Source organism: Anomaloglossus baeobatrachus, chromosome 4, assembly GCF_048569485.1.
Source record: "Anomaloglossus baeobatrachus isolate aAnoBae1 chromosome 4, aAnoBae1.hap1, whole genome shotgun sequence".
Taxonomy (NCBI): Eukaryota; Metazoa; Chordata; class Amphibia; order Anura; family Aromobatidae; genus Anomaloglossus; species Anomaloglossus baeobatrachus.
The window spans coordinates 347816289-347960467 of record NC_134356.1 but is presented as its reverse complement, the minus strand read 5'-3'; the positions used below and the strand labels follow the sequence as shown (position 1 = coordinate 347960467).

General features: G+C 46.9%; 1 protein-coding gene across 2 annotated transcripts; it reads left to right on the top strand.

Moving 5' to 3' along the window:
• The first annotated feature begins 71884 nt into the window (after window positions 1-71884).
• PANX2 (pannexin 2) lies at window positions 71885-141054 on the top strand. 2 transcript variants are annotated; one of them, XM_075342546.1, is made up of 4 exons: window positions 71885-72144; window positions 72636-72942; window positions 136053-137501; window positions 140121-141054. In XM_075342546.1, the coding sequence occupies exons 2-4, from the start codon at window positions 72717-72719 to the stop codon at window positions 140480-140482; spliced, it is 2037 nt and encodes a 678-aa protein (XP_075198661.1). In that variant the 5' UTR covers window positions 71885-72144; window positions 72636-72716; the 3' UTR covers window positions 140483-141054. The 2 variants fall into 2 exon arrangements, with proteins under 2 accessions (XP_075198661.1, XP_075198660.1); XM_075342545.1 differs by having other exon boundaries at window positions 71885-72226.
• The last annotated feature ends 3125 nt before the right edge of the window (window positions 141055-144179 follow it).

Here is a 144179-nt window from a genome sequence, read left to right as displayed (position 1 = left end):
CAAAGCAAGGAAGTTAATACATCTGAGTGGAAAAAAAACAAAAGGAAAGAAAAGACTACTAACAGGAGTTGGGCCGATACGAAACATGCTGTGGTCCAACTGAGAGGGAAACTGACCATACAATCTGAGGTCACCAGATCGAGCAACGGATTCAAGCCATGACATGTACAGTATGAATCCATGCCTAGCATCCTCTATATACAGTATGTTCTTAAATATACAGCTTTCCTTTATAGAGTATACCACACACAGCATCCCTTATATACATTATACCACATACAGCCTCCCATACACAGTATGAGTCTACACATAGCCCCCCTATATACGTTTATATCACACACAGCCTGTTCTAAGGTGGCCCAAAAAAAGTTGGCTCGAGTTTGCAAAAAAGTACAAAAACTGGACAGTAAAAATCTGGAAACGGGTGATTTGGAGTAATAAGACAAAAATCAATATACTAGGCTTTGATGGGTGCAAATGGGTCTGGAAGAAACAAGGGGAAAAGGGGTTAATCGATTGAGAAATTGAGGGAACTGTCAAGTTTGGTGGAAGAAGCCTGATGATATGTGGTTGTTTCACAGCCAAAAGCGTTGAATAGTTGACCAGGATCGATGATGGTCTCAGTGCTAAGCTATATGCGAGTTTCCTACAAGATGAGTTACTTCACACACTTGAGTACTATGGGTATTAAGAGGACGACATAGTATTTTAGCAGGACAATGACCCGAAGCATATGTCGAAATTGGCAAATACATGGTCAATGACAATGAAGTGGAAGTGCTGGATTGGACCCTACAGTCACCAGACCTCATCCCAATTGAACTCTTGTGGGTAGAGATGAAGAAAAAGTTGTATACATACCCAAATGAGTCGACCAGTATGCACCAATATTCGAAATGTGTAGATGAGACCTAGGATCAGATTCCAGGGTAGACATGCTTGAATATGATGGAGGACATTCCCAGAAGGATTCAGCCAGTCTTGAAAGCTAAGGGTGGAATTACAAAATACTAACAAAATAATACAAATCTAAATTTAGATTTTTAGGAGCAAAACAGTAACAATGCAGTGACATGACATACATTTGCATAACTATCAAATGCTAAAACATTGCAAGTCAAATTTACGTATGAGATAGCCAAGATGATTGTCTATAAAATTTTAGTATTCTCACCTTCGAAGCTCTAATGGTTTGTAAGATATGGAGCCTGAAAGTCAAAAGTTCAAAACATTGTTACCATTTTGCTCATCAGTGTGTATATATATATATATATATATATATATATATATATATATATATATATATATATTACATCTATAGATTGTGTAAACTGAGTAAAATTTGTGTAAAATAAGTAAACCAGTAAAACAGTAGATGAAGCAAACAACTGTCCCTGTGTACTTCTCTAGTTTGCTTTCTTCCTATCTTTTTAAGGTTGGCATCCAACAGTTTCTGATGTGGTCACACCCCCCACCCCCTCAATCATATCTCCCAACCGTCCCGGATACAGCGGGACAGTCCCTCTTCTGAGCCTTTGATCCCGGGTCCCGCCCGTGAGGCTGATTGTCCTGACTCCACCCACCCACTGTAGCCCCGCCTCGCTGTTTCTCTCTTCTATTCATTACACAGTCGAGCGCGCACCTGGAAACTCCTGTGACTGCTGCTGAGGTATGAATCACCCCCTGCAGCAGAGCGACCCCCCCCCTGCAGCAGAGCGACCCCCCTGCACCAGAGCCGACCCCCCCCCTCCCCCAGAGCGGACATCCCCAGCCCGGAGCTTCCCTGCAGCTGTTCTCTGACTCCCCGTGTGCAACTTCTCACTGCTGGAGACACACGGGGAGTCAGGAAGCTGAGGAGACCGTGCAATCAGCACTTATCTCCTGCAGATAGCACTGGCCAGTAATAACCTATGCAGAGTGACATCTGCAGGCTTCTATTAGCTTACCGATCAGTGGTCTCCTGCCTGTGGAGCTGCTGGGTCCTAGCTTCCCAACAGCTTCAGCTCTGCTTTATCCTGGCTCCCCTACCAGTTAAAGGGAAACTGTCAGCAGAAATTTCACAATGAAAGTAATAGATTCCCCTCTGCAGCTCCTGGGCTGCTTCTAGAAAGGGTCCTGTTGTTATTGTGCCCCCTTTGAGACCTACAAAAATACTTTATGAAGTCTTACCTTTTTGTATGCAAATGTGTTTTTATGGTCACGGGGGCGGGCTGTCTGACGTCCGTTATTCCCTTTCCTGCCGCTTTACGCAGTCCCCCATTGCTCATTTACATACACAAGGACGCCTTCCTCTTGTAACTGTCCTCCCGAAGTTTTGCGCATGTGAACGCTTTTTCAGATGATTGCGCAGGCGCGAGATTATGGGCGGCGCTGTTATTGTCATCAGCAGCGTTATCCAAGTACCCGCCCATAATCTCGTGCCCACACTTTTCCCTCTGACTCCACTGTTATGCGCAAGTGCTGGCCATATGAACCATGTTACCTATTACTGCTTGCACGAGATTATGGGCGGGTACTTGGATGACTTTGTTGATGACAATCACAGCGCCACCCATAATCTCGCGCCCACGGTAATAGGTAACATGGTTCATATGGACAGTGCTTGCGCATAACGGTGGAGGCAGAGTGAGAAGCGCGGGCACGAGATTATGGGTGGGTACTTGGATGACGCTGCTGATGACAATCACAGCGCCGCCCATAATCTCGCGCCTGCGCAATCACCTCAAAAGCGTTCACACTTTGCACAGTGCTCAGTCCGGCAAGAGTGGCACTGGGCATGCACAAAAGTTCAGGAGGACAGTTACATGAGGAAGGCGTCCTCATGTATGGAAATGAGCAATGGGGGACGGCGTACAGCGGCAGGAGGGGGAATAACGGACGCCAGGCAGCCCGCCCCCGTGACCATAAAAACAGATTTGCATACAAAAAGGTAAGACTTCATAAAGTATTTTTTTAGGTCTCAAAGGGGGCACAATAGCAACAGGAACCTTTCCAGAATGCAGCCCAGGAGCTGCAGAAGGGGAATCTTTTATTTTTTTTGCTAAATTTCTGGTGACAGTTTCCCTTTAAAGGGAACCTATCAGGTGCAATCTGCACTCAGAGCCAGGAGCAGTTCTGGGTGTATATTGCTAATCCCTCCCTAACTGTCCCTGTATACACTAGCATAGATAAAGGCATCTATAGAAAAAGGATTTTTAAAGAGCTTATATCTTATGCTAATTAGCGCGGGGACTAGTCCCAAGGGCGTTACTTCACTTGGCTAGTCGGCTCACATAGCGTGTTAGTACTCACACAGGGGCGTAATAACATGCTAACATGCTATGCGAGCCGACTAGCCAAGTGAAGTAACGCCCTTGTGACTAGTCCCCGCGCTCATTAGCATAAGATATAAGGTCTTTAAAAATATTTGTTCTTGATCTCTTTATCTATGCTAGTGTATACAGGGACGGTTAGGCAGGGATTAGCAATATGTACCCAGAACCGCTCCTGGCTCTGAGTGCATATTGCACCTGACAGGTTCACTTTAAAGGGAAGCTGTCACCAGATTTGGGGCCTATAAGCTGCGGCCACCACCAGTGGGATCTTATATACACATTCTAACATGCTGCATACCTCCCAACCGTCCCGGATACAGCGGGACTTTCACGCTTTACGTTGTTTGTCCCGTTGCCACGGGCGGGACGGCCGGCTCCTGGGCTCCGCCCACCCACTCTCTCTCCGCCTCCCTGCTTTTCCCTCCTACCATCCTAGTAGACGTGGCATAGAGAGGAGCGCTGCCTGTGCTGCTGCTGGTACAGTAAACTAATCTCCCCAGCGCTGATTTCCCTCCCTCCCCCCTCACCCCGGCCGGAGCCTGTCTGTGCGGTTGGCCGGCCGCCTGTCTGTGCGGTCGCCCCCCTGCCGCCTGTCTGTGCGGTCGCCCCCCTGCCGCCTGTCTGTGCGGTCGCCCCCCTGCCGCCTGTCTGTGCGGGCGCCCCCCTGCCGCCTGTCTGTGCGGGCGCCCCCCTGCCGCCTGTCTGTGTGGGCGCCCCCCTGCCGCCTGTCTGTGCGGGCGCCCCCCTGCCGCCTGTCTGTGCGGGCGCCCCCCTGCCGCCTGTCTGTGCGGGCGCCCCCCTGCCGCCTGTCTGTGCGGGCGCCCCCCTGCCGCCTGTCTGTGCGGGCGCCCCCCTGCCGCCTGTCTGTGCGGGCGCCCCCCTGCCGCCTGTCTGTGCGGGCGCCCCCCTGCCGCCTGTCTGTGCGGGCGCCCCCCTGCCGCCTGTCTGTGCGGGCGCCCCCCGCCGCCTGTCTGTGCGGGCGGCCGGCCGCCTCTCTGTGCGGGCGGCCGGCCGCCTCTCTGTGCGGGCGGCTGGCCGCCTCTCTGTGCGGGCGGCCCGCCGCCTGTCTGTGAAGGCGGGCGGCCGGCCGCCTGTCTGTGAAGGCAACCAACCGCCTCACTGTGCGGGCGACCGGCCGCCTCACTGTGGCTGCCTGCGTGTCCGTGCTGGAGGCCCGCCGGCTGCCTGCGTGTCCGTGCTGGAGGCCCGCCGGCTGCCTGCGTGTCCGTGCTGGAGGCCCGCCGGCTGCCTGCGTGTCCGTGCTGAATGGGTGTGGATGGGGAGTGGATATGGGCGTGACTGTGAAATGGGTGTGGTTAGGGGGCGTGGCCTAAAAATTTGCCGCGGCGCACTACGCGCGCCGCAAACTTTGTCCCTCTTTTCCTTCTTTAAAAGTTGGGAGGTATGCCTCAATGGCTGTACATGGGATGCCATGGTAAATACTAACACTGTTGTTGTTATTTCAGAAGAACTTACAGCAGAATGTCTGTCTCTAGTTCCTCCCTCCTCCTCCCCTTTCTCCTCTCCAAATTATTTCAGAAGCAGTAACTTTCATCTTCTATCTCAATATTAGGAAAATCTTTATTCACTGAAAACCAATTTTACTCATGCTTTGTGAATAAAAGATCACTTCAGCAAGAGAAAGAAGCAGATTTCATTTTTTCTGATAAGATATATGACATAGTTGGAGAGAAAAATGACAGTTACTCTGGATGACGATAAACATCCGAACAGTCTGCTTTCTACTTTGCAGTTCTAAAATGTGCCTTCATAGTAGAGTAGAGGAACTCCTTTGTGCAGCTCCGGGAGTGGGGAGCATGTCGTCAGACACAGGCTGTCTCCCCATAGAGAAAGTCAAAAGATATTCACAAAGAAAATCCCTAAATATAGCACAGGGTATACATGTACGAAGTATAAAGGAAAAATTGCCACATATATACAGCTGGTGAAATAAGTATTGAGCACATCACAAATGTTTCTAAGTAAATATATTTCTAAAGGTGCTATTGACATGAATTTCTCACCAGATGTCAGTGACAATCCAACCAATCCACACATGCAAAGAAATCAAACCATAGATGTCCATAAATTAAGTTATGTGTAATAATGAGAAATTACACTGGTAAAAAGTATTGAACACATGAAGAAATAGTCTCTGTGCGAGGACCGCCTGTACGATTGACTAGTCGATAGCTCAGCTCAGTCCTCGGCAGCTATGGAAAGTATGCAGCGTTTCAAAGTTACAAACGCAGTTGTGATCGTGCAGCTAGTAGCTGATATACAGTCATATGAAAAAGTTTGGGCACCCCTATTAATGTTAACCTTTTTTCTTTATAACAATTTGGGTTTTTGCAACAGCTATTTCAGTTTCATATATCTACCCTGTTTCTCTGAAAATAAGACACTGTCTTATATTTTTTTTTTGCCCTGAAAAAAGCACTATGTCTTATTTTCAGGGGGTGTCTTATTCTCGAGGAGACATGGTTGGGGGTAAGTTTACCCCCCACAAAAAGCAGACCCCCCCCCCCCTATCCCAGGATCGTCATACTTACCAGCCCAGGGCGTCTGTATGGCTCCCAGATCCTTCTGTGACCTACCATCAGGTACGCTGCACACCTCCCCTGCGTCTGGCTGACATCAGATCTCACACACACACACACACACACCTCCCTGTGATCTCCCTGCAGCTGTGGTGCTCCCCTGCTTCTGGCTGACATCAGATCTCACACACACACACACACACACACACACACACACACACACTTCTTCCCACCCACCCCATGATACCAGCAGCTGTGCTGCACGCCGTGCTCCTCTGCCTCCTGCCGACACTCACAGATCCAATCGCTTACATTCACACACAGTCACACATCAAACAGTATACACGCACACATCTGATCGCATACACTCACACACTCACCCCACTTCTCCCTGTGCCCTCCGGTGGGCGGTCCCAGCAGCTGTGCTGCACGCCGTGCTCCTCTGCCCCCTGCCTGACACTCACAGATCCGATCGCATACACTCACACACACACTCACACATCAGACAGCATACATGCACACATCCGATCGCATACACTCACACACACACTGACGATATTGCACATACGCGCTCACACTCACAACATCCGGAGATACCACATGCTTCTGGCCATGTGATCCTCTGGCAGGTCCTGGAAGGTCACTGCACGCACAGTATCGCCGCCGAGAAGCAAGCGATATCGCCGGAGTTTGTGAGTGTGTGGATGCGATCTGATGCGGGTGTGTGTGTGAGTGTGATCTGATGTGTGCGTGTGTGTGTGTGTTCCGCCGCTGCAGGACTTTGATGCGCTCACCTGCTCCCGGTCGGTGTCTGGTAAGTATAATCGGGGGTCTTCTTTCTTCTGTCTTCTCTCTTCTGGGGGTGCCCGCTGCCTATAATGAAGTGTCCTGCAGTGTCTTTAACTCTTTCACCGCTGCATGACACTTCATTATTGACCACAGCTATGTCTTATTTTCAGGGGATGTCTTATATTAAAGCATCCCTGAAAACTCCTGCTATGTCTTATTTTCGGGGGACGTCTTATTTTCGGGGAAACACGGTAATAACTGATGGACTGAGTAATATTTCTGGATTGAAATGAGGTTTATTGTACTAACAGAAAATGTGCAATCCGCATTTAAACAAAATTTGACCGGTGCAAAAGTATGGGCACCTCAACATAAAAGTGACATTAATATTTTGTAGATCCTCCTTTTGCAAAAAATAACAGCCTCTAGTCACTTCCTGTAGCTTTTAATGAGTTCCTGGATCCTGGATGAAGGTATATTTGACCATTCCTGTTTACAAAACAATTCCAGTTCAGTTAAGTTTGATGGTCGCCGAGCATGGACAGCACGCTTCAAATCATCCCACAGATTTTCAATGATATTCAGGTCTGGGGACTGGGATGGCCATTCCAGAACATTGTAATTGTTCCTCTGCATGAATACCTGAGTAGATTTGGAGCGGTGTTCACAGTGATCACAGGTTAACATCCCTTGTGAAGACTAAGAAATACAGTCAAAAGTTAAAAAAAAAAGTTTTAAAATATATGAAAAAATAAAAAAAAGTATACTGTCAAGGGTGTGCCCCTCTCTGGGGGATCTGTGGCATGTCTGGGACCAGAAGATCACAGCACCCTATTGTGCACAGGTCTGTATCTTAAATTTAAATTTATTTGCTTCCCTTTGGTGCTGTAGGAGTTGAGGACTTTTTCCTATCTGGCTATCCTTTGGCCTTAATCTCAGGTGTAGCTCTTTGTGACCACTCCCCTTCGCTATAAATAGTTGCGTGCCCTAATATCTGATCTCAGTTACAGATTATCATATCTAAGCTGTCCACTTTGGAAGGAGCTAGTATCTGGAAGAAGCTGAAGTTTTGTGTCAATTGCAGCTGTGGTGTTAGCTGCATTGGAGTTTTTTTGGAGTGTTTTCGTTTTGTTTCTATTTCCCCCTATCTGTCTTTCTACCCTTGTGTTGGATTATTGCAGTGGTGAGACTAATCCTCTCGCCTGCCTTCTCACTAGCCATGACGAGTTAAGGGCAAGCGAGGGCCTAGGCATATGATTGGTGATGGGATTAGAGAACCTGTATAGGGAAGTTAGAGAGTGCAGGGAACAGTCTCAGGGGAGTGTAGGAGATGACCCTGTTTCCCTCTTTCTAGCACCAGAGCACTACATTGTATTGTGTTCCTGATGTAACCTGTTTGTTGTGGCTCTCTCTGGGAGTTCCCTTATCCCTAGCGGAATCACGTTAGTCACGGTATGGCATATACAAGTTAAAATCACCCCCTTCCTCCTTCTTTTCCACCATTAAATTAAGAAATAAAAATATACATATTTAATATCACTGCATTCATAAAAGTATTATGCATCAAAATATAAAATAAATTAATCTGATCAGAAAACTGTAACAAGAAGGAAAATAAAAACACCAGAATTGTGTTTTTTTATGCACGGTAACAAGAATACACAATATTAAAGGCGATCAAAACATTCTATCTAACCCAAAATGATATCAATAAAAACATTGGCGCAAAAACAAACCCTCATGCAGATCCATATCCCAAATATTGAAAACATTACCGCTTTTGAAAAATAAATCACCACTTAAATACAACAAAAACTGTGCATGTTTGGTATCAACATAATTGTAATGATGTGGAGAATCATGTTGCCAGGTCATTTTTACGGTACAATGAACACTAAATTAAAAAAACAATCAGTGGAATTTTTTGCTCAATCTTCAATACATCACATAATAAAATCGATGGTCTCATTCAAAAGTGCAACTCGTCCCACAAAAAATAAGCCCTCATTTGATTATGTAAATGGAAAAAATAAAAAAAATGAAAGTGGAAAAATTAAAAATTACCTGGACCTTAACCTCTTCACAACACATGACATACTGGGTACGTCATGGATCGTGTAAGGTTAATCCCCGCCTGCTGCCGTGGGCGGTCCGCGGCGATCCAAGCACATCTCAGCTGATTTCAACAGCTGAGATGTGTGCCTGCCAGGAGCAAGTGGAATCGTGTTCCACCTACGCCTATTAACCCCTTACATCTCGCTGCCAAAATCTGACAGCGAGATGTATCAACGCAACGCCATTAGCATCACTTACCCACCCCCATCGGAAGTCACGTGATGTGATCACGTGACTTCTGGTGATTGCCATGGTAGCACAGGGGTTATGTGATGACTCCTGTAGCTATCATGAGTCACTTTCTCCTACTGCCGGTAGAGGGCAGTGTGTGAGAGTAAAGCAGCTTTTCTCCAGATCTCAGCTGTGTAGCTGTGATCTGGAGAAATGGAAGAGCGATCAGACTGCTGATCGTTATAGTCCCTTAGGGGACCTAGTAAAATAAAAAAAAAACGTTAAAAAAAGTTTTAAAAAATAAAAAAAAAATTAAAAAACATGAAAGTTCAAATCACCCGCATTCGGCCCATTGAAAATTAAAGGATTAAAAAAATTAAAAAATATACACATATTTGGTATCACTGCATTCAGAAACGCCCGATCTATCAAAATATAAAATCAATTAATCTGATCAGTAAACGGCGTATCGGCAAAAAACGGCAAAATTCCTTTTTTTGTTTGCCGCAAATTGTGTGCAAAATGCAATAACAGGCAATCAAAACGTAGCACCTGAAGAAAAATGGTACCATTAAAAGCGTCAGCTTGAACGCAAAAAATAAGCCATCACTGAGCCATAGATGCCGAAAAATGGGAACACTACAGGTTTTGGAATATGCCGCTAAAAGTGCACCACTTTTTTTGGACAAACTTGTGAATTTTTTTAACCCCTTAGATAAAAGTAAACCAACTCATCAGTTTCATCATATAGTGAACATGATGAATAAAATATCCTAAAAACTATTGTGTGATCACACTTGTTTTGCAGTTTTTCCGCACTTTAATTTTTTTGCTGTTTTCCAGTAGGAAGGAAGGGAGCAAAAAAAAAAAATTAAAAAAACGGAAAATTGCCAGGGGGTGAAGGGGTTAAGGGATTAATTTATGATCGGACTGAAGGTATCTGTTATGGTATTCACTCTCTGATTTCTAATGTGTGTAGCAGTGCTCTGGAGAGGAAAATACAGACACAAAATAACTTTTATATGCAGCAGGTGTTTTTCACTGCTGAACAAAGTCTTGAAGAAATCATTATTTTATTTATACCTTTGATGATATATTAGCAGTTTGTCCCTATTGCAGAAAGTATTAAACCAATCATGCCTATTCTATATTATGATGCATACAAGTTTGTAGCTATGTGCTGGGGTCCGTGTCGTACCTCAGAAGAAACTTACAAACCAAAGGTTGAAAAGTGAGAGTTGTACGAATTTTTTGGTAAATTTCAGATATTAACACAAAACATATTGACCTAAATAGACTAGAAACTTTAATGTGTCACAAAAAAACCCCCCAAAAAAACAAAAAACAATCTAATCAACTTTTGGATATGTGAAAACAATCCAAAGTTATTACAAGATAAAGTAACAAATGTTAAATTTGAAAAATATGTCTTGGTCACGAATGTCCAAACTAGCTGCTGAAGGAAAAGGTCAAGACTAAGTTCATGTGTCCTGTAATTATCTGCTAGAGCGGATCCAGCGGCAATCCGTTGGAAAATAATATGTGCAAACACAACTTTTCTGTCTGTTCTAAAATAACTGATTTTAGCTGTATCCGGTTTGTTTTTTTTGTTTTTTGTTTAACATTGCATTGGAGTCTATGGAAAACGGATTAATTCACTGATTCTTTATTTTCCATTTGAAACTGATCCAGTAAGCAAAAAGCTTGATCCTTTACAAATGAAATAAAAGCAGATGGTTAAATAGCAAACCATTAACTGATCCATTTTCCATACACTCCAATGTTAAAAAAAACAAAATCAAGCTAAAATCAATTATTTAAAAACCGACAAAAATGTTTTGTTTGCACAACTGTTTTTGCCAATGGATTGCTACTGGATGTGTTCTTACAGATGATTTCTGAACATGTGATCCTAGCCTTAGAAAGTGAAGTATAAATGTTCTATTTTTGCTTTACTACTGGTTTTGTCTTAAAAACACATAAATAATAACAATCAAATACTTTGTGAATAAGGTTCCCAGATGACTCATTTTATGGTTCAATATAGATATGTACTATTCACTATTCTGACCACTAGATGGCTGTACCGCTATATTGTATTAATATTTGTCTCCCATAAAAAAAACATGGTTTTACACTTTGCTAGTTTCACGCTTCCATCAATTTCACTGAAAGCACAGTATGCTGCAATATTGTTTTCACCTAAAATTATGGATACAATAAAATAAATTAAATTATAATTAATTGGGTTTGTCAACTGCTATTTTTGGATCTGTAACACTGGACAACAAAGATTTTGTTTCCTGATCATTTTAGGTGTATTTTATGTAATTTAAGCTGTTGATCACCTTGACATTTCCCTGTCATGTACCATTTTTCTGAAATCTTCTGTTTGAGCAACGTTTTGTCAATTTAAGTACATTATATGTACTGTTATGTCATTTATAGACAAGCAAAGACATAAATTCCTTGCATTTCATTAAAGTTGCAAAACTTCAGTGGAACTGTTACCAATTAGGCACACCTAGACATGATGTCTGGACACTGACTGCAGAGGCTGTAAAATTTGCTTGCAAAGATTCTGCAAGTTATTTCAAATCTAAGCAGCTATAAACTACTACAGTACAATCTGATATAGCTAAAATCTCTCTTCAATGTTGGGAACAGTTGCCATACCTTCTGTTACATTTGTGGAGAGTACACGCTTAACCCCTTCATCCACGAGCCCGATTTTACCTTAATGACCAGGCCATTTTATGCAATTCTGACTAGTGTCACTTTTTCAGGTTATAACTATTGAGCGTTTCAGTGGATCCCTGTGATTCTGAGACTGTTTTTTCGTGACATATTGGACTTCATTATAGTTGTAAATTTAGGCCGATATTTTTTGCGGATCTTTGTAAAAATATCGGAAATTTCGCGAACATTTAGCAATTTTCAGACTTTTAATTTCTATGCCCCTAAATACAAGAGTTATGTCACACAAAATTGTTACTAAATAACATTTCCCACATGTCTACTTTACATCAGCGCAATTTTTTAAACATTATTTTATTTTTTGTTAGGAAATTAGAAAGGGTTCAAAGTTTATCAGCGATTTATATATAGTAATATTTATTCACTTTCTCTAGCACCATTATTTCCACAGCACTTTACATACATTAGCAACACTGTCACCATTATTATAATTATTTATTATTATAGTGCCATTTATTCCATGACGCTTTACAAGTGAAAGAGGATATACGTACAACAATCATTAACAGTACAAAACAGACTGATATAGGAGGAGAGAGGACCCTGCCCGCGAGGGCTCACAGTCTACATTGAATGGGTGATGGTACAATAGGTGAGGACAGAGCTGGTTGTGCACTGGTGTACTGGGCTGAGGGTTATTGTAAGTTGTAGGCTTGTTGGAAGAGATGGGTCTTGAGGTTCCTCTTGAAGCTTTCCACGGTAGGGGAGAGTGTGATATGCTGAGGTAGAGCGTTCCAGAGTATAGGGGAGGCACAGGAGAAATCTTGTACGCGATTGTGGGAAGAGGAGATAAGAGAGGAGTAGAGAAGGAGATCTTGTGAGGATCTGAGGTTGCGTGCGGGTAGGTACCGGGAGACTAGGTCACAGATGTAGGGAGGAGACAGATTGTGGCTGGCTTTGAATGTCATGGTAATGATTTGAACTGGAGTCGTTGGGCGATGGGAAGCCAGTGAAGGGATTAGCAGAGTGGCGAGGCTGGGGAATAGCAAGGGGAGAGGTGGATTAAGGGCTGCAGAGATTAGCATAGATTGGTTGGGGTGCAAGAGTGTTGGAAGGGAGGCCAGAGAGCAGGAGGTTGCAGTAGTCGAGGCGGGAGATGATGAGGGCATGCACTAATATTTTGGAGTTTCTTGGTTAAGGAAAGCACAGATCCGGGAGATATTTTAGAGTTGTAGTCTGCATGAGGTAAAGAGGGCTTGGATGTGTGGCTTGAACAATAGAGCAGAGTCGAGGGTTACTCCAAGGCAATGAGCTTGTGAGACTGGGGAGAGTGAGCAACCATCAAGTTTGATGGAAAGGCTTGTTGGAGGAGATGAGTGAGGAGGAGGAAAGACAATGAACTCTGTTTTGTCCATGTTAAGTTTTAGAAATTGCGCAGAGAAAAAGGATGAAATAGCAGACAGACATTGTGGAATTTTGGTTAGCAGAGAGGTAATGTCACGTCCAGAGAGGTAGATCTGTGTGTCATCGGCATAGAGATGATATTGTAAGCCGTGGGACTCTATGAGCTGTCCCAGGCCGAAGGTGCAGAAGGAGAACAGCAGGGGTTCAAAAACTGAGCCTTGGGGGACACCGACAGATAGGGGGCAAGATAAGAAAGTGGTGTGAGAATGGGAGATGGTGAAAGTTCGGTTGGTTAGGTGGAGATTCAAGATAGGGCCAAGTCTGTGATGCCCAGAGATGAGAGAATCTGTAGTAGGAGCGAATGGTCTACTGTGTCGAAGGCAGAGGACAGGTCCAGGAGGAGGAGGATAGAGTAGTGTTGCTTGGCTTTGGCGGTTAGTAGATCATTGGTGACTTTGGTTAGGGCAGTTTCAGTACAGTGATGTGGTCGGAAGCCAGATTGTAGCTGGTCAAAGAGGGAGCAGGAGGAGAGGTATGAGGACAGTTCAAGATGGACATGCTGTTCCAGTAGTTTTGAGACATAGGGGAGAAGGGATATAAGGCGATAGTTTGACACAGAGGATGGGTCAAGGGAGGGCTTTTTGAGGATGGGTGTAATGGAGGCATGTTTAAAGCATGATGGGAATACACCACTTGTTAGTGATAGTGTGAAGAGATGGGTTAGGGCTGGGAAGAGGACTGCGGTGATGTTGGGGATGAGGTGCGATGGGAGCGGGTCCAGTGCACAGGTGGTTAGATGTGATCTTGAGAGTAGAGTGGAAAGATTGTTTTCTGTCATGGTGGAGAAGCTGGATTTGGAGGAAGGGGGCTGAGTAGCTATGATGAGGGGCCATGGTGATTGTGGGCCAAAGCTTGCTCTGATGTTGTCAATCTTCTGCTTGAAGAAAGAGGCAAAGTCTTCAGCTGAGATGGTGCTGGAGGACGGAGGAGAGAATTGAAAATGTTGAATAGCTGTTTAGGGTTGTGAGAGAGAGAGAGGATATGAGGGATGAGAAGTAGGTGTGTTTTGCAGCAGTGAGTGTGGACTTGAAAGTGGTGAGGGACTCTATATGCAATGAAGTGCTCAGTGGAATGAGACTTCTTCCATTTGTGCTCAGCCATTCTGGAAGCCCGTCTCAGTTCTTTAGTGTGACTCGTGTGCCAGGGTTGCCTGTTGATTGTGCGGGTTTTGGTATGTGTGAGAGGGGCAGCTGATTTGAGAGCTGCGGAGATTGTAGTGTTGTATAAAGTTGCAGCAGCATCTGTATCATGTAAAAATGCAATATCTGTGAGAGGGAGACGGGACTGAGAAAGTGCGTGTAAATCAAGGTGTTTGATATTTCTGCGAGGGTGTGAAAGTTTGTGGAGGGGGGGTTGTGTACTTGGAGAAGAGAGGGAAGAGAATGTGAGTAGGTTGTGGTCATACAGGGGGAGAGGTGAGTTACAGAGGTTAGATAGGGAACAGAGGCAAGTGAAGATGAGGTCCAGCATGTGGCCATCTTTGTAAGTAGCTGCAGAAGACCCTTGGGTGAGGCCGAAGGAGGAAGTGAGTGTTAGAAGATTGGAGACAGATGAGTAGGAAGTGTCAATGGGGATATTGAAATCACCCATGATGATGGTGGGAATGTCCGTGGAAAGGAAGTGTAGTAGCCAGGTGGTGAAATGGTCAAAAAAAAACAGTGGCTGGCCCTGAAGGGCGGTAAATGACAGCCAGTTGAAGGTTGGAGGGGGTGTAGATGCGTACGGAGTGCACCTCAAAAGATGGGAGAGTAACCGAGGGTGGTAGTGGGATTGGTGTAAAGGAGCATTGGTCGGACAGGAGCAAATCAACTCCTCCACCATGCTTGTTTCTGGGGCGGGGGGTGTGAGAGAGTTGCAGACCGCCATAAGAAAGTATAGCAGGAGAGGATGTGTCAGAGGGGATGAGCCAGGTTTCAGTGATGGCGAGTAAGGAAAGTTTATTAGTGATGAAAAGATCATGAATGTAGGATAGTTTGTTGCAGACAGAGCGAGCATTCCATAGAGCTCCTGTTAGTGGGACTGGGGAAGCGGGGGCTGGGTGGATGGGTATGAGGTTTGTGAGGTTGCGGAAATTTGTGTTAGGATGTGGATGAGGGTTTGAAGTGACAATAGGTATGTGGTGAGGAGGACCAGGATTAGGAGAGATATCCCCAGCAGTGAGGGGAAGCAGTGAGAGTGGTACTAGGTGGGAGCAGGAGAGGCCATGAGATGGTCATGTGTGTCTGGAGACACTGGGTGGAATGTGTAGGAAAATATCTGAGGGGAAGGTGAGATGGGTGGGGAGGATGGTGGGAGAGATGAAAAGTTCATTACTGGATTACTGGAAAATCCACTTGTGACTTTTAGGATCGCTACTTCCAATAGGTGGCGCTGTGCTAGAGTTTGTCTCCTTTAGTGGAGAGACAATTTGAATATTTCTTAGAGGGGCGTGGCAGCTATAAGTCCCCTTACCTGGCAGCCAGACTGGCTTGCAAAGTCTCCTTAAGGAGAATAGTGTTCCCCATGGTCCCCATATAGCTTTCTCATGAGCCAGATCAGACACCCCCATACTTTGCACTGACGAGGGGCAAGCACCCCGAAACACCGTGTCTGCAAATTGGGATTCTGATCTGGCTTATATATCCTGAGTCATATTGCAAAGGATTGTTGAAAATCCACTTGTGACTTTTAGGATCGCTACTTCCAATAGGTGGCGCTGTGCTAGAGTTTGTCTCCTTTAGTGGAGAGACAATTTGAATATTTCTTAGAGGGGCGTGGCAGCTATAAGTCCCCTTACCTGGCAGCCAGACTGGCTTGCAAAGTCTCCTTAAGGAGAATAGTGTTCCCCCGTGGTCCCCACATAGCTTTCTCATGAGCCAGATCAGACACCCCCATACTTTGCACTGACGAGGGGCAAGCACCCCGAAACACCGTGTCTGCAAATTGGGATTCTGATCTGGCTTATATATCCTGAGTCATATTGCAAAGGATTGTTGAAAATCCACTTGTGACTTTTAGGATCGCTACTTCCAATAGGTGGCGCTGTGCTAGAGTTTGTCTCCTTTAGTGGAGAGACAATTTGAATATTTCTTAGAGGGGCGTGGCAGCTATAAGTCCCCTTACCTGGCAGCCAGACTGGCTTGCAAAGTCTCCTTAAGGAGAATAGTGTTCCCCCGTGGTCCCCACATAGCTTTCTCATGAGCCAGATCAGACACCCCCATACTTTTCACTGACGAGGGGCAAGCACCCCGAAACACCGTGTCTGCAAATTGGGATTCTGATCTGGCTTATATATCCTGAGTCATATTGCAAAGGATTGTTGAAAATCCACTTGTGACTTTTAGGATCGCTACTTCCAATAGGTGGCGCTGTGCTAGAGTTTGTCTCCTTTAGTGGAGAGACAATTTGAATATTTCTTAGAGGGGCGTGGCAGCTATAAGTCCCCTTACCTGGCAGCCAGACTGGCTTGCAAAGTCTCCTTAAGGAGAATAGTGTTCCCCCGTGGTCCCCACATAGCTTTCTCATGAGCCAGATCAGACACCCCCATACTTTGCACTGACGAGGGGCAAGCACCCCGAAACACCGTGTCTGCAAATTGGGATTCTGATCTGGCTTATATATCCTGAGTCATATTGCAAAGGATTGTTGAAAATCCACTTGTGACTTTTAGGATCGCTACTTCCAATAGGTGGCGCTGTGCTAGAGTTTGTCTCCTTTAGTGGAGAGACAATTTGATTATTGGATTTAGGGATCAGAGGGGGCAGTGGAAAGTGAAGTATTATAGGGGTGAAAGTGAAGATAAACACAAACATTGTTTACAGTGACTATGTTTCCAGTTACCTTCCGGTCACTTCCGCTCCAATTCTGGCCTAATTCAATGCATCATACTTATATGGTGCATAATTGTATTGGTTCAGACAAAAAGTCTTTGTGCAGACTTTTAGGTGCCCCAATATATACATATACAAGTGCAATCAGCTGTGAAGGTGTGGGGTGCAACAGGAACCTCTTGATCACTCAATCAAAGGAGCCAGATGCAGCATCACATAGGCAGAGTAAACAAAGATCATAAAAGGAAGGTGGGGAACACGGGGGAAGAGGTCACAGTAAGATGCTCGAGCATGCCAGGGAGATATTGAAGCAAAGAGAGAACAGGTCAGATATATTGGAAAAGTAGGGTGGATGATTTAAAACACCATGTATTAGCACACACAGCAGAGAGAAGGGGAGATCAGTTCAGTTCATGGTAAAGTAGGGTGGATGATTTAACACACCATGTATTAGCACACACAGCAGAGAGAAGGGGAGATCAGTTCAGTTCATGGTAAAGTAGGGTGGATGATTTAACATACCATGTATTAGCACACACAGCAGAGAGAAGGGGAGATCAGTTCAGTTCATGGGAAAGTAGGGTGGATGATTTAACATACCTGTGGGAAGATAGACATGATGATTAGATGATGGCAGAGAAGTTGTTAGGACCAGGATGACGGGTAGGCCCAGGAGGTGGAACCATTGGACTGAGCACCCCACCGAGGGCAAGGTGCCCGTAGCCGGAGCACTACGGGTAGCAGGACAGTCCGTTCAGAGGAGTGGAGTGTAGAAGTCCCTGGGACCACGGAGTCTCTGAAGGTAGTCCGGGTGACGGAGCTCAGGTTCGGAGGCCGGGATGATGTCGTGCAGAATCCAGAACCAGCTGAGCGGGGAGGTCGGTCACCACACTGATCCAGGGATCGGAGACGGTAGGGACTGACGAGATGGCGGACAGTCACCGTTCGGAGTTCTGGAACTGTCAGGACCGGTTGGCGAGACAGGAGCGGCTCTACAAGAGAGATAGGTGAGTACGGGACAAGGCACAGGAAGACCTGACTCCTAGCTTAGCAAACACAAAGAACAGGCCCCGCCCACTTGGAAAGGAACCCCCTTATATACCCTGTACCTGATTCTTCAATATCCTGTTGGAGGACGCTGGCCCTTTAAGAGAGGGTCAATGACCGCGCGCGCACCCTAATGCGCATGCGCGAGGCCCGGGTGCCAGAAGCCAGAGCAGGAAGCAGTGCACAGGAGGCAGGAGTGCCGGGCTGGCTCAGTGTTGCCGACGGGCGCCGGGAGCGGGGACCGGGTTGCCTGGAGGACGCAGGTGAGGGAGCATGGAGGCTGTGGAGCGAGGGACCTGGGAAGCATGGCACGGGAGCGGCGGAGCGTGACATGGGAGCGGGGAAGCGTGGCAGGGGAGCCGGGGAGCGTGGCAGAGGAGCCGGGGAGCATGGCAGGGGAGCATGTCAGGGGAGCTGGGGAGCGTGACAGTACCCCCTCCCCCACGCCCCCCTCCCCGCAACCGGGACAGGAAGGCACGTATCAGAGGAGTACCCACATTCTCCCGGGGTTCCCAGGACCTATCCTCAGGACCATACCCAGCCCAGTCCACCAGGAAGAACTGTCGGCCCCGCACGGTCTTCATGGCCACGATATCCCTTACCGCATAGATGTCATCGTCAGCAATAGGAGGAAGAGCAGAACTGGCATCAGCGGAGAAGGGACCAAGGACAACCGGCTTGAGCAGGGAGACGTGGAAAGAGTTGGGTATCCTCATCGTGGCCGGGAGCTGCAGCTTGTAGGAGACCTCATTGATCTTGCCGATGACTTTAAACGGCCCGATGTAGCGAGGGCCCAGCTTCTACGATGGTAGCTTCAATCGGACATATTTGGAAGCAAGCCAGACCAGATCTCCTGGAAAGAAACAAGGAAGATCCAGACACCTCTTGTCCGCGTGTCTCTTCATCCGCAGGGAAGCGCGTCCAAGGGACGTCTTGACAGAGTCCCAAATTGTTGAAAAGTCACGAACTACGGTATCAGCAGCAGGAACATCCGAGGAAGAAGATACAGGTAATGGGACGGAAGGCTGAAGTCCATAAACGACATGGAAGGGAGAGCTGGAGGAGGACTCACTGACGTGATGGTTATGGGAGAATTCAGCCCAAGGAAGGAGCGTGGACCAATCGTCGTGATGGGCGTTAACATAGTGACGCAAGAAGGAGGTCAGGATCTGATTGACTCGTTTCACTTGGCCATTCGACTGAGGATGGTAGGCCGAAGAAAAGTCCAGAGCCACTCCCAGATGTTTGCAGAGAGCCCTCCAGAAGCGCGAGGTAAACTGAGTTCCTCTGTCGGACACAATGTGTGAGGGAAAGCCATGCAACCGGAAGATATGCTGTATGTAGGCGTCAGCGAGCTCCTGGGCAGAGGGCAGTCCAGCCATAGGGACGAAATGAGCCATTTTGGAGAAACGGTCCACCATGACCCATATGACCGTGTGTCCAGTGGACAAGGGCAAGTCTGTAATAAAGTCCATTGCAATGTGTTGCCACGGAACAGAGGGAATTGGCAGCGGCAGAAGACGACCATATGGCAGGTGTTTGGGCGTCTTGTTCCAGGCACAAGAGGAGCAGGCTGAGACAAAAGACGCGACGTCTGTGCGAAGGGATGGCCACCAATAGTGACGTACAATTGTACTCCATGTTCTCTTCTGACCAGCATGGCCGGCTATTTTCGAGGCATGGCCCCAGTGCAAGACTTTTTGTCTGTCAGTTTCAGAGACATAGGTCTTTCCGGGCGGTATCTGGGCCAGAGAGACAGGAGCCACCGGAATGACTTTACTTGGGCAGATGATTGGCTGGGATGTCTCTCCTCCTGTTCCATGGGCACGAATGACCTGGACAAGGCATCTGCTCGCACATTCTTATCCGCGGGCCGAAAATGGAGCTGAAAAAGGAACCTGGCAAAGAACAAGGACCACCTGGCTTGTCGTGGGTTCAGTCGCTGAGCAGACCGCAGGTATTCCAGGTTCTTGTGGTCCGTGTAAATGATCACGGGGTACACTGCTCCCTCCAGAAGGTAGCGCCATTCCTCCAGAGCCAGTTTGACTGCTAATAGCTCTCGGTCACTGATGGTGTAGTTGCGTTCAGGCGCTGAGAAGCTCTTGGAGAAGAAACCGCAAGTGACCATCTTCCCGGTGGAGGACTTCTGCATGAGCACTGCCCCGGCCCCAGAGGAGGAGGCATCCACCTCCAAGGTGAACTGTCGGTTTAACTCAGGACGGTGGAGCACAGGAGAGGAAGCAAATGCCCGCTTCAGGGAGCCAAACGCGGCGTCGGCCGCAGGTGACCAGTCCTTCGGATTAGCCCCCTTCTTGGTCAAGGCAGAGAGAGGCGCAGTCAGGGCAGAGAAGTGACGGATGAACTGACAGTAATAGTTCGCTAAGCCAAGAAAACGTTGAATTGCCTTCAGTCCGGAAGGAGGGGGCCATTTGAGAATGGAAGAGACCTTCTCCGGGTCCATCTGCAGGCCGGTATCGGAGATTACGTAACCCAGGAAGGGAAGAGCAGACTGCTCGAAGACACACTTCTCGTACTTTGCGTACAGGCGATTCTCTCTAAGCCTTTGTAGTACCAGCTGCACGTTCTCTCTGTGGGTCTGGAGGTCCGGAGAGAAGACCAGGATGTCATCCAAATATACCACCGCACAGACGTAGAGAAGGTCCCGGAACACGTCGTTCACTAGTTCTTGAAAGACTGCCGGTACGTTACACAGGCCGAAGGGCATCACACAATACTCGTAATGCCCATCGCGAGTGTTAAATGCGGTCTTCTATTCGTTCCAAGAGTGGATGCGGACCAGGTTGTAGGCACCACGAAGATCCAACTTGGTAAACAAACGAGCTCCTATAAGCCGATCAAACAATTCGGGGATAAGCGGCAGGGGGTATTTATTCTTTACGGTGATTTGATTCAATCCCCGGTAGTCAATGCAGGGGCGCAGGTTGCCCTCTTTCTTCTTAACGAAGAAGAAGCCTGCTCCAGCAGGAGAGGAGGATCTCCGGATGAATCCCCTTGCCAGGTTCTCAGTGATGTAGGCAGACATGGCCCTTGTTTCAGCGGGGGACAAAGGATATATCCGTCCTCGAGGTGGTGTGGTTCCCGGGAGTAGGTCGATGGCATAGTCGTAAGGACGATGTGGTGGCAGTACCTCTGACTCTTTTTTATCAAAGACGTCCGCGAAGGACCAATAGGCCGAAGGCAGTCCTGGTAGGGACTCCGGGACCGGAGGTCGTCGGATGGGCTGTATGGACTTCAGGCAGTTCTCGTGGCAAGAGGGACCCTATCGGGTAATTTCGCCAGCACGCCAGCTGACCGACGGTTCGTGTTTCCGTAACCAGGGGAGTCCCAGCAGGATTTGATGAGACATGTGCGGGAGGATGTAGAGAGTGATTTTCTCGGTGTGCAGGGCACCGATACGTAGTACTACAGGTTTGGTGATCCAAGAGATGGTGTCAGAGAGGGGTCTCCCATCTACAGAGGCAATCACGAGGGGTTTGTCGAGTGGAGTAACAGGCACCTGGTACTTGTCCACCGTGGCCTGCTGGATGAAATTGCCTGCTGCCCCGGAATCGAGGTACGCCTCCGCCGTGAACCGTGGCTCTCCCGCTGTCACTTGAACAGTCCACGTAACCGGGTCTGAGAAAGTCCCAGTACCTAGGGTGGCCTCTCCTACCAACCCTAGGCTTTGGAGTTTCCCGGCCTCTCTGGACAGGAACGTAGCAGGTGTGTGCCCTCTCCGCAGTAGAAGCAGAGGCCCTTGGCGAGCCGTTCTGCTCGGCGTTGTTCGGACTGCCGCAAACGGTCAATCTGCATGGGCTCGTGGACAGAGACACCAGACGACGCTGACTGAAGTACGGCGGGCTTCTGCGGAGGAGAGGAATGCCGTATCGGACGTCTCTCGCGGGACACCTCTTTGGATCGTTCCTGAAATCGGAGGTCCACGCGGGTGGCTAGTGCGATCAAGGCATCCAGGGTGGAAGGAACATCGCGGCCGGCCAGCTCGTCCTTAATATGACCGGAGAGTCCTTCCCAGAAGGCGGCGGTTAGGGCCTCATTGTTCCACCCTAATTCAGAGGCCAAGGTGCGGAAGCGAATGGCATATTGACCCACCGTCAAGGTCCCCTGACGTAGCCTGAGGAGTGATGAGGCGGATGCGGCGGCACGTCCGGGTTCATCAAAGGTGGTTCTAAACGCCTGCAGGAACTCCTGGATGTTAGTAGTTACAGGGTCCTCCTTCTCCCACAAGGGGTTCATCCAGGCCAGTGCCTCACCCTCTAGATGGGACATCACAAACGCCACCTTGGCTTGATCAGAGGCAAACAGATGCGGAAGCAGCTTAAAGTGGAGGGAGCACTGGTTCAAGAATCCTCTGCAGGTCTTAGGATCTCCGGAATACCGGGGTGGAGAGGCCAAGGGGAGTTTAGAGGCTTGTTGCTTGCAGCGTATTCAGACGGGTGTCCACTGAGGTCATGAAGGCTAGCATGCGGGATTGGGTCTCGCGTTGTCGTCCGAGTTCCTGCTGCAATCCGGCCAGCTGGGACGCTAGTGCTTCGGCGGGATCCATGGCCTGTTCTTACTGTTAGGACCAGGATGACGGGTAGGCCCAGGAGGTGGATCCACTGGACTGAGCACCCCACCGAGGGCAAGGTGTCCGGTAGCCGGAGCACTACGGGTAGCAGGGTAGTCCGTTCAGAGGAGTGGAGTGTAGAAGTCCCTGGGACCACGGAGTCTCTGAAGGTAGTCCGGGTGACGGAGCTCAGGTTCGGAGGCTGGGATGATGTCAGGCAGAATCCAGAACCAGCTGAGCGGGGAGGTCGGTCACCACACGGATCCAGGGATCGGAGACGGTAGGGACTCCGTTCGGAGTTCTGGAACCGTCAGGACCAGTTGGCGAGACAGGAGCGGCTCTACAACAGAGATAGGTGAGTACGGGACAAGGCACAGGGGGACCTGACTCCTAGCTTAGCAAACACGAAGAACAGGCCCCGCCCACTTGGAAAGGAACCCCCTATATACCCTGTACCTGATTCTTCAATATCCTGTTGGAGGACGCTGGCCCTTTAAGAGAGGGTCAATGACCGCGTGCGCACCCTAATGCGCATGCGCGAGGCCCGGGTGCCAGAAGCCAGAGCAGGAAGCGGTGCACAGGAGGCAGGAGTGCCGGGCTGGCTCAGCGTTGCCGACGGGCGCCGGGAGCGGGGACCGGGTTGCCTGGAGGACGCAGGTGAGGGAGCATGGAGGCTGTGGAGCGAGGGACCGGGAAGCATGGAACGGGAGCGGCGGAGCGTGACATGGGAGCGGGGAAGCGTGGCAGAGAGCCGGGGAGCGTGGCAGAGGAGCCGGGGAGCATGGCACGGGAGCTGGGGAGCGTGACAGAAGTGATGATAGATGACCAATTGTATCATAATAATTTCTGGCTCACAATCTAAATTCCCTATCTGTATGTCTTTGGAGTATGAAAGGAAACCGTAGTACCTGAAGGAAACCCACACAGACACTGGGAGAACATACAAACTCCTTGCAGAGTTTGTCCTTAGTGGGACTTGATCCCAGAACCCCAGTGCTGCAAGACTGCAGTGCTAACCACTGAGTCACCATGCCGCCCAATTTCTAATTTTCCAAGAAAATTTGCAAAACCATTTTTTTAGGGACCACATCACATTTGAAGTGACTATCTGCACCCCTTACACAGCTCAAACCCACATCCAAGAAGTTTATTAACCCTTTAGGTGCAATGTGGAAGGGAAAATGAAAATAACAGAAAATATACCATATAATACAGTGTGCAATTTCTCCTGAATACTCCGATACCTCAAAAGTGGTGAAAATCTGTTTTGGCGCACGTCAGGGCTTGGAAGGGAAGGAGCGTTATTTGAATGCAAAATTAGCTGAAATCATTAGAGGACGCCATGTCACGTTTGGAGAGCCCCTGAGGTGCCCACACAGTGGAGCTCCCCAACAAGTGACTCCATTTTGAAAACTAGATCCCTCAGAGAATATATCTAGATATTTGGTGAGCACCTTGAAGCCCCGGGTGCTTCACAAACGTTTATAACGTTGAGCTGTGAAAATAAAAAAAAATACATTTTTACCACAAAATTGTTACTTCAACCAGATAGCCTTTTTTTACAAGGGTAACAGGGAAAATAAATTTATTGTGCAATTTCTCCTGAGTATGCAGATACCTCATATGTGGTTGAAATCAATTGTTTGGGCACACGGCTGAGCTCAGACGTCAAGGATTGCCATCTCAATTTTTGAATGCTAAAATTTATCTAGATGTTTGGTGAGCAGCTTAAATCCCCAAGTGCTTCACAAAAGTTTATAAGCCAAGAAAATATTTTTTTCTCTTTTACCACAAAATTGTTTCTTCAACCACAAATCTTTTTTCACAAGGGTAACAGGAAAATATGCAGCATACTATTTATTGTGCAATTTCTACTGAGTACTTTGATACCTCATATGCGGTGGAAACCAACTGGGTGCATGGCAGGGTTCGGAAGGGAAGGACTGCCAATTGACTGTAAGATTGGGTGGAATCATGAGCAGATGCCATGTCGCATTTGGAGAGCTGTCGATGTGAGTAAACAGTGGAGTTCCCCCACAAGTGACCCTATTTTGGAAACTAGACCCCTCAAGGACTTTATCTCGATGTTTGATGAGGTCCTTGAACTCCCTGCTGCTTCACTGAAGTTTACAACGTTGAGCCGTGAAAATTAAAAATACATTTTTAACCTCAAAAATGTTGCGTAAACCCCAATTTTTTCAAATTCACTAAGGTAACAGGAGATAATGAAGCACACAATTAGTTGAGCAATTTCTCCTGAGTATGCCAGTACCCATAGGTGGTCGAAAACTACTTTTGAGGCACAGTATAAAGTGAACAAGGGAAGGAGTGCCATATTCTAGTGCAGATTTAATTGGAATGGTTTATGGGTGCCATGTCACATTGGCAGAGCCCTTGGAGTGCCAGAACAGGAGCAACCCCCCACAAATGACACCATTTTACAAACTGCACCCCTCAATGAATACATCCAGGGGTGCAGCGAGCATATTGACACTACAGTTGTGTCACAAAATCTTGTACTATTGAGCAATGAACAAAAAGTAATTACATTTTTCCACTAAAATGTTGTTTCAATCTCAGATTTTCAATTTTCACAAAGAAAATAGGTAAAAAAAAAATTTGTTACACAATTTCTCCTGAGGGTGACAATACCCACATAGGCCTGTACAGTACTGTTTGGCTGCACCACAGGGCTAGGGAGGAAAGGAGCATCATTTGATTTTTGGAGCACAGACTTTTCTAGAATAGTTTGAGGACTCCATTTGCAGAGCCCTTAAATTCCCTAAAAGCCCCCTACATTGTGTCCAGCTAGTGTTTCTGGAAACCTGCACCCCATTCATTTAAGCGGGCTCTCCTCACTACCATAATGCCAAACGTGGATGCTAACTGTGGTTTCGGCACATTGGGGGGCTCAGAAGAGAGGGGGCATTTGGATTTTACTGGATTTTTTTTAAGGGGCAGAGCCATAGTGTTTTTTGAGAGCCATTGCGCTACCAGTAATGTGGAGCCCCCTATATTTCCGTTAACTGATGACGGACCTGAGTGGGGACTTGTGTTTTTGTGGGTTGAGGTGAATGCTATTTGGTGTCGATTTTAGTACAGAACATTTTGGATCAGTTCACATTTATCTCGTGCTCTATGCTAAGCACTTATATTGGGGTTTCTATCTACATCTCCAGAATATGTAATTCAGGTGAAACCCACAATGGATCCATTCACTAATGAGACAGCAGAGTTACTCCAGACGGTGTCCGTCTTTTTAAAGATGAACAAAACTGTTGATAACCGCATTTTTGTGTACGTCTAAAATGAGGCGTAAAAAAATGGACACCACCGGACCACAGGCCATACGTGAGGTCAAAGTGACCCCCTCTGCCTCATTGCAGTGAATTTCCATTGGAAATTTTGTCTGAATCACATTTTTCATAGATTTAGGGTGTGTGCCGATGATCCACACATGCTGTGTTCTGGATTCAGTGTGTCTTTTCTTGTGGAGATGCAAGTCTTCTCCGCAGGAGACTGCAGCTGTCTGTGCCCATGATCAGGGTTTGGGGCACTGTCGGACTTTTGCTCTGTTTTCCCCGCATCTCTGAAATCATAAATTGACATGCCGCAACTAGGGAAGCTGTGCCGCATGTCAGTTTACTCTGCGGAGAAGAGAAGCACCAACGCCATGGGATTTCTATAAATTTCATCCACTCCACTTGTACTGTATAACACAGCATTTTGGACGCAGCCAAAACATGATGCCCCCAAAACGCTGCTATTCCTGAATTGGTTTTTCCGCACAGTACTGTAGGCTGCGGTAGCTGTGGCAGAGAGGTATTTGAACATTGGGATGCTGGTATAAAAGTTATCAATATATAGGTGACAACCCTTATCCAGCAGTGGGTGCACCAAATCTCACACAATTTTACCACTCAGTTCCAGGACAGAGGGGGCATGCAAGGGGTTGAATCCAGGTGTCCTTCCCTTCATAAACTCTAAACCTGAGGGTGTACCCTGAAATACTCTCGCACAGCTTGTAGAGTTTAATTCTGTACCTGGCTCTCCTACTGGGCAGGCACTGCTGGACTTTGATCCTCCCCTTGAAGTGGGTGAAAGACTCACCCACGCAGATCTCTCTTTGGGGAACATACAATCCAACAAACTTGTTGCTGTAAGGGGTACACCATACCACTAGAACAGTGTTTTCCAAAAGATCCAAAGTTTATCAACATAAAACCTTTATTTTGCCCAAAACATGATGATCATAATTAGAGAACAACAATGACTGTAGCACAGAGAAAAATTGTAAGTAAATTTTCTGAAGCTAACAACAGCCACCAATCAGTAGGAAGTGTTCAGGTCTTTGCTTTTAATGACTTCAGCACATGTGCGACAAACAGGACATTACTAGTCTCTCACACTGCTCTTGCGTGATTTTGGTCCACTCTTCTTCCAGTCACTTCCACAGTTCTTTGACTGTAGAAGTTTTCTTGGCCATAACTTTGTCACCAAGGATTTTCCAGAGGTATTCTATTGGGTTTAAATCAGGACTCTGGGCTGGCCTTTTATTCTTTCAATGTTTTCTGTTTCAAGGAACTGCTCTACCCGTTTTGCTGTGTCAAACAGAGCTGTGGAAAAAAGAAGCGCAAATAGGGTCTTATCTGGTATACAGATGGGTATAAGGGGTAAGACAGGTACTCACCTGTTTAAGTTGTGACAGGCACAACTCCTTTGTAGGCATAAAGCAAATTAATGCAGAAAGTGGTCAGCCGCAGCCCCGATGATGCAATAAAAGTTACAGTGTAGATGGAGAAGTCGGGCTAAATGCTGCGCTAGAAACCACAAATCCAGGAGATGTAGTGAATTCTTTCCTTTATTAACACAGGTCAACGCGTTTCAAAGGCATCTCCGCCTTCTTCATCAGGACAAAGAAAGAACAGAAACTTTCTCCAAAGTTTCTGTTCTTTCTTTGTCCTGATGAAGAAGGCGGAGATGCCTTTGAAACGCGTTGACCTGTGTTAATAAAGGAAAGAATTCACTACATCTCCTGGATTTGTGGTTTCTAGCGCAGCATTTAGCCCGACTTCTCCACCTACACTGTGACGTTTTGCTGTGTGACAGGGGACATTGTCCTGGATGAAAATTGCTGGTTGATTGAATGATGAACGTAAGTAATGAACTGTGTGATGTTGAAGAAGATTCTGATATACACTTGCATGCACTCTGCCATGTAGCTGTATGAGAGGTCCAACCCCTGCAGAACACATTTTCCAAACCATTACACTTCTTCCACCACCTTTAACTGACTTAACAAAAGTCAGGTTCTGTCTTTCCCCAGTTTGTCGACGAACATAATGTTTCCCATCAAACACAAATAAATTAATCTTGCTTTCATCACTAAAATGAACTGTGGACCATTTCTCCTTTGTCCACACATCATGTTCCTTACCAAAGGTGAGGCTAGCCTTTTGATTCTTTCTGCTAATGAGATTTTTTAGTCACTGCAGAGTGGGCTTTCAGTCCAAATGCTCTTAAACATCGTGACACTGTATGACGAGACAGATCCTTACCCTGTTCAGTGCTCAACTGGCGAACAATTCCAGCTGCAGTGTTGAACTGATTACCAATGGAGATTCTCTACATTATCCTGTCCTCTCTTGCATTTGTCTTTTGAGGCCAGTGACCAGTCTTCTTGGGGGACTTGAAAAAGTTTGTGATGTTGTAAAGATAGAATATTCTCAAAATCACAGACTTTTAAAGACCAACTTTTCTTGCTATGGCTGATAGGATCACCCTTTTGGTACTCATGTAGACAATCTGCTGCTGGAGGGTTTCAGTCACTTTGGAACGGCACACCATTTTTGCAAAGTCAGTGCACACTGGAAAGTTAAGCTGCTAGTTAAATAGGGTTTGTCAGATAATTAAGAAAATTAGTACTAGGTGCCAGATTAACACCAATAACTTGCAGGTATCTAAAAGTGTTCTCTAATTTTCATCAGTGTTCTTTTTGAGCTATCTCATTTACATTTTTATTATGTGCTTAAGAAGAAGAAGATTGACGTTCTCGCCTACTAACACTTTCAATTTCTTTACAGCCCTAAAAGACCTTCATCTCTTCTCCCGGAAATTGATTCTTCAGAAACTTCATTCCAGACCATCTATAGAGGACACCGATCTTGCAACTGGACAGGGAGCGACAAAGATACTGGAGGATCTTTTGGAGGAACAATCTCCTCGGCTGCCAGGTGAGTTTCCTTCCTCTATTTTGCCAAGATCCACAACCTTCCCCCCCTTGTCCATGTGCCCGGCGGTGGAGATCTTTACGCGTCTCGTGACCGAGGAGTTGCGGGGGATCTCCACTCGCCGATCTCGGGATAACTTGACGTATATTCAGAGGAAAGCCTTGATAGAACTAGGCAATATGGATGATGTCGTCTTTAAAGCCGCGGACAAGGGGGGTAATGTCGTGGTTTGGCCTGTAGATATGTATGAGAGGGAGGCTCACAGGCAGCTGAGAAATAAAGAGACATACACAAGATTGGATTCCTCCCCTCTGGTTTCCTTTTCTGTCCAGTTATACCTCATTCTCAATGATGCCTTGGATCAGGGGATCATCACCAAGAGGGTCTTCGATGAGCTATATGTGAAATATCCCAAAATTCCAACATTTTACTTGTTGCCCAAAGTCCACAAGGATCCCATCAACCCGCCCGGCCGACCAATTGTCTCAGGGATGGAAGGGTTATGTAGTCCGATCTGTCAATTTATTGACTACTACTTAAAACCTTTGGTGGAGACCCTTCCATCCTATGTGAGAGACACGACCGAGGTTTTGAACAGGCTTGATGGGATCTAGGTGGACCCGGGGACCCTCTTGGTGGTGGCAGACATTGAATCCCTGTATACATGCATTAGTCATGATGATGGCCTGAGAGCAGCTCGTTTCTTCCTTGGCATGAGCAATTGGGATGGACGAACCTGTGAGCTGGTCCTTGAACTCCTTGACTCTGTACTCACCCACAATTTCTTCGTCTTCAAGGATAGATTCTATCTGCAGAGGCGGGGGACCGCTATGGGCACGGCCTGTGCGCCTTCGTACGCAAACCTCTTTCTCGGATATTGGGAGAGGGGTTTGTTTGTTGACGGAGGTGCATGGGCCGTCAATGTGGGTGAGATACATTGATGATCTTCTGATCTGACAGGGTACCATCTCTCAACTCGGGGTTTTCATGGATCAGCTCAATAGAAATAATTTTAACATTAAATTAACATACAATTACAGCGACAGTGGAGTTGAATTTTTGGATATTAAGATCATTGCAGATGTGTTTGGCACTTTACAGACAGACGTCTATAGAAAACCAACATCAGTCAATGCTCTACTGCACGCCACCTCTGCCCATACCAGCTCCACTGTACGCGCCATCCCGGTTGGTCAGTACCTTAGGGTGAGACGACTCTGCTCTCAGGACAATGTTTTCAAACACCAGGCAGATGATTTGAGAATGAGGTTTAAAAATAGAGGCTATAGTAATCGCTCCCTTAAAAGAGCCTACCAGAGAGCAAGGTCGGTGTCTAGGAATGAATTATTACATGGAAGAAGAGATGAAGGTGCACCCTCACAAAATACAAGGTTTATCTCTACATTTAATGAAAAATGGTCAGAAATGAGGAGGATTTTGATCAAGTTTTGGCCGATACTCCAATCCGATTCCGCACTAAAGTCACGTTTACCCCCCGTGCCACTTATGACTGCAAGACGATGCAGAAATCTCAAGGATTTCTTAATTAGGAGCCATTATGCTCTACCTACGACTCCTGGCCTATTTGGCTCCTCCGGACCCCTTAAGGGTTGCTTTCCATGTGGTCGCTGTGTCTTCTGCCCCAATGTCTCTCGCTGCTCCACTTTTCATGCCAGTGATGGGATTAGAACCTTTTCAATTAAAGAACATATCTCTTGCACCACCATGAATGTCATCTATCATGCTACATGTGGTTGCAATAGAATTTACATTGGCATGACAACAATAGAACTTAGGGTACGGGTAAGGGAGCATGTGAGAGATATTGGGGCAGCAGTAACAGCGACCAATGTGGCGGAATTAAAAACTATCCCCCGCCACTTTAAGTTGGTTTATGGGTGTAACCCTAAATCATTTAAGGCAAAGGGGATTGACGTAATTCATTGTGGCTTACGAGAGGGCAACGTTAAGAAACTTTTGGCCCAACGTGAGATGAAATGGATCACGATATTAGATACAGTGACACCAAAGGGCCTTAATAAGGCATTGAATTTCGCTCCTTTTCTCTAGTCCTTTTATACAAAATGCACCATTTTCTTTCTTTTTATTGTTTGATTTTAATATACGCTTTCTCTTTCCACTGTTCCCAGTTTCTAAAGTTACAATGTTTTGCCGTTTTAGGACTTTTGTCTTGTTTAAATTGTGTGATGCAATTTATATTGGATCTGCTACGAACAACTGAAAGAGGAATTTTCTCAATCTTCTGTTATATGGATGCACTGCCACTTTAAGAAGATCACATCAAAAAGAAACTACTTCTATTATGGTTAATATGTTTTATGATATGATATATGTACATTGATGTACTGCCAAAACGTTTATATGCTCATATTTTGGTTCTAGTTCATGTTTGTATTCCTCAGCCATTTGTGTGTCCTACTCTCTGGCTGCTGTGCGCGTCTGTGCCGTGCGGTGATTTGTCTGCATTGTCAGCTCGGCATCCTTATATGGTGGGGGGTTGCTGGGGGTCCCTGGTTACCAGGGGTCCCATGCTTCTCCCCCCACTGGATGGCCGGGTGACGTATGTGTAATCTTACCACGCGGTGCGCATGCGCCGCTAAACGCAGCCCGACTGGCTGAGAGACACACTCTGGCTGGGGGATGTGTCCCGCCCTCCGGTCCTTGCTCGCGCGTGCGTGCCGTGCGTCCCCTCGCCCGCCCCTCTGGCTTTCGTTTGGTGGGCGGAGGCACTCGGCGTCCATAGTTACTGTGGATTCCGTGCGCCTCCTCCCATTGGATGGCCGGGGGGCGTGTGATGTGGGACGCGCTGCGCGCGTGCGCCAGAGCGGCGACCCGATTGGCCAGGACACAATTGATAGGTCCTTGCAGATCCAATGCAGTCACATGACCGCTTATTTAAGGTCCTTCTACTGCATTATCTGGCATACCTTCCCTGAAGAAGCTTTTAACATCCGATAATACGCGAAACGCACGTTGGAGGGTCCTTTTGCTGCTGTGAGACGTCCAGGCGACCACCCTAGCCATGTGTAAGTCCTAAGACATTATTGTTCATAATCTTTTGCTGACTCGTTTTGTTGCCTTCTGCATAGAAATAGCCTGACACTGGTCAGTGGTAATTTAACCTACCCATTATCTTTCTGAGTATGTATTGAAGGCTCATCACTTGTCAGCTATTATAGGATTATATTTCTATTGAGTCCTTTCTTTCCGGACTTCCCATCCCTTGGGTGATCTTGCCTGGGATTTCTCACTGGCATGTGGGTTTTCACCCATTCTTTTGCCCCTTGATATTGTAATTATATAAACTGAATTTCTTTTAACTTTTCATATCAAATAAAGTTGTTATATTTTATACTCAGCCTTAAAACTCCTGTTTCCAATTTTTTCTGAATGTGCTTAAGAATAAATTCAATTTATGAAATAAGCTTAAAATACTGCTAGTTTACTCATGTTAGGATATAATCACATAGGACTACACAATGAGGAAATTGTGTGGTGTTCTCTAATTTTTATCTCCAGTGTACATCTGGTACAATGATGACTGGGGATATTATAATGAATTTACGTGCAAATCATGAAAATGTATTAAAGAGCTATTTAAACAATCATTCTGAAAAAATATTGTCATGAAAAACAACTAGATAAATGTAAAATGGATGATTGCCGAAATGAATTTCCCTGGGAAAGTCACTAACTATCCTGAGAATTCAAAAGGCTTCTGTCAAAGTGGGCTATTGCCATCTGCCCCCTCTAATATCAATTTAACTCTTATATCCCAGAAAATTCTAAAATATATGGTATCACCGTTGTGCATGTGAAACGAGATGCATGGGAGCTCCAAATAGGTAACATAAATTTTTGTATGTTTTTAATATTTTCTGAGATCCCTTTTTTATATAACTTGTTGTAGCACACCTTGTAAAACATAGATATGCATGTTTTGCATTCCACGTAATACCTCACATAATATGTATCACAATGAGTGAAAATGTTAATGTGCTGGAGTTTACCTTTGAGTAAAATGAAGCTAAGGCAAAACTGCTCATGTTACAGCAGCTATCAACACTTGTAGAAACCTTGTGGTTTAAGCTAAGGTTATTTGGCAGCTGATTTTTAAAATGAGGTAAGGAAGAGGATAATACCAAAGGATCTTCTCGAACAATCAACCCTGGGAAATTTGCAATACATCTTGAGAATCCAAGAGGCTTCTCTCAAAGTGAGCTACGTTTGCCAGCTACCATCTCTGATAGGGTTGTTAACCCTTTCAAGGCCCAAAAAATATGAGATGTGTGGTTTTGCCATTGTGCATGGCAACAAAATGCTTGGCAGCTCCAGAATAAGGAGCACTTTGCACACTACGACATCGCAAGCCATAGCGAATATTATCGCTACGGCAGCTTCACATGCACTCACCTGCCCTGCGACGTCGCTCTGGCCGGCGCCCCGCCTCCTTATTAAGGGGGCGGGTCGTGCGGCGTCACAGCGATGTCACACGGCAGGCGGCCAATAGAAGCGGAGGGGCGGAGATGAGTGTCACGTAAACATCCCGCCCATCTCCTTCCTTCCTCATAGCCGGCGTGAGCCGCAGGATGCAGGTAGGAGATGTTCCTCGCTCCTGCGGCTTCACACACAGTGATGTGTGCTGCCGCAGGAACGAGGAACAACATCGTAACATCGGTCCTTCACAATTCATGGAAATGATCGACGCTACACCGATGATACGATTACGGCGCTTTCGTGCTCGTTAATCGTATCAAAAACGATTTACACACTATGATATCGACTGCGACGCCGGATGTGCGTCACTTTCGATTTGACCCCACCGATATCGCAGCTGCGATGTCGTAGTGTGCAAAGTGCCCCTAAGAACCATTTATTTCGTGTAGATCTGAAATGTGTTCCGTAATCCTTTTTTTTTAAATTTCTAGTAGTACACCCTATATGGCGTAATATTAACCAAAAATCCACTAACACCATTGTAATTAACTTCGGTGGTCACATAGCTAAATGTGCCAGCGGAGATGCATAAACTCCATAACAATATTGAAAGCCGGAGTGCAAGGAGTATAACACGCAAAAATAGATTTACTGTATTTGTGACGCCCTGGGCAAGCCAGGGGTCACAGGTCACAACACCACACGCACCCCACATTCCCTGCAGGTACATCAAGCTAACCCAAAATCCTTGTTGCCTTCCTCCAGGGGCTGATGTCCACACCAGGGGGTGGGCCAGGCGGTTGGCTCCGCCCACCGAGGAGTTCACAGCCCTGGAGGCAGGAAGAACCAGGCAGTTGAGCTCAGAGCTTGAGTGAAGAACAGCTAGGGAAGTGAAGGAGTAAACAGTGAAGTTAGGGAAGTGAAAGAAGAAGGAGTTGAAGTGGTAGAGGAGCTTAGGAGAGAAGCTGAAGTAAAGTGAAAGGAAACAGTTTGTAAAGCCTGAAGTTGATCCGGGTGTGTGCCCCGGACCGTGACAGCAAGGTCAGCAGACGGCGGTGATAGTCTGCAGGGGGACTGCTCGGAGGTTGCTGGAAGGACCGCGGACGGGTGGTGACCCGGCGGTACCGGAGCAGTATACGAAGAACAGTCAGCACCAGGGCAGGGGCCTTTCGGATCCCGGCAAGGCTAGGAGTCGCCATAATTTGCCAAATCCGTCAGTGAAGGGGACGTCTGTCTCCTAACAACCAAGTCCCGATTGAAGGCAACAGCCCGACCGTGAAGGGGAGACACCGCCACCGCCAGGGCACCAGTTTCCCAGGGCCAGCGCCTGCGGGCAAGAGTAGAGCTCCTTCGGCCCAGCTTGAAGCCGAGGAGTGGGTAACCGGTGGGAACCCATCGCTACCAAAAGGACTTTACATAGGTGCAGGGAAGAGACCGTCACCGCTAACTGCAGGGAACATCAGCACCGTGAACCGTCCGAGGGACCCGTCCAACCAGCCGTTTGTTTACCGAGAACTGTGTCGTGTTTACTGGCTGAGTGAGTACCTCCGTGCCGTGCGGCACAGCGCTGTCCCTGCGCCCCTGCACCTCCACAGGCCCCATCCCCGCCTGTCCGCCATCCCAATCCCATCACCGGGCCCCGGGAGCACCACAACCCCTACCCACGGAGGGCACATCAACAACTGGCTGCTCCAGACCATCACTCCCGGGCTCCCCATACAGAGCAGCGGTGGTGTTAACAAATCACCACAACCGTGGGTGGCGTCACGGACAATAGACTATCCCAACACCAATTCCCCTTTTCACTCACGGGCGAGGAGCGCCGCTCGAGTCCCCGGGATCCGGCCCATCGCTCGAGCCACCGAGCAGCGGCAGGCCGCAGCAGCCGCGGCAGCCGGACCCGAGCAGTGGGAGAGCGCGGCGTCCCCTCCTCCGCCCGCGTCACGAACAGGATCTTACCGCTCTGCCTTTGGGTAGAGGTGTGCCTTGTGACCGCCGGAGGTATCCGGCTGAAAAATTTCAGAAGTCGCCATCTTTGGCGCGAAAAGTTCCCGCTCGAGCGTCTTCTCGAGTAGCAGAGGCGCGAAGGCCAAAACCCCGCCCCAATAGAGGAGGGGCCAGAAAGAAGCTAAGGGGGACGGAAACAAGATGTCTGCGCCCGACGGAGCCGCTGGAGGAGCGGTGGTCGCAGCCGCATGTAACTAGCTACAGCGCTAGTGCAGGGACGCCAGGACTCTGCTGAAACACGTTCCTGGATCCAGAAGCAAGATGTGCCAGAAGCTCCAGGCCCAAGTCCACTTCATGCTGGCGAAGTGGACGTCGGAGATAAAGGGCCTGGCCGCAACCGTTTGGGCATCCGAAGTGGAGGTGGTCTCAGAGGAGCGGGTAAGCGACCCACGCCCCTATGTCCCCGAGGGATCGGTCGATACGGCTGAGGGGCCCGGCCTGCTGCCGTCCACCACGCTACCTCCCTCACTGCCCATGCCTGCTGCCAACGCCCCGACCGACCCGTTACCCCTGCCACCGGTAGCGGAGCCCGCAGCATCTGTGGGAGAGGGCTCAGACCTGCGGACCCCGGGCCTTACCTTTACCACCACCCCTTGCACCCGTCCCGGCTTCCATCCCAGCCGCGACGGAGATGATGACGGCCCCGGCAGTCCCCCCGGCCGCAGCGGAGGCAATCCTCGATCAAACGCCAACACCGCAAGTCACGTTGACCGCTCCCAGGCACCGGGCCTCGGCTGAGGCACGGCGGGGATGTAGCTGCCAGGAGGCAGAGCAGGCCATGTCACAGCGGGGTCCCTCATTGCTGAAGGTGCCGGTTGTAGCCGACACGGAGGGACTCCAGCTGGGCCCGTCCCCCACACAGGCTGACCCAGAGCAGGCCAATGATTGGTGGGGCCCACGGCAGTATGAGAGGCCGGTCGTAGCCGGCGCCGAGGGCACCCAGGTGGGCCTGGCTCCTGAGCGGGAATTGCGGATGTGCATGCCCGCATTTATGTGAGAAAGAGTGGCAGCGGGATGCCGTTGCACCGTCCCCGTTGGGACCACCAGTGTGTTTAAAAGTTTGAAAAATGAAGAATTGATTACCGAAGCTTCACCTGATTAGCATGTGATTTGGAAACCGGCCATTGCCGGAACCGTTGTCCCCGTGGGGACCGTTTGAAAAGTTAGCATGAGGAACTGCTCATGGACAAGCCCGTGAACTTGCAGGGCAACCACAGACGTTAAGTGGCATGTAAATAAGTTGTGTTACCGTTTCCGCAATTGCCGCCTCCGGAGAGGCAGGTTGGAGGGAGGGCCCGCAGTGGAGCAGGCTGGGGCCCAGCCACCACAGGGACCGGTGGCTACCCTCTGGAGGGGAAGGACAGATCCCGCTCGGGTAACTTGTGCTGGACTGGGGTCAAGGGGTGCTGCCTGGGTTTTAGGGGCAGCATCAGGGCCAGGTTACTTGGGTGGGAGAGAGCGGCAGCCGCAACCGTTTAATGTTACCGTTTGCAACGTTTAAGAGCTGAACCTCCCGATGTGGGATGATGCCATAAATTGTATATATGTTACCGTTTTTTATCTTTTTCAGAAAAACAAAAAGGAAAATAAAACCGGTGTTAAACGGGCAGCCCGAGGACGGTCTGCGTTTTGCTAAGGGGGAATGTGACGCCCTGGGCAAGCCAGGGGTCACAGGTCACAACACCACACGCACCCCACATTCCCTGCAGGTACATCACACTAACCAAAAATCCTTGTTGCCTTCCTCCAGGGGCTGATGTCCACACCAGGGGGTGGGCCAGGCAGTTGGCTCCGCCCACCGAGGAGTTCACAGCCCTGGAGGCAGGAAGAACCAGGCAGTTGATCTCAGGCAGAGCTTGAGTGAAAAACAGCTAGGGAAGTGAAGGAGTAAACAGTGAAGTTAGGGAAGTGAAAGAAGAAGGAGTTGAAGTGGTAGAGGAGCTTAGGAGAGAAGCTGAAGTAAAGTGAAAGGAAACAGTTTGTAAAGCCTGAAGTTGATCCGGGTGTGTGCCCCGGACCGTGACAGCAAGGTCAGCAGACGGCGGTGATAGTCTGCAGGGGGACTGCTCGGAGGTTGCTGGAAGGACCGCGGACGGGTGGTGACCCGGCGGTACCGGAGCAGTATACGAAGAACAGTCAGCACCAGGGCAGGGGCCTTTCGGATCCCGGCAAGGCTAGGAGTCACCATAATTTGCCAAATCCGTCAGTGAAGGGGACGTCTGTCTCCTAACAACCAAGTCCCGATTGAAGGCAACAGCCCGACCGTGAAGGGGAGACACCGCCACCGCCAGGGCACCAGTTTCCCAGGGCCAGCACCTGCGGGCAAGAGTAGAGCTCCTTCGGCCCAGCTTGAAGCCGAGGAGTGGGTAACCAGTGGGAAACCATCGCTACCAAAAGGACTTTACATAGGTGCAGGGAAGAGACCGTCACCGCTAACTGCAGGGAACATCAGCACCGTGAACCGTCCGAGGGACCCGTCCAACCAGCCGTTTGTTTACCGAGAACTGTGTCATGTTTACTGGCTGAGTGAGTACCTCCGTGCCGTGTGGCACAGCGCTGTCCCTGCGCCCCTGCACCTCCACAGGCCCCATCCCCACCTGTCCGCCATCCCAATCCCATCACCGGGCCCCAGGAGCACCACAACCCCTACCCACGGAGGGCACATCAACAACTGGCTGCTCCAGACCATCACTCCCGGGCTCCCCATACAGAGCAGCGGTGGTGTTAACAAATCACCACAACCGTGGGTGGCGTCACGGACAATAGACTATCCCAACACCAATTCCCCTTTTCACTCACGGGCGAGGAGCGCCGCTCGAGTCCCCGGGATCCGGCCCATCGCTCGAGCCACCGAGCAGCGGCAGGCCGCAGCAGCCGCGGCAGCCGGACCCGAGCAATGGGAGAGTGCGGCGTCCCCTCCTCCGCCCGCGACATATTCGTTTATAAAACAAACATATTCATATATCAAATGGGTGAGTATATCAAAATTATATATAAAGCAGGATGAGGAATTGCTATATAATCATTATGCATATAACCTGGACCAAAACATTACTGTATGATCACACATCAGGAAAAAGGGCATGTCATTAGGATTGACAAGAATTTAATGATCAAATACAAAGACATGGCCAGAATTAGTCCAAAATGTAAAGTTAATTACTCTGTACCAAATCCCTCATAAAGTGCAAGTGCCTTTATTGGACTACATCCTACCCATGTTCAGCCATGACATGCAGCCATAACACCCACCTTTCCCAGGATGAAACAAACAAACGTTTCGGTTTTCTTTAATACCACATAATATCGTGACTAAAGAGCTTCCTCAGGGGGATCTGCCTATCATATTTTGCATTCAACGCAGTACACCACATCATGTGTATCTCAGTTTATAAACATTGTTTTCTTTGACGCTGCCCTCATTACAGCTACTTCCAGATAATGTAAAAGAACCTTGTGATTTAAGAAAAGGTAACTTGGCGACAGATTTTTGTAATAAGCTAGGGGAGAGGATATTGTCCAAGGATCTGCTCCGTTTAGCTACACATCTACAACAATTGGATATGACCTGGGATATGACCTTCCTGAAGGTGCCATCTTGATTCACTATTGGTAGATATTTGAATATGATTGTGTGATTTTAATAAACTATGGGCTATTAGGTATAGTAAAATTTGATGATGTTTCTGTAATTTTTTTTATAAGGGGTTTATCTGTGTATAGGAAACTATTTCTAGATTTTGATTTGATGTTCAAATAAGTATTGCAAATCAGATTTTTGTTATTCCTCTATCACATAATCTCTTTTGAACGATGGTACTTTATTTGAGAAACATATCTTGACTGGAACATATGCGTCTCATGTATGTGAATTCTCCCCAGGAAATGGCTGTTATTGTGTGTTGTGTGTGACAACTAGATGACTGGAGAATGGTATTTCCTGTGATCACTTTTCTACATAGAGTGGTCTGCACCATTTGTCTATGAAGTCACCACTCAAAAGAATATCAAGAAACAGCATTTTTGTCCTTGAACCATTATAAAGAAATTGCAAATTTTAGTCATTAGTATTTATGTATTTAATGAAGCTGGGAATTTCTGTACTGCTTTCTGACTATACTAGCAGTAGATCATCCACATAACAACCATACCACTGTATCCTGATGGAAAATGGATTATTGATGTTGAATATGTGTAAACTTCAACGTTATCCTTCTATGTGATAAGGGAATAACTTTCTGATCTGTGGGGGTCCGACTGCTATGTGCCGTGGCCCCCAACAATGGTGTGACCCGGGGCTCTTCTGAATGTAGTGTAATGGGATCAACAATTCAGACTGCATCATTAATGTACAAGTGGATTTGAATATTGCTTCAGCACTTGCCCACAAGGGGGCAGTGTCAGACTGTGCAATCACAAACACAGAGGTGGGAAATCCCCTACTGCAGCTTGTGTGTTTGAACCAGGAAGAAAAAGTGCGGGAAGGTTGTTCAGCTCCGGAGCTCAGCCAGAGGAGAGCTGCGTGTGGTCTTCCTGAACAGAGGGCTCTTTTGCTACCGGAGTCTTGGAGGAATCACCCTGTGGAAGTGGTTTCTGCCATTCCCGGTCTGCAGGACTTTGTTTTCACCAAGGATCTAACCGGACTGCAGAGCATCGCACCCTGAGTGCAAGTGCAGGGGCTGTGACCTCCCATCTTCTGTTCGGCGTGCCCCGGGACTAAAAGACTGACTAGAATCTGTTACCAGTGGGAGAAGATGAAAGGAAAAGACCGAGGAGCTGCATCCCTTCAGCGCTGCACCAGGACCCATCATCGTGAGACTCCAGGCCTGCGACGTGGGAGCGGCATCTTCTTCTGGGATAGACTGGTACGTGATTGTAGGGAAAGTTAGGGAAAGTTGCCGCCATTTCTTTGTTTTTTTTTCCTTTCTTCTTGCTGCGTACCCGGAAGGAGTGAAGATCCGGGGACTCCACTATACACATGTGCGCAGATAGTTCGGTTGATTGTATTATAAATATGCTTCTTAGTAAAGAAATGTTACTACCGGTAAAATCTGAGTATGGGGATTTTGTTGGAATAGAGCATACACACACACCCGCGGCCCTACCACCGGTCGCTTCATGTGGCGTAGTCGGCAGGATGTGTGACCAACAAAATCATCCCCCGGTAGTAACTTATAACCGGACAGCTCCCCCGTCGTCTATTGTCAATCAGGTGAGAAAGTTTGACGGACGGAACTATCCTGTAACTGAATGGACTGAACAACTTAATATAGTGGGGAAAATGTATAACACTGATCCTAAGACCTTAGCAGAAATGGCCATGCTAACATTAGAGGGGGAAGCGTGGACGACAGTCAGGCTGGAGACGGTTAGGGGCCAGCGTACGTTGGATGACTTGGTGCGGGTGCTGGAGAACACCTATGGGCCGACCACATATGCGGGAACGTTGCGCTATATGTTCTTCCGGCGTACTCAACTCGAGTCGGAGGACATTCCTCAATATGCCAATGCCCTTCAAGTGCTGCTAGAACAAGCCTGTAGAAAAGAAGAACAGATAGCTAGTACGGGTGCCCGTGACGTGGTGTTGAGAGATCAGTTTGTGACCGGATTGAGAGACCCGTACCTTAACCGCTCATTGCAAGATCTACTCCGGATAAATCTGGCCTTTACATTCGCTGAGGTCAAACAAGAAGCTATAGAACGTTCAAGGGGACCTGTCGTGGAGACACAGACATATACCGCGGCTTGCAGGTCCATATCTGGTATCGGGACTCCGAACAGCAACACGGAAGAACTGAAACAGATGGTGGCAGAGTTGCAGAAACAGGTGTTACAGCTCACCCTAGACCAACATGCGGGCCGGCAAGCAAGACAACAAACCAGCCGGCCGATGGGAAGATGGTGGACATGCGGCGATCCCCGCCATAGAGCCAACCGTTGCCCCCAGAACTTTCAAGTTCATCCACAGTCTGATCTACCAGAACCAGCAAGTCATGTCCCACAACAGTGGCCGCCTTTAAACTAGACGCCCCTGCCAAAGAGGCTCACTCGGCAGGGGATGCCAAAGAGAGGGGTGTAGGAAAACAGAGCCAGCCACGGAACAAACTTGCATCAAATAGCCCCACCCTGGAGGTATTACTGGAAGGGATCGCCGTACAAGGGTTAATGGATACTGGGTCTCAGGTATCCACCATCTCCGAGCAGTTCTACGAAGAATGTCTAAAGCCGTGGGTTGCCTATGACCCTGATACCGCCATCAAGATCAAAGCAGCCAATAATCTACCCATTCCGGTGACGGGAGTTGCCTGGATGAACACCGAAATCTGTGGCCAAGATCTCGGGAAGAGAGGGATAATCGTGGTTAGGGAAGGCTTTGGATCAGAAACGTCCATGATTATTGGGATGAACATCTTGAAAGACCTGAATCTGGTGTTGTTTACCAAGAGGGGGCCCAAGTACTGGCAAGAAGTGACCGCACATAGGGTCACCCGCCGTGCCTTTCAGCAAGTGATCCGGACCTGCAACCTCCAGCGAATGACAGAAGAACAACTGCCGCTGGCTACGATCACCGTACCCCGCCATACTAGGATCACCTTACCGGCTGGGAAAGAGACAGTTATCTCACTACCCCTTAGCACCACGAGACAGCTTGAAGGAGTGGAGGTGCTGATTGAGCCGCGCACCCCGAAGGAAGGGAAGCTGAATCCACTCGTCGCTCGAACTCTAGCAGTAGTGAGAAAGGGAAGAATTCCTGTCAGGCTGGGCAACACGGCTAACGTGAGCGTTGACCTAAAAGCCGGGACACAGCTCGCCCGAGTCTACGCTCTAACCGAAGAGGTGAACCCTATGAGCCCCCTCCAGTTTGTACCGTCTACAGAGGGAGATTGGACAGTGACGGTCTCTGCCATGGCCGCTGTCGCGGGTGACACCAACGCGGGGCGAGAACTACGAGAGAAGTGTCAGTTGGACGTATCCCAATACTCCAAATGGGAGGTATCCCAGGTGGAAGAGCTACTTCAAGAGCATCAGGCGTCCTTTGCCCGGCATGACACCGACTTTGGGTGCACCACCAGTATCAAGCACGAAATCCCCACCGGTGACACTGCTCCTATCCGTGAAAGGTACCGCCAAATTCCTCCCCAGCAATACCAAGAAGTGAAAAATCTCCTGAATTCCATGTTACACGCTGGAGTGGTACGAGAAAGCCAGAGCCCCTGGGCTGCACCGGTGGTGTTAGTCAAGAAGAAGGACGGATCCCTGAGATTCTGTGTGGACTACCGCCGTTTGAATGCTTGCACCATCCGGGACTAATACCCTTTGCCAAGGATCGAAGAATCCCTGACAGCCCTGAAGAAAGCCAAATACTTCTCTTCGTTGGATCTGGCCAGCGGATATTGGCAGGTACCTATGCATGAGAAAGATAGAGAGAAGACTGCTTTCATCTTACCCATGGGCCTGTACGAGTTCGACCGGATGCCCTTTGGTCTGAACAACGCGCCGGGGACTTTCCAGCGGCTGATGGAGCGCTGCTTGGGAGACTTCAACTTCGACTTCACCCTCATCTACCTGGACGACATTGTAGTCTATTCGGCCACATTTGAAGAACACCTGCAGCAGCTGGGCCGTGTGTTCAGTAAAGCGGGCTTTACACGCTGCAACATCGCTAATGCGGAGTCGTTGGGGTCACGGAATTTGTGACGCACATCCGGCCGCATTAGCGATGCCGTTGCGTGTGACACCGATAAGCGATTTTGCATCGTTGCAAAAACGCGCAAAATCGCTAATCGGCGACATGGGGGTCCATTCTTAAAAATCGTTACTGGGTATAAAGAGGACTCAGTTCACATAGTAAAGCCACTTGACAAAGTCTACACTCCTGTAGCCGAAACGCGTCGCTGTTGTGTCATTATCCATGGAGGACTATGTCTTGACTGTTCATATGATTATATGACTGTTTTTATTGGAAACCAAGCAGAATAAAGCACCTGGAAGTTTACTGAGGTATCTCTCCTTCTTGCGCTGGGCAGAACTCTTCCCTCTTAGTCAAGAAGAAGGACGGATCCCTGAGATTCTGTGTGGACTACCGCCGTTTGAATGCTTGCACCATCCGGGACTCATACCCTTTGCCAAGGATCGAAGAATCCCTGACAGTCCTGAAGAAAGCCAAATACTTCTCTTCGTTGGATCTGGCCAGCGGATATTGGCAGGTACCTATGCATGAGAAAGATAGAGAGAAGACTGCTTTCATCTTACCCATGGGCCTGTACGAGTCGACCGGATGCCCTTTGGTCTGAACAACGCACCGGGGACTTTCCAGTGGCTGATGGAGCGCTGCTTGGGAGACTTCAACTTCGACTTCACCCTCATCTACCTGGACGACATTGTAGTCTATTCGGCCACATTTGAAGAACACCTGCAGCAGCTGGGCCGTGTGTTCAGTAAAGCGGGCTTTACACGCTGCGACATCGCTAATGCGGAGTCGTTGGGGTCACGGAATTTGTGACGCACATCCGGCCGCATTAGCGATGCCGTTGCGTGTGACACCGATAAGCGATTTTGCATCGTTGCAAAAACGTGCAAAATCGCTAATCAGCGACATGGGGGTCCATTCTTAAAAATCGTTACTGCAGCAGTAACGAAGTTGTTCCTCGTTCCTGCGGCAGCACACATCGCTGCGTGTGACGCCGCAGGAACGAGGAAGCTCTCCTTACCTGCCTCCCGGCCGCTATGCGGAAGGAAGGAGGTGGGCGGGATGTTACGTCCCGCTCAGCTCTGCCCCTCCGCTGCTATTGGGCGGTGGTTCAGTGACACTTCAGTGACGTCGCTGTGACGCCGCACGGACCGCCCCCTTAGAAAGGAGGCGGTTCGCCCGTCACAGCAACGTCGCCGGACAGGTAAGTATGTGTGACGGCTGTTGTGCGACACGGGCAGCGATTTGCCCGTGTCGCGCAACAGATGGGCGCGGGTACCCACACTAGCGATATCGGGACCGATATCGCAGTGTGTAAAGTAGCCTTAAGTTGAGAGAACATGGCCTGAAGTTGAAACCCAGCAAGTGCCGTCTTCTGCAGCCCGAGATCAATTACCTGGGCCACCGGATCTCAGCCGAAGGTGTCCAGCCATCTTCAGAGAAGATAGCCGCCGTACGGGATTGGCCGCAGCCCACAAATGTCAAGGAGGTCAGGGCTTTCCTGGGGTTGGCCGGCTACTACCGCCGGTTCGTCAAAAACTTCGCCCGGCTTGCTGCACCCTTGCATGACCTGCTTCGAGGGACCACCAACAGCCCCAGAGGACGACCCATCAGCTGGGGACCCAGCCAGGAAGAGTCCTTCCAAGCCCTAAAGGGTGTTTTAACGTCTCCCCCCATCCTGGCATATGCAGACTACAACCTGCCCTTCCAACTACACACCGATGCCAGTCTACAGGGTCTAGGGGCAGTACTTTCACAGGTCCAAGAAGGCAAGGAACGGGTCATAGCCTATGCCAGTCAGTCCCCACATGAGAGCGAGAAGAACCCCACCAATTATAGCTCGTTCCGGCTGGAGCTGTTGGCCCTAACGTGGGCTATGGCGGAGAAATTTGCAGGATACCTCACGGGGGCTAAAGTACTAGTCCTGACCGATAACAACCCGTTGGCCCACTTAGAAAATGCGAAGCTCAGAGTCATGGAGCAGCGTTGGATGGCTCGGCTCTCCAAGTTCAATTACAAGATCAAATATAGGGCTGGAGCTGAGAATCAAAATGCGGACAGCCTGTCTAGAGTGTCATACCCCTTACTCAACCGAGACCGGGATGAAGAATTAGAAGGGGACGAGACGCCTGACTTTGCAAAGCTCGCCCAACAGATGGTGGATTACCGCCAGTTCGTTGTGGGCGAAGCTGGAACTCCAGTGGGGGTCGCCTTGCCACCCTAGGAGTGGTGCAGGCTCCAGGACCAGAACCCTGAATGGGCTCTACTCAAAAAATGGGTGAAGCGGCAGCAGAAGCCTCCCGCCGATATACGGGCACGACTGTCTACCGGGACCTTGACCCTGCTCAGTCAGTGGGACCGGCTGATTCTGAGAGAAGGAGTGCTATACCAGAAGGTTCTCTTGTCGCACATGCTGGAGGAATGCACACAAGTTGTGGTGCCTGATCAATTGGCCCGTGAGATGGTGGCCCAAGCCCACAAAAGGAATGGGCACTTCGGAATAGACAAGACCTTTCGGTGGATTCAACAGTCCATCTATTGTCCGGGGCTCCGCAAGCTGGTTGAAGACGTCTGCCAGACCTGTCGCACCTGTGAACTACACAAGTCCCCTGAGCAGCGTGCACCTGTTCAGACAATTAAAACATCCAGGCCCCTTGAGCTGTTGATGGTGGACTATCTGCTGATTGGGACGGCGAGCAGTGGCTATCAGTACTGCCTAGTCATGGTGGATCACTTCACAAAATTCGCTGTCGCGGTCGCTACCAAAGACCAGACGGCTGAAACGGCTGCTCGGGCCATCTGTCGACAGTTCATCCACATCTACGGGTGCCCGGAGAGGTTGCAATCCGACCAGGGGGCTTGTTTCGAAGGCTGAGTCATCGAAGAGCTGCATCGGATGTATGGGATCCAGAAGTCGAGGACCACTCCTTACCACCCACAAGGGAACGGTGCATGTGAACGCTTCAACCGGACTCTACTCCAGCTGATCCGCACCTTGACCGATGATAAGAAAGACCAATGGCCCCAATTCCTTCCCGATCTAGTATGGGCCTACAACAACCAGGTCCACTCCGTGACTGGTTACACCCCACACACACTCTTCTCTTTGGCCGCCCCGGAAAAGGGGTCCATGACCTGAACCTATTCCGCCCTGGAGATGATGTCTGCCATAACTAGCCCTCCTGGCTAAATGCTCACCGACAGAAGATGGAGACTGTACACCGGCTGGTGAGCCAACAAATCCGGGGCCAGATACATGCTGACCCACTCCCCGTGCAAGAGCAACCCTTGAACTTAGGACAGCTAGTCTTGCTCCGTATCAAGAAGCCACAAGGGAAACTTCGAGCCAAGTGGGAGACTGAAGTCTACCGGGTAATCGAACGCCCCTACCCCAACGGGCATGTATACCGAGTGCAGGGTGAAGACAGTCGCAACATTCGCACTGTGCGCCGAAATATGTTGCGTCCCTGCCGATCCCAGCCTGACTCCCCTACCACAGTACCCGGAGGGGGTGACGCTGCCAACACGACTGACGTTTCCCAGCATAGTGATCACGTCGACTCTGAGACCGGTGACCCACCTACACAACCCAGTTCTTCCCCCGGAGTGCTGACTGAAGTGGGGCGTAAAGACAGTGACAGGGAAGGGAACAACCGACCCTTGAGACGCACTGACCGCACCACTGCTGGGATCCCGCCCGGGCGGTCTTACAGGGACCAGTATGTATGGTCCACTTCTCAACCAACCCCAGTGACATCTGCAGTCATCGCTGCTTGGGAACCGACGGTAGTTGACAGGGACTGCCAACCTTTAAGTGGGGGGGTATGTAATGGGATCAACAATTCAGACTGCATCATTAATGTAGAAGTGGATTTGAATATTGCTTCAGCACTTGCCCACAAGGGGGCAGTGTCAGACTGTGCAATCACAAACACAGAGGTGGGAAATCCCCTACTGCAGCTTGTGTGTTTGAACCAGGAAGAAAAAGTGCGGGAAGGTTGTTCAGCTCCGGAGCTCAGCCAGAGGAGAGCTGTGTGTGGTCTTCCTGAACAGAGGGCTCTTTTGCTACCGGAGTCTTGGAGGAATCACCCTGTGGAAGTGGTTTCTGCCATTCCCGGTCTGCAGGACTTTGTTTTCACCAAGGATCTAACCGGACTGCAGAGCATCGCACCCTGAGTGCAAGTGCAGGGGCTGTGACCTCCCTTCTTCTGTTCGGCGTGCCCCGGGACTAAAAGACTGACTAGAATCTGTTACCACTGGGAGAAGATCAAAGGAAAAGACCGAGGAGCTGCATCCCTTCAGCGCTGCACCGGGACCCATCATCGTGAGACTCCAGGCCTGCGACGTGGGAGCGGCATCTTCTTCTGGGATAGACTGGTACGTGATTGTAGGGAAAGTTAGGGAAAGTTGCTGCCATTTCTTTGTTGTTTTTTTCCTTTCTTCTTGCTGCGTACCCGGAAGGAGTGAAGATCCGGGGACTCCACTATACACATGTGCGCAGATAGTTCGGTTGATTGTATTATAAATATGCTTCTTAGTAAAGAAATGTTACTACCGGTAAAATCTGAGTATGGGGATTTTGTTGGAATAGAGCATACACACACACCCGCGGCCCTACCACCGGTCGCTTCAGTAGTGTAGATGGATCATCTGCACCTCTGCTCCATTCATTCTGATACCAAAGATCAGCAGAGCGCTGCACTCAGCACTCCCGTTAAGAATGAATGAAGTGGTAGTGCGGATGATCGACCTCTGTTCTGGCTCTCGGAAATACTGGGGGCCACGGTGGTCGGACCACACAGCAATTTGAAAGTTATTCCCCATCCCGAGGAAAGGGGATACGTTTCCAATGTGAGAAAACCTAACACTGCGGCCAAAAATGGGAACCTGATTTATCTAAACAGTGTCAAACACCCGATGCACGAGCAAACCTATCATACATTGGGTGAGATGATTTTTAAGCTGACAAAGGGATCTGTCACCCCAAAATGACACCTAGACTGCAGAAATATATATATGTGGGACGTGGTCCATGGAGAAACAATCCCCCCATATAGAGTTCAGCTTAAAAGGAACCGGTCACGTCCTTTAATATTAAACTGCTCATTGTCTTGTTAGTCAGAAAATGTGCATCACTTACACTTCACCACTAACAAGACACTGGGGGCAGTTTAGTATCTAAAAACAGTGACAGGTTCCCTTTAATAATTACTGAAAAAGCCACATATATTTAATATGAAAATGAGGACATTTCTGCGCACCCTCATGGGTGCACTGATACCACCGAATATAGGAAAATAATAGCCAGGCCTTTGTCTTGATTGACAGTGATCCATTAGTAAAGCCAGCTTTACACCTTACAATTAGGTGTGCGATCTCGTATGCGATGTGACACGCCCAGGTCGCATATGCGATTGAATGAGATTGCACGTTGGTCGTTCATTTGCTGTCACACGTGCGTTAGTAGTCTGTTAGTAGTAGTATGTTAAATTGATCAATTTTGTGTGCGATCCTTTAGATCATGTGTTCTGTGACGTATGCATTGGGCACCTTTTTTTTTTTTTTTATTTATTGACTTGCCAAGCGTGTGTAATGTGTAGGGATGCGTTTTTACTATGTCATCTGCCATTCAGCTCTGCTACATGGCCGCTGACAGCAGCCACAGACAGCCATGTAGCAGCGGTGAATGGCAGATGACAGCAGACACAGACAGAGCCGCACTGTCAGAATGAACTCGGGTGAACTTCACCCGACTTCATTGTCATGCTGCGGCTCTGTCTGTGTCGCGTCCTGATTAGCGGTCACCGGTGAAGGACTCACCGGTGACCGATAAACTCCTGAGTAAGTGAATTGAGCAGCCCTCTCTCATACTCACCGATCCCCGGCGCGGCGCTGCACGGCTTTCTCACTGCTCCGGCGGCGTTTACTGTTTTGAAAAAGCCGGCCGCCCATTAAACAATCTCGTATTCCCTGCCCACCGGTGCCTATGATTGGTTACAGTGAGACACGCCCCCACGCTGAGTGACAGGTGTCACACTGCACCCAATCACAGCAGCCGGTGGGCGTGTCTATACTGTGCAGTGAAATAAATAATTAAATAATTAAAACAAACGGCGTGCGGTCCCCCCCAATTTTAAAACCAGCCAGATAAAGCCATACGGCTGAAGGCTGGTATTCTCAGGATGGGGAGCTCCACGTTATGGGGAGCCCCCCAGCCTAACAATATCAGTCAGCAGCCGCCCAGAATTGCCGCATACATTAGATGCGACAGTTCTGGGACTGTACCCGGCTCTTCCCGATTTGCCCTGGTGCGTTGGCAAATCGGGGTAATAAGGAGTTATTGGCAGCCCATAGCTGCCAATAAGTCCTAGATTAATCATGTCAGGCGTCTATGAGACACCTTCCATGATTAATCTGTAAATTACAGTAAATAAACACACACACGCCCGAAAAAATCCTTTATTATAAATAAAAAACACAAACATATACCCTGGTTAACCACTTTAAAGAGCCCCAAAAAGCCCTCCCAACACAGGAGGAGCACAACAGCACACTCAGTGTCAGTGCTGCGTTCTGATGCCTGGATCCTGTGTCTGTAGCTGCCACTTGATGCACCTGGAAGTATTGCAAGTGAGCGGCTCCAGTGAGGAGGGGGACACAGCGCTTTGATGTGCTGTCTGCTCACTGCAACACCCATCCTCCTTATTGAATCTGCAGTCACGCACATGCAGCAATCAGGTGTCATAATGTACCTGCAGTCACACTGTGCACGCACCCACACTGACACTGTAGTCACATTGTACACGCACCCACACTGTCACTGCAGTCACATTGTGTGCGCACCCACACTGACACTTCAGTCACATTCTGTGCGCACCCACACTGACACTGCAGTCACAGTGTATGCGCACCCACACTGACACTGCAGTCACATTGTGTACGCACCCACACTGACAATGCAGTCACATTGTACATGCACCCACACTGACACTGCAGTCACATTGTGTGCGCACCCACACTGACACTTCAGTCACATTCTGTGCGCACCCACACTGACAATGCAGTGACAGTGTATGCACACCCACACTGACACTGCAGTCACATTGTGTGCGCACCCACACTAACACTGCAGTCACGTTGTGTGCGCACCCACACTGACACTGCAGTCACATTGTGTGCGCACCCACACTGACACTGCAGTCACATTGTGTACGCACCCACACTAACACTTACGTTACATTCTGTGTGCACCCACACTGACACTGCAGTCACAGTGCATGCGCACCCACACTGACACTGCAGTCACATTGTGTGCGCATCCACACTGACACTGCAGTCACATTGTGTACACACCCACACTGACACTGCAGTCACATTGTGCACGCACCCACACTGACACTGCAGTCACATTGTGTGCACACCCACGCCCGACACTGCAGTTACATTGCGTGTGCATCCAATTGACACTGCAGTCACATTGTGTGCACATCCACACTGACATTGCAGTCACATTGTGTGCACATCCACACTGACACTGCACACTGTGCACACCCAAAATGACACTGCAGTCATATTGTGTGCACACCCACTCTGACACTTGGAGTGCTACTCTGCTACTCCAGTGTCAGGACACGTGCAGAAATGCTAAGGATTTTATACAGCACTGACTCTCACCAAAGGACGTCTGTCAGTTTAGACGAGGGACTTTCTTTAATATGTAAATAGGAGAGTGCACCGCTGCACCAAGACATCGGCCGCACCAGAGGTGAACAGAACCGTCTGCATATATAAAATAAAATATTAAGTTAAAAAAGTATATGCTAGTGTGATGTCCCCTGTATAAATGTGTCTGCAGAATAATTGGCATTTTGGGAGTAAAAGATTTATTTAAAATGTCATCATTCTTAGCAACACATTGTCATGAGTCTCCCAAGACTTCCCTCTCGTCTGGTCTTTTGCAGCACATACCTAAACAGTGCCTGTATAGGGAATCTGTCACCAGGTTTTACTTCCCCATCTGAGAGCAGCATAATGTAGAGACAGAGACTCTGATTCCAGTGATGTGTCACTTACTGAGCTGTTTACTGTCATTTTCTCTGCTGCAGATCTAGCAGTTATACAGAGCTCATGAATATGCTGGACTACCTGCAGCATGATAAGCTACTGCTGATTAAACTGTGATTTTATCAAGACTACACAATCAACCCAGTAAGTGACACATCACTGGAATCAGGATTTCTTCCCCTACATTATGCTGCTCTCAGATTACGTGGCAAAAACCTGGTGACAGATTCTCTTTAAGACAAACTGTGTCAAAGTAATGCTCCTCACTAAAGAGGAACCACCATAAGTAAGCCCTAGGCTGTGCCCAAGAATAAATAATTGCCCATCACAGAGCTCCCTGCACAAAAAATGACCCCACACCGTCTCCACATTATTCTCTCCTATAAAATATTCCGACTACACTGTCCATATTGAAATATGACACCATGTCCCCTCACATAAAAACACCCCACTGTCCTCCCCACTATGAATTATACCCTCCACACCTTCCTCATTTATGAACTATGTCCTCCACTGTCCCCACCTCTCCATGCAGCACCCACTTCACTGCCTCTCTCATGTTGTCCCCACTCTATAATTAGCCTTATGCTTCGCATTCTGCATACCGGGCCCTCCCAGGCTCCTAACTGAGCGCTCCCCATGCTGCCCCTTTCCAATATCAAGCCCCCTCCATACCGAGCCCCCCCATGCTGCCCCTTCTCCATATCAAGCCCCACCATACCAAGCCCCCCTTCTGCCCCTTCTCCATATCAAGCCTACTCTATAACGAGCCCCCCCATGCTGCCCCTTCTCCATATCAAGCTCCTCAATACCAAGCCCCCCCATGCTGCCCCTTCTTCACATCAAGCCCCCTCCATACCGAGCCCCCCATGCTGCCCCTTCTCCATATCAAGCCCCCCCATGCTGCCCCTTCTCCATATCAAGCTCCCCCATGCTGCCCCTTCTCCATATCAAGCCCCCCATGCTGCCCCCCAAATGCTGTCCCTTCTCCAGATCAAGAACCCCCATGCTGCCCCTTCTCCATATCAAGCCCCCTCCATACCGAGCTCCCCCATGCTGCCCCTTCTCCATTTCAAACCCCCCTCCATACCAAGCCCCCCATGCTGCCCCTTCTCCATATCAAGCCCCCCCATGCTGCCCCTTCTCCATATCAAGCCCCCCATGCTTCCCCTTCTCCATATCAAGCCTCCCATTCTGCTCCTTCTGCATATCAAGGCCCCCCATGCTGCCCCTTTTCCATATCAAGCCCCCTCCATACTGAGCATCCCATGCTGCCCCATCTCCATATCAAGCCCCCCATGCTGCCCCTTCTCCATATCAAGCCCCAGATGCTGCCCCTTCTCCATATCAAGCTCCCTCTATACCGAGCCCCCCATGCTGCCCCTTCTCCATATCAAGCGCCCCCATGCTGCCCCTTCTCCATATCAAGCCCCCTCCATACCGAGCCCCCCCATGCTGCCCCTTCTCCATATCAAGCCCCCTCCATACTGAGCCCCCCCATGCTTTCCTTTCTCCATATCAAGCCCCCCCATGTTGACCCCCCCATGCTGCCCCTTCTCCAAATCAAGCCCCCCCATGCTGCCCCATCTCCATATCAAGCCCCCTCCATACCGAGCCCCCCATTCTGCTCCTTCTCCATATCAAGCCCCCCATACTGCCCCCCCCATGCTGCCCCTTCTCCATATCAATGTAACACCTGCCTGGATCAACAGACTCAGGTGGGATGTAATGGACAGACTAGAGGGAAGCCACTCACCAAGCAGGACCCCCAGAACCCTGAAACCCTTTAACCCCTATACAGGGATTTGGAATTACACAGGGCCCTGGAGATCACTACCTGTGGAAGGCTGCAGTCCAGTGAGAGTAGTCGTCAGGCAGGGTCAAACTAGGAATAGCAGAACAAGGACAGAATCGGCAGACAAGGACGTAATCAGAAAACGTAGCAGAGGTCAAATTCGGATCAGGCAGCGAGGTACAAAAACAGCAGGCAGAAGGGTAGTCAGAAAACACGCAGAAGTCAGCACACAGGAATCACTAAATAGAATAGGGCGGACCAGGAGCCAGGAAATCAGAACTATCTCTTGCAGAGGTTAGCAGACAGGAGGGGAACTAAGAAGAGAGTGGTGTCTTCCCAATGGCTGTAGCTGAACGCTGGCAACTTCAGCTGGAAGACACACGCCACCCACAGTCAGCCAGTGGTACTGCAGATCCCAAGATAACCCAGCCCAGTGGATGATCGGAGCCTGTGCCCACCGGTGCCGCTGGCATCGACACCTCTCCCATCACCAGCACCATCCACGGCAGGAACACGGTGTCGCCTGGCGATTGGAGCAAAAGTCGGTGATGCAGACTCCGGTGGTGACCTAACAATCAAGCTCCCCCATGCTGCCCCTTTTCCATATCAAGCCCCCCCCATGTTGCCCCTTCTCCATATCAAGCCTCCCCATGCTGCCCCTTCTCCACATCAAGCCCCCCCGATGCTGCCCCGTCATGCTGCCCTTTCTCCATATCAAGCCCCCCATGCTACCCCCCAATGCTGTCCCTTCTCCATATCAAGCTCCCTCATGCTGCCCCTTCTCCATATCAAGTCCCCCATGTTGCCTCTTCTCCATATCAAGCCCCCCATGCTGCCCCTTCTCCATATCAAGCACCCCCATGCTGCTCCTTCTCCATAATAGGCCCCCTCCATACTGAGCCCACCCATGCTGCCCCTTCTCCATTATAAGCCCCCCCATGCTGCCCCTTCTCCATATCTAGCCCCCCATGCTGCCCCCAATGCTGTCCCTTCTCCATATCAATCTCCCCATGCTGCCCCTTCTCCATATCAAGTCCCCCCATGCTGCCTCTTCTCCATATCAAGCCCCCTATGCTGCCCCTTCTCCACATCAAGCCCCCCATGCTGCCCCTTCTCCATAACAAGCCTTCTCAATACCAAGCTCCCCCATGCTGCCCCTTCTCCATTTCATGCCCCCTCCATACCAAGCCCCCCCATGCTACCCCTTCTTCATATCAAGCCCCCTCCATACCGAGCCCCCCCCATGCTGCCCCTTCTCCATATCAAGCCCCCCCATGCTGCCCCTTCTCCATATCAAGCCCCCCCATGCTGCCCCTTCTCCATATCAAGCGCCCTCCATACTGAGCCCCCCATGCTGCCCCTTCTCCATATCAAGCCCCTCCATACCGAGCCCCCTCATGCTGCCCCTTCACCATATCAAGCCCCCTCCATACTGAGCACCCCCATGGTACCCCTTATCCATGTCAAGCTCCCTCCATACCGAGCCCCCCCATGTTGCCCTTTCTCCATATCAAGCCCCCCCATGCTGCCCCTTCTCCATATCAAGCTCCCTCCATAACGAGACCCCCATGCTGCCCCTTCTCCATATCAAGCCCCCCCATGCTGCCCCTTCTTCATATCAAGCCCCCTCCATACCAAGCCCCGCCATGCTGCCCCTACTCCATTTCAAGCCCCCTAATGCTGCCCCCCCATGCTACCCCTTCTCCATATCTAGCCCCCCATGCTGCCCCCCAATGCTGTCCCTTCTCCATATCAAGCTCCCCATGCTGCCCCTTCTCCATATCAAGTCCCCCCATGCTGCCTCTTCTCCCTCCATATCAAGCCCCCTCTGCTTCCCCTTCTCCATATCAAGCCCCCCATGTTGCCCCTTCTCCATAACAAGCCCCCTCCATACCGAGTCCCCCCATGCTGCCCCTTCTCCATATCAAGCCCTCTCCATACCAAGCTCCCCCATGCTGCCCCTTCTCCATTTCATGCCCCCTCCATACCTAGCCCCCCATGCTACCCCTTCTTCATATCAAGCCCCCCAATGCTGCCTCGTCTCCATATCAAGCCCCCCCATGCTGCGTCTTCTCCATATCAAGCCCCCTCCATACCGAGCCCCCCCATGCTGCCCCTTCTCCATATCAAGCCCCCCATGCTGCCCCTTCTCCATATCAAGCCCCCCCATGCTGCCCCTTCTCCATATCAAGCCCCCCCACTCTGCCCCTTCTCCATATCAAGCCCCCCATGCTGCCCCTTCTCCATATCAAGCCCCAGATGCTGCCCCTTCTCCATATCAAGCTCCCTCTATACCGAGCCCCCCATGCTGCCCCTTCTCCATATCAAGCGCCCCCATGCTGCCCCTTCTCCATATCAAGCCCCCTCCATACCGAGCCCCCCCATGCTGCCCCTTCTCCATATCAAGCCCCCTCCATACTGAGCCCCCCCATGCTTTCCTTTCTCCATATCAAGCCCCCCCATGTTGACCCCCCCATGCTGCCCCTTCTCCAAATCAAGCCCCCCCATGCTGCCCCATCTCCATATCAAGCCCCCTCCATACCGAGCCCCCCATTCTGCTCCTTCTCCATATCAAGCCCCCCATACTGCCCCCCCCCATGCTGCCCCTTCTCCATATCAATGTAACACCTGCCTGGATCAACAGACTCAGGTGGGATGTAATGGACAGACTAGAGGGAAGCCACTCACCAAGCAGGACCCCCAGAACCCTGAAACCCTTTAACCCCTATACAGGGATTTGGAATTACACAGGGCCCTGGAGATCACTACCTGTGGAAGGCTGCAGTCCAGTGAGAGTAGTCGTCAGGCAGGGTCAAACTAGGAATAGCAGAACAAGGACAGAATCGGCAGACAAGGACGTAATCAGAAAACGTAGCAGAGGTCAAATTCGGATCAGGCAGCGAGGTACAAAAACAGCAGGCAGAAGGGTAGTCAGAAAACACGCAGAAGTCAGCACACAGGAATCACTAAATAGAATAGGGCGGACCAGGAGCCAGGAAATCAGAACTATCTCTTGCAGAGGTTAGCAGACAGGAGGGGAACTAAGAAGAGAGTGGTGTCTTCCCAATGGCTGTAGCTGAACGCTGGCAACTTCAGCTGGAAGACACACGCCACCCACAGTCAGCCAGTGGTACTGCAGATCCCAAGATAACCCAGCCCAGTGGATGATCGGAGCCTGTGCCCACCGGTGCCGCTGGCATCGACACCTCTCCCATCACCAGCACCATCCACGGCAGGAACACGGTGTCGCCTGGCGATTGGAGCAAAAGTCGGTGATGCAGACTCCGGTGGTGACCTAACAATCAAGCTCCCCCATGCTGCCCCTTTTCCATATCAAGCCCCCCCCATGTTGCCCCTTCTCCATATCAAGCCTCCCCATGCTGCCCCTTCTCCACATCAAGCCCCCCCGATGCTGCCCCGTCATGCTGCCCTTTCTCCATATCAAGCCCCCCATGCTACCCCCCAATGCTGTCCCTTCTCCATATCAAGTCCCCCATGTTGCCTCTTCTCCATATCAAGCCCCCCATGCTGCCCCTTCTCCATATCAAGCACCCCCATGCTGCTCCTTCTCCATAATAGGCCCCCTCCATACTGAGCCCACCCATGCTGCCCCTTCTCCATTATAAGCCCCCCCATGCTGCCCCTTCTCCATATCTAGCCCCCCATGCTGCCCCCAATGCTGTCCCTTCTCCATATCAATCTCCCCATGCTGCCCCTTCTCCATATCAAGTCCCCCCATGCTGCCTCTTCTCCATATCAAGCCCCCTATGCTGCCCCTTCTCCATATCAAGCCCCCCATGCTGCCCCTTCTCCATAACAAGCCTTCTCAATACCGGACCCCCGCATGCTGCCCCTTCTCCATATCAAGCCCTCTCCATACCAAGCTCCCCCATGCTGCCCCTTCTCCATTTCATGCCCCCTCCATACCAAGCCCCCCCATGCTACCCCTTCTTCATATCAAGCCCCCTCCATACCGAGCCCCCCCATGCTGCCCCTTCTCCATATCAAGCCCCCCCATGCTGCCCCTTCTCCATATCAAGCCCCCCCATGCTGCCCCTTCTCCATATCAAGCGCCCTCCATACTGAGCCCCCCATGCTGCCCCTTCTCCATATCAAGCCCCTCCATACCGAGCCCCCTCATGCTGCCCCTTCACCATATCAAGCCCCCTCCATACTGAGCACCCCCATGTTACCCCTTATCCATGTCAAGCTCCCTCCATACCGAGCCCCCCCATGTTGCCCTTTCTCCATATCAAGCCCCCCCATGCTGCCCCTTCTCCATATCAAGCTCCCTCCATAACGAGACCCCCATGCTGCCCCTTCTCCATATCAAGCCCCCCCATGCTGCCCCTTCTTCATATCAAGCCCCCTCCATACCAAGCCCCGCCATGCTGCCCCTACTCCATTTCAAGCCCCCTAATGCTGCCCCCCCATGCTACCCCTTCTCCATATCTAGCCCCCCATGCTGCCCCCCAATGCTGTCCCTTCTCCATATCAAGCTCCCCATGCTGCCCCTTCTCCATATCAAGTCCCCCCATGCTGCCTCTTCTCCCTCCATATCAAGCCCCCTCTGCTTCCCCTTCTCCATATCAAGCCCCCCATGTTGCCCCTTCTCCATAACAAGCCCCCTCCATACCGAGTCCCCCCATGCTGCCCCTTCTCCATATCAAGCCCTCTCCATACCAAGCTCCCCCATGCTGCCCCTTCTCCATTTCATGCCCCCTCCATACCTAGCCCCCCCATGCTACCCCTTCTTCATATCAAGCCCCCCAATGCTGCCTCGTCTCCATATCAAGCCCCCCCATGCTGCGTCTTCTCCATATCAAGCCCCCTCCATACCGAGCCCCCCCATGCTGCCCCTTCTCCATATCAAGCCCCCCATGCTGCCCCTTCTCCATATCAAGCCCCCCCATGCTGCCCCTTCTCCATATCAAGCCCCCCCACTCTGCCCCTTCTCCATATCAAGCCCCCCATGCTGCCCCTTCTCCATATCAAGCCCCAGATGCTGCCCCTTCTCCATATCAAGCTCCCTCTATACCGAGCCCCCCATGCTGCCCCTTCTCCATATCAAGCGCCCCCATGCTGCCCCTTCTCCATATCAAGCCCCCTCCATACCGAGCCCCCCATGCTGCCCCTTCTCCATATCAAGCGCCCTCCATACTGAGCCCCCCCATGCTGCCCCTTCTCTATATCAAGCCCCCTCCATACCGAGCCCCCTCATGCTGCCTCTTCTCCATATCAAGCCCCCCCATGCTTTCCCCCCATGCTGCCCCTTCCCATATCAAGCCCCCCTCATACTGCCCCTTCTCCATATCAAGCCCTCTCCATACCGAGCCCCCCATGCTGCCTATTCTCCATATCAAGCCCCCCATGCTGCCCCTTCTCCATTTCATGCCCCCTCCATACCTAGCCCCCCCATGCTACCCCTTCTTCATATCAAGCCCCCCAATGCTGCCTCGTCTCCATATCAAGCCCCCCCATGCTGCGTCTTCTCCATATCAAGCCCCCTCCATACCGAGCCCCCCCATGCTGCCCCTTCTCCATATCAAGCCCCCCATGCTGCCCCTTCTCCATATCAAGCCCCCCCATGCTGCCCCTTCTCCATATCAAGCCCCCCCACTCTGCCCCTTCTCCATATCAAGCCCCCCATGCTGCCCCTTCTCCATATCAAGCCCCCTCCATACCGAGCCCCCCATGCTGCCCCTTCTCCATATCAAGCGCCCTCCATACTGAGCCCCCCCCATGCTGCCCCTTCTCTATATCAAGCCCCCTCCATACCGAGCCCCCTCATGCTGCCTCTTCTCCATATCAAGCCCCCCCATGCTTTCCCCCCATGCTGCCCCTTCCCATATCAAGCCCCCCTCATACTGCCCCTTCTCCATATCAAGCCCTCTCCATACCGAGCCCCCCATGCTGCCTATTCTCCATATCAAGCCCCCCATGCTGCCCTTTCTCCATATCAAGCCCCCTCCATACCGAGCCCCCTCATGCTGCCTCTTCTCCATATCAAGCCCCCCCATGCTTTCCCCCCATGCTGCCCCTTCCCATATCAAGCCCCCCTCATACTGCCCCTTCTCCATATCAAGCCCTCTCCATACCGAGCCCCCCCATGCTGCCTATTCTCCATATCAAGCCCCCCCATGCTGCCCCTTCTCCATATCAAGCCCCCCCATGCTGCCCCTTCTCCATATCAAGCGCCCTCCATACTGAGCCCCCCATGCTGTCCCTTCTCCATATCAAGCCCCTCCCATGCTGCCCCTTCTCCATATCAAGCCCCTCCATACCGAGCCCCCTCATGCTGCCCCTTCACCATATCAAGCCCCCTCCATACTGAGCACCCCCATGGTACCCCTTATCCATATCAAGCTTCCTCCATACCGAGCCCCCCCATGTTGCCCTTTCTCCATATCAAGCCCCCCCATGCTGCCCCTTCTCCATATCAAGCTCCCTCCATAACGAGACCCCCATGCTGCCCCTTCTCCATATCAAGCCCCCCATGCTGCCCCTTCTTCATAGCAAGCCCTCTCCATACCAAGCTCCGCCATGCTGCCCCTACTCCATTTCAAGCCCCCTAATGCTACCCCCCCATGCTGCCCCTTCTCCATATCTAGCCCCCCATGCTGCCCCCCAATGCTGTCCCTTCTCCATATCAAGCTCCCCATGCTGCCCCTTCTCCATATCAAGTCCCCCCATGCTGCCTCTTCTCCCTCCATATCAAGTCCCCTCTGCTGCCCCTTCTCCATATCAAGCCCCCCATGTTGCCCCTTCTCCATAACAAGCCCCCTCCATACCGAGTCCCCCCATGCTGCCCCTTCTCCATATCAAGCCCTCTCCATACCAAGCTCCCCCATGCTACCCCTTCTCCATATCAAGCCCCCCCACTCTGCCCCTTCTCCATTTCAAGCCCCCCATGCTACCCCTTCTCCATATCAAGCCCCCTCCATACTGAGCCCCCCATGCTGCCCCTTCTCCATATCAAGCGCCCTCCATACTGAGCCCCCCCCATGCTGCCCCTTCTCTATATCAAGCCCCCTCCATACCGAGCCCCCTCATGCTGCCTCTTCTCCATATCAAGCCCCCCCATGCTTTCCCCCCATGCTGCCCCTTCCCATATCAAGCCCCCCTCATACTGCCCCTTCTCCATATCAAGCCCTCTCCATACCGAGCCCCCCATGCTGCCTATTCTCCATATCAAGCCCCCCATGCTGCCCTTTCTCCATATCAAGCCCCCTCCATACCGAGCCCCCTCATGCTGCCTCTTCTCCATATCAAGCCCCCCCATGCTTTCCCCCCATGCTGCCCCTTCCTATATCAAGCCCCCCTCATACTGCCCCTTCTCCATATCAAGCCCTCTCCATACCGAGCCCCCCCATGCTGCCTATTCTCCATATCAAGCCCCCCCATGCTGCCCCTTCTCCATATCAAGCCCCCCTCATACTGCCCCTTCTCCATATCAAGCCCTCTCCATACCGAGCCCCCCCATGCTGCCTATTCTCCATATCAAGCCCCCCCATGCTGCCCCTTCTCCATATCAAGCCCCCCCATGCTGCCCCTTCTCCATATCAAGCGCCCTCCATACTGAGCCCCCCATGCTGTCCCTTCTCCATATCAAGCCCCTCCCATGCTGCCCCTTCTCCATATCAAGCCCCTCCATACCGAGCCCCCTCATGCTGCCCCTTCACCATATCAAGCCCCCTCCATACTGAGCACCCCCATGGTACCCCTTATCCATATCAAGCTTCCTCCATACCGAGCCCCCCCATGTTGCCCTTTCTCCATATCAAGCCCCCCCATGCTGCCCCTTCTCCATATCAAGCTCCCTCCATAACGAGACCCCCATGCTGCCCCTTCTCCATATCAAGCCCCCCATGCTGCCCCTTCTTCATAGCAAGCCCTCTCCATACCAAGCTCCGCCATGCTGCCCCTACTCCATTTCAAGCCCCCTAATGCTACCCCCCCATGCTGCCCCTTCTCCATATCTAGCCCCCCATGCTGCCCCCCAATGCTGTCCCTTCTCCATATCAAGCTCCCCATGCTGCCCCTTCTCCATATCAAGTCCCCCCATGCTGCCTCTTCTCCCTCCATATCAAGTCCCCTCTGCTGCCCCTTCTCCATATCAAGCCCCCCATGTTGCCCCTTCTCCATAACAAGCCCCCTCCATACCGAGTCCCCCCATGCTGCCCCTTCTCCATATCAAGCCCTCTCCATACCAAGCTCCCCCATGCTGCCCCTTCTCCATATCAAGCCCCCCCACTCTGCCCCTTCTCCATTTCAAGCCCCCCATGCTACCCCTTCTCCATATCAAGCCCCCTCCATACTGAGCCCCCCATGCTGCCCCTTCTCCATATCAAGCGCCCTCCATACTGAGCCCCCCCCATGCTGCCCCTTCTCTATATCAAGCCCCCTCCATACCGAGCCCCCTCATGCTGCCTCTTCTCCATATCAAGCCCCCCCATGCTTTCCCCCCATGCTGCCCCTTCCCATATCAAGCTCCCCTCATACTGCCCCTTCTCCATATCAAGCCCTCTCCATACCGAGCCCCCCCATGCTGCCTATTCTCCATATCAAGCCCCCCATGCTGCCCTTTCTCCATATCAAGCCCCCTCCATACCGAGCCGCCCCATGCTGCCCCTTCTCCATATCAAGGCCCCCCCATGCTGCCCCTTCTCAACATCAAGCCCCCCATGCTGCCTCTTCTCCATATCAAGCGCCCTCCATACTGAGCCCCCCCATGCTGCCCCTTCTCTATATCAAGCCCCCTCCATACCGAGCCCCCTAATGCTGCCTCTTCTCCATATCAAGCCCCCCCATGCTTTCCCCCCATGCTGCCCCTTCCCATATCAAGCCTCCCTCATACTGCCCCTTCTCCATATCAAGCCCTCTCCATACCGAGCCCCCCCATGCTGCCCATTCTCCATATCAAGCCCCCCATGCTGCCCTTTCTCCATATCAAGCCCCCTCCATACCGAGCCGCCACATGCTGCCCCTTCTCCATATCAAGGCCCCCCCATGCTGCCCCTTCTCCACATCTAGCCCCCCATGCTGCCTCTTCTCCATGCCGAGCCCCCCATGCTGTCCCTTCTCCATATCAAGCCCCTCCCATGCTGCCCCTTCTCCATATCAATCCCCTCCATACCGAGCCCCCTCATGCTGCCCCTTCACCATATCAAGCCCCCTCCATACTGAGCACCCCCATGGTACCCCTTATCCATATCAAGCTCCCTCCATACCGAGCCCCCCCATGTTGCCCTTTCTCCATATCAAGCCCCCCCATGCTGCCCCTTCTCCATATCAAGCTCCCTCCATAACGAGACCCCCATGCTGCCCCTTCTCCATATCAAGCCCCCCCATGCTGCCCCTTCTTCATATCAAGCCCCCTCCATACCAAGCCCCGCCATGCTGCCCCTACTCCATTTCAAGCCCCCTAATGCTGCCCCCCCATGCTACCCCTTCTCCATATCTAGCCCCCCATGCTGCCCCCCAATGCTGTCCCTTCTCCATATCAAGCTCCCCATGCTGCCCCTTCTCCATATCAAGTCCCCCCATGCTGCCTCTTCTCCCTCCATATCAAGTCCCCTCTGCTGCCCCTTCTCCATATCAAGCCCCCCATGTTGCCCCTTCTCCATAACAAGCCCCCTCCATACCGAGTCCCCCCATGCTGCCCCTTCTCCATATCAAGCCCTCTCCATACCAAGCTCCCCCATGCTGCCCCTTCTCCATTTCATGCCCCCTCCATACCTAGCCCCCCCATGCTACCACTTCTTCATATCAAGCCCCCCAATGCTGCCTCGTCTCCATATCAAGCCCCCCCATGCTGCGCCTTCTCCATATCAAGCCCCCTCCATACCGAGCCCCCCCATGCTGCCCCTTCTCCATATCAAGCCCCCCATGCTGCCCCTTCTCCATATCAAGCCCCCCCATGCTGCCCCTTCTCCATATCAAGCCCCCCACTCTGCCCCTTCTCCATATCAAGCCCCCCATACTGCCCCTTCTCCATATCAAGCCCCCTCCATACCGAGCCCCCCATGCTACCCCTTCTCCATATCAAGCGCCCTCCATACTGAGCCCCCCCATGCTGCCCCTTCTCTATATCAAGCCCCCTCCATACCGAGCCCCCTCATGCTGCCTCTTCTCCATATCAAGCCCCCCCATGCTTTCCGCCCATGCTGCCCCTTCCCATATCAAGCCCCCCTCATACTGCCCCTTCTCCATATCAAGCCCTCTCCATACCGAGCCCCCCATGCTGCCTATTCTCCATATCAAGCCCCCCATGCTGCCCTTTCTCCATATCAAGCCCCCTCCATACCGAGCCCCCTCATGCTGCCTCTTCTCCATATCAAGCCCCCCCATGCTTTCCCCCCATGCTGCCCCTTCCTATATCAAGCCCCCCTCATACTGCCCCTTCTCCATATCAAGCCCTCTCCATACCGAGCCCCCCCATGCTGCCTATTCTCCATATCAAGCCCCCCCATGCTGCCCCTTCTCCATATCAAGCCCCCCCATGCTGCCCCTTCTCCATATCAAGCGCCCTCCATACTGAGCCCCCCATGCTGTCCCTTCTCCATATCAAGCCCCTCCCATGCTGCCCCTTCTCCATATCAAGCCCCTCCATACCGAGCCCCCTCATGCTGCCCCTTCACCATATCAAGCCCCCTCCATACTGAGCACCCCCATGGTACCCCTTATCCATATCAAGCTCCCTCCATACCGAGCCCCCCCATGTTGCCCTTTCTCCATATCAAGCCCCCCCATGCTGCCCCTTCTCCATATCAAGCTCCCTCCATAACGAGACCCCCATGCTGCCCCTTCTCCATATCAAGCCCCCCCATGCTGCCCCTTCTTCATATCAAGCCCCCTCCATTTCAAGCCCCCTAATGCTGCCCCCCCATGCTGCTCCTTCTCCATATCTAGCCCCCCATGCTGCCCCCCAATGCTGTCCCTTCTCCATATCAAGCTCCCCATGCCTCCCCTTCTCCATATCAAGTCCCCCCATGCTGCCTCTTCTCCCTCCATATCAAGCCCCCTCTGCTGCCCCTTCTCCATATCAAGCCCCCCATGTTGCCCCTTCTCCATAACAAGCCCCCTCCATACTGAGTCCCCCCATGCTACCCCTTCTTCATATCAAGCCCCCCAATGCTGCCCCCCCATGCTGCTCCTTCTCCATATCTAGCCCCCCATGCTGCCCCCCAATGCTGTCCCTTCTCCATATCAAGCTCCCCATGCCTCCCCTTCTCCATATCAAGTCCCCCCATGCTGCCTCTTCTCCCTCCATATCAAGCCCCCTCTGCTGCCCCTTCTCCATATCAAGCCCCCCATGTTGCCCCTTCTCCATATCAAGCCCTCTCCATACCAAGCTCCCCCATGCTGCCCCTTCTCCATTTCATGCCCCCTCCATACCTAGCCCCCCCATGCTACCCCTTCTTCATATCAAGCCCCCCAATGCTGCCTCGTCTCCATATCAAGCCCCCCCATGCTGCGCCTTCTCCATATCAAGCCCCCTCCATACCGAGCCCCCCCATGCTGCCCCTTCTCCATATCAAGCCCCCCCATGCTGCCCCTTCTCCATATCAAGCCCCCCCATGCTGCCCCTTCTCCATATCAAGCCCCCCCACTCTGCCCCTTCTCCATATCAAGCCCCCCATGCTGCCCCTTCTCCATATCAAGCCCCCTCCATACCGAGCCCCCCATGCTGCCCCTTCTCCATATCAAGCGCCCTCCATACTGAGCCCCCCCCCCATGCTGCCCCTTCTCTATATCAAGCCCCCTCCATACCGAGCCCCCTCATGCTGCCTCTTCTCCATATCAAGCCCCCCCATGCTTTCCCCCCATGCTGCCCCTTCCCATATCAAGCCCCCCTCATACTGCCCCTTCTCCATATCAAGCCCTCTCCATACCGAGCCCCCCCATGCTGCCTATTCTCCATATCAAGCCCCCCATGCTGCCCTTTCTCCATATCAAGCCCCCTCCATACCGAGCCGCCCCATGCTGCCCCTTCTCCATATCAAGGCCCCCCCATGCTGCCCCTTCTCAACATCAAGCCCCCCATGCTGCCTCTTCTCCATATCAAGCGCCCTCCATACTGAGCCCCCCCATGCTGCCCCTTCTCTATATCAAGCCCCCTCCATACCGAGCCCCCTAATGCTGCCCATTCTCCATATCAAGCCCCCCATGCTGCCCTTTCTCCATATCAAGCCCCCTCCATACCGAGCCGCCACATGCTGCCCCTTCTCCATATCAAGGCCCCCCCATGCTGTCCCTTCTCCATATCAAGCCCCTCCCATGCTGCCCCTTCTCCATATCAATCCCCTCAATACCGAGCCCCCTCATGCTGCCCCTTCACCATATCAAGCCCCCTCCATACTGAGCACCCCCATGGTACCCCTTATCCATATCAAGCTCCCTCCATACCGAGCCCCCCCATGTTGCCCCTACTCCATTTCAAGCCCCCTAATGCTGCCCCCCCATGCTGCCCCTTCTCCATATCTAGCCCCCCATGCTGCCCCCCCAATGCTGTCCCTTCTCCATATCAAGCTCCCCATGCTGCCCCTTCTCCATATCAAGTCCCCCCATGCTGCCTCTTCTCCCTCCATATCAAGCCCCCTCTGCTGCCCCTTCTCCATATCAAGCCCCCCATGTTGCCCCTTCTCCATAACAAGCCCCCTCCATACCGAGTCCCCCCATCCTGCCCCTTCTCCATATCAAGCCCTCTCCATACCAAGCTCCCCCATGCTGCCTCTTCTCCATTTCATGCCCCCTCCATACCAAGCCCCCCATGCTACCCCTTCTTCATATCAAGCCCCCCAATGCTGCCTCTTCTCCATATCAAGCCCCCCATGCTGCCCCTTCTCCATATCAAGCCCCCTCCATACCGAGCCCCCCCTAGCTGCCTTTTCTCCATATCAAGCCCCTCCATGCTGCCCCTTCTCCATATCAAGCCCCCCCATGCTGCCCCTTCTCCATATCAAGCCCCCCCATGCTGCCCCTTCTCCATATTAAGCCCCCCCACTCTGCCCCTTCTCCATATCAAGCCCCCCATGCTGCCCCTTCTCCATATCAAGCCCCCTCCATACCAAGCCCCCCATGCTGCCCCTTCTCCATATCAAGCGCCCTCCATACTGAGCCCCCCCATGCTGCCCCTTCTCTATATCAAGCCCCCTCCATACCGAGCCCCCTCATGCTGCCTCTTCTCCATATCAAGCCCCCCCATGCTTTCCCCCCATGCTGCCCCTTCCCATATCAAGCCCCCCTCATACTGCCCCTTCTCCATATCAAGCCCTCTCCATACCGAGCCCCCCCATGCTGCCCATTCTCCATATCAAGCCCCTCCATGCTGCCCCTTCTCCATATCAAGCCCCCCCATGCTGCCCCTTCTCCATATCAAGCCCCCCCATGCTGCCCCTTCTCCATATCAAGCCCCCCCACTCTGCCCCTTCTCCATATCAAGCCCCCCATGCTGCCCCTTCTCCATATCAAGCGCCCTCCATACTGAGCCCCCCCATGCTGCCCCTTCTCTATATCAAGCCCCCTCCATACCGAGCCCCCTCATGCTGCCTCTTCTCCATATCAAGCCCCCCCATGCTTTCCCCCCATGCTGCCCCTTTCCATATCAAGCCCTCTCCATACCGAGCCCCCCCATGCTGCCCATTCTCCATATTTAGCCCCCCATGCTGCCCTTTCTCCATATCAAGCCTTCTCCATACCGAGCTGCCCCATGCTGCCCCTTCTCCATATCAAGGCCCCCCCATGCTGCCCCTTCTCCACATCAAGCCCCCCATGCTGCCTCTTCTCCATGCCGAGCCCCCCATGCTGCCCCTTCTCCATATCAAGCCCCTCCCATGCTGCCCCTTCTCCATATCAAGCCCCCTCCATACAGAGGCCCCCCATGCTGCCCCTTCTCCATATCAAGCCCCCTCCATACTGAGCACCCCTATGGTACCCCTTCTCCATATCAAGCTCCCTCCATACCGAACCCCCCCATGTTACCCTTTCTACATATCAAGCCCCCCCATGCTGCCCCTTCTCCATATCAAGCTCCCTCCATACCGAGCCCCCCCATGCTGCCCCTTCTCCATATCAAGCCCTCCCATGCTGCCCCTTCTTCATATCAAGCCCCCTCCATACCCAGCCCCCCCATGCTGCCCCTTCTCCATATGAAGCCCCCCATGCTGTCCCCCTATGCTGCCCTTTCTCCATATCAAGCCCCCCCATGCTGCCCCATCTCCATATCAAGCCCTCTCCATACCGAGCCCCCCTATTCTGCCCCTTCTCCATATCAAGCCCCCCCATGCTGCCCCCCATGCTGCCCCTTCTCTATATCAAGCCCTCCCATGCTGCCCCTTTTCCATATCAAGCCCCCCCATGCTGCCTCTTCTCCATATCAAGCCCCCCCATGCTGCCCACCCATGCTGCCCTTTCTCCATATCAAGCCCCCCCAATGCTGCCCCCCAATGCTGTCCCTTCTTCATATCAAGCTCCCCCATGCTGCCTCTTCTCCATATCAAGCCCCCATGCTGCCCCTTCTCCATTTCAAGCCCCCCTATGCTGCCCCTTCTCCATAACAAGCCCCCTTCATACCGAGCCCCCACATGCTGCCCTTTCTCCATATCAAGCCCCCTCCATACCGAACTTCCCCATGCTGCCCCTTCTTCATATCAAGCCTCCCCATACTGCCTATTCTCCATATCAAGCCCCCCCATGGTGCCCCTTCTCCATATCAAGCCCCCTCCATGCCGAGCCCCCCCATACTGCCCCTTCTCCATATCAAGCCCCCTACATACCGAGCCCCCCCATGCTGCCCCTTCTCCATATCAAGCCCTTCCACTCTGCCCCTTCTCCATATCAAGCCCTCCCATGCTGCCCTTTCTCCATAGCAAGCCTCCTCCATACCGAGCCCCCCCTGCTGCCCCCTCTCTATATCAAGCCCCCCATGCTGCCCCTTCTCCATATCAAACCCCCCATTCTGCCCCTTCTCCATATCAAGCCCCCTCCATACCGAGCTCCCCCATGCTGCCCCTTCTCCATATCAAGCCCCCCCCATGCTGCCCCCCATGCTACCCCTTCTCCACATCAAGCCCCCCCATGCTACCCCTTCTCCACATCAAGCCCCCCCCATGCTGCCTCTTCTCCATATCAAGCCCCCTCCATACTGAGCCCCCCGTGCTGCCCCTTCCCCATATCAAGCCCCCCCATGCTGCCCCTTCTCCATATCAAGCCCCCTCCATACTGAGCCCCCCGTGCTGCCCTTTCCCCATATCAAGCCCCCCCATGCTGCCCCTTCTCCATATCAAGCCCCCTCCATACCGAGCCCCCCCATGCTGCCCCTTCTCCAAATCAAGCCCCCCCCCATGCTGCCCCTTCTCCATATCAAGCCCCCCATGCTGGATCTTCTTCATATCAAGCCCCCCAAATTCAGTAGCTAAATTTCTCTTGATTCATATGTTCATGGCAGTAATGCAGATTCCATTTTTCACATTTTCACTCTTGCATATAGCTATTGGATTTTTCAAATAAGTATTCACACAGCAGTTTCTGCTATTTCATGTACTCCCCTTACATAGTCACTGGTGTGCATACCTTATCTCCCCATAGTGATGTTTTTTTAAGGTTTTTGCACCCAGTTCGGACTTAGAATGGTGTTCCAAACGTTATTCCTATTTGTTAGTATTTTTTCGTTTGTGAACCCTCCCCAACCACACCTATTGCCAATCCATATCATACGCATAAATAGCCTGGGTCTCAGCTTCCCATACACGGTAAGTTTTTTAACTGCATGAGAGGACACACACAAGCTAGGGACCCCAACGTAGAGAAATACTTTGGCGTAGTGTTGGGGCTCTATTGCATTGATCAATTCAGTAGCTAAATTTCTCTTGATTCATATGTTCATGGCAGTAATGCAGATTCCATTTTTCACATTTTCACTCTTGCATATAGCTATTGGATTTTTCAAGTCAGTATTCACACAGCAGTTTCTGCTATTTCATGTACTCCCCTTACATAGTCACTGGTGTGCATACCTTATCTCCCCATAGTGATGTTTTTTTAGGTTTTTGCCCCCAGTTTGGACTTAGAATGGTGTTCCAAACGTTATTCCTATTTTTTACTTCCCCATATCAAGCCCCCTCATACGGAGCCCCCTCATGCTGCCCCTTCTCCATATCAAGCCTCCTCCATACTGAGCCCCCACATGCTGCCCCCCTTACCCACCAGGTTGCTTGTTCGGCGCGGTCTTCGGCTGTATAGCGCTTACCTACTCCAGGCTTCATCTCCAGTCCTCTGCGGCGGCTGCATCTCCTTTCCTGGGTGGTGGTGGCAGGACTTTACATTCTTCTCTGCATGGGTGCATCTCCCGTTTTTGGCGGTGGCAGGAACTCCCATCCTCTGCTGCGGCGGTGGCGGGAACTCCCATCCTCTGCGGCTGCTCCATCACTTCCCGTCCTCCTCTGCGCGGCGCTGCCTCACACTTCTGTGACCTCTGCACAGTGATCGCCCGGCAGCACGTCGGGGCGGGGAGCTGATTGCAGCTACTCTGACCCCGGAAGTGCCGGCACGCTCATAGCTTCATTTATATTTACGTGTCTTATAGACGCGAATATAAATGACAGCGGTGCCGCCTCCCACCTCCAAAAAGACGCCGGATTTTTTTTTTTTTAAGTTTTGGTTTTGGCGCCGCCCCCTGGAAGGTGCCGCCCCAGGCACGTGCCCCCCAGTGCCTAGTGGCAAATACGGCCCTGGCTACGTTTATTATGTAGTCTATATACTGTTTCTATTCATCAGTGACATATTTGGTTCTTGGATCTCTTTTGTCACATTGATCTGTTCCACGCCATCATTTTCTTAATTACTCATTGTTTTACCTTGCCTTCATTTTTTTTTTCACCACTTTTGCTATCCAGTTTTCATTATGATTATCTTTTATGAATATCACTCATGTAGTATAACGTTTGGGTATGCAAGGATTATGCAGGGCATGTAATTATTCTGTAATGATATTACAGGGTTCTTTTTGATTATTTTCCAGGTGTCCCAGCTTTCAGCCTCACTTGTGCTGTGTCTCTTTCTTTTAAGGTCCAATGACCACTATCCGGATTTGCAGCGTTTTGGATGCAACGTGTTGTTGCTGCGTGCAATAAGCAGTATTGTACAGTACAAGCACAGAGCATGTGATTTATAAAAATCCCATGCCCACTGTGCTTCTTTTTCCCGCATCGTAAACTGACCTGCGACGTCGCTTCCCAAGCTGCAGCATGTCAATTTATTCTTGCGGACTTGCAAGTGTTCTCAGCAGGATAATGCAGCGAAAATCTGCTGCAACCAGACCGCGGGCACGAACAGCGCATTCTCCCGCAGAGAGCACTCGCATTGGAACATAACCTAAGGCGGGCTTTGTACGTTGCGACATCGCAAGCCGATGCTGCGATGTCGCACGCGATAGTCCCCGCCCCCGTTGCAGGTACGATATCTTGTGATAGCTGGCGTAGCGAAAATTATTGCTACGCCAGCTTCACATGCACTCACCTGCCCTGCGACCGTCGCTCTGGCCGGTGACCCGCCTCCTTCCTAAGGGGGCGGGTCGTGCGGCGTCATAGCGACGTCACACGGCAGGCGGCCAATAGCGGCGGAGGGGCGGAGATGAGCAGGATGCAAACATCCCGCCCACCTCCTTCCTTCCGCATTGTGGCCGGCGGCAGGTACGATGTTGTTCCTCGCTCCTGCGGCTTCTCACACAGCGATGTGTGCTGCCGCAGGAACGAGGAACAACATCGTACCTGTCACAGCACTGGTATTATGGAAATGTTGGAGCCTGCACCGATGATACGATAACGACGCTTTTGTGCTCATTCATCGTATCATCTAGGATTTACACACTACGACATCGCAAGTGACGCCGGATGTGCGTCACTTTCGATTTGACCCCACCGACATCGCACCTGCGATGTTGTAGTGTGCAAAGCTGCCCTAACACTTTGTCTAGATTTTATTTTTTAATGAAGCGATCTGTTTTGTCTCTTTGGCTTGTCTCATCCTGGTTTTATTGGTGTTTCATTTATTAAGGATGATTCATTAGTGAAGAACTCATTTAAGGTGTTAGCACAACTGCATTGATGTATAGAACTTAATCAGTGGAATAGAGTTCCAAGGAAGCCATAGTTAGGCTATGTGCGCACGCTGTGGATTTACTGCAGATTTTGCCGCGGATTTGCCACGGATTTGCTGCAGAAAATGTGTCTACCATTACTGCAGTCATTCCCCAGCAAATCCTATGGGTTTTAAAAAATGCTGTGCGCACCCTGCGTTATTTTATACCCGCGGATCTACTTGCGGATTTTCTGCTGCGGAATTAATGAGCATGTCACTTCTTTTCTGCAGGTACCTGCGTTTTGTGCCATAGATAATGGTAAAAATCCGCAGGGACAAACCTGCGGAAAATCTGCGGTAAATCCCCAGCAAACCGCAGTAAAACCGCATGCGAATTTCGCTGCGGTTTTGGTGCTTTATTTGTACAGCAGGTGCGGGATTCTTTAAGAGGGTCCAGATTTTCCTTAAGAAAAAGTCACTTTCTAGTGCGCACATAGCCTAAAAGAACTTTGTATACTATTATATAAAGCAAGAACAAAATGAGGATTTTATTATAGTAGGCTAAGGCTATGTGCACTATGACATTATACGGTCTGTCTCTTATCCACTCTCGGCAATGTCTCAAGGACGTCCACAAATTTGAGTTGATTGCATTACTTCTTTCACATGCTGTAAATTATTTAGATGTTCTTTTTCAAGTGCATTACAGGGTCATATGTACAGAAAAATACTAGATTAGCAAAAAGTATATAATTTCAGTGATATTATTATAGATTATTGCCAAAAACGTCCCTTTCTGAGCATTTTTCAATAAGAAAATATATACTTTGCTACATAGATATTTCCATAAGGATCACAGAACTGCACTGCACGAGCAGTAGATGCCTCCATAAAATGTACCATAGCCATGAGGAAAGAAAGAAAAAGCGAAAATCTACGTCAAATGGTAATAAAAGAGCCTATGTGATCCTGTGACTGGGGGGAGAGAGAACACATATTGTTGCATAGACTAGTGAAGCTTGTAATGCTTCACCACAGAATGAGACGCCGCCTCCTTTTCTGGAGCCTGCAGTAAATGGAACTGCTATGTGTCTTTTCTTCTCTGTTCATATGGCGGACAAGAATACCTATTCACCACCAATCCTTCGTCCATGAGAAATTCCTTTCTCTATGTAATCAGGATGCAATGAGATTGCAGATCAGAGAATTCCAGCTATCTTGTAGCATTAGGGACCGGTTTGGAGGCGAATGACAACCCCACTTCACTCATCCTCACTTGAACATTTGCCGGCTTGCAGGGACATGCAATGTAAGTTTTCAGTCTGCCTGAAATCTGTAGATGGCAGCTTTCCTCCACATCACCCTTCTGACACTCAGGGGATATTCAGCAGGTAAATATATATATATATACCAGTCTGTCTACTGTAACTTGTGTATGTATTGTGTATGTAACCCCCTTCTCATGTACAGCACCATGGAATTAATGGTGCTCAATAAATAAATAATAATAATAATATTTGCACATATACGTATATTCATAAAAGTATTTTGTCAATTATTAAGCACCATGGCACTTCAGTGGCACTGCAGCGAAATGCAGATGTTGCTTGTAATGCCTAACCTCCTAATTACTATGTATGCATTTTTTTTTTCATTAATTTTATTCCGCACCCATATGCACAATATAAATGGGTAATGGATGGCAGGATAACATTTCCCATTCATTCATTGCATATGTTTGTCAAGTTGAACAAGTGATGGCCGGGTATATTTTCATGTTCCACATGTATTTTCTCACAGACTTGAATTCTCTGAACCAACAGCAGTTACTTCAGTAGCTGGTGAGAACACATAAAAGCAAAGAAGAAATCACAAACGCTTATGCAACATATCATCGATAACCATCCAGACATGGCTACTGCTTTGCTAGCTGGAGAGAAACTGAAAGAATTGATACTGCCGGGGCAGCAAGATGATAAAGCTGGATCCTTAGCAGCTCTCATGGTCCAGCTGAAATTGGAACTGCCCTTTGACCGAGTGGTTACTATTGGCACAGTTCTTATCCCTATACTCCTCGTAACCTTGGTCTTCACAAAAAACTTTGCTGGTAAGTCAGATGTGATGTCACCGATGCAGACTATTCTTAGACGACCATTCTAATACTGGGTCTATTTCTTATAAAAACACAATGCATTGTTTAAATATGGCAATTCAATATAGTAGTAAAAAAAAAATCCACCCCACTCCATTTGTCATTTTCCATTAATTTTCCATTTTGTGATTGTGATTGAATTAATTTCTTGCTGTAAGTGCGAATGGCAGATGGATGGGCCGGTGATGGAGACGGGGTTGTGATTTTTATTAGTGAGATACGAAGGTTTAGAATAACTGGATTGTTTAATGTCATTCGTTCATCAATATGGTTGCAAATCATTAGAGGTGAATTGATGCAGCAGGTTTGTAAATGTTCCAGACCACGAGTGGGCAATTAATTTTCCTAACGGGCTACATGAGAGACTGTTACTGTTGTGGAGAGCCAAACTTAAGTTTACTCATTATTTTATATTAATTTTATGGCAGGTCATATCATAGGTGCAACCTGTGAAGTTGAACTGTGGCCCAAGAGGTAAAGGGGCCCACTTTCACCTCCAAAGCAGGTAGAATTGTGTATTATAATAAGCTAATTGACTACAAAGGGCCTATATACTGATCCTGCACAGGGGCCTCTTTTGTCTGTGTTCACTCCTGGGTAGGGCTTATTGTGACGTGTTCTTATCAGTAGCAGCTAATAAAAACAATTTAATTTACTGTTTTTTATAAATTTAAGTTTATAAAAAACAGTAAATCCTAAAGTTCATATTATTGAGCCATTGTACCTCAATCAACAGCTCCCATCACAATATGATGCCCTCAAAGTAATCTCACACAGTATGATGATTTTCTACACAACCCCTCAAACAATATGATGTCAACTCACATTGCATTCACCAATTAACCCCCCACATGGTATGGCGCCCCCAGATAGCCCGTTACACAGTATAATATGGCCACACACAAAGCCCTCCTACACAGTATGTGCCCATCAAGCCCCTCTACACAATATGATATCCCCCATAAAGCCCCTCCCACAATATGTTGTTGCCATAAAGCCCCTTACACAGTATTATCATCGATCAAAGAATATGTCACCACAGAGTCCCCCATGCAGTAGGATGTCCCCACACAGGCCCCCTACACCATATGCCACAGGTTCCTTACACCAGGGTTCCCCAACTCCAGTCCTCAAGGCCCACCAACAGTGCATGTTTTCAGGATTTCCTTAGCATTGCAATGCTGTTGGAACCAGCACCTGGGCAGGTAATTACATTAACACCTGTGCAATACTAAGGAAATCCCAAAGACCTGCACTGTTGGTGGGCCTTGAGGACTGGAGTTGGGGACCTCTGCCTTACACAATATGGTGTCCCCACACAGAACCCCCTACATAGTATAATATCCCCACAAAGCACCCGACACAGTATGATATCCCCACGAAGCCCCCTGCACAGTATATCCCACAAAGCCCCCCTACACAGTATGATGTCCCCACAAAGCCCCGCTCATAGTATAATATCCCAAAACAGCTGCTCACACAGCATGATATTCCCACACACCCCCTTGCACAGCATGATGTCCCCACACAACACTGTCTTTATGCTCACTGACACATATGGACGAATTGACCTTCTCTGGTCAGGAAGATTACCTCAGTCATAACCCCATCTGTATCACAGATCACGGAACCAGGCTGGGCTCTCTAGCGCCCTGCCATGCTGCCAATATTTGGAATTGTATCTTTATCAAAGTCATGGATACAATTGTTCTAGATGTGAGAGCTGCTCTGGTGGACCAGGGGCATTTATGTCTTACATTGACAGCCATTCATTTAAATTGACCCCAAAATGTCCATGAAAATGCCAAGATGATTTTGCTAAGCACCACTGTTTTTGTAACAAAGCTTGTAAAACTCTCCGAGTAAAATTATGACTATCAAATGTGATAACCACCAGAGTGAGTGAAAATATTAAAGTGGGGCCCTAAATGCTGACATATTGCCCCATCACTGACAAGCAATTAGGTTACATTTACATATACTGTGTTCAGACCAGTAAACAAGTGCGATCAACAATGTTGAAGTTCTTCTGAGCTTGTTTCTCAGCCTCTTTACACAGGGTGATGAAAAATGGTGGGCATAAAACAATCACTAGTAAATCAATAGTAAATCAATAGTCCCCTACAGTATCATTTATCGGCAGCAGTTCTGTACTTTACTCGGGCGTTGGGCTGCTGAGAACAATGAGTTTGTTCCGCCATAAACAATCCAATCACCCAATGAATGTGCAGCATTTTGCTCGTTAGGTGGGAGATTGCAGATATGTTTACACCTATGAACGAGGAATTTATAAATGTAGATGCTATATACACACAGAACGTGACAGAAACACTGTATGTTATACGCACAGCACACATGTACAGTGCCTACAAGTAGTATTCAACCCCCTGCAGATTTAGCAGGTTTACACATTCGGAATTAACTTGGCATTGTGACATTTGGACTGTAGATCAGCCTGGAAGTGTGAAATGCACTGCAGCAAAAAAGAATGTTATTTCTTTTTTTTTTTTTTTTTTAAATTGTGAAAAGTTTATTCAGAGGGTCATTTATTATTCAACCCCTCAAACCACAAGAATTCTGTTTGGTTCCCCTAAAGTATTAAGAAGTATTTCAGGCACAAAGAACAATGAGCTTCACATGTTTGGATTAATTATCTCTTTTTCCAGCCTTTTCTGACTAATTAAGACCCTCCCCAAACTTGTGAACAGCACTCAAACTTGGTCAACATGGGAAAGACAAAGGAGCATTCCAAGGCCATCAGAGACAAGATCGTGGAGGGTCACAAGGCTGGCAAGGGGTACAAAACCCTTTCCAAGGAGTTGGGCCTACCTGTCTCCACTGTTGGGAGCATCATCCGGAAGTGGAAGGCTTATGGAACTACTGTTAGCCTTCCACGGCCTGGACAGCCTTTGAAAGTTTCCACCCGTGCCGAGGCCAGGCTTGTCCGAAGAGTCAAGGCTAACCCAAGGACAACAAGGAAGGAGCTCCGGGAAGATCTCATGGCAGTGGGGACATTGGTTTCAGTCAATACCATAAGTAACGTACTCCACCGCAATGGTCTCCGTTCCAGACGAGCCCGTACGGTAACCTTTACTTTCAAAGCGTCATGTCAAGGCTCGTATACAGTTTGCTCATGATCACTTGGAGGACTCTGAGACAGACTGGTTCAAGGTTCTCTGGTCTGATGAGACCAAGATCGAGATCTTTTGTGCCAACCACACACGTGACATTTGGAGACTGGATGGCACTGCATACGACCCCAAGAATACCATCCCTACAGTCAAGCATGGTGGTGGCAGCATCATGCTGTGGGGCTGTTTCTCAGCCAAGGGGCCTGGCCATCTGGTCCGCATCCATGGGAAGATTGATAGCACGGCCTACCTGGAGATTTTTGCCAAGAACCTCCGCTCCTCCATCAAGGATCTTAAGATGGGTCGTCATTTCATCTTCCAACAAGACAATGACCCAAAGCACACAGCCAAGAAAACCAAGGCCTGGTTCAAGAGGGAAAAAATCAAGGTGTTGCAGTGGCCTAGTCAGTCTCCTGACCTTAACCCAATTGAAAACTTGTGGAAGGAGCTCAAGATTAAAGTCCACATGAGACACCGAAAGAAACTAGATAACTTGGAGAAGATCTGCATGGAGGAGTGGGCCAAGATAACTCCAGAGACCTGTGCCGGCCTAATCAGGTCTTATAAAAGACGATTATTAGCTGTAATTGCAAACAAGGGTTATTCCACAAAATATTAAACCTAGGGGTTGAATAATAATTGACCCACACTTTTATGTGGAAAATTTATTAAAATTTAACTGAGCAACAGAACTTGTTGGTTTGTAAGATTTATGCATCTGTTAATAAATCCTGCTCTTGTTTGAAGTTTGCAGGCTCTAACTTATTTGCATCTTATCAAACCTGCTAAATCTGCAGGGGGTTGAATACTACTTGTAGGCACTGTATGTGTACACAAAGCACATACACACATGTATATACACACACACGCACACAGCACACATGCAGTGTACATCAAACACATACACAACACTGAGCACCTTCACACATCCATACATACAGACAAATATATACCTACCAGGAGCCCAAATATTCTGATGTTCTCATTAACCCCTTCATTACTAGGCCAATATCCATTTTTGTATTTTCATTTTTTCCTCTTTCTTCCCAAAGCCATAGCTTATTTTTATCTTTCTATCCGCATAGACGTATCGGGGCTTGTTTTTTGCAGGACAAATTGTACTTTCGAGTGACTCCATTTAATTTACCACATAATGTACTGGGAAACATAGGAAAATTCCAGATGTGGAGAAATTGTAAGAAAAATTCTGACGTGGTTTTTGGGAATTGATTTTACAGTGTACATTTTGTTGTAATAATTATCCTCAATAGTAAGATTATGGAGATGCCAAACATGTCCAGATTTTTCATTATTTTAGTGGTGAAAAAAAAAAATCAAGTTTGAAAAAAAAATAAATCGGGGATCATGTCCAGTTTTTTCATTACTTTAGTGGTTATTTTTTGCAGCGCAATACAATGTTTTTATTGATACCATATTAAAATAGATATGACATTTTGATTCCTTGAATAGCATTTTTTATGATATTGCAGTGACCAAAAAACTTAATTTTTGCGTCCTTGAAATATTTTTGTTTACAGTGTTTACCGATCAGGTTAGTTATTTTTATATTTTGATAGATGAGACTTATCTGAATGCAGCAATACCATATATGTGTATTTTTTTATTTTTTTATTATCCTTATTATATAATGGGGCAAAAGGGGGTGATTTCAACTTTTATATTTTTTAATTTTTTAAAACTTTTGTTTAACTTTTCAATGCATTTAATAGTCATCTTAGGGTACTTGAAGCTGCGATTGTCTGATCCCACGTGCTATATACAGCAGTGCCACAGCATTGCTACATATAGTAAAACTCACAGTCTTCTTTGATGCTTGATTACACGATGGGCTACAAAGGAGCGCTGGTATGATAACCACGGAGGTCTTCAGCAGACTCCCTGCTTTCATAGCAACCCATCGGCGACCCGTGATCATGTCATGGGCACGCGAATGGGAGCTTAAAATGGCGTCTTTATGTCAGCGCATGTTAAATTCGATTGTCAGAGTTTGATAGCGGGATTTAACAGGTTAACAATTGCAGTTGGAGCTACGCTCCACACACGATTGTTAGGGAAAGGTCCTGGCTGTAATACACAGCCATTACCTGATGAGTATGGGTCTGACTCACCCCATGAGCCTGCTCCATACACCCACTTCCGACTTGCACCAAACATGTACAGTGGATGTCCTGAAGGGGATAATATATATCACCAGGAGTTCATAGATTCTAGACAGACACACACACTCAAGCAAGTCTCCACATGGGAAGTTACAGATCAGTGTACTCCTGATGTAGATGCTGCGGCCCACTGAGGGGTGGGAGCTCTGGGCAACTGCCCAGTTTGTCCCACCCCAACGCTGGCCCTAAATGTCCCCTTAGGCATAAATGAAATTAGGAGTTTCATTTTCAAACCAGATTACATTACAAACCAATGAATACTCATATGCAAATACTAAACATGCATAAATAAGGCCACGTGCACACATGGAGTATATGGTCAGTATTTTACCTCAGTATTTGCAAGTCAAAACCAGAAGTGGGTAAAAAATACAGAAGTGATGCTCATGTTTCTATTATACCTTTCCTCTGATTATTCCACTCCTGGTTTGTTCGTACAAATACTGAGGTACAAAACTCACCAAATACTCAACATTTGCACGGGGCCTTAGGGCTCATGCGCACGTAACTGCTGATTCTTCTGCAGCGATTTGACAGCACATGTGCGCTTGAAATCGCTGCATAATGAATGCAGTATTTTTGTTTAAAAAAGTCGATTTCATGCGCTCTGGCTGCTGCCCCCACCATAGACAGAGTGGGAGCTGCATCCAGAATGCAGAAATAATTGACATGCTGCTTTTATGAATGCACGGATTTGGGTCAAAATTTTAACACCCAAATCGCTGTGTTCATAAAACCATTGTGCGCCCGTATCATGCACAATCTTCATAGATTGTGCAGGGGATGCAGGACGCATGCATTTACGCTACAGTGCTATACGCAGCGTAAATGCATGCTATTACGCAACGTGCACATAAGCCCTTACAATATTAAGGTAAAAAACTCACCAAATACTCAAGATGCGCACGTGGCCTTACATATACTGAGGTAAAAACTCACCAAATACTCAATGTGTGCACATGGCCTTACAAACACTGAGGTAACCTACTCATCAAATACTCAACTTGTACACATGGCTTTACAATACTGAGGTAAAAAACTCACCAAATACTCAATGTGTGCACATGGCCTTAGTGAGCTGCTCACATGTGGGTTGGATTATGTTTGCTAGCATTCAGCCTAAGGCCCCCTTCACACGTCAGTGATTCTGGTACATATGTGCTTTTTTGATACGTACCAGAATCACTGACATAAGCAGACACATTATAATCAATGGGTCTGCTCACACATCAGTGATTTTTCACTGAACGTGTCTCCGTGCAGCTTACACGCGTGTCTGTGATTCTGCACGGAGACAAGTCAGTTTTTTTCTGGCTTCACTGATGACCCACGGACCACACTGTGGTGTGATCCGTGTGTGATCCGTGAAACACGTACCAGAAAAACACTGACATATCAAATAATAAACATTTTCAACTCACCTTTCCAGTGACGCACTGTGCAGCCTCTGCTTTCTGGAGCTCCTGCCTGGCGCATGAATATTCATGAAAGCAGGAACAGCCGACCCGGAAGTAGCTGCAGAGAGCAGTGGGCAGACGCTGCAGAGCCGAGGAGTTCAGCACCATGGAGAGCAGGAGCGAAGGCAGGTTAGTAATGTCCATTTGCAATCACGGATCACGATATTGCACATGGACAACCCACATGTGCCGTGAATTACTGAACACGGAGGGACATGTGCGTGTTTTACACGTCATTGAAGAACGTCAGTGTTTTTCACTGACGTGTGAAGGGAGCCTAAGGCTGTGTCCACACTTTGCGTCGTCGTAGTTGCAGTTCTAAACGCATCCTCTGGCAGAAATTGCTTTTGCCAAAGTTGCTTTTGAGCACAGAATCACGGTAAATACGCGGGGGGTTTTACCGCGTTTTAGCCGCGTTTTTAGTGCTTTTTACATGGTTTTCCATTGCGTTTAGACAGATGCGTTTTGAACATAAAGACACTGTTAAATAAAGTTTAAACAGTCAAACACTGAAAAAAAGGGGGGAAAAAAGTAACACAAATATAATTATTTAAATCATAATGAAAATAGTTATATTTAATATAATTATAGCGGTTTTATACTATTTATGACTAAAATAACAATAAATTAATATTTTTCATTAATTTAATTGTCGGACTATGTGTGTGTGTTAGGCTGCTTTCACACATCCGGCTTTTGCAATGCGGCACAATCCGGCACTTTGCAGGAAAACCGCATCCGGTTTCTTTTGCTGCCGGTTGCGTTTTTCCTGCATAGACTTTAATTAGTGCCGCATTGTGCCGCATGGGGTTGCGTTCGGTCCGGTTTTTGCCGCATGCGGCAGATTTAGCCGATGCGGCAGCCGGATGGAACGTTCCCTGGCACGTTTTTTGCTCCGGCAAAAAAAAACCGCATCGCGCCGCATCCGGCCGATGCGGCGCTTTTCCCAATGCATCCCTATGGATGCCGGATGCGGCGCGATGCGGCAAAAAACGCATCCGGCCGCCGCATGCGGTTTTTGCCACTGCGCATGCTCAGTAGCATGCCGCAAGCGGCAAAAAACGGACCAGCCGCATGTAAAAAACTTATGCAAAGGATGCGGTGTTTTCACCGCATCCGTTGCATAGGCTTCACAGCCGGATTGAGCAGCAGAGCTCAAACCGGATGTGTGAAAGCAGCCTAAAGGAACATATTCCATTATTCTGATGTCAGAAACGCATGCTTTCTGCAGCTAAAAAGCATGTAAAACGCTGGAATTTGGATGTTGCTTGATTTTTTCAAATTCTCATTGACTTCAATGTTAGCAAAACGCAGCCCAAATGGCAAAAACAATTGACATGCTGCTTCTTTGAACGCAGAGTTTTTGCCCAAAATTATGCAAATTAAACGCAGCATTTTGAACTGCAAAGTGCAGACAAGAATTCACCATTTTGCATAGACTTTGATTGAAAATCAAAACGCATGCCTATTAGCAAGAAAACGCTGCAGTTCAAAACGCTGTGGAAACGCAGGTGAAAACGCAAAGTGCAGACACAGCCCATGGGTATGTAAATATGTTAAGTATTTGCTGCATTTAGGGCTCATGCGCACGTAACTGCTGAATATTCTGCAGCGATTTGACAGCACATGTGCGCGTCAAATCGCTGCAGAAACACTGCATAATGGATGCAGTTTTTCTGTACAAAAAAAAAGCTGATTTCATGTGCTATGGCTGCTGCCCACCCCATAGACAGAGCGGGAGCGGCATCCAGAACGCACAAATTAACTGACATGCTCATTTTATGAACGCACGGATTTGGATCAAAATTTTAGCACCCAAATCGCTGCGTTCATAAAAGCATTGTGCGCCCGTGCTATACGCAGTGTAAATGCATGCAATTGCGCAACGTGTGCACGAGCCCTAAAGCTCAGTTTTCTCAGAAAAACTGAAGCATTTCCCAGTACTAGGAAACACATTGGTATACACATATTGCTGAGCTTTTCCTTGTAGATAGGAAGCAGTTTCATATATGCAACATGTTAAGTCTTTCAACGTTTTTTCACCTATTCTAATGATGGGGTGGAAAAATGTATTAAAAACACACCAATGCATGTATTTTGTGATACGCTTTTTCTGCCAACACTCCAAAATTTGCAGCAGAAATGTATGCAGCAATAATGCATTCACATAAGAGTCATAAAGATGTAATGTACCACCCAGTAAGAAAGAAAAACAGAAAAATTAAAGTTTGGTTGTGTTCAAAGAAGGGTATTTTCAGTCAGTTGCGCATGGACAGCACAATGACCAATGTTAGTGGGCAAGTAGACATGATCATTTTTCCACATACAGTGCCTTGCAAAAGTATTTGGCCCCTTTGAATTTTTCAACCTTTTCCCACATTTCAGGTTTGAAACATAAAGATAAAAAATGTTAATGTTATGGTGAAGAATCAACAACAAGTGGACACGAACTTTTATAAAAAATAATAAACTGAAAAGTGGGGCGTGCAATATTATTCGGCCCTTTAAGTTAATACTTTGTAGTGCCACCTTTTGCTGCGATTGCAGCTGCAAATCGCTTGGGGTATGTGTCTATCAGTTTTGCACATCGAGAGACTGAAATTCTTGCCCATTCTTCCTTTGCAAATAGCTGGAGCTGAGTGAGGTTGGATGGAGAGCATTTGTGAACAGCAGTTTTCAGCTCTTTCCACAGATTCTCGATTGGATTCCGGTTTGGATTTTGACTTGGCCATTCTGGACACCTGGATACAATTATTTGTGAACCATTCCATTGTAGATTTTGCTTTATGTTTTGGATCATTGTCTGGTTGGAAAACAAATCTCCGTCCCAGTTTCAGGTCTTTTGCAGACTCCAACAGGTTTTCTTCAAGAATAGTCCTGTATTTGGCTCCATGCATCTTCCCATCAAATGTAACCATCATCCCTGTCCCTGCTGAAGAAAAGCAGGCCCAAAACATTATGCTGCCACCACCATCTTTGACAGTGGGGATGGGGTGTTCAGGCTGATGAGCTGTTTTGCTTTTACGCCAAACATATCGTTTGGCATTGTGTCCAAAAAGTTCGATTTTGGTTTCATCTGACCAGAGAGAGCACCTTCTTCCACATGTTTGGTGAGTCTCTCAGGAGGCTTGTGGCAAACTTTAAACAACACTTTTTATGGACATCTTTGAGAAATGGCTTCTTCTTGCCACTCTTCCATAAAGGCCAGATTTGTGCAGTGTACGACTGATTGTTGTCGTATGGACAGACTCTCCCACCTCAGCTGTAGATCTCTGCAGTTTATCCAGAGTGGTCATGGGCCTCTGGGCTGCATCTCTGATCAGTCTTCTCTTTGTTTAAGATGAAATTTGTGAGTGATAGCCGGGTGTTGGTAGATTTGCAGTGGTATGATACTCCTTCCATTTCAATATGATCGCTTGCACAGTGCTTCTTGGGATGTTTAAAGTTGTGGAAATCTTTTTGTAACCAAATCCAGCTTTAAACTTCTCCACAACAGTATCACGGACATGCCTGTTGTGTTCCTTGGTCTTTATTATGCTCTCTGTGCTTTAAACAGAACACAGACTATCACAGAGCAGGTGCATTTATACGGAGACTTGAATACACACAGGTGGATTATATTTATCATCATCAGTCATTTAGGACAACATTAGATCATTTAGAGATCCTCAATGAACTTCTGGAGTGAGTTTGCTGCACTGAAAGTAAAGGGGCTGAATAATATTGCACGCCCCAATTTTCAGTTTATTCTTTTTTTTCACAAACGTTTAAAATAAGCAATACATTTCGTTCAACTTCACAATTGTGCCCCCCCCCTTATTGATTCTTCACCATAACATTAAAATTTTTATCTTTATGTTTGAAGCCTGAAATGTGGGAAAAGGTTGAAAAATTCAAGGGGACCGAATACTTTCGCAAGTCATTGTAACTTTTTCCTATAGTATGTGTGGTAATAAGAGCAACATCTATGTAATAACAGGCAGCTACTGCACCCGACCATGATGTAGATGAGCGGACAGGTCTGTCCGGGGACCCAGACACATCCGCAATTTATTGACATGATTAGCTTGATGTGTTCAGCATTCATTTGAAAACCACCTAAGGTTGAAGCTGCCCATGAGTGAAAGAGAACCTACATTTGAAACTTATCCGGCGCCTGCACATTGAACCCTGCTGCTGGTAGGAAATTAACTTTAATCCTCTTGGCAGCGTTCAAACTTGAGTTATGGAGGTGGCGCCAGTGCGAGTTCAGTCAACACGATAAATATTGAGAGAGGCGGCTGTAACCACATCCCCCGCACTGACTGACAGCTGGTTCTAATAATGAGCGGCTGTTAGTGAGTTCGGGAGGAGCACTTCCAGCTGCAGCTCACTATACACAGAGTGGTGACTGAATCCCAGCCGGAGCCACCTCCGTGACTGAAATCTTAATGCTACCAAGAGGATTAAAGTTAATTTACTCCATGCAGCAGGACAGGTGTCAAATGCTGTTAGCCTGCAGATTAACTTCATATCTGCAGGTTAATAACATTTTTAGACATGACAGTCCCCCTTTTAAAGGGTGTTCTCAAGATGCGGTGTATCTTCAATAGCACACCTCTCCCGGCTTACTGCTTTGCTGAGTGGGCTGCTCCTGAAAATGGACAAATAAGACTAGCTGCCTGGTTGCACCGCTGGTCCGCTGTCTTTACCCCTGGAGCATGGGAGAAATGCGAGGATACATAAGCTGGCTTGACCTAGCAATTCGGCCAGATCCAGAGTGACAAGAGCAGGCTGTAACGCATAGATCCTGCTTGTGGATCACGATCCTTGCCAAGGTAACTGGCCATTCTAGGACTGCAGCTATACACTGTAAAATTAAAAATCCATCCATTTATGAAAATGGAGAATATTTTTAATGAGGAGTAAATTGTAAAGTTGCTTACATTTACAAGTACTTTTCAATTTTCCTTATTTAAGAACTTGTGACAACCCCTTTAACGGCTACTTAAATTGACTAGATGTTACTATAATTTGCCTGGTCCTGAACAATCGTAAACATTTTGGAGAGGTGAGTTTTGTAGATAATAATGAGGTCACCTTGTCGTAGGTGAGTGGGATTACAAAATAATGATCAGAATTATAAGTCAGTAGCTCACTTGTGACGCCCCTGAACTAGTCAGGGTGTCACAGGGTACTGCATTCTTTATCTTTTGGTGCAGGACTCAACCCTCATGGTTCTGGGATCCTAACTTTTGGATTTGGTCCATCAGCATGCAAATCCTAGTCACACCTCCTACCACACCCTGTCAGGCACACCAGTGAGTGGTCTAGCTAGAACAGGGCCACCTGCCTAGGGGTCAGACAGACTGGTGGGAGGGGCAGAATTAGAACAGTGGTAGCCCTCAGAGAGTGAGGAGCTGGGGGGAGTTGGAGCTCCCTTGGAGAAGTTGGCTAGGTCGCAGATGGTGGTCTGGGACCGAAGGAGTCGGAGACCCGGTCGCAGGGTATTGGAGAAAGGTGCCAGGCTTAGTTTAGGGGGAACGGTCGACAGCGGAGTACCTAGTAACCGAACCGGTACCGAGCCGGCGGGGTACTGGACCCTAGATCAGGGAGTAGCTTTACGCATCCTGATAATTAACCTGTGGAGGATAGTATCTTTATGAACTTTCCCCAAGAGCTCAGAGATCGAAGGCAGCAACACAACGAGGGGAATAGGGCTTTCCAGCTTATGCGGCTCACTGAAATCCCAAGTGTTAGCCATCGAGAGCACAGCTTCACTACTTAACAGTGGGGAGCGGGACCCTGACAGCTTCAAGCATAGGGGCCACAATGAACACTAAAATACAGTGCATGGAGGCAAGGTACAGATCATCAGCAATACCAAAGGGAGCGGACTCCCGGACGAGCTCCCTTGAAGCGGCAGTGGCACCCAGAGACTTGGTTTACCTTTGTGTCAAAGTCTGCTTTGCGTTTGAATCACTACCAACACTGCCTGAGTGAGTATGCTGTCCTCCCCTACTTCCAATCTATACCACGCTCCACCTCCACCATCCAGAGTCCCGGAGCCTCCCCTACCCGGGGAAGGAACGTTATCTGGCTGCCCCACTCCATCTTCCCCGGGTACTCCCATCGGCAGTGGCAGTACTCCCCTTACCGCGAACCACGGGTGGTGTGATGAACTCTTATCCCCTGTAAATACCCCCTTTTCATTTGAAGTGGCCGCGAGCCCCCGGGTCCGGAGACCCTCGAGCCACAGCACAACCCGGATCCGAGCGGTTTGACCGTTGCAGGGCGGCACACACTTTTGTTACGTGTGCATTAATATTGAAATTAATGAGGTTTGCATAGTGTTTGGACCTATGCAGGATATGTTTGAATGTCTGTCTGTTTACCCGTGTATTAAATGAAGTCCTGATTCAGATGTAGTGATTAGACTCAGAGGTAAAAACACAGAACAATATTCATAATTGTTTGGGGTCAGATATTCATCAGTATTTCATCAGTGATGCTCGGTAAGAAAATTTGCAATGCTTCCATCATTGCAATGACAAAAACGGACAGCACATGGATAGGACATTTATGGCATCTGTGATTTTCATAGACCCATAGACTTGAATAGGACTCTAATCAATAGGTGTTATGTCTTTGTGGTGCACTCATTTCTTAAATGTGAGCTTATGACCATGATTATTTGCGAACATAGGGTTTGCAAAAATAAACAAAAAAAAAAAAACAAGGACATGTGAACAGCCCCAAACAATTGCAAAAAATTACAATTTCTTGAGCTACCCCGCCACGTCACGGCAAATCTCTTTGGGGCAGTCCTACACTAAAATATCTTTATTTAAAGTGTGCCATGCGGTTCTATCCTTAAAAATATCGATAGAGCACGTATGTGAAAAACAGACATCAAAATGAGGTGTGCTGGCCATGTCTGTAATTTTAACATAAAAAGCAAACTTTGGCAGTTAGTGAGCTACTAATTAATAGTCATTTTCACATTTGGATGAAGTCCTTTTCAATTAATGTTCTAAATTCCATTTGAAAGGAGAGCTTGTTAAATATACACATTACTGTATATAACCTATATAATAACATTTTAAGTATTGCAGGAGTAGAAGGATGTCTGACACTTATACACTACCTAATGCAATCTAATGCAATGGAAAGTGGTATGTGATAATATTATAAATCATAAAGCATTCAAGTAAAACTCCTGTCACCATCTTACCATTGTTCTATACAAGCGGTCTAAACCAGTAAGAACAACTGTCACGGTGCATGGATCTGATGCGGAGCGGGCAGGAGAGCAGTGTATGCAGCATAAAATACTGAATATGCAGTTTTCACTCTCCACAAGCTCTGAACAGCCTATAGGTTTTCCTTTGAGGCACTGCAAGAAAATATCCTCAAGAATGTCTACATAATATATAGAGCAGCTTATGTATTTCTAAGAGAGAGAATACGGTGGCGATTTTACGGGGTTCTCGCGTGATGTCACAATCTCACGTGAGCCCCGGAAACGCGAGCACCGAAACCACTGGAATGGCGCAGGCATGGAAGATGAGTATACGCTTTTATAATTTAATTAGGGGATACATGGGGATGAGAACAGGCCTTCCTAGTAGTTGACAACCCCTTAAAATGGTCATTTACTTGCACGTAGTCAGGTACATAGAGGGTTAACATTAGTAGAAATAGTCGGACCCAGACTGTAAAAGTCCTGATCCGCGCAGTTTCAAAGTTTCCCGGGTGCTGGGCCTGGACCCGGAATTTCATCTGTTTGATCCGGATCCGGCACTTCATAAGTTAAAAAAAGAAATAAAGGAAAAATAAAGAAAATAAGAATGAAGCGAGCATGTCATACTTACCAAGGCTCTGTCGCAGCTGTAAACTGCTCCCGTGCGATTGTACGTTGCTCCTGCAGCCTCCGCTCATCATTGCTCGTCCACATGCACGCAGCACTGCTTTTCCCCGCCCACCGGCCTGCCTGGCCTCTGTGATTGGTTGCAGTCAGATGTGCCACCAATAACCTATATAAAAATATAAACAACAAAAAAACAACCTCTACTCAAAATAATATGTATTGCAAAGTGTGCACAGTACCAACATTCCAAGCTGTACTACTGAAAAATGAGATTTTTGGCAAAAAATTGCAATTTCTTGAGCTACCCCGCCACGTCACGGCAAATCTCTTTGGGGCAGAACTAACTAAAATATTTTTATTTAAAGTGTGCCATGCGGCCTCACATATGGAAAAATAGAACTGCACAGCATGTACCTGGTGCTTTTCAGTCCCGTCTCCATGACTGATTCATGGTTGTGGGTGGGACAGGCCCAAGCACATGTTGCTTGGAATAAATAGCCAGTGGACAGGGCTGGATGGCAATGTGTGAACAGCCACCAACTGCCAAAAATCAGGACAGATGGAAAAATAAAATTGAGGTGCACTGCAAGATGGGGACCAACCAAAAACCTATATAGAAATGAAAAACAACAAAAAACAACCTCTACTCAAAATAATATGTATTGCAAAGTGTGCACAGTACCAACATTCCAAGCTGTACTATTAAAAAATGAGATTTTTGGCAAAAAATTGCAATTTTTCGAGCTACCCCGCCACGTCACGGCAAATCTCTTTGGGGCAGTCCTACACTAAAATATTTTTATTTAAAGAGTGCTATGCGGCCTCACATATGCAAAAATAGAACTGAACAGCACATACCTGGTGCTTTTCAGTCCCGTCTCCATGACTGATTTATGGTTGTGGGTGAGACAGGCCCAAGCACATGCTGCTTGGAATAAATGCCTGTGTGACCGCGTTTGAATGCAATCAGTCATCGCTCATCGCGGCTCATTTATTCTTTCCATGGAGCGGACAGCGAGTGGTCATTCTCTATGGCCACTCACTGTGACTGAGGCTTCTTTCACACGTCCGTGCAAAACATACATGGCGTGGCTGACTGCAATCAATCCCAGGCACCGGTGGGTGGGGATAGCAGTGTATATTCAAAGAAGACTGCTCTGGAAGTGAATGTGCGACCTGGAAGCAGCTTGCCGCCATGGCATTGCTTGGGTGAGAACCGCACGCTTGCTCCTATCTCCCTATCCCTTTTACCAACATTTTTAATCTCCAGTTTCTGATCCCCATAGACTTATACGGGGACCGAAATCCGGATCGGAACCGGGTTTTTAAAAAAAGGTAACAGGGACCCGCCGGTCCCAGTTTTCTTTGAGTCCACCCAGCTCTAGTCATTAGTTCAGAATGGGAGGACCTACATGAGTATACAGGATGCAACTGACACATCCCAGGGCTTTGGAGTACTCGGTCCCAGGCCTTGTATACACTGGGACTTATCCCTGTGTGGCCATTGCCCGCTTCCGTGACTCTGGGGGTCGCTTGAAAAGGGATTTTGTACAAGGGAAAAATAAAAATAAAATGTTTTCGTGACGCCACTTGCGGTATACGGCTATAAGGGGAAAGCCGCAGCTGCAATGTCTCTCACTGTTGGGGCTGGTGGTATTAGGCAGCTTAGATGTTATGGCCCTCCGCAAGTAGAGCTAGGCACCAGGCATCTCGACCAGTGAAGTCCTCACAGAGGAACATGGAGATTCACAAAAGTCCAGCAAACCATTATGAGAAGCACAGGGAAAGCAATGTCTCATTGTATGTATCTAGAAAGTCCCTATATCTATATGCTGCAAATGAAGCATTTCTGAAGTATTCTGCCTACTATCTGATGTATATAGTTCATAGCAAATGAATATACAGGGAGGAAAAGTTCATTTTTGGACTTTGGTCTCCCTCACTTATCTCTCTACTATCTTACCCTGGCCTGCCATCTTTAATGGCAACATGCAGTCATATTTTTTGTTCAGTTCCAAGATGAGCTAAAGTTCCAGGCCAAAATAAATAACCATACATCCCCAGATCAAAACGTAAAATTAGTCTCCGACCTACAACGATCGTCTTCACCAAAAAAAGTGAGTTCATGGGAACATCTCAACTGACGCTGAACCACAGGCAGCATGAATCAGATACCGACTGCGTTTTTGCAGAAGTGTATGTGTAACCCTAAACTAGGATCGGGGGGGAGGGAGGGTAGTGGAGCAAATAAGGGGATAGATAGAGCAGATAGAGACAGGGAGACGGTAGGGGTCAATGAAGGATTAGGGGGGGATGGGACATACAAGGAACGTAGGGAGGCTAGGAGTAATAAAGGTGTTAATAGGATTAAATGTCTACTGGCAAATGCAAGAAGTCTTGCAAACAAAATGAATGAATTGGAGACTCTTATGTCCACCATGGATTATGCATACCTCCCAACCGTCCCGGATTCTGCGGGACTTGCACGCTTTATCAGGGCTGTCCCGCACTCCCGCGGCTCACAGCTGATGTCCCGGCTCCTCCCCTCAGTGAAGTGAATAAATTAAATTAAATTATCATCGGCTCTGGATTTTCGGGGCGGCCGGGACTCGTGGAACTGTGAGTTCATTGTTTCAAAGGCAGCAGCTTTACCACTGAGCTACTGCCTCTATTGAAACCAATAGGAAGATTTTGTTATCTTGACCTCTATACTGCAGACACCAGAAGCAGGTTATTCAGCTGCAAAGATGGATGGAGGGATGGATGAATGGAGGGATAGAGGGAGGGATAGAGGGAGGGATGGATGGATGATAGAGGGATGAATGGAGGGATAGAGGGAGGGATGAATGGAGGGATAGAGGCAGGGACGGATGGATGATAGAGGGATGAATGGAGGGATAGAGGGATGAAAGGAGGGATAGAGGGAGGGATGGATGGATGATAGAGGGATGAATGGAGGGATAGAGGGAGGGATGAATGGAGGGATAGAGGCAGGGATGGATGGATGATAGAGGGAGGGATGGATGGATGATAGAGGGATGAATGGAGGAATGAATGGAGGGATAGAAGGAGGGATGAATGGAGGGATAGAGGGATGAAAGGAGGGATAGAGGAAGGGATGGATGGATGATAGAGGGATGAATGGAGGGATAGAGGGATGGATGGATGGATGATAGAGGGATGAATGGAGGGATGAATGGAGGGATGGATGGATGATAGAGGGATGAATGGAGGGATAGAGGGATGAAAGGAGGGATAGAGGGAGGGATGGATGGATGATAGAGGGATGAATGGAGGGATAGAGGGATGAAAGGAGGGATAGAGGGAGGGATGGATGGATGATAGAGGGATGAATGGAGGGATAGAGGGAGGGATGGATGGATGATAGAGGGATGAATGGAGGGATAGAGGGAGGGATGAATGGAGGGATAGAGGCAGGGATGGATGGATGATAGAGGGATGAATGGAGGGATAGAGGGATGAAAGGAGGGATAGAAGGAGGGATGGATGGATGATAGAGGGATGAATGGAGGGATAGAGGGAGGGATGGATGGATGATAGAGGGATGAATGGAGGAATGAATGGAGGGATAGAAGGAGGGATGAATGGAGGGATAGAGGGATGAAAGGAGGGATAGAGGGAGGGATGGATGGATGATAGAGGGATGAATGGAGGGATGAATGGAGGGATAGAGGGAGGGATGGATGGATGATAGAGGGATGAATGGAGGGATAGAGGGATGAAAGGAGGGATAGAGGGAGGGATGGATGGATGATAGAGGGATGAATGGAGGGATAGAGGGATGAAAGGAGGGATAGAGGGAGGGATGGATGGATGATAGAGGGATGAATGGAGGGATAGAGGGAGGGATGGATGGATGATAGAGGGATGAATGGAGGGATAGAGGGATGAAAGGAGGGATAGAGGGAGGGATGGATGGATGATAGAGGGATGAATGGAGGGATAGAGGGATGGATGGATGGATGATAGAGGGATGAATGGAGGGATGAATGGAGGGATAGAGGGAGGGATGGATGGATGATAGAGGGATGAATGGAGGGATAGAGGGATGAAAGGAGGGATAGAGGGAGGGATGGATGGATGATAGAGGGATGAATGGAGGGATAGAGGGATGAAAGGAGGGATAGAGGGAGGGATGGATGGATGATAGAGGGATGAATGGAGGGATAGATGGAGGGATGGATGGATGATAGAGGGATGAATGGAGGGATAGAGGGATGAAAGGAGGGATAAAGGGAGAGATGGATGGATGATAGAGGGATGAATGGAGGGATAGAGGGAGGGTTGGATGGATGATAGAGGGATGAATGGAGGAATGAATGGAGGGATAGAAGGAGGGATGAATGGAGGGATAGAGGGATAGAGGGAGGGATGGATGGATGATAGAGGGATGAATGGAGGGATAGAGGGATGGATGGATGGATGATAGAGGGATGAATGGAGGGATGAATGGAGGGATAGAGGGAGGGATGGATGGATGGATGATAGAGGGATGAATGGAGGGATAGAGGGATGAAAGGAGGGATAGAGGGAGGGATGGATGATAGAGGGATGAATGGAGGGATAGAGGGATGAAAGGAGGGATAGAGGGATGGATGGATGATAGAGGGATGAATGGAGGGATAGAGGGATGAAAGGAGGGATAGAGGGATGGATGGATGATAGAGGGTTGAATGGAGGGATAGAGGGAGGGATGAATGGAGCGATAGAGGCAGGGATGGATGAATGATAGAGGGATGAATGGAGGGATAGAAGGAGGGATGAATGGAGGGATAGAGGGATGAATGGAGGGATAGAGGGAGGGATGGATGCATGGATGATAGAGGGATGAATGGAGGGATAGAGGGATGGATGGATGGATGATGGAGGGATGAATGGAGGGATGAATGGAGAGATAGAGGGAGGGATAGAGGGAGGGATGGATGATAGTGGGATGGATGGATGATAGAGGGATATATAGATACACGACAGATAATAGATAGATAGAGATAGAATCATAGATAGATAGAATCATAGATAGATAGAATCATAGATAGATAGATAGAGAGATAGAATCATAGATAAATAGATAGAGGGATAGAGATAGATAGATAGATAGATAGATAGATAAATACTGTATCTCAATGTTGGTGAAAGAGTCAGATTCGTTTGTTCCCATAAAACTACTTTAAAGAAATGAGGAAAAAAATACAAATACAATTTTTTTATTTTTTTTTTTTATCTTCACCACCTTGGATTCAAACCAGCAACGTTCAAAACTTGTGTCCAGCAACCTCCTGGCTTTCCTAGCTGCTCAAGCTGTTGAGCCACTAGGATTGATGATGTCAGAGGGAGGATTTCACATAAATGAACCTACAATGCAGCCTCTTACACAGCAGATTACACAGGACACAGCTACATTGTACACAGCAGTGACTCTATCTCCTATATTCTAGAGGGAGAGGAAAGAGGATTTTTTATTTTCTAATAAAGTTACTAAAAATAATAAAAAAATATAGAATAAAGTAATTTTATTGCACTTTTTTATAAAAATAATAAACATCACAAATCAGCAAATAACATGGACATATTTGGTGTCCCTGTAATCGTAATGACCTGAACAACACAGCGATCAGATTATTTATGGGGATCGGTAAATGGCGGGAAAAAAAAGGCGCAATTTATTATTTTTCTTTATTAAAACCCATAAAAAATGTAAGAAAAATGGATCACTGAGGCCGTGTTCACACATAGCGTAAATGCGGCATTTTTTCTGCAGGTGTCCGCGCCACGAGTGCAATAACAATGTTCTCTGATTATTGCGTGTTTGCGGTATTTTTTATGCATTGTCCCCCTTATTTGATACATGTTTGTTGCTGATGTGAATCCTGAAGCTTATAAAGACAGAAACACCAAATCCGCACAGTTCAGCGGCGTCTTTCCACGCACCAGGAGCGGAGATTTCAGCACGTCTCATCCACTTTGCTTGGACAATTAGTCCATATTCACATGTAGTGTAAATGCTGCATTTTTTTCTGCTGTTTCTTTGCACATTTATTCTGCTGTGTTTAATTGTCCAAGTAAAGTGGATGTGATTCCATGAAAAGACGCCGCTGAATTCTGCGGTTTTCGGGGGGGGGGGGGTGTTTCTCTGGAGGTTTCTATGTGGAGCTTAAAAAATGCAGGAAAAAGCTTCTCTACAATAAAAACACTTAAAAACGCAGATTCACATCTGAACCAAAAACGCATTAAATAATGGAGAAAAGGCAGAAAAAATGCAGCGAAAATGGAAAAAACAGAGAAGATTGTTATTGTGTAGTTTGGTGCAGAGAGAAACAAAAAGAAACAGAATTTATGCAGCGTGTGAACACAGATTGATAGGCACAAATAAGCAGCATGTCATATAGTGACACAGAAATATAAAAAAATTCTGACTGCTATGAATATGACTGAACAGTCCGGGGCATCTGCTGAATGACCCTTACTGCCAAATGGGTGTGGCTAGGGGTGTGGCTAGGGGCGTGGTTAAAATTTGCCGCGGCGCGCTGCGCGCGCCGCATACTTTGTCCCTCTTTCCTTTCTTGAAAAGTTGGGAGGTATGGATTATGATGTGGTGGGCATTACGGAAACCTGGCTGGATGAAAGCCATGACTGGGTGACAAACATACAGGGTTATAGTACATTTAGGAAGGACAGGAAAGGCCAAAAAGGTGGTGGGGTGTGTATATTTATCAAATCTAACCTAAAACCTGTGTTGTATGATGACATTGAGGGGAACAGCAACAATGTAGAGTCAGTATGGGTAAATGTACATGGGGAGGGGAATAATGGAAAAATGCTAATTGGAGTTTGCTATAAGCCTCCTAACATACCTGAACAAATAGAGGGTGAAATGCTGGAACAAATTGAAAAGGCAGCTAATAATAATAATCGGGTTCTTATTATGGGGGATTTCAACTATCCAGACATACAGTGGGACATAGAATCTTCTGGTTCTGCTAAAAGCTGTAAGTTCTTATCTACCATTCAGGACCATTTCCTCTCTCAGATGGTAGATGAACCGACCAGGGGAGATAATTTGCTAGATCTGGTCCTGTCAAATAGACCGGATACAATTTCAAATCTACAGGTCCGGGAGCACTTGGGCACCAGCAATCATAATATGGTAAGCTTCGACATAATATTCAATAGAACATTTCAAAGGGGGAATGCTAAAACCTGGAATTTTAGGAAAGCTGATTTCAACAAATTAAGGGAAGAGCTTAAATGTGTAGATTGGGACAGAGTCATGGTAACTGGGGATACCGAACATAAATGGGGTAAGTTTAAGGATATACTGCTAGAGTCCTGTAAAAAACTTATACCCTCTGGTAATAAAATGTCCAGGAATAAAAAGAAACCACTATGGATAAATAAGACTGTACAAAGTATAATAAAACAAAAACAAAGGGCGTTTAAAATCTTAAAGGCTGAGAATACAGAAATAGCATTGCAGGAGTATAAAGATATCAATAGGCAATGCAAAAAAGAAATCAAACAAGCAAAACTAGCTACTGAAACAAAAATCGCCAATGACATTAAAATAAATCCCAAAATCTTTTATAAATACATTAATGCCAAAAGGAAAACAAAGGATAGTATCGGACCCTTAAAATATAATAACAAGTTAGTTATAGAGGACAAACAAAAGACTGAGATATTAAATAGGCATTTCTCATCTGTATTCACCAAGGAACTGACTGTACCAGGGATCATTCAACAAGTGAAAAATCAAAGTCCACCACCCGATATAATTAATTTAACACAAGATGAAGTACGCCTACGTCTGAGTAAATTAAACATTGACAAATCCCCAGGGCCAGATGGCATTCATCCACGAATATTGAGGGAATTGAGCTCCGTAATCGACAGACCGCTGTATCTCATCTTTTTAGACTCACTTGTAACAGGGTTGGTGCCTCAGGATTGGAGGATTGCTGATGTGGTACCGATATTTAAGAAAGGTAAGAGGGTAGATCCAGGCAACTACCGTCCAGTAAGCCTGACATCAGTAGTATGCAAAGTTTTTGAGGGCATTTTAAGGGATGACATGCAAAAATATATTGCAGAAAATAATATGATAACTGACAAACAGCATGGATTCATGAAAGATAAGTCGTGTCTAACCAACCTGTTGGGGTTCTATGAGGGGGTAAGTGCAAACCTGAATATTGGTAATGCAGCTGATGTGATTTATTTGGACTTTGCAAAGGCATTTGATACTGTACCACATAATAGCCTTATACTAAAGCTCCAGAAGCAAGGACTAGGGGACACAATATGCAACTGGGTAAGGAATTGGCTAAAAGATAGGAAACAAAGAGTAGTCATAAATGCTACATTCTCTAAATGGGCTATAGTCAGCAGTGGGGTGCCGCAGGGATCTGTGCTAGGACCAATTCTTTTTACTCTCTATATTAATGACCTTGTGGATGGGATTGATAGTACAGTGTCAGTCTTTGCCGATGACACCAAACTATGTAGGATATTAAAAACTGACCTGGATAGTACAATATTACAAAAAGATCTGGATAAGATGTCAGAATGGGCAGATACTTGGCAAATGAGATTTAATGTTGATAAATGTAAAGTAATGCACCTAGGACGGAGTAATCCTATAGCTGCGTATACATTAAATGGAAGTAAACTCGGGACTACAGAACAGGAGAAGGACTTGGGTATTCTCATTACAAATAAGCTGAGCAGCAGCACTCAATGTCAGGCAGCAGCTGCTAAAGCAAACAAGATTCTAGGGTGTATAAAAAGAGAGATTAGATCCCGTGATCCCAACGTATTGTTACCCATCTATAAATCACTTGTAAGGCCACATCTGGAATACGGGATCCAGTTTTGGGCTCCACATTTTAAAAAGGACATTCAGAAGTTAGAGTCAGTTCAAAGGCGGGCAACTAGACTATTACAAGGAATGGAAGGCCTCCCATATGATGGCAGATTGAAAAAGTTAGATATGTTTAGCTTAGAAAAAAGACGTCTCAGAGGAGATCTCATTTATATGTATAAATACATGTGTGGTCAATATAAAGGACTGGCACATAACTTATTTCTTCCGAAAACAATACTAAGGACCAGGGGGCACTCACTGCGAGTGGAAGAAAAGCGATTCCGACACCTAAATAGGAAAGGGTTCTTTACAGTTAGAGCGGTCAGACTGTGGAATGCCCTACCACAAGAGGTAGTAATGGCAGATACTATAACAGCTTTTAAAAAAGGGCTGGATGATTTCCTCAGTACACAAAACATTGTTGGTTATAAATGACTTAGTGACTAAATGTACAACTGGTGGAGGAAGGTTGAACTAGATGGACCTAGGTCTTTTTTCAACCTAAGTAACTATGTAACTATGTAACTCTGAAAGGCTGCAACGTTTCTGAGTAATGTTGTGAACCTTTCGCTATCTCAGTTCACGAGCCGGACTGGAACAGCCAGAGGGCTGGATGTGGTCCACGGGCCACACTTTGCCCCACCCTGGTTTACTCTAATCCCTAATTTCATTATTACTTTTTTAAATTGTACAGAGTCAGGAGAAACATCCCTGGTCACGTGTGAATACCAAGATATTATGGTTTATACTTGAGAAAATCACAAAAATAAATGTTTTTTACATCTTGTTTTATATAAAAAAGCAAAAACTCAACATGTGAACATAGCCTTAGGCGGGCTTTACACGTTGGACGTTGCGTCCAGCACGATAGCACTCGCCCCCGTCGCACATGCGATATGTGGTGATTGCTGCCGTAGCGAACATTATCACTACAGCAGCTTCACACGCACATACCTGCTCGGCGACGTTGCTGTGACTGCCGAACTATCCCCCCTTCAAGGGAGAGATGCATTCGGCGTCACAGCGACGTCACCGCGACGTCACTAATCGGCAAATAGAAGCGGAGGGGCGGAGATGAGCGGGACATAAGATCCCGCCCACCTTCTCCCTTCCGCATTGCCGTCGGGATGCAGGTAAGGAGATGTTTGTCGCTCCTGCAGGTTTACACACAGCGATGTGTGGAGCTGCAGGAACGACAAACATCACCGTACCTGCGGTCGACCCGACATTATGAAAATGAATGACACTTCACAGATCACTGATTTTCGACGCTTTTGCGATTGTTTATCGTCGCACCTAGGATTTACACGTTGCGATGTCGCTACCGGCGCCGGATGTGCGTCACTAACGACGTGACCCCGACGATATTTCAGAAGCGATGTCGCAAAGCCCCCCTTAGACAACAAGTGACTTCTTATCTGTTTGATGGGAATCTGGACTGAGAGAAACCACCAAGGACCTGTCTCTGACTAGTCATGTTTAGTTCCCAGCTCTCTTTTCAAAGTATGTCTTTTCTGAAATGCAACAGTGTCTCAGGGCTGCTGTCTGTTTGGGCAGCATGATTCAGATGGAACGTTCCCTTTCAAGTTTTTAAAGGGTTTGTCCAATACCTTAAACTGTTTCTCTATCTTGACAGGGAACCTATTGTGAAAAAACATTATTAAGCTGCAGATATGGGGTTAACCTGCTCGATGCCACACAGGGTGAATACTTGTTCCTGACTATTGGCTTGTGTAAACATGCCACCAATCAACTGATAAATGAGCAATGCGGTTGATTGTCTGATAAAAGGATCATTTATATGGACATAAAAATCATTGTTATCGGATGTGTTGAAGACAGAATAATGATGTATTGGAACAGAACATTTGCATTAATGATCGTTCTTCCATAAAGTTTTTGCCAGCCTATGGAAAGAGAATCTGTCACCAGGTTTTTGCTGCCCCATGTGAGAGCAGTATAATGTAGAGACATAGACCTTGATTACAGCGATGTGTCACTTACTGAGCTGTTTGCTGTAATTTTGATAAAATCAATGTTTTCTCTGCTGCAGATTTACCAGTTATACAGAGCTCATGAATATGCTGGACTACCTGGCAGCATGCCAAGTAGTCCTGTAATGATAATCTTCTGCTGATTAATCAGTGCTGAAATCAGGATCTCTGCCCCTACATTATGCTGCATCAGATTATGTGTCAAAAAACTGGTGACAGATTCCCCTAATGGTTGAGTGATTGCTTGACTTTAAACTCTTTCTTGCACAGATTGATTTGTATTGAGGAATTCAGCGCTCTTCTAAATAGGGCAGTGTCAATAGGTCCCAATAGTCATCAGTGAGGGGGAGTGCTTAAGTCCCTACGTCATAATCAGATAACAATCATGAAGTGTTTTGGCAGTCGATATAATATATTGCATGATCAGTACAGAGCAGAAGGGGAAGCTGTGTGGCTTTCTATTAAGAATCTGGCTGATCATAGCTCTCTAATTACATAGTTCTATTTGCATTATCAGAATGCTGTGTATAAGGGCACAGTCACACAGCCATATGACTCGTCCGAGGATCGCATTGTAATACTCGGATTGGCCGATGGCTCTCCTGACCCACACATATCCGTGTGTATTTCTATGCAGATTTCACGCTCGGGCCAGGATAGCCGACGGCAAGTCCGAGGACTGCGACGCAATCATCGGATGAATCATTTGGCTGTCTAACGGCACCCTTATCACTGAAATATAAAGGGAAGCTGAGTGCTATGTGCACATGACTTTACGCTTTCTGAAAAGAAACATTGAGACATGTTAGTGCAGCCTGGGAAGGTAAATCATAAAACCACCATGGATAAATCCCAGAGAAATTATTATTACAAATATTTTCTTATTTTCTGAAAATGTAAACATTGTGGAGTGCCTTATAGTCTGAAATATATGGTAATCTAGTTTACATGGTACCTATACATAAACACTATAATAATACAAATTTAATCTTCTTCAGAATTTAGAATTTTGCTCCTTTACATTATTACATTAATATTAATAATTAATATTTTAAATAAGCCGTTTGATTCTGCAGAATTGATGAAAGGTAGATAGCACAGTGCCATCTAGACCTGTGTTTTCTGAGAGCGAGGCACTAAATGCTGAATGACATGCTCAAGGTCATATGCAGCTAGTGTACAAGCCATTCCCGTTAAAACCTTCTGCTGCTACTGCAGATAAATACACATTTCTAAAATGTGGATTAATAAAATAATATTTTAGCAAAAGACATATTTATATAATAAGCTTTTTTGGTTTATGGAGGTGGCTTCATAACAGGTTCACTCATATTTAGCTATATGCAGATTTAAGGCCATTGATGAATACCTACAAATCATTATTTCTAACACTTGAGAATTAAACCAAAATATAGTACGTAGCTAGATAAGAGAGGTATTGTTAGAAATTCTGAGCTCTAGGGTTCGCTCACACGGCGTATGAATCGGACGAGTGCAATGCGAGAAAATGTTGCATTGCACTCGGACCAATGTTATTCAATGAGGAGGAGCAGATGGTCAGCACTAGTGCTCCATTCAGTTTTGGGACCTATTTTACAGAAATGATATGACAACGTAAAGGGAACCAACCACCAGAATTTTGCTATATAAAGTAACGCAAGTGCCACACTGGGGCTAGGAAGATGAATACAATGATACCTTTACTTCACAGATTGCATGCTTGATTACTGAAAAATCTTTAATCCAAGTTCCAGAAATGCACTGCTCGTTTGCCTGGCATGTGCATCGGAGCGGGACTATGTGGGTCGGGTCCTGCGTTCTTTATCCACCTCTGTATGCTGGTGCCGCATACACACATGCCAATCAAACAAGCAATGCACTTCTGGAACTTGGATTAAAGACTTTACAGCAATCAAACATGTAATCTGTGAAGTAAAGGTATCATTGCATTCACCTTCCTAGCGCCAGTGTGGTTGGTTCCCTTTTACCCCTTACCCCCCCGCCGCCGCTTGTTTTCACCTTCATTACCAGGACAATTTTTTAAATTCTGACCAATTTCACTTTATGATGTAATGTCTATCTATGAAACGCTTCAATGGATCCCTGTGATTCTGAGACTTTTTTTGTGACATATTATACTCCATTATAATGGTAAATTTAGGATGATATTGTTACGCTCACCGAGGGGCGGGGAGTATCCAGGGGTGGACCCACTGGACCGTGCATCGGACTCCCTTGAGCAGCGAACCCCTATACAGGGACTGGGTGGTGCTTTCCCCAAAGGGCCTAAATGCACAGCAGCCAGGGACCAGAAGTCATAGTCTCTTTAAGGCCAGATACAGTCTCTTGGATGTCCGATTCCAGTGTTTCCTGATGAGGCACAACAGGGATGCGTCGTCACTGCAGGTATGAAACAGCTGTGGGGCACAGGTGTGGCATCCACAGCAGGAATAACACGGGTATGGCCCAGATGTGGCGTCCACAGCAGGCATGGCACGGGTATGGCAGAGGTGTGGCATCCACAGCAGGTATGGCACGGGTATGGCACAGGTGTGGCGTCCACAGCAGGTATGGCACGGGTATGGCACAGGTGTGGCGTCCACAGCAAGTATGGCACTAGGACAAGACAAAGGTTAGGAATGGGTAGCAGGTGCAAAGATACAACACAATAGCACACAGGGGCCTGGATACTAGCAACACACTATAAGCAGCATTGCTCGGGCGCCTTCTGTCAGGGAAGGTGAACTTAAATATCCTTTAGGTAACAGGTGACCTCTGAGGTTACTTCCAGGTAATGGGACGCTACAGCCTGCTTTACACGTGTCGATATGTCGTGCAATCGCATTTGCGATCGCACCCGCCCCCATCGTTTGTGCGGCACGGGAAATTTGTTGCCCGTGTCGCACAAACTCATAACCCCCCGTCACACGTACTTACCTTCCAAACGACCTCACTGTGGGCGGTGAACATCCTCTTCCTGAAGGGGGAGGGATGTTCGGCGTCACAGCGATGTCACACAGTGGCCGGCCAATAGAATCGGAGGGGTGGAGATGAGCGGGACGTAAACATCCCGCCCACCTCCTTCCTTCCGCATTGCCGGCGGCCGCAGGTAAGCTGCAGTTCATCGTTCCCAGGGTGTCACACGGAGCGACGTGTGCTGCCTCGGGAACGATGAACAACTGGAGCACAGAAGGACGTTCAATTTTTGGAAAATGAGCGATGTGTCAACGAGCAACGATAAGGTGAGTTTTTTTGCTCGTTCACAGTCGCTCATTTGTGTTACACGCTACGATATGTCAAATGAGGCCGGATGTGCATCACTAACGACGTGACCCTGACGACATATCGTTAGATATATCGTAGCGTGTAAAGCCCGCTTACCACTTTAAGAAAGGGGGCTTTGCCTCGCGCACAGCCTAAGACCACTTACTACAGATCTGCGTGTGGCCTAGAAGTAGGAAGAAGCCGCAGCAGCCCCAAGAGCAGAGCGCATGACTCGGAAGTGAGAGGGAACCACAGCAGGACCTGAATCGGGAGCAGAGGCACAGGGCAGGTGAGGGGAAGGATGTTGCCGCCGGAGGTTCGGAGCAGGGGCACGTGTGGGAGCCACGCTGGAACCGGACTGGTTCAGGTGAGAGGAAAAGCGCCCCCCTCGGGACCTGGCAGGGACGAGCGTTACAGATATGTTTATTTGTGAAAATATCAGAAATTTGGTGAACATTTTGCAATTTTCAAACATGTAATTTTTATGCCCTTAAACTAGAAAGTCATCTCACACAAAATAATTATTAAATAACATTTACCACATATCTACTTTACATCAGCACTATTTTTAAAATATCATTTTTTTCCCCACAAGAACTAAAGCAATGTGGACGGAAAAAAAATGAAAATTTTACTTTTTCCTACAGAAATGTTATTTTAGCCTCAAGTCATGCATTTTCATAAGGGTAACAAGAGAAAATGCACCATACAATTTGTTGTGCAATTTATCCTGAGTACACTAATACCCCACATGTGGTGGAAATCTATTATTTAGGTGCATAGCAGGGCTCGGAAAGGAAGAAGCACCATTTGACTTTTAGGCTATGTGCGCACGTTGCGTTCTATTCCGCACTGCATGTGCGTCTCAGAAGGCAGCCGAAAAGCTGCGTTCTGAGACGCATTGTTACTGGAGAATTCCTGCTGAATTCATGAGTTCTGGATGCTTCCAGAACGCACATTTTTGACTGTGTGGTCCCACTCAGCTCTGTAGCATCCCCATAGACTTGCAGAAGAGCCGAGTGGGACCACACTGTCAAAAAGAGCATGGCTGGCTGCGAGACAGAGCCGCGCGATCAGAATGAACTCGGATGAACTTCACCCGACTTCATTGTGATCGCGCGGCTCTGTGCGTGTGCCGTGGCTTGATTTGCGGTCACACATGAAGGACTCACCTGTGATCGCAAATCCCCTGAGTGACTGTAGTGAGCCGCGTGATCAGCTGTGCTTTCACTCAGGTTACTCTCGGCCACAGCTGCAGTCCTCCACCTGAGAGCGGTGGCCGCAAGTAACCTCAGTGACTGCACAGCTGATCGCGCGACTCACTTCAGTTGCTGCATGGAGCTCACAGGAGCGGCGGTGTTCTACTGCCGCTCCTATCAGCTTCCGATGTAGCAGAGCTGAAAGCATCGTGGGACATTGCGTGTATTACGTTGGACCTGGAGGTGTTTTTGAGGGGTTAATAAAGTGGTGAAAGAGGGTGTTTTTTTTACTTTCATTACAAATAAAGGATTTTTTGGATGTGTGTGTTTTTTTTCTTTAACTTACAGGTTAATCATGGAAAGTATCTCAGGGAGACGCCAGCCATGATTAACCTAGGACTTAGTGGCAGCTATGGGCTGTTGCCATTAACTCCTTATTATCCTGTTTGCCATCGAACCAGCGCAATTCAGGATGAGCCGGGTAGAGTCCTGAGACTGTCGCATCTAATGGATGCGGCAATTCTGGACAGCTGCTGGCTGATATTGTTAGGCTGGGGGGCTCCCCATAACATGGAGTTCCCCATCCTGAGAATACCAGCCTTTAGCCGTGTGGCTTTACCCTGACTGGTATCAAAATTGGGGGGGACCGCATGTTGTTTTTTTTTAATTATTTATTTATTTATTTTTTACTGCTTGATATAGACATGCCAACCGGCATCTGTGATTGGTTGCAGTGAGATAGCTGTCACTCAGCGTGGGGGCGTGTCTGACTGCAACCAATCATAGGCGCTGGTTGGCGGGGGAAGCAGGGAATACGAGATGGATTAATGAGCGGCTGGCACGCCGTGCAGTGCCGCGCCGGGGATCGGAGATCGGTGAGTATGAGAGAGGGGGTGGGAGGGAGAGAACAACATGGACAGAGAGAGAGAGAGAGACCAAAAGATCTGCATTTGTTGTGTCAAAAAAACATGCGGATCGCAACAAAAATGCAGTGCAAATGCACTGCTTAGCATTTCGGTAGACTTTTTCTACAACTCCTTGATTTCAATGGGTGTAGAACCCTGCCAAAACGGACAAAAGAATTGACATGCTGCTTTTCTAAATGCAGAGATTTTGTCAAATTTTTGACAATCAAAACGCTGCATTTAAAAAAGCATTGTGCGCCCGGATTTTGCATGATTCTCATAGACTTTGCTGGGGAAGTTGAACGCATGCATTTTGACAATGTGACGCTGCAGTTTAAAACGCTGCAGAAGCGCAAAAAAACCCCGCAACGTGCGCACATGCCCTTAGAATGAAAAATTGTCTGGAATTGTTAGCGGATGTCATGTCACAATTTAAGACCCCCAGATGTGTCTAAATAGTGGAGCTTCCCCACAAGTGACCCCATTTTGGAAACTAGACCCCTCTTGGAATTTATCTAGATGTTTGGGAAGCACCTTGAAACCCCAGGTGAAAAAATAAATTTTTACCACAAAAATGTTGCTGTAACCCCAAATATGTAAATTTTTTTCTAGGGTATCAGGAGATAATGGATCATATATTTTTTGTGCAATTTCTCCTGAGTATGCCCATACTTCATATGTAGTCAAAAACTACTTTTTTGAGGCACAGTACAAAGTGAAGAACGGAAGGAGCGCCATATTTGAGTTCAGATTTAGCTGGAATGGTTTGCGGGTGCCATGTCACATTGACAGAGCCACTGAGGAGCCAGAACAGCAGAAATTCCTTAAAAGTGTTCACATTTTACAAACTGCACCCCTCAATGAATTGATCTAGGGGTGCAGTGAGCATATTGATACTACAGGTGTATCACAAAATGTTATACTATCGTATTGGGTGGTCAAGGAAAAATAATTACATTTTTACCCCTAAAATGTTGTTTTAACCCCATATTTCAAATTTAGTTCCAATTTTCACAAGGCTAATAGGTAAAAAAAGACCCCAAAAAGTATTACACATTTTCTCCTGAATATGGCAATACCCCACATCATCACATATGTGGTGGTACAGCACTGTTTGACCGCACCGCAGGAAAGAGCACCATTTGACTTTTGGAGCACAGATTTTCCTAGAATAGTTTGCGGACTCCATTTGCAGAGCCCCTAAGTGCCAGAACAGCAGAAACCCGTTCGAGTGACCACATTTTGGAAATTACACCCCTCTGTGAATTCATCTATGGGTTTAGTGACAATTTATTCTCTGGAAAACAACTGTGGAGTCAAACACAGTGAATGCTGCAGAATTAAAAATTGCAAATAAACATTAGTAATGCTCATATATTGTAGCATCCGTACATACATTTTGCCCAGCTCATGATTCTGAAGATACACACCCAGTAAATAAGTGTGTGCTTCTTCACAACAACAATGCCAAACATGTGGATGTTAACTGTGGTTTAGGGCTTTTTCACACATCCGTGGAAATCACGCACATTTTTCACGGACGTGTCAAAGCTGCGTATTGCCCTCCATGTGCCGTGTTTATGGCACACATGTGTTCTCCGTGTGCTATCCGTGATAACACACGGTTAACGGGAACTTTCTGTTCATCTGTCCCTAGCGTTGCTGTCCGTAGTGCTGATCTACGGTCTCCAGTCCTGCCGATTCCCCGCTGCTGCTGCTTCCGGGCCGCAGTGGAGTGAATATGCAATGAGCATAATGAGCGGGGGTCGGAAGCAAGTGCCAGCAGCGGCAGAGACAGCAGGGCTGGAGAAAGTAAGTATAGAAATTCCTTTTAATTCAAAGACACGTGTGTTTTCTCAAGCGTGTGTCACATGGATCACGTCCGTTTGGTCCGTGTGCAGTCCGTGTGACACCCATGATGCTGGAGAAAAACGGACATGTCTACGTGTGGAGCACACGGGCACACGTATGCTCCACAAGGACACACGGTCCATGGCAAAAAACACGGATATGAGCGCAGACCCATTGATTTTAATGGGTCTACGTATGCCCGTGTCTCTGGCACTGGAGGAAACGTTCCGGAGACACGGACGTGTTAAGGAGGCCTTAGACACACTGTGATGCTCAAAAGGAAGGGGGGCATTTGGATTTCCAGGATTTCTTTTTTTGGGGGGGGGGGGCAAAGTGCTTTTCCAGAGTTTTTATGATACCAGTAACATGGAAGCCCACAATATTTCCGTTAACAGATGACGGACCTGAGTTGAGACTTGTTTTTTTGTGTTTTTGTGGGTTGAGTTGAATGCTAATTGGTGGCAATTTGGGTACAGAACATTTTGGATCAGCACACATTTTTCCTGTGCTTTATGCTGAGCACTTACATCTGGGTTTCCATCTATATCTCCAAAATACGTGGTTCACGTGAAACCCCCGATGGATCTATTCAATAACGAGGCAGCAGAGTTACTGAGAACTCTGTTCAGCTTCTGTTCATCTGTGTTCGTCTTTTCAAAGGTGCTCAAAATTGTTGTTGATTGCACTTTTGTGCACGCCTAAAAAGATGGCTAAAAAGACCACTGGCCAGACAGGAGATCAAAGTGACTCCCTCTGCCTCATTACAGTGAATTTTCTGTTGAGAATTGTGTCTGAATTATGTTTTTCAGAGATTTACACATAATCCCAGGTGTAAACGCTAAGCGTAGAGCGCAGGCTAAATTTGAGCTACGCAATACTGAGATCTTTAGAAGGCAGAATAAACAAATCAACAGCAGTTGAAGAATTTATTCTATTACTGTTTTTAATGCCATTCACCTTGCTGTATAAGTGATTAGGCGGCTTTACTACTCAGGTCAGTACGATTACAGTGATATCAGATTTGGCGCGCACTAGAAAATGGACTTTTCTTAAGAAAAATCCGCACCCTCTGGCAGAATACCGCACCCACGGCAAAAACCGCGGTAAAACCGCACCCGCACTTTTGCCACGGTTTTTTGCGGGTTGGTCCCTGTGGTTTTTTACCATTATCCATGGCAAAAACCGCAGGCACCTGCAGAAAAGAAGGGGCATGCTCATTCATTTTGGTGCAGAAATACTGCAGCAAAATCTGTAGGGGACAAAAACGCAGTGTGCGCACACCATTTTTTCTTTTACCATAGGTTTTACTGGGGAAGGTCTGCAGAAAGGTTATGAACATTTTCTGCAGCAAGTCATGTAGCGAAACCGCGGCAAATTTGCGGCTAAAAACGTTGCGTGCGCACAGGGTCTTATATAGGTTTTTTTAGATTTGGCTACTATCACACTAAAAATATTTTTACAAAATAAAGTTTTTCTGCATCATCGTTTTTTGAACACTGCAGCTTTTTTATTTTTCTGCAGACAATGTCATGTGAGGGCTTGTTTTTTGCAAGATGATTTGGAGGTTTTTTTGGTACCATTTTGGGCCACATAATTATTTTTATTGCTTTTCGTTCTGGTGTTTGAAAGGTAGAATCAAAAAGAAACCGCAAGTCAGTAATTTATTTTATTTATTCATTTGTTTATTTATTTATGTACGCCGTTCACCTTGTCGTAAAAGTGATAAAACAGCGTTATTCTTTGTGTTAGTTTGATTACAGTGATGCCACATTTAAATTGCTTTTTTATGTTTTGCCGCTTTTAGGGTTGTGTCACACACAGCGACGACGACAACGAAGTCGCTGCTACTTCACCATTTTCTGTGACGTTGCAGCGACGTCCCGTCGCTGTGTGTGACATACAGCAACGACCTGGCCCCTGCTGTGAGGTCGCCGGTCGTTGCTGAATGTCCAGCTTCATTTTTTGGTCGTCGCTCTCCCGCTGTGAAGCACACATCGCTGTGTGTGACAGCGAGAGAGCGACGAAATGAAGCGAGCAGGGAGCAGGAGCCGGCGTCTGGCAGCTGCGGTAAGCTGTAACCAGGGTAAACATCGGGTAACCAAGGGAAGACCTTTCCCTGGTTACCCGATATTTACCTTCGTTACCAGCGTCCGTCACTCTCGCTGCCAGTGCCGGCTCCCTGGTCTCTGCACATGTAGCTGCAGTACACATCGGGTAATTAACCCGATGTGTACTGTAGCTAGGAGTGCAGGGAGCCAGCGCTAAGCGGTGTGCGCGGCTCCCTGCTCTCTGCACATGTAGCACAGCGACGCGTGTCGTTATGATCGCTGCTGCGTCTGCTGTGTTTGACAGCTAAGCAGCGATCATAACGGCGACTTACAAGGTCGCTGTTGCGTCACAGAAAATGGTGACGTAACAGCGACGTTGTTGTCGCTGTCGCTATGTGTGAACCCAGCTTTACACCATAAAAACAATTTTATAGAAAAACTTGTTTTGGCATTGCTGTATTCTGAGAGCTATATCACTTTTCATTTTTCCTTATGGTGCTATATGACTGCTTGTTTTTTGCAAAACAAAATTATGTTTTCAGTGATACTATTTTTATTTACAAGTGACTTTTTGATTACATTCGATTCCACTTTTTTGTCAGCTGTATGATGAAAAGACATAGTGTTTGCTGTTTTTTATTTTTGAAGGTGTTCAATGAAGGGGATAACAAGTGTTATAAATCAGAGTGCTACAGACATGGCGATACCAAATACGTAATATATATTTCTTGGAATATTTTTTTTTTAGTTTGTTTTTATTTTTTCATTTTTTTATACAATTTTTTTAAACTTTTTTTTTTACTTATTTATTTAGTCTCTATATGAGACATTACCTTTTAGTGCCCTGATCGCTGATCTAATGTAATACAATGCACCAGCATTAGTAAATGTAGGAGAAAAGGTTAAAAAACCCACACTGCCATGAAGTATCCAAAAGATTTGTAAAGTTGACCAGTGATTTATTCAACGCATTTCAGAGAGCGTAGTCTCCTTCATCAGGAAAATCAGATGTATCGAGTCATCATGGCAACGATCAGAACCTCGCAATGACCATTAAGGAGGCACCGATAGGAGGGGAAAAGGAGCGCAATCCCTCTCCCAGCCCCCTGAATGGGATATCAATTGCAGCATTTAGTTGGTTAAACAGCCAGGGACGGCACGGGGACCGTCCCTGGCTGTAAGAGCCGATTTCCCGGTTGCAATCGTGGCAGTGATTGCACAGGCACAGCTCCTGCGCCCGCACGAACGCGAGGACATACTGGGTACATCCAAGGTCAGAAAAGTTCCCGACAAGCAGAAAGTACCCAGTACATCCAAGGTCAGAAATGGGTTAAAAAGGTTGTCCACATTTGTGAACATCATATTTTTAGTACTAAAATGAATGTGTTATGGGCTAAAAATCATTTTTGGATTTGGGTTTCATTACAAATGTTGCACTGTTTGCCTTCTACAGCCTCTGTATTGCACTGTCTATTGCTGGCTGGAGAATGTGTTATCTGAGAATCGCTCAGTGAGCTAATTCTGATGGTCTAAAGGGAGAGTTTGTAACTCATATCTGTGTTTTTTGTTTTTTTTTGCTCATCTCTTCTGATTCAAGGCCACAGAACATTTTAAAGGCAACTGTCACCTACTCATCTGTGGGGCAGTCTAGTCCCATGGGCATCGCTGGTCTCGGTCCAGCGCCGCCTGTCTTCTTGCAATCGCCATCCTGTTTCTCTACTTAGTGTGGATGATGCGTCCTTTGTCATCCTCACAGTGTCCTCTATTGTGCTCATGCACACGTGCACTTGTCTCTACCCTGCTGAGGGCAGATCAATGTCTTGTTGTGCACATTCACAGGTGTTCTTTGACCTTTCCTCCCGTCTGTGCTTTACAGTACTTTGCTCTGCCCGCAGCAGAGAGAAGTGTTCCTGCGCAGGAGGACAATGGAGGACCCTGTGTTGATGACTTAGGAGGCATCATCCACATTAAGCAGAGAAAGAGGACGGCAATCACAAGAAGAAAGGAAGCACAGGGTAAAGTCTAGTGGTGCCCATCGGACCGAACCTCTCCGCAGGTGAGTATGTGACAGGCTCCTTTTAAGGGCTCTTTTCCACTTGTGTACCGCTTACATAGTTACATAGTTACTAAGGTTGAAAAAAGACCTAGGTCCATCTAGTTCAACCTTCACCAGTTCCACACCTGGTCACCAAGTCATTTGTAACCAACAATGTTTTGTGTACTGAGGAAATCATCCAGCCCTTTTTTGAAAGCTGTTATAGTATCTGCCATTACTACCTCTTGTGGTAGGGCATTCCACAGTCTGACCGCTCTAACTGTAAAGAAACCTTTCCTATTTAGCTGCCTGAATCGCTTTTCTTCCACTCGCAGTGAGTGTCCCCTGGTCCTTAGTATTGTCTTTGGAAGAAATAAGTCATGTGCCAGTCCTTTATATTGACCACACATGTATTTATACATATAAATGAGATCTCCTCTGAGACGTCTTTTTTCTAAGCTAAACATATCTAACTTTTTCAACCTGTCATCATATGGGAGGCCTTCCATTCCTTGTAGTAGTCTAGTTGCCTGCCTTTGAACTGACTCTAACTTCTGAATGTCCTTTTTAAAATGTGGAGCCCAAAACTGGATCCCATATTCCAGATGTGGCCTTACAAGTGATTTATAGAGGGGTAACAATACGTTGGGATCACGGGATCTCATCTCTCTTTTTATACACCCTAGAATCTTGTTTGCTTTAGCAGCTGCTGCCTGACATTGAGTGCTGCTGCTCAGCTTATTTGTAATGAGAATACCCAAGCCCTTCTCCTGATCTGTAGTCCCAAGTTTACTTCCATTTAATGTATACGCAGTTATAGGATTACTCCATCCTAGGTGCATTACTTTACATTTATCAACATTAAATCTCATTTGCCAAGTATCTGCCCATTCTGACATCTTATCCAGATCTTTTTGTAATATTGTACTATCAAGGTCAGTTTTTAATATCCTACATAGTTTGGTGTCATCAGCAAAGACTGACACTTTACTATCAATCCCATCCACAAGGTCATTAATAAAGAGATTAAAAAGAATTGGTCCTAGCACAGATCCCTGTGGCACCCCACTGCTGACTATACCCCATTTAGAGAATATACCATTTATGACTACTCTTTGTTTCCTATCTTTTAGCCAATTCCTTACCCAGTTGCATATAGTTTCCCCTAGTCCTTGCTTCTGGAGCTTTAGTATAAGGCTATTATGTGGTACAGTATCAAATGCCTTTGCAAAGTCCAAATAAATCACATCAGCTGCATTACCAATATCCAGGTTTGCACTTACCCCCTCATAAAACCCCAACAGGTTGGTTAGACACGACTTATCTTTCATGAATCCATGCTGTCTGTCAGTTATTATATTATTTTCTGCAACATATTTTTGCATGTCATCCCTTAAAATGCCCTCAAAAACTTTGCATACTACTGATGTCAGGCTTACTGGACGGTAGTTGCCTGGATCTACCCTCTTACCTTTCTTAAATATCGGTACCACATCAGCAATCCTCCAATCCTGAGGCACCAACCCTGTTACAAGAGAGTCTAAAAAGATGAGATACAGCGGTCTGTCAATTACGGAGCTCAATTCCCTCAATATTCGTGGATGAATGCCATCTAGCCCTGGGGATTTGTCAATGTTTAATTTACCCATACTGACTCCACATTGTTGCAGTTCCCCCCAATGTCATCATTCAACACAGGTTTTAGGTTAGATTTGATAAATATACACACCCCACCACCTTTTCTGTCTTTCCTGTCCCTCCTAAATGTACTATAACCCTGTATGTTTGTCACCCAGTCATGGCTTTCATCCAGCCAGGTTTCCGTAATGCCCACCACATCATAATCCATGGTTGACATAAGAGTCTCCAATTCATTCATTTTGTTTGCAAGACTTCTTGCATTTGCCAGTAGACATTTAATCCTATTAACACCTTTATTACTCCTAGCCTCCCTCCATTCCTTACATGTCCCATCCCCCACTAATCCTTCATTGACCCCTACCGTCTCCCTGTCTCTATCTGCTCTATCTATCCCCTTTTTTTCTCCACTTCCCTCCCTCCCCCAGATCCTAGTTTAAAAGCTCCTTCATCCTTCTGACCATTTTCTCCCCCAGCACAGCTGCACCTTCCCCATTGAGGTGCAGCCCGTCCCTACCATAAAGCCTGTAGCCCACTGAGAAGTCAGCCCAGTTCTCCATGAACCCGAACCCTTCCTTCCTGCACCAATTTCTAAGCCACGTGTTTATCTCCCTAAGCTCCCGCTGTCTTTCTAGTGACGCTTGTGGCACCGGCAGTATTTCTGAAAACACCACCTTGGAGGTCCTGGACTTCAGCTTCTCTCCTAGTTCCCTGTAATCATTTTTAAGGACCTTACACCTGCCTCTAACTTTGTCATTAGTACCAATGTGCACCATGACCGCTGGGGTTTCCCCAGCCCCATCTCTTCTGATGCAAGAGATCTTGAGATTGCATCACATTGCATCACAGCTGCAGAGAAGATGGAGGGAGCACTGTCTCCCATGCAAGAGATCTAACATGCTGTATATAAGAGCCCAGACCGCTGTGTAGAACGTAAAAATCACTTTATAATACTCACCTAATGGTCGGTGCGGTGCAGACCGGTTGGATGGGTGTCTCCATTCTCCGGGTACAGCGCCTCCTCTTTCTGCCATCTTTGTCCTCCTTTTTCTGAAGTCTGGGTGCATGACACATCCTATGTCAAGCACACTTGCCGGCATTGCGGTCCTGCACAGGTGCACTTTGATCTGCCCTGAGCAGTACAGATCAAAGTATTGTAGTGTGCCTGCGCAGGACCTCAGTGCCGGCAAGTGTGCATGACGTAGGATGTGTCATGCACCGCAGCTTCAGAAAAATGAAGACAAAGATGGCTGAAAGAGGAGGTGCTAGACCCGGAGAACAGAGACACCCATCCGACCAGTCTGCACCGCACCACTTGTTTGAGTATTGTAAAGTGATTTTTACATTCTACAGAGCAGCCTGGGCTCTTATTATATACAGCATGTTAGAATGATGTATATAAGAGCCTACTGGTGGTGGCCACAGCTTATAGGCACCAAATCTGGTGACAGGTTCCCTTTAAGCATCTTTGCTTATGTCTTATACAGGACACACCTGTGCTCTCTCTAATATTTTCATTATCAGTTGCTAAAAAAGAAAATTCTAGAAAATGAAATCATCTTGTGCATTTGCAAGCTGGATTACTTTCTTATTTTTTCTTGCAGTCTTTTTTATGAAATCCTCGGGTATGTGCTATAGTATTGGAGTCCATGTATTCATGAGCTGCTGCTCCCCCGCTGATTGACAGCTTTCTCTCTATACTGTGCAGATTCCCAGCATATTTTGTGCTGGTGATCATATACCAATAATAATAATAATTATGTATGCTTTATAAAAAGAAAAGAAGGGTGAGCAGCTGCCACACATCTCGAGCACCACTCATCTATAAAGTGCATCAATTCATCAATATTATTAATACATGAAAAACAACATCATACTTTATCTGTATATTATTCAGGTTTTTATGATAGTGTTTTTGTACATGAATGGTTTTAGTTTGTTATTTACCGCTGGTAACAATGTTGAACATTGTGTATTGTCTGTTGGTTGGAACTGTTATAATGAACGATATGTAAATATACTCGTATTTCAATGGCCTTGAAGTAAATGGAAGGATAGGGCCTTCAGCTAATGCTTTTCAATACACAAATATGTCCTTCAAAGCCTTATTCTAAATGCCCTCGCTTTAAAGGATGATCTGAATAGTGTATGATTAAATTGAATGGAAATGTATCTACTGATCTATTTTTCAAACACCGACACAAGTATTTTTGCAAATATCAATAGTTACATTGATAAAATACAAAGGGATGTGATGTTACAGAGCATACAAGCCTTTAATCTCATACAAATAAATTGATCAAAGGGTTAAAGATGGCCTATCCTTAGGATGTCATCAATATCTGATCAGTCAAGGTCTGACACTCAGCACCCATGCCAATTAGCTGCTCTCGGTGCCTGCGGCGGCAGCCGGAAATACTCAGTTCTGGAGCTGCTCCGTCAACTGATAGTGGCCGCGGCCGGGTACTGCACATCTGCTTTCCTTTCAAATCAATAGGAGGCGGATGTGCAGTACCCGGCCTCAGCTGCTATCAGAAGATGGGGCAGCTCCAGAACTGAGCATTTCCGGCCGCCTGCTGCCACCACCAGCACCGAGACCAGCCAGTTGGTGGGTGCTGGGTGTTGGTGGACCCTGACTGATCAGACATTAATGACCTATCCTAAGAATAGGCCATCAATGTAAAGGTAGTGGAACCCCTTTAAGTAATAATATAGGATCTAATGCAAAATGTTACCCTTTTCAATTATTGCAAAGAAACAAAGTGAGATTTTGACACAAATATTCTTTATTTCCACTAGAATAGCCTTCATTAGCTGAACAGATGGCACACTTCTCATGCATGTGTATTATTTTTTTAATATACTGTATATATCCCTTTGTGACTTTTATGTACAGATTGACAAATACATTCTCTACCATCTGTGTCTTGCTCTAGTTACATTTTGGCCATGGTACACATTGATAGGGACAAGACAGATCCTTTTCCTTTAAAAACTAATGTCTATGCAATAATTTGTATAACAAAACTAGGAAAGGATATTGTGGACACCTTCAAGGGCATTTTTTTACCTAATATAAAAACAAAATTAATTTTGCTATTGTAACTCTTGAAATTTTGCAGTTTGACTTCTCCATCTGCTGTATTGCTCCGTTACTGAGCACTGGCGGGAAAGCTTTTTACCCTTATTTTCTTTCTTCTGAACTGCTATCAGCTGATTTATGACCACATGAAAGTTGAGATGAACTTTGTAGTCATAAATCAATTGAGAGAAATCCAGAAAAAGGAAAATAAGAACTACAAACTCTCCCCAGACGGCAGACGGAGCTGAATGACTGATGCTCAGTCCACTCATTCTGCCGCCAGCGATAGAGAGTAGAACAAAGAGGCTATGGAAGACAAACAGTGCAAGCTTTTTAATGAAACCCAATTGCAAAGATGAAGTTTAGACAAAAATACCTGTATTTATGGAAAGAAAGAAGTTACCTATATCTCTTGTAGATATTTAAGCAGAATAACAAAAGGTCAACAACCATTATTACAGTAGTGTAATACACTGTAGATTTACTCACAGGAAGGCCATGTACGCACGTCTGCATTTGGCGTGACAAATATTCCAGAGCATTTTGTCACTGCATGTGCGTTTCAAAACGCAGCCGAAAAGCTCCTTAATAAGGAGTTAATGGCAACCCACAGCAGCCACTAAGTCCTAGCTTAGTGATGGCAGGCGTCAATGAGACACCTCCTCATCACTAATCTGTAAGTGAAAGTAAATAAACACGAACACCGAAAGATCCTTTCTTTGAATGAAAAGACAAAAAAGCACCCTCTTTCACCACTTTATTAACCCCCCAAACACCCATCCAGGTCTGACGTAATCCACACGAGAAACAAATGTAAACCTTAAAGGGTTAGAAATAAAAAGGGACACATGCGGTGCCACTCTAAATGTAGGAATTAAAATCCATAAATGTTGGTTATAAGATGTGCATAAACTGCACTCACCTTGCACCCAGGTTTCCTATGATCTGAAATCTCTTTCTATCAGCAACTTTCCTATGTTCTAATATCCATCTTGTCCTCATCATGTACCTTCCCCATGCTGTGCTATACATCTTTCCCTCAGCAAGCAGAAAGCTGGGTGCTGAGGGAAAGAGCTTCTTTTCCTCAGCAAAAAACTTTCCCATGCCATGCTTTATCTTTGTCCCCTTCGTATATACGGTAGTTATCCAAATACTATATTGACCCCCACTGAGACTGAGGCTGAGTAAGGACAACTAGTCCGAAACGCGTCCTCCTAACATGGCATGATGAATTTTTAATATTTCTTCAATAAAGGATTTTTATTTTTAAATTACTGGAACTGTGCTGGATCGACTTTTTGCATGGAATTCTATATTGACCCCCACATAGCCTTCCATTTAGTATAATGGGTCTCACATAACCCTTCATATATTATAATGCACCTCCCATAGTCCTCCATGTATTATAATACACTTCACATAGTCCTCCATATAATATAATGTAGAGCATAAACCTCCATATATATATATAATTGCCTTATTCTGTCTGTCTGTCTGTCTTGCTCCAAAATTATGTTGTTACAGTGACAACCATCGCATTGGCCGCTCGCCTCGGCTCCACCCCGCCAGGCCCCGCCCCTGAACGGATTGGCCTCTCGCCCCCGCCCCTTGCACGCATTGGACGCTCACCCTGGCCCCGCCCCCTGCACGCATTCCCCGAACCCACACGGAGCCCCGACTCCCAGGTGACTACTGCACCCCCGGAAGCCCACAAGACAAGGTGAGAAAAGCCGGATGTGTGAAACCACTAGCTTACCCCGGCTCCCGGCACACGTGTGCCGGAGCAGGCTGGTAATCATGGTACACATCAGGTAACTATAGAAACCGCTTTCCTTAGTTACCCGATGTGTAACATGGTTACTAGCTTACCCCGGCTCCCGGCACACATCAGCACTGTCGCTTTGAATAGTTACTTACGTTTTCTCCACTTTGTCAGATCCGGCGCGCTCCCGTGCACTGTGTACACTACAGTGGCCGTGCGACAAGCTCCGATCACGTGTTCACGTGACCAGAGCATGTGACCAGGAAGTTGCGGCGCGGCCACTGTACTGTACACAGTGTATGGCTGCTTTCAGACGTCCGTGTTTAATCAAGTACGAGTCACACGCATGGTTATGGTCATACGTGTGACATCCGTGTTTACATGCGTGTTACAGGTACCGGAGAAAACACGGGTCTGTGAAATAAAAATATTTTTCATATTTACCTGCTTTCTCTGGTTCTGCTGCCTCCCGCTCCTGACCGCCTATCAACACACACACACACACACACACACACACAGCACATATACACACATAGCGGACACACATGGATACACGAGCACATACACACATAGCGCACATGCATGTATACACACATAGCGCACATGCATATATACACATATAGCGCACATGCATGTATACACACACACAGCGCACACACACACACTGAGCACACACACATAGCAGACAGACACACACACACACACATAGCAGACACACATGGATACACTGTGCGCATACACACATAGCGCACATGCATGTATACACACACACACACGCACACTGAGCACATAAACACACATAGCAGACACACATGGATACACCGAGCGCATACACACATAGCGCACATGCATGTACACACACTGACCACATATACACACTGAGCACACACACACACTGAGCACACACACACACACACACTGAGCACACACACATAGCAGACAGACACACACACACACACACACACACACACTGAGCACATATACACACACATAGCAGACAGACAGACACACACACACACACACACTGAGCACATATAAACACATAGCAAACACACATGGATACACCGAGCGCATACACACATAGCGCACATGCATGTATACACACATAGCGCACATGCATGTACACACACACACACACTGAGCACACACACTGAGCACACACACACTGAGCACACACAGCAGACAGACACACACACATAGCAGACACACATGGATACACTGAGCGCAAACACACATAGCGCACATGCATGTATACACATACACACACACACTGAGCACATATACACACATAGCAGACACACATGGATACACCGAGCGCATACACACATAGCGCACATGCATGTACACACACACACACACACTGACCACATATACACACTGAGAACACAGACACTGAGCACACACACACACTGAGCACACACACATAGCAGACAGACACACACACATAGCAGACACACATGGATACACCAAGCGCATACACACATAGCGCACATGCATGTATAAACACACACACACACACTGAGCACATATACACACATAGCAGACACACATGGATACACCGAGCGCATACACACATAGCGCACATGCATGTACACACACACACACACACACACACACTCTGCTGTATACTCACCCAGCGATACGGTCTCCGGCACTGAAGTCCCCAGCGCTGTTCCCGCTTCCAGCTCCACAGGGCACTGAATATTCAGTGAGTATAATGAGCGGTGATAAGGAGCGGGAGGCAGCAGAGCTGGAGACAGCATCGCTGGAGAGAAGTAAATATAGAAAATATTTTTATTAAAAAGACCCATATTTTCTCCGGTATGTTTTACACTGATGTCACACGGATCACATCAGTGTGCGATCCGTGTGACATCCGTGCTGCCGGAGATGCCTGCGTGTGTGCTTGCGGGGTCATGAAAAGTCACAGGGTCTGTGTGCAAACACGGACGTGTGAGGCACATCATAGAATAACATGGGTACGTGTGACATACGTGTTAAAAACGGATGTCACACGTACCTAAAACACAGACGTCTGAAACCAGCCTACGGCAGCGCGCCGGATCCGACAAAGTGGAGAAAAGCCGGATGTGTGAAACCACTAGCTTACCCCGGCTCCCGACACACGTGTGCCAGAGCCGTCGTAGGCTGGTAACCATGGTACACATCGGGTAACTATAGAAACCACTTTGGGTACCTAAGCAATGTGTAACATGGTTACTAGCTTACCCCGGCTCTCGGCACATGCTGGAGCCGGCGTACGCTGTTAAACAGCGTACACATCGGGTAACTATGGAAACAGCTTTTCATAGTTACCCGATGAGTACCGTGCTTACTAGCTTACCCCGGCTTCCTGCCCATTCAGATCGTTGGTCTCCCACTGTCAAACACGCCGATGTGTGCTGCACAGCAGGAGACCAACAAAATGAACCATCATTATTCAAGACTTACTGACTATATTATTATTCAATCTCCTAACCTACATACACATTCTAGACTACCCGATACGTTAGAATTGGGCCACCTTCTAGTATAATATAATACACATCCCACAGTCCTCGATTTAAGATAATGCACATCCCATAGTCCTCATTATAAGGCACACTCCATAATCCTCCATATAGTATAATGCATACTCCATAATCCTCCATATAGTATAATGCACACTCCATAATCCTCCATATCAATGCACACACCATTAACCTCCATATAAATGCACACACCATAATCCTCCATATAAATGTGCACTCCATAATCCTCCATATACTATAATGCACACTCCTTAATCCTCCATATAGTATAATGCACACTCCATAATCCTCCATATAGTATATTGCACACTCCATAATCCTCCATATAAATGCACAAACCATAAACCTCCATATAAATGCACACACCATAATTCTCCATATAAATGCACACACCATAATCCTCCATATAAATGCACACACCATAATCCTCCATATAGTATAATGCACACTCCATAATCCTCCATATAGTATAATGCACCCCCATAGACCTCTGGCCACCGTTTACTCACTGATTAAAAAAATAAAAACATGTCCTCACCAGAGGCGTAGCTAGGGTTTCAGCTCAGAGCTTGTGTAGACACCCGTATTTTTGGTCCGAGTGCGATCTGACAAAACATTGGATCGCACTCGGACCAATGTTATCCAATGAGGCAGTGGTTATGTTCAATTTTGCTCTTGGACCAAGTGGTCTGGGAAAAAAAATTGCAGTGTGCATGCACACGATACAGTTCAGTGTAGCGTCAGGGCCATAGTTGGGGTTCATGCTGCCCCTATCAGTAAGTCAGTTTAAAGCCTCATGCAGATGTGGCCAGAAGTATGCAAATCGCACTCTTGTGGTCACATGATGGCCGCTGTCACCACCGGCCCTGGAAAACCCTGACAGCTCGCTGTGCGCATGCAATGAGGATTCACTAGTCTGCAGTCACAGGCCGTTAAACTGCTAATCAGCTTCATATAACCAAACGGTCAACGATCATTTAAAGGGAATCTGTCAGCAAGTTTTTGACCTCTAATCTGAGAGCAGGATAACATAGGGGCAGAGATCCTGATTCCAGCGATGTGTCACTTACTTGGCTGCTTAGTGTAGTTTTGATAAAATCACTGATTAATCAGCAGCCAGATTATCATTGCAGGACTCCTTGGCCTGTTGCCAGGTAGTCCAACATATTCAAGAGCTTGTATCTGCAGCAGAGAAAACATTGATTTTATCAAAATGACAGCAAACAGTTCAGTAAGTGACACATCACTGGAATCAGGGTCTCTGTCTCTACATTATGCTGCTCTCACATGGGGAGCAAATCCTGGTGACAGATTCCCTTTAAAGGAGGCGATTGTCTAGTATAAATTCTCCCTTAGATCCAGGTACCTTATTGGTGACTTCATCTCAGATTGTAATGGCCTCATCCCGTTCTTCTTCATCTGGTCCAGACGCCATGATGATCTTGGACATCCACAACTTATCTCTGCAGACTTCCTTCTTCTTTGGTTTTCCACAACATATCCTAACACGAGGCCCTAAAAAATTAGTGTCATTATTTCATAGTTTCATAGTTTTTAAGGTTGAAGGGAGACTCTAAGGGGCACTTTGCACACTGCGACATCGCAGGCCGATGCTGCGATGCCGAGTGCGATAGTGCCCGCCCCCGTCGCAGCAGCGATATGTGGTGATAGCTGGCGTAGCGAAAGTTATCGCTACGCCAGCTTCACACACACACTCACCTGCCGTGCGACGTCCCTGTGGCCGGCGACCCGCCTCCTTGTTAAGGGGGCGGGTCGTGCGGCGTCACTGTGACATCACACGGTAGGCGGCCAATCAGAGCGGAGGGGCGGAGATGAGCAGGATGTAAACATCCTGCCCACCTCCTTCCTTCCGCATATCCTACGGAAGCCGCAGTGAGGCCGGTAGGAGATGTTCCTCGCTCCTGCGACTTCACACATGCGATGTGTGCTGCCGCAGGAGCGAGGAACAACATCGGACCATTGCGTCAGCGTAATTATGGATTACGCCGACGCTGTACCGATGATACGATTACGACGCTTTTGCGCTCGTTAATCGTATCATCCAGGCTTTACACACTGCGATGTCGCATGCGATGCCGGATGTGCGTCACTTTCAATTTGACCCCACCGACATCGCACCTGCGATGTCGCAGTGTGCAAAGTGCCCCTAAGGGCGGCTTTGCACACTACGACATCGCAGGTGCGATGTCGGTGGGGTCAAATTGAAAGTGACGCACATCCGGCATCGCATGCGACATCGTAGTGTGTAAAGCCTAGATGATACGATTTACGAGCGCAAAATCGTCGTAATCGTATCATCGCTGCAGCGTTGGCGTAATCCATAATTACGCTGACGCGACGGTCCGATGTGGTTCCTCGTTCCTGCGGCAGCACACATCGCTGTGTGTGAAGTCGCAGGAGCGAGGAACATCTCCTACCGGCGTCACCGCGGCTTCCGTAGGATATGCGGAAGGAAGGAGGTGGGCAGGATGTTTACATCCTGCTCATCTCCGCCCCTCCGCCGCTATTGGTCGCCTGCCGTGTGACGTCGCTATGACGCCACACGACCCGCCCCCTTAGGAAGGAGGCGGGGCGACGGCCAGAGTGACGGTCGCAGGGCGGGTGAGTGCGTGTGAAGCTGGCGTAGCGATAATTTTCGCTACGCCAGCTATCACACGATATCGTACCTGCGACGGGGGCGGGGACTATCGCGTGCGACATCGCAGCATCGGCTTGCGATGTCGCAACGTGCAAAGCCCGCCTAAGTCCATCTAGTTCAACCCGTAGCCTAACATGTTGATCCAGAGGAAGGCAAAAAAAACCCAATGTGTCAAACAAGCTCCAATGGGGGAAAAAATTCCTTCCTGACTTCACATACGGCAATCAGACTAGTTCCCTGGATCAACACCCTGTCATAAAATCTAATATACACAACTGGTAATATTACATTTTTCAAGAAAGGCGTCCAGGTTCTGCTTAAATGTTAGTAGTGAATCACTCATTACAAGATCATGCGGCAGAGGGTTCCATAGTCTCACTGCTCGTACAGTAAAGAATCCTCGTCTGTGATTATGATTAAACCTTCTTTCCTCAAGATGTAGCGGATGCCTCCGTGTTCCAGTCGCAGGCCTAGGTGTAAACAGATCTTTGGAAAGGTCTCTGTACTGTCCCGTCATATGTTTATACATTGTGATTAGATCCCCCCTAAGCCTTTGTTTTTCCAAACTAAATAACCCCCAAGTTTAATAACCTGTCTTGGTGTTGCAGCCCACCCATTCCTCTAATAATCTTGGTCGCTCTTCTATCTACCTGTAAGATTATGCTATTTATAACCTTCTATACTTTTGCTATCAAGAAAAGCATCCATTCCTCTCTTAAATTCATTCAGTGAGTTGGCCATCACCACTTCCTCAGGAAGAGAGTTCCAGAGCCTCACTGCTCTTACCGTGAAGAACCCTCTTCTATGCTGATGTAGGAATTTTCTTTCCTCCAATCGTAGAGAATGCCCCCTTGTTCTTGTCATAGTCCTTAGTACAAGCAGATCATGGGAGAGATCTCTATATGGCCCTCTGATATACTTGTACATATTTATTAGGTCTCCCCTAAGTCTTCTCTTTTCTAGAGTAAATAGACCTAATTTTGATAACATTTCCATGTATTGTAATGCACCCACTCCATTTATTATTTTAGTAGCCCGCCTCTGAACCCTTTCAAGTTCAGTAATGTCTTTCTTGAGCACCGGCGCCCAAAATTGCACACAATACTCCAAGTGTGGTCTGACGAGTGATTTGTACAGAGGGCGAATGATGTTTTCATCTCGTGCCCCCAGACCTCTTCTAATGCATCCCATCACCCTATTTGCTTTGGTGGCTTCTGCCTGACACTGGGCACTCCAATTTAGCTTCTTATTGACTAATATGCCTAAGGGCGGCTTTGCACGTTGCGACATTGCACGTGCGATGTCGATGGGGTCAAATAGAAAGTGACGCACATCCGGCGTCGCAGTCGATATCGCAACGTGTAAATCCTTTTTGATACGATGAACGAGCGCAAAAGCGTCGTTATCGTATCATCGCTGCAGCCTCCGACATTTCCATAATGCCGGTGCAGCGACAGGTGCGATGTTGTTCCTCGCTCCTGCGGCAGCACACATCGCTGTGTGTAAAGCCGCAGGAGCGAGGAACATCACCTTACCTGCCTCCCGGCTGCAATGAGAAGGACGGAGGTGGGCGGGATGTTTACATCCTGCTCATCTCCGCCCCTCCACTTCAATTGGCCACCTGCCGTGTGACGTCGCTGTGACGCCGCACGACCCACCCCCTTAGGAAGGAGGTGGGTCGCCGGCCAGAGGGACGTCGCACGGCAGGTATGTGCGTGTGAAACTGCCGTAGCGATAATAATCGCTACGGCAGCTTTCACTAGATATTGCACGTGCGACGGGGGCGGGACTATCACTGCAGCATCGGTAACACATTGTTACCGATGTCGCAGCGTGCAAAGCCCGCCTAAGTCTTTTTCCATGTCTGATTTCACCAGCAGTTTTCCATTTAGTAAGTAATCGTAGCATCTGTTTCTCCTTCCCATGTGCATAACCTTACACTTATCTGTGTTAAACCTCATTTGCCATTTTTCAGCCCAATTCTCCAATTTACTCAAATCCATCTGTAGTTGCAAACTGTCCTCCTTTGTGTTAACTACCTTACATAGTTTTGTATCATCTGCAAATACTGATATTTTACTCTGTAAACCATCCACAAGATCATTAATAAATATATTAAATAGTAGGGGGCCCAATACAGACCCCTGTGGCACCCCACTAGTAACCCTGGCCCAGTCTGAGTATGCGCCATTAATAACCACTCTTTGTTTTCTATCACTAAGCCAGCTACCTACCCATCTACACACATTTTCCCCGAGCCCAAGCTTTCTCATTTTTCTTATCAATCTTTTATGTGGGACAGTGTCAAATGCTTTACCGAAGTCGAGATAAATGACATCCAATGATTCTCCTCGGTCCATGTGAGAGCTTACATCCTCATAGAAGCTGATCAGGTTATTTTGACAGAAGCGATCCTTCATAAATCCATGTTGATATGGAGTTAAACAATTATTAACATTGAGACATTCCATAATAGTATCCCTTAAAAACCCTTCAAACATTTTATCCACAACAGATGTTAAGCTTACCGGCCTATAGTTTCCAGGTTCCCTTTTACACCCTTTTTTGAATATTGGTACCACATTTGCTAGCCGCCAATCCAGTGAAACAGACCCAATTTCTATAGTCTTTAAATATAAGGAATAGAGGCCTGTCTATCACATTACTTAACTCCCTTAATACCCGAGGGTGAATGCCATCAGGGCCTGTTGATTTGTCAATTTTAATGTTACTAAGTCGGTTCTGCACGTCTTCCTGGGTTAGGCAGGTCATATTTAATGAAGCATTTACATGATCACTCTGCATTTCTCGTGGCATATGCTTTTCCTGTGTGAACACAGTTGAGAAAAAAGCATTTAAAACATTTGCTTTTCCCACATCGCTTTCTATGATTTTACCCTCATTGTTCTTTAAAGGGCCAACACCATCAATTTTAATCTTTCTTCTGTTTATATAATTAAGGCTTCTGCCACACTCACGTGAAATTCACGCACGTGCCGAGAGACACGTATTTTCCCTGCGTGTTGCGTGCAGGTAAGTACGTGTCTCTGGTACGTGCGTGACACGTGTGTTCTACGTGTGCTATCCGCGATAGCACACGTAGAACCGGTAATTATTATACTCACCTGGTCCTTCCTGATGTCCGCGCTGCTGTCCGTGGTGCTGATCCTCGGTCTCCAGCCCTCCCGTCTCCCCGCTGCTGCTGCTGCCAGGCAGTGAAGTGAATATTCAATGAGAATAATGAGCGGCGGTCGGCAGCAAGAGGCAGCAGCGGCAGAGACAGGAGGGCTGGAGAAGGTGAGTTAATGTTTTGGTTTTTTTTCACTGACGTGTGTTTTCTCCGGCGCGTGTCACACGGGACCGCATCCACACTACACCCGTGTGGTACGGGTGCGGGCCGTGTGACACCCGTGCTGCCGGTGAAAAAACGGACATGTCAGCGCTTTGAAAATCGCACACACGTACAAACGCACACGGACACACGTTCTGTGTGGTTTTACGTGTGTGTGCCTGCTACCATAGGGTGGCATTGCTGTACGTGTCTCCGTGTCTCCGGTACGTGTAAAAAATGCCAAACACGTACCGGAGGCACGGATGTGTGGCGCTAGCCTAAAGAATAGTTTGGCATTTGTTTTGCTTTCCTTAGTAATGAGTCTCTCTTTTATTTTTTTCTCTATATCTTTTTAATGCTTCTTCGCTGCCTTCTTGTTTTAGCTTTTTAAATGCCTTTTTCTTATTATTCATTGCCCCTTTTACATCCTTATTAAGCCACATTGGTTTTCTCCTGTTCCTAGCCCTTTTATTTCCGTATGGTATGGCTCGCTCGCAGAGGGTGTTTAATACCGATTTAAAAATTTCCCACTTATTTTCTGTGCTCCCATTTTTGAGGACATTGTCCAAATCAATTTGGCGAAGGTCTTCTCTAAACTGATCAAACTTTGCTTTCCTGAAATTCAGCGTTTTTGTAACCCCCCTCCAAGGCGCCTTACTGAAGGACAAGTGGAATTGTATTATATTGTGGTCACTATTCCCTAGGTGCCCATCCACTCGTACGTCTGTTATTCTATCTGGCCTGTTGCTTAAAATTAAGTCGAGAAGGGCTGCCCCTCTAGTTGGGCCCGACACAAGTTGGGACAGATAATTATCCTTAGTTACTGACAGAAGCCGGTTTCCTTTCTGAGATACGCAGGTTTCAGTTTCCCAGTCTATATCAGGGTAGTTGAAGTCCCCCATAATAATCACCTCATTGTGATTTGCTGCTTTGTCTATTTGTTTCAATAATATATTTTCAGTGGTTTCTGTTATATTTGGTAGCTTATAACAAACCCCTATGAGGATTTTATTAGTTTTCCCTCCTTGTATCTCCACCCATAGAGACTCCACCCCTTCATTTCCCTCTTGGATATCTTCTCTTAGTCTGGGTTTTAAACTGGACTTTATATATAGACAGACTCCACCCCCTTTCCTTTTTTTATGATCCCTTCTAAACAATTCATATCCTTGCAGGTTAGCCGCCCAGTCATAACTGTCATCTAACCATGTCTCAGTTATTCCTACTATGTCGTATTTTTCCTCATACATTACCAGCTCCAGTTCTTCCATCTTATTGGTCAGGCTTCTTGCATTGGTCAGCATGCAGGAAAGAAGTTTTGCTCCCCTTTTCTTAGCTTCCTTCTTAGTACCCTGTCTTGGGTCCCCTTTACGGCATCTAGTGCCCTTGATTAGTTTGTCCTTCTGCTGCATGTTCTTGTCTGCTGTTTTTTCTCCCATCCCCTCTTCTTCTAGTTTAAAGCCCTCCTGATGAGTGTGGGAAGCCTTCTGGCGAACGTGTGTTTCCCAGGTTTTGTGAGGTGTATCCCGTCTCTTGCGAGAAGTCCATCGTAGAGGTAATTCACTCCATGGTCCAAGAATCCAAATCCTTGCTGCCTGCACCATCGTCGTAGCCAGTTGTTCAAATCTAGTATCCTATTCCATCTTCTGACACTATGGCCATCGACTGGGAGGATTGATGAGAAAACAACCTGTGCGTTCCGTTCCTTTATTTTCTTCCCCAGAATTTCAAAGTCTTCGCAAATAGTTGGTAGATCATTTCTTGCCGTGTCGTTTGTTCCTACATGTATCAATAGGAATGGGTATTCGTCCTTGGATCCGAGGATAGTTGGTATCCTGTTGGCCACATCCTTGATTTTTGCTCCCGGGAGGCAGCATACTTCTCGTGCGGTTATGTCCAGCCCGCAGATAGTTGCCTCCATGCCTCTTAGTAGTGAGTCGCCCATAACTACCACTCTTCTTTTCTTTCTGGACGCACTGCTTGTTGCTCCTGAGTGTTTTTGAGTGTCTTTTGTTTCTGCTTTTGTTGACAAAGTAACTTCTTTTGATGATACTGTGTCTTCTCCTGTAGATATGGTATCATCCTGAGCTGTGCCATTTTCGTTCTCCAGCATGAGGGCTTCATATTGGTTGCTAAGCTGTGTGGGTGGTGACGACCACTTGATACGCTGGCTTCTTTTGGTCACATGTGTCCACTTTTCAGCCTCATTATGTGTTCTGAAGCTTTTCTCACTTTCCAAATCCTGAATGTTTGCTTCTACCTCGTCCAAGAAGTCCTCATGTTCTTTAATTAGCTTCAAAGTTGCTATTCTTTCTTCCAGTCCCTGCACCTTTTCCTCTAAGAGGGCAACAAGTTTGCTCTTTTGACAGGTGAAGTTGTTTTTTTTGTGCGGCAGATCCGTAAACATGTAGCATGTGTTGCAGGTGACCATGTGGATTTTCTTATCTTCCATATTGCTGATGTAGCATATGATAGGCGAAAGTCTAGGTTTTGCGATGTCCTCAAACAGCGAGACCCGGCAATCGATCAGCTTAAGGCGACTCTTCTCCTCTTCTCAGAATGCACTGGAAATATGCAAATATTCAAATCAGCTTCCTGCTTCTCCAATTATTACACCTAAATAAAAAATATCCATACACTGTGCACTAAATAACCCTTATACTATGCACCTGAAAAAATAATTCTTCCACTATGCCCCTGACAAAAAAGTTACCCCGCATTGTCCCCCTTTTGATACATGGCCTCCACATTATCCCACTCATATATTCTGACCACTGCACCATCCCTCCACCATGAATTATGGCCGCCACACTGTCTTTCCTTATGAAAAATATCCGTAAAACCATCCTATCTCATTAACCCCTTAACCTGCGGGCGATTTTCCATTTTTGTTTTTTTGCACCCTTCTTTGAAGAGCCGTAACTTTTTTATTTTTCCCGTCACTCTTACCATATAAGGGCTTATTTTTTGCGGGACGTGTTGTACTTTTAAAGGAAACCATAAATTTTATCATATAGTGTTCTGGAAAATGGCAAAAAAATTCCAAGCAAGGAAAAATTGCAAAAGAAAGTGTGATTGCACGATTGTTTTTAGGATATTTTATTCACCGTGTTCACTATATGGTAAAACTGATGTGTGGGTGTGATGCTTCAGGTCGGTGCAAGTTTGTTGACACCAAACATGTATGGGTTTACTGTTATCTAAGGGGTTAAAAAAGTCAGACGTTTGTCGAAAAAAAGTTGCACATTTTTTGTGCCATTTTCCAAAAACCGTAGTGTTCTCATTTTTCGGGATCTATGGCTCAGTGCTGGCTTAATTTTTGCGTCTTGAGCTGATGTTTTTAATTATACCATTTTTGGGCAGATGTTACATTTTTATCATCAATGAAATAGGCTGGCAGCACTCACCGATAAAACGTTGCTTTTATTCATGCTTCATTCGTGCATACAAAAGGCAAGCAAAAGGGGGAGGGAGGACGCTGGACAACGGCACCGTTTCGCACCACTAGGGGTGCTTCCATGGGTCCATCACACACTCTACACCCCCATATGTCACACACTCTGCTCCCCATACAGCCTGCACCCCCCATATCACACACACTACACCCCCATATCTCACACACCCTGCTCCCCATACAGCCTGCACCCCCCATATTTCACACACCCTGCTCCCCATACAGCCTGCACACCCCATAGCGCACACACTACACCCACATATCTCACACACCCTGCTCCCCATACAGCCTGCACCCCCCATATCACACACACTACACCCCCATATCTCACACACCCTACTCCCCATACAGCCTGCACCCCCCATATCACACACACTACACCCCCATATGTCACACACCCTGCCCCACATATCTCACACAGCCTGTACCCCAACTTACCCCTCTCAAACACTCTGCACTCCTTCACATCCTTCTGTCACAGTCTGCAGACCTCATATGGCACTCACCCTGCAGCCTCCCGTCATGTCCCTTCTTTTTTCATTACCAGTCATATGTCCCAATATCCTTCAGGAATCGTTATCTTCTGATGCTTTCTGCCCGGCAATCCTGTGTATCCTCCCACACAGTCACATGGGCATGACATCATCGCAAGTCCTGGCAGTATGGATTCCATCTTCTGTGCAGGAGCACTTCTGCTCTGCTACAGCTCAGAAATACCTGGTGGGGCTCTCCAGGTCAGGGGCCCCTCTGCCCCCTGCTGACACCGGGCCCCCCTGACTCAGGCCGGCTCCCTGGTGGTCGCGTGGTCAGCCACTGAAGAGCGCATCTCCTCTCTTACAGAAAGTAGCCAGCTCTGCACAGCGGCTGCTGGGCCCCAATAAGCCTGCGGGCCCGGTCCCAGTGGCGACCTCTGCGACCGCAGTCGTTACACCCCTGCTCCACACTCACCGTCCCAATCTGCTGCTCACCAGGATTTGATGCACTGTGAATTACCTCCGCCCAAGGATCACAGGAAAACAGTAATTTAAAATGCTTAAAAAGCCTTCAAATCCAAAAAGGTGGCGCTGATCTCCGAATATATTATAACAGAAGAAGTTTTATTTGGCTTATGAAAGATATTACACCACGTTTTGGCTAAAAATCTTAAAAAAGATAGCCTTCTTCAGGTAAAATAACATGACAGTTCCCCCCTCAGAGCTCGACTTTAAATAAAACGTTATTGGAATCTAATTAACAAAAAGAGAAACACTTGAGTAACCACATCGGATGTTCTCTATTACTGATGGGGTTTTTTTGTTTTAAATTTTTTTTCTTTTTTAAATTGTATTTTACCTGCTATAAATACACCTCTTAGTCGCTATCAGACACATAAAAATATAAAAATATGGGTATAAAAATATATAAATACATCAATAAACACCAAATATGTAGTTTCCCCAATTTCACATGTATAAAATCACAATCAGCCAAAAACATTTGCCTTGCAATCCCTTTTGTCCGTATATGAGCATCATACTTTCACCAACATATCATATAGACCATTTGGATACAAACAATTAAATTTGTATATCCAAAAGGATTCTTTTCTATTGAGAACTGCCATACGATTATTCACTTCCTCTGAGACACGTTCCACTGGAGTAACTTTCACTTTAAATTCTCTATTGTGCCTCAAGAGCATGTGCCTGGATAAGCTTTGTTTGGGAAATCCATTCTTAGTATTGTGCCGGTGCCCGTTCATACGGGACCGTACTGTTTGTGTGGTGCGGCCCACATATTGAAGACCACAATCACAACTTATTACATAAATGACAAAGTCACTATTACATGTCAGATGTTCTCTGATTCTTATCTCCTCACCTGTACTGTTGGACACTATTGTTTTAGCTCCATGATTTAAGATCTCACAACTGCAGCACTTTTTGGACCCACATTTAAAAACTCCAGTATTTAATTTTTAATTATTTTTCTCAACAGGAATTTTTTTATTAATATTACATAAAACATTGCTTTCTTCCTTGGATGGGAGTTTCCGAATTTTACTAGGGGCTATAATATTTTTAATGGTTTGCCCTCTCCTGAATGTGATCCCTAGAGTTGGAGGTAGTATTTTTTTTAAACATGGGTCATTTTCAACAGATAACAATATTTATTAAGAATTCTTCTGATCAGCTTGTTCCCTCTATTAAAAGAAGTAATGAAATAAAATTTCCACATGTTTTTTTTTCTTTTCCAGCCATATCTAATTTATTCACCATCCTTTTTTCTTTCATTTTATTTAAACACTCCTCTTGCGTTTTTGCTAGATTTAGCTCATAGGCTGTTTGTACTAATTCATAAGGCTATGTCCGCACTTTGCGTTGTCCTAGTTGCAGTTCAAAACGCATGTTTTGGCACAAATTGCTTTTGCCAAAGTTGCTTTTGATCATCAAAATGCGATAAATACGCGCGCGTATTTACCGAGTTTTAGCCGCGTATTTACCGCATTTTACCTGCTTTTCCATTGCTCAAACTTAGGGTATGTGCGCACGTTGCTTTTTACCTGCTTTTTACCTGCTTTTTTGCTGCTTTTTCTTCTGCGCTGTTTAATGCCAAAATGGATGTGTTCTTCTATTCAAGCAAAGTCTATGGGAATTTGGGTTTCTTGTTCACACTATGTTGTTCAAAATGCTGCCTTTTTGTGGCAGAACTTTGGTCAAAAACTCAGCTTTTCAAAGAAGCAACATGTCAATTGTTTTTGCCATTTGGGTTTTGCCCTGCAAAGCTGAGTTTTTGACCAAAGTTCTGCCACAAAAAGGCAGCATTTTGAACAACATAGTGTGAACAAGAAACCCAAATTCCCATAGACTTTGCTTGAATAGAAGAACACATCCATTTTGGCATTAAACAGCGCAGAAGAAAAAGCAGCAAAAAAGCAGGTAAAAAGCAGGTAAAAAGCAACGTGCGCACATACCCTTAGATGTGTTTTGATTACAAAGACACTACTAAATAAAGTTTTAAAATACAAACACTATGAAAAAAGGTGAAAAAAAGAATACACACATAATTTATTAAATCATAGCAAAAACAGCGATATTTAATATAATGATAGCAGTTTTATACTAAATATGGATAAAATATCAATACATTTATATTTTTCATAAATTTAATTGTCGGACTATGTGTGTGTGTAAAGGGACATATAATTCCATAATTTTGATGTCAGAAAAGCATGCGTTTTGGTATTCCAAAACACATCGTTTCTGCAGCAAAAAAGCATGTAAAACACTGGAATTTTGATGTTGCTTGCTTTTTACTACTTCTCATTGACTTCAATGTTAGCAAAACGCAGCCCAAATGGCAAAAAGAATTGACATGCTGCTTCTTTGAACGCATGTTTTTTGCCCAAAATTATGCAAATTAAACGCTGGGTTTGGAAACGCAAAGTGCGGACAAGAAATCCACATTTTCCATAGACTTTGCCTGAAAATCAAAACCCATGTCTTTTGGCATGAAAACGCTGCAGTTCAAAAAGGACCTAAAAAGCAGCTGAAACGCAGGTGGAAACGGAAGGTGCGGACACAGCCTTAGGCCTCCGCCACACATCCGTGCCGCCGGCACGTGTTTGTCATTTTTTACACGTACCGGCGGCACGGAGACACGTACAGCAATGCCACCCTATGGTAGCAGGCACACACACGTAAAACCACACGGAACGTGTGTCCGTGTGCGTTTGTACGTGTGTGCGATTTTCAAAGCGCTGACATGTCCGTTTTTTCGCCGGCAGCACGGGTGTCACACGGCCCGCACCCGTACTACACGGGTGTAGTGTGGATGCGGTCCCGTGTGACACGCGCCGGAGAAAACACACGTGTCAGTGAAAAATAAAAAAAACATTAACTCACCTTCTCCTGCCCTCCTGTCTCTGCCGCTGCTGCCTCTTGCTGCCGACCGCCGCTCATTAATCTCATAGAATATTCACTTCACTGCCTGGCAGCAGCAGCAGCGGGCAGACGGGAGGGCTGGAGACCGAAGATCAGCAGCACGGACAGCAGCGCGGACATCAGGAAGGACCAGGTGAGTATAATAATTACCGGTTCTACGTGTGCTATCGCGGATAGCACACGTAGAACACACGTGTCACGCACGTACCAGAGACACGTACTTACCTGCACGCAACACGCAGGGAAAATACATGTCTCTCGGCACGTGCGTGATTTTCACGTGAATGTGGCAGAGGCCTTAGGGTATTTTTTATCTTTAAACAGTTCAACCTAAATCTTTTATTTATCTCATCCACCATAAAATACCCTAATGAATTAGTACAAACAGCTGGCTGGAAGAGAAAAAAAATATGTGGAAATTTAATTCCATTACTACTTTTAATAGAGGGAACAAGCTTATCAGAAGAATTCTTAATAAATATTGGTATGTGTTGAAAAATGAAATGAAAAACTACCTCCAACTCCAGGGATCACATTCAGGAGAGAGCAAACCATTAAAAATATTATAGTCCCTAGTAAAATTTGGAAACTCCCATCCCAGGAAGAAACCAATATTTTATGTAATATTAATAAAAAAAAATCCTGTTGAGAAAAATAATAAAAATTAAATACTGGAGTTTTTAAATGTGGGTCAAAAAAGTGCTGCAGTTGTGAGATCTTAAATCTTGGAGCTAAAACAATAGTGTCCAACAGTACAGGTGAGGAGATAAGAATCAGAGAACATCTGACATGTAATAGTGACTTTGTCATTTATGTAATAAGTTGTGATTGTGGTCTTCAATATGTGGGTTGCACCACACAAACAGTACGGTCCCGTATGAATGGGCACCGGCACAATACTAAGAATGGATTTCTCAAACACAGCTTATCCAGGCACCTGCTCTTGAGGCACAATAGAGAATTTAAAGTGAAAGTTACTCCAGTGGAACGTGTCTCAGAGGAAGTGAATAATCGTATGGAAGTTCTCAATAGAAAAGAATCCTTTTGGATATACAAACTTAATTGTTTGTGTCCAAATGGTCTAAATGATATGTTGGTGAAAGTATGTTGCTCATATAGGGACAAATGGGATTGCAAGGCAAATGTTTTTGGCTGATTGTGATTTTATAGATATGAAATTGGGGAACTACATATTTGGTGTTTATTGATGTATCTATATATTTTTATATTTTTATACCCATATTTTTATATTTTCATGTGTCAGATAGCGACTAAGAGGTGTATTTATAGCAGGTAAAATACAATTTAAAAAAAACAAAAAACAAAAAAACATCAGTAATAGAGAACCTCCGGGCATAGACCGTGAGAGGTGTATGAAACAAGGTGAGGAAAAAGGTGTGGTTACTTAAGTGTTTCTCTTTTTGCTAATTAGATTCCAATAACATTTTATTTAAAGTCGAGCTCTGAGGGAGCAACTGGTATGTTATTTTACCTGAAGGCTATCTTTTTTAAGATTTTCAGCTGAAACGCATTGTAATATCTTTCATTAGCCAAAGAAAACTTCTTCTGTTATAATGTATTTGGAGATCAGCGTCACCTTTTTGGATTTGAAGGCTTTTTAAGCATTTTAAAGTAATCCACACGAGGTCTCACAACACTTCCATCACTGCTACATCTGACACACAGCGAGCGCCATAGAACAAGACTGGCCACTGTGAGCTCCACACAGCAACTGAAGTGAGTTGAGCTATTAGCAGTGACGTCACTCAGGTTAGCTGCTGCCATGGCTGGAGTCCTCCACCCATGACAGCAAGTCACCCGAGTGACTGAAGTGAGCAGCATGATAAGCGGTGCCGTCACTCAGGTGATTTCCGGTCACAGCTGGTGTCCTTCACCTGTGACCGCAAATCAGACTGCAACACAGAGACAGAGCCAAGTGATGAGAATGAACTCGAGTGAACCTCTGATGTCACAACTGATCATCGCGCGGCTCTGTCTCTGTCTGCTGTCAGCGGGCAGTCATGCTCTATGGTGTTCACTGTGACAGGACAGGGATGTAGCAGAGCTGAATTGCTGTGGGACCTCGTGTGGATTACTTCTAACCTGCAGGGTGTGTTGGGTTAATAAAGTGGTGAAAGAGGATGTTTTTTAGTATTTTATTCCAAATAAAGGATTTTGGGGGTGTATGTGTTTATTTACTTTCACTTACAGATTAGTGATAGGGAGGGGTCTCATAGATGACTGCCATCAATAATCTAGGACTTAGTGTCTGCTGTCGACTGCCATTAACTCTTTATTACCCTGATTGCCACCACACAAGGGCAACGGGAAGAGCCGGGTCCAGCGCCAGATGTTCTTTCTATTTATTCTATATGTGCTTTCTATCTATTTTTTCTATCTATTTTATTCACAGGAATTAGAAATTAGCTTTTTTTTAAAGCATACAACATGTAACATACGTAAAAAGAACCTGTCAGCACAATTTTGCTATGTAAAGTAAAGACATGGCTATAATGGTGCTGTAATACTGATTAATTTTATACCTTAAGTGAAGAAATCTGCTTTTTGTTATTCTTTATCAGCATTTGAAGTTTTGTTTCAGTGAGATTTAGGTGCACATGGGGCTGGACTGTACACTGGGTCTTCTTTCTGCACTGGCCCCTGATCTGCTTTTGTTGTTTGAATGACAAGTCACTGATTTTTCAGTCTCCTGTGTGAAATTTGGCACCCATAATTGCCTTGGACTACACATGTGCAGATAGATTTCCTTGCTGGTTCTCAAAAAATCAGCACCATGGACAACACATGCGCAATTCTCTTTAAAAGCCGAGATTTCAATCTGTGCATGCGGCGTTCATGTGCTATTTTATTGTAGACCAGCCGGGAGATCAGTCAGTGTATGTGCTGCCCTCGGCAATGCTAGCACCAAACATATGAGCTACCTACACTGCTGTGTTTGTTATGCCAGAACTGATAGTCCTTGTTGACTCCGATATTTTGTCTGAGCGTCCACCTCTTGGATTTTAATGAATGGACGAACTTCCTTTCTATTCTTCCAACTGTCATGGTGTTTACATGATGCAGTTTGGCAATTTTTTTCTTTGCCGAGACACTGCTATCGATGAGCTGGATGATGCTGTTTCTTTTTTCTTCTTCATGGATGCTCCTTTATTTGAATCAGTGACCTTACGCTTGGGAATCAACCTAATAAAACACTGAGCTATTAGGGAATGTGAAAACAGCTTGTAATTTGTAGTTTACAGGATGAAACTTTTTTGCTCCACCAGGAGCAAAACAGTAACAATGCAGTGACGTGACAAGAGTCTGAATAACTAATCATATGATAATTAGTTACTACTTGTATTTTTTATATATATACATATATATATATATATATATATATATATATATATATATATATAAGATGGCCGAGATGATTATTTCTAAAATGACAGTGGCCTTTTGCTCAAAGATGTAGTGGATGGTAAGATATGGAGCCTGAAAGTCAAAAGGTCAAAACATTGTTACCCTTTTGCTTATCAGTTTATGCTCATGTTTTTCATATATATTGCTGATGTTAATGTAATGTTTTTTTTGCGCAGAATTATCAACATTTCTTTGTCTCTTATTTTTTTGTTAATTTAGCTATTGTTTCTAGATTATTGAATTTTCTCCAAAATATATACATTCACTGATTATGCACCCTTATTTCTCTTTAATTGACATTATGGTTAATCTTTACTCCTTAGAATAGTCCTTATATGCCTCAGGGCATGCTCACATATGTTATTTACACAGAGTGTCACATTTGATCCCCATACATTTATTTATTTTTCAGAGTTTCCTTTGTAGGCTAAAACTACAGCAGTGACTTTTCTCTCTGTTATACAGAGGAACCTATATATTGCTACACACCTCACAACTTCACCCGGGACCAAGCACTCTATGCCAGAGGATATTGCTGGACCGAACTTAAAGATGCCCTTCCAGGTGTGAATGCCAGCCAATGGCCATCATTGTTTGAACACAAGTTCCTGCCATATGCTCTACTGGCCTTTGCTGGAATCATGTATATTCCTGCCCTAGGATGGGAGTTCCTTGCCTCAACAAGATTAACTTCAGAGTTGAATTTCCTACTTCAAGAAATTGACAACTGCTACCATCGAGCAGCAGAGGGAAGAGCACCAAAAATCGAAAAGCAAATTCAAACGAAGGGTCCAGGTATTACAGAAAGAGAAAAGCGCGAGATTATAGAAAACGCAGAGAAGGAAAAAAGCCCTGAGCAAAACCTTTTTGAAAAATATCTAGAAAGACGAGGTCGGAGTAATTTTTTAGCTAAGCTATATTTGGCAAGACATTTGCTCATTATATTTTTAAGTATAATACCAATGACTTACTTAAGTACTTATTATGCTACACAAAAGCAGAATGAGTTCACATGTGCGCTAGGGGAGCCCCATCTAAAAACTAGCAGCTCAAAATTGCATATAAGAGTTAATTGCAAGTTGCCATCTGTTCAACTCCAACGAATTATTGCTGCTGTAGATATTTTTCTTCTAAGTTTCATGAACTTAATCATCCTTATAAATTTAATTCACCTCTTCATTGTAAGAAAGTCCAACTTTATTTTTGACAAATTAAATAAAGTTGGAATAAAGACTAAGAAGCAATGGCAAAAATCCCAATTTTGTGATATTAACATTCTAGCCTTGTTTTGTAATGAAAATCGGGACCATATAAAATCTTTAAATCGCCTTGATTTTATAACCAATGAAAGCGACCTTATGTATGACAATGTGGTTCGCCAACTCCTTGCAGCATTAGCACAGTCTAATTATGATGCTACTCCAACAATGCGAGATTCTGGGATTCAAACCGTAGACCCCAGTCTAGACCCTGCTGATATTGATGTCAACGAACAGCTTGTAATAAAGCGACCAAGAAAGAAAATGAAGTGGATTCCAAGTAGCAACCCTTTACCTCAACCCTTCAAGGAACAATTAGCCATAATGAAGATTGAAAATAGTAAGCCAGAGAAACCCAAGCCAGTGAGGAGGAAAACTGCTACAGACACCTTAATTGCTCCACTTTTAGAAGCTTCCAAAACGTCACCCCAGCCTTCATATCAAAAGAGTGAGGCCAGCAGCATGTCAAGCACCATCAGTGAAAAGAAACATACTCGGCACTTCTCTTTAGATGTCCATCCTTATGTTCTTAGCAATAAAAAGACCAAATCAGAAACCCAGGAAACTGCTCCTATTGCAACATCTGAAAGCCAAGAGAATGGTTTCTTAAGCCAAAATGAAGGTGTCATGACCCATGTGTCAGCCTCTGTCAAAGGTAAGATCTTTGTGGTCCTATATGTTGATTGATTGTGGGCTACTTCCAGTAAGTTATTTTCCATTTATTAAATATAAGCATATTGAATCTTAAGATACACAGAATTCTTCATGCAAAATGAAATGTACAAACAAAGCAATCATGATAGCACTAATAATGCTAAGTGAACCATGCAAACTGAGATTCTGAAAACTAATGTAGGATAGTGGTCTTGCAACAGATGTTAGTATGGTTGTGTGTATTGGCTCCAGGCATCAAGCCATATGTGCCATATTGCACTGCAAAATGCCAACGTCAACACAAGTACATCCTAATGATGAAAATTATTTCTGTAGATCTTGTGTTTTGGCCCCTTTCTGGCTTTACTTGTACTATGACTGCCAGTATCATAGCAAACAACAAGATATACAATGTACATTAATGGTTACACTCATATAGCTACTTTGTTACTGGATTTTTAACTTATGGAACCTATTTTCAAAGCAAATTTTTTTTCTATCATTCTGAAGATGTCTTCATCATCCAATTCATACACACAGTAATTGACATCACTGTCATAAAAGAGATACAGTGTGGCTGCAGCTCAGTCACTGTCCCTTATGTACAAGCCCGTGAGGTCATATTATACTTATCCTTCATCCTCTCTTCACATTAGTACACTTCTATACAATGCTTGACTCTGTTTAACAAATCATTATAGGACTTTATTGACCAGCGAGTTTTCTCTTTGAAGTCAGTTTGCAGCTCACTCTTTGTTAAGAGTTTCACTGGATATTTTATTGAAAACTTAAGATCCCCCCAATTGGTATTTGTCCACAGATTCAGGATCCGTTATTCTTTTTCTTCTTTGCCCCTCCGTTATAAAGTTATGCTTCCCAGTAACAAAGATGTCATTTTTTTTTTCCTTCAACCAACAAGGCACATTCCACAGAACATGGAATATACCCATATGGATTTTTCTCTTCTGTATAGATGATCTTTAAATCTTTTAGGTCATCTATCTCTACCTGCCCCTACAAATAACATTAGCTGGGAGAAAGTAAGGACTGCAGTAATACATGTTATATCCTATTCTGCCTCATGGGAGAGTACCAAACCAGTGTTACAATTTTAGATTAGAAACATGAATTTATATATTCAGATGCCTTTGCTAAGTGGTTTATATACAGATCACTGGCAGTGTACTTTAGTTTTTCTATTTTGTCAAGGGCGAATACATCACTTGTACAATCTGTGCAGCTGCACAGGGGCCCAAGAGATGTGGGGGCCCATATATTGTTCTTGCACAAGGGTCTTTTTTTGTCTATGTCTGCCAGTGCATTATGTTGCATACTATGTGACTAATTTTTCTTATTGCTGAATTTTTATTTTACATTCCTTGTCTTTTTTCTCTTATTCTGCACATGTGCCTTGTAATTGTGGCCACAGGCAATAATGATGGTAGGTTCAATTAGACCTTAAAGGGGAACTCCATGGAGGTAAAAAAATCTTCAACAGCCTATGCCCTCATAAACTATAAAAATGAGTTGCACAATGCTGTTCCTGTAGCTGTAAGTCAGTGTGATACTGGAGCTGCACATTGGTGCTTCCCCTCCCATCTGGGACCTTACATCAGACATTAGGGGGCTTGGCCTGCTCCTGGTGTCTAGTAATAGCCAGCCTCCTGATATGTACTTCTGTTGTGTCCGAGAGCAGGAGGTGTTGTGGGGCTGAGGCAGCTATTATCAGGGGGCTGGCTATTACCAACAGCAGGGAGCAGACCACGTTCCCTGATGTGTGATCTAATGTCCCAGAGGGGAGAGGGAGCAGCAAAGAGCAGCTCCAGCATCACACTGACTTACAGGTACAGGAACAGCACTGTGCATCTCATCTTTATAGTTTATGAGGGCATGGGCTGTTGAAGAATTTTTTTATCTCCGTGGAGTTCCCCTTTAATGCAACAGGATTGCCAACATTGCAGTGTAGAGCTCAGTGGATGGAAAACAGGCTCAAAACCAGCATCGAACCCTTGAGTTTGATGAGCTTTCCGCCACCCAAAATTTCTTGCCAAATAACTGCATGGTATTACTTCACTGATCCCTGAGCATGCAAGGGCACCATAGGTGTTCATGGGAATAGAAGAGGTATTTTCTCATAACTAGATTCATTATAAAAGGGTAGTTGCTTATCTTTATTTTAACAAATTAGTTATAAATATCATTTTCTGGCACATACTAACATGTAAGTACAACAGGTTCTCCTCTTGTACATGTTAGTACAGCTTTCCTCACAAATCACATATCATTCCTGTTTTCAATATGACTACGTATGCAGGCGGATGTGACCAGACCTGTCCATAAGCCCTATCCGATTGAAAACCCTTCATATTGGAGCCTTTTTGACAGGATTGTTCACATGTTCCACCACCAGCAGTTATTTTATGGACAGGAGAGCTGTGCAGTCTATGAGGAAAGCTGTACAACAAGTGCAAGAGGAGAACTTATAATACATACTGTATATATTAGAAAGTGCCATAATGGCTCCAACATTTTAAAATTCAGAGAAATGAGACACCCCCTTTAATTATTTGTTGAGACCATTGCAAGTAATCTAAAGTTTGTGTTTCTGCTTTTTTAACAGATGCATCAAAATCTTCTAAAATTCTTGAGAAAGAAAACCAACCATTATCTGAAAGCTGTAGAGATGTTTCAGTAGCTGGGACATTTGGCAGTCACATGGTGAGCGCTACAATTTCCACATCAAGCGTTACCCTCAGTCAGATGAAGCCTGAGCCAATGAGTGTCTTCAACCGTAACCCAACTCACCCCTTGCTCCACATAAGCACTTTATATGAAGCCAGGGAAGAGCATGTTACTACTCTGATAGATCGAGATGAAACCTCTCCAGACTCAGCAGATATAATTACAGTCATACCACCAAAGCAGGCAATGTTAGCCCCTTATGAAGAACCTAGGGCTATAATAAGTTCGGTGGAATATTAGATTTGGTAGACCGCATTATACCACCATGCAAACTCACTGCATGAGCATGGAAAATAGAAACGAGCTATCTACTAAATATGCAACCAGCAACTTCCATATGGCTTAGTCACCACTGTTGAATATCTAAACATTCCTCCAAGTAGTCAGCAGTATAAAGCACAAGTTGTGTTGAGTCTATTAGATAATGCAGCATGACACTCAGGCAGTATACAAACACTTGGCAAAATTCCAACTGGGCAGGATATCCACCCATAGTTGGTTAACATTATAATAGTGATACTTAATTAGGTTCACGAAAAAAGGCTATGTAGAAGTAGAAGTAATTTTATTGTAAGTCACAAAAGTGTGTATTGGGGCCGCTTTGAAATGTAATAATTATTCCTGTAAGTTTTGGATGCCAAATTCTTACAGTAATATCAGCATCTTTTATATGTGAAACCAATCTAAAGAGATTGTTGCAATTTAAATAAATAGCAATATATATTTTACATGAAATCTAAGTACAAATACAAAGGGAACATGTTCTTTTTCTAAGTAGGATTTATTTTCAATATGTCTATATTTATTCTACATATAGATCTGAAAATAAGGAGCGCTGATAGTGTAACACCAAAGTGATCAGTGGGGTATACCTGGAAAATATACACTCACCTGGATCAGTTGTGACAGTCACAACCACTAGTGCGCATGAGATAATGGCGTCTGCTGCAGCCCCACGTGGATGAGCATACAAGATAAGGCAGAAAAGGGGTTAATGCTGCGCATCAGCCAAATGAAGACGTATAATGTTGATGAAGATGAGTATTCTTTTATTTCATAGGTCTACGCGTTTCAAGGTGACAACCTCTTCCTCAGGACAAGTTGTTGTTGATGCATTGGTCCTGAGGAAGAGGTTGTCACCTTGAAACGCGTAGACCTATGAAATAAAAGAATACTCATCTTCATCAACATTATACGTCTTCATTTGGCTGATGCGCAGCATTAACCCCTTTTCTGCCTTATCTTGTATGTATATTTATTCTACAAAATAACGTGGCACAAAATAATATTGAGAGCGCCGGGTAATCAATACTATTCTAGGAAATATTATCCGTATTGAAGAAAACACACAAACCTTTCAATATGATTTTCTAATTGTACTGTTACACCGTAAAATGACAAAGTTGCCAACTCGCGATCTGTCGAATCCATTCATAATGAGGGAATCAGCTGCCATTTTTTACGAGTTCTACTCAGACTTTTCCATTCCGATTACTTTCATTGAGGCATTCTATAACCTGAATACAATTACAGAGATATTTCTCATTTGTGACTCCAATGAAACCAATTATTTCCCTGCTAAATTGTTGGATTATTCATCCACATGGCTTAATCCATGTCAATTCAGGGCAGTCAAGCCTGGTCATAACATGTGGTCAAAAGTGTCTTTTGTCAAATGTTATGAGGTGCAAGCCACTGGAACAGCTTTCTAATAAGAGTGGCCTATGAGGCCTATTAATGGTCCTAATGCTTCTGTTGTGATATAAGTAATATCTTGAGTGGGTGCTCTGTACTAATGAATGGTAGAAGCACTAAAAAGATGCTGCAAGAAATGTGACATTAGAACGGCCATATTTATGTATACACTTTGTGTGTATGCATTTGTGTTGAACATCTGAATGTGATTCTGTATAGGCGCACAAAGAAATTGGTGAGTGTTGCGATGAGTGATTTAGTGCTTGAGATAATGATGCATCTGAGCACTCTAGGGCACTATTATTTGTGGCTCAGGTATTTGTACCCTTTATAAGTCTGATATCTGTGCCCTGTAGAGATCTGTTGTCCACTCCCTTTATGAGCCTTATTTTTGTATTAGGGGTACTTCACACACAGCGAGATCGCTACTGAGATCGCTGCTGAGTCACGTTTTTTGTGACCTCATTAGCGATCTCGCTGCGTGTGACACTGAGCAGTGATCTGGCCCCTGCTGTGAGATCGCTGCTCGTTACACACAGTGCTGGTTCGTTTTTTTATTGTTGCTCTCCCGCTGATAAGCACACATCGCTGTGTGTGACAGCGAGAGAGCAACAATCCTGAATGTCAAGGGAGCAGGAGCCGGCATCTGACAGCCTGCGGTAAGCTGTAACCAAGGTAAACATCGGGTAACCAAGGTGGTTACCCGATATTTACCTTCGTTACCAGCCTCCGCAGCTCTCATGCTGCCAGTGCCGGCTCCTGCTCCCTGCACACGCTAAGTTAAGCGGTGTGAGCTGGTAACTAAGGTAAATATCGGGTAACCATACCCGATGTTTACCTTAGTTACCAGTGTCCGCAGCTTCCAGACGCCGGCTCCGTGCAAGCGCAGCGTCGCTTGCACGTCGCTGCTGGCTGGGGGCTGGTCACTGGTGAGATCTGCCTGTTTGACAGCTCACCAGCGACGATGTAGCGATGCAGCAGCGATCCTGACCAGGTCAGATCGCTGGTCGGATCGCTGCTGCATCGCTAAAGTGTGAAGGTACCCTTAGCCAGACTAAGCCATAAATAGAAAATAAGGAGGAAATCCTTAGTATTCAGGACCCACAATCAGTGTTCTGTTATCTTTTATTTAAAGTTCAGCCTTTTTTCTTTCAATCGCTGTACTCCTGCCTGATCATCTATAACACTCAGCCCATCTCTTATACAGTGCAGTCATTCCCTTTAGTTCAGCCTCCTCTTTGCTTCTCTTAAAACCCATGTTCATTTCCAAATATCATCCTGTATTTTATCCATGTATGCCCCGCTATTAATCCTATGATGCCTTAGCACAGCATCACATTGGTAACTACTATAGAAACAGTGATATTCCTCTCCTCTGTATTCTCATAAATAAGTTAATATGAGTCTAATCTGCCATCTTTTACTCTATATTTGTGTGATTGGAGCCATGCAGTCATCAATAGTATTTATGATAGAAGTTACTGTTCCCTCACAAAGAACTTCAGTGGTACGTACAATCTATGCAATTTAACAAATGCAGGCAGTTCTAGTGACATAGAAGCAAAGGCATTTCATTCTCAGTGAGACACCATGAGATCACATGGCCTAATTGGGGAGAAATAACATGAATTTTCACAAAAAAAGAAACAAATTAATATGGTAATACAAATTGTATTATGTATCCTGGCAGAATAGCTATAAATTGAGTTATAAAAAAAGATCAGTGGACTGCTACTTTAAAGGTCTACTCCAGTGTTTTATTAATAACTGCTCTTTTAACCTTTAGCAAATGTGAACTGTGTATGAATTCTTACACATCTCTGCCTTCTCTCCATTCCAACAGACCGGTCCTCTCATGCATCATGTGACCACAGTTCTGACTAGGGGGCTCACACAGTGGACTGTTAGCTGCTTTTTCAATGTATGTCCATGAGAGCCTTAATGTCATATGCGTACATAGACAAAGTGACTTCCAGTTAACACAGAAATCGTCACGCTGTACAAAGGGCTGGTAAGAAGTAGTACAGCTTATTCCCCACTAGGTGGCAGCAGAGTAGTGAAGGAAAGTCAAAGTAACACTGTAACAGAAAGTAGGCTGAAGTACAGTAGAGTAACTTCAGCAGGCAGTTCACAGGTGAATCACCAGGGGGCAAAAGAGTAGTCAAGCCGTCAGGGTCAAACCGGGAAGTCAAGTCACTGCAGAGGGAGGATCAAGATCAGATCAGAAAACAGAACTGAAGTC

Excerpts from the sequence above, each read along its gene's own strand:
- PANX2 (XM_075342546.1), top strand. The coding sequence starts at position 72,717 with ATGCAACATATCATCGATAACCATCCAGACATGGCTACTGCTTTGCTA. Across the intron at positions 72,943-136,052 it reads CTTCACAAAAAACTTTGCTG|AGGAACCTATATATTGCTAC; the intron begins GTAAGTCAGATG and ends TCTGTTATACAG. Across the intron at positions 137,502-140,120 it reads TGTGTCAGCCTCTGTCAAAG|ATGCATCAAAATCTTCTAAA; the intron begins GTAAGATCTTTG and ends CTTTTTTAACAG.